Consider the following 144,179-nt stretch of genomic DNA (forward strand, 5'->3'; position numbering starts at 1 on the left):
TTTTTACTCGAACTTTTTCGGAGGTACGAGTTTTTCTGAAATTCGTGCTTATTGCAGATTTGAACAAATTTCGAGAGACTTTGGGGAAAAAGGGCTGCAGAGCTTTTTCACTAAAAATTAACCAAACTTTCAGGTACAAAAAAAAATCACTCGAAAAGGGTCCGAGAACTTTGAAAACTCCAATACCACGGAGAGAAACATCGTCGTCGAAATTCAATCGAGCATCGTTTAGCTGCAAAAAAAAAAAAAAAAAATTCACCGAGTTTTCCAACGACGGCGCCGTGTACGAATACTCTTGAATTTTTCGAGTCCGTTAGTTAGACCATCAAAAGCCCATTAAGAAACTTTGTATAGAGGGTATCGGTCGACAACGCAAGAGAGTTCTGTGAATTTGGCTTTCCGAAGGGGGAGTAATGAAAGTCCGGAATCGAACTAAATTAGATTTTGACTTTTTTATGCGCTTCTCTCCATGGGTAGTATACAGCGTAGGCTTCCAAAGTGCTCCAGAGAGAGAGTCACCCTTTTAGAGCATTTTTTTATTTCTAAAAAGCTTGGACAATTTCCAGTAAAAAAAAAAGGATCTAAAGTCGTTTTGGAACCGAACTGGAAAGGTCTTTTTTTCTTAATATCGATGCCAGCAGAAATAAAAAAAAATAAATAAATAAATGAAGCTCGCGTCCATTCGATTTTCCAGAGAATCGGCCGCGCGATATTATATAGTCATGTACACGTTATACGCCACACGCTTCGAAGTTATATGTGTATATACGTAGTGTGTACCGAAGGTATAACACTAAGGCTTAAAAGCGAGGCGCACACGAGTTACGAGCTCTCTCGCGAGCGAGAGAGAGAGAGAGAAATCAGGCCAACTTACCATCATGACGAGGGCAAATGGATATTTGTAAACCCGGACGGGTGACTGATACTGCTGCACCATTTTTCCTTCCTTTTTTTTTTTTTTATATTTTTATATTTTCTGCTTCGTCTTCTGCTACGCTATATAGGCGTATATTGATAACTGCACTGGTGCACACTTCTTGCGTATGTGTGTGTGCGAGTATTTAGGAACAGAGCACTTGCGAGCTTGTATCTTACAGTAGTAAATGTTTCTTTCTTCTAATGGACGTAGATATTACTACACACACAGGCGAGCGAATACATCGATCGAAGTAGAATATGCAATATACTAATACGAGTTCCCTCCTTCTCACGGATATGTGTGTTAGCCTGTATGTATCGGATGTATAATTGACGTGGTTCCGCTTTTATTTTTTTTTTTATCTAAACCTAAGTCCTGTTTAATTCATTTAAATTAATATACAGACGGTCGACGTGTATTTATAATAATATGTACAACGAATGGCGTCGATCAATCACTGCTTTTCTATATAATCCTTCTCTCGTAGCGCTGTACAGACGATTACGATTCATTAATCCTCCACTTGATATCGCGCGCAGCTTGTATGTGTGTGTGTACGAAGAAACGGAGGCCAGCAGCAGCAGGCTGCATTCAGTGCAAAGGGCCAAGCGAGTGCAGCTCGTGTCTCTCGATTCTATATATATGTACTACATATATATAGCAGAGTGTATTTCTCTCTCAATGGGCGATGCTCACCCACACACACGAACATACGCACACGCGCGAGGGTCAATTTTTACGACAAAAATTTCACGTGTGTATACAAAACACTGCACGCACACTGACTCCTTTTTTTTTATATAAATTTACGTAGGCGACGTGCACACGCGTTTTTATACTCCTCGTCGTCTCTCACTTATGTACGCGGAGCTATGTCGGAGAATCCCTGCGTCGTATATGTACGTGTGTGTACGCGGGCCTGTGTTGGTGGTAATACGTGACAGCAGTAGCAGCACCACTACTACTCACACGCGTATATATAAATAAATATACTCGTCGCCTCTTCGATGGTGCTCCGTGTTGCACGCATCAAACACAGAGAGAGAGAGAGACACACACCCACAAACACACACAGATACAGTCGATTTCACTGCAATTTTTTGCTCCGTGGACTGCGTCGACGACAACAACGACGATGAAAATTCCGTTGTCTCGCTGCTCTTGGTTCTCTGCCTCGTATATAGTAGTAACGCGGCGTTATCGCGAACACTTGTTTCTCTCTTGCTTGTGCACACTCTGCGCGCGGGTCAAGAATTACACACACACACACACTTATTGACTGACTGACTGACACACACACACACTCACACACACTTATCAGATGATAAAAACACGCGACACACTTTAACTCAATACCAACGAGCGAGCCGCGAGAACTCTTGGACTTTGATATATTATTACCAGCTGCTGCTAGCGAACGACGACGACGACGACGACGACCGTCGACGAAGACTCGTATACAATAACAATGTAATAATAACGTTCTGTAATATATATATAACGCAGCAGCAGCAGCACAGGCAGCCGCGCAGCAGTGCCAGCCAGCCAACGAGGGACTGGCGGAAAGCTCCCTTATTTGTACAACAGACAACTCGGAGCAGCAGCAGCAGCAGCAGCGCACATTGACACACACATACACACAAACACAGTTCGCTACTGCTGTCTGCTCGCGTATACGTGCAGTTTTGCTGGCCGCGTTTGTGTATACGTCGCTTTTAATCCTAGCACTTTATTGGGATATTCGTGTGTATCAACCAGTCTGTGTGTTTAGATACAACAGACTGACGATATTTCTATATGCCGTGGCGAAGGAAACAGAAGAAGAGAAAAAAAAAGCACGAGACACTGCGGTACTTATATACACTCGGAGCTCTTTTACCGTCGGAGCTCGCGCTCGCTCTCTCTCTCGCGCTCTCGAACAAGCCAAGCGAGAGTTGGCCGTTGTTGTTGTGTGTGTACCTATATACGTTGTGTACATATATCTACACTTCTATGTGTGTATATATATATATATCGTGCGCGAGAGACGCGAGCTGGCTAACTGTTGGCTCCGAGCCGCCCGACAGTCCTACGTAGTAGCGGAGTGCTAACTTGATTTTCCTTCTCTCTCTCTCTCTCTCTATCTATCTCTTTCTGCCTCGCTGCGCGTTTGTATACACGCATGAACAACAGCGGTATATATATATCGCGGGTAGGTAGCATAGGCCGAGCCAAATGTTAGAAAGAGACACGAAGATTGGCGCACTGTTAGTTTGGCGCTGCCAACGTTTTCTCGCGTTTTACTCGTCCGTGGCGCGTTATTATGTAGTTGGGAAAATTTTTTTTACTATACACATCGCCGCATGCGCGATTCATCACATATAGCAAACGCGCGATATCTTACGAAGTATATATGTGCTTTATAAATATAATGACGTCTTTGGAGAAGCACAGATCGCGTGCGTATCCACTTCGTTGTATGTATATTATATATAACGTAATATATACAGGTATTTACGTACTGTTATCGGGCATGCCCACGCACCGATTCATCCCACCAGCTGCTGTTTAATACACGATATACCGATCGTTATACATTATATTGTATTATAATTGCACGGCTTTTGACGCGACTCGCGCGCACGTGGGTAACGAGATTAAATCTCGAGATTGATAAAGCAAGAAATCAAAAGAAAAAACTCGTTGATTTTTGGTTTGTTTTGTACTTTCTCGTTACTACTACTACTACTGCTACTTGTTGTTGTTGTTGTCGCATACACCATGGCGGTGATTCATTTCATTCGTGTTACGCCGCCACACACGTGCCATATACGAGATATCGTCGTCATCCCGCCGCGACTGTCATAAATCGCGCTAATTTCAATAAAACGCAAGTGCCATCGTCGGCGTTTCTCCTCCCGCGGGAAAATTTCCGAGTACAAAATTTTACATCAGCCATCCGAGCGAGCTATATTTGCGTATTTTAAATTTCCCATATAGCATCGAACTCGCCAGTACATTCGAGAAAGTTCGAACTCTTTCTTGTTATTATTACATTTTCAACGAAACGGATTCCGTTTCGATGTATAGACGAACGCGAGTGTATTATGGTACGCGCAACGGATGTATTGTATATGATATACGCGCGAGAGCCTAATTGGGAATTTTTCGAGCGATATCCGCGCGCGCAGCTCCGACCAAAGGAAGAGAGAAAAAAAATTCCGGATGAGACTGGAATATACTGTGGGTAGTGGGTATTTTTTTGCTGGCTTTTTCGAATCCGACTTCGATTGTGAAACGGGCCGTACGAAACATTTATAAACCATACAATATAAGCTTCGCGACTCGTATCGCGTCGGTCATTGAATATCGCCACTTGCCCTCTCCGCTTCGTATTATAAAAATTGCTCTCTACGTTGTCGTAAAAGTATCTACGTTACCCGCCGCTGAGCAAGTGGCGAACGGAGGTTGACGTTATATATCGTACCTAATGCGGCGCGTATAGAATTCTCGAACACGGGTCTGCGATAGTTCAAAATTCGAACGTTTATCGCAGCGACGAGCCGACGGATGTCGCTTATTGCAAACTTGCACGAGCGCGAGCTACAAAAAGAGATCGGCGGATTCCTATGAAAATCAACGATCATCGAGAATCGATCTTTAACAAAAGTATTCGATTCGATTAAATTTCATAGCTCATAGTTCGCCGCTGCCCACGAAAACAATCGCTTTTGAACAATAACGTAATGCAAAATAACCAAATAACGATTATCTGGAGTATAATCTTCACAGCAAATTTTTGAGTTACTGTTTTCGTAGGCAGCGGCGAATTGTGATCATTAATTACTCGATCTTGATATTTTGGATCTTGAAATAATTTTGATACATCATATTTTTACTATATTTATTTGAATTACATGGAAAATCTGTCATAATCAATCTGTCATATTCAATCTGTCATTGAAATAGCATCAGAAATTACAAACTAGCATAAACAATTCATATCGCCATCACGAGTTTTGTCCCGCAGCAGCCACGTAAATATTACATAAATCCTCGTTCGTTAGATGCCCCAAGATCATCTCACAGATCTCAAGCGGTAGACGTTTGTGAATAAGATCCCAGAAAGGGTACAATGCGATTGCACGGAAAAATCCTCTCGACAGTTTCTCGCACAGATGCACAGCACAAGTATCCAGATGATTTCCACCGGGCTTCCGATGTTCCCATCGGAGTCCCCTAAATTCTCTCGAGCGCGCCAAAGCCAAGTAGTCGGAGTACGTGAGTCGTCTCGACGCCTCCTCGGGTCGCAACTGGATCAGGTCGTGGAGCGACAGGTCCGGTTTTACCATAAATTTTTTCGCTTTGCTCGCAAACTTCTCGTCATCGCACCAACTTTTTTCAAGATCCACCGACTTCTCGAACAATTTTCGCTTGGCGAACAATTTCGAGATCTGCAGGACGTCGTCTCGGACCAATTTGTATCCTCTTTTCTCCAGGCGCTCGAAAACCGCCAGAGTGCCAGATGCTAGTCTCAATTTGAAATTGCAGTCAGGACAATAGCTCTCTGTAAAGTCCCCGGTGGTCCTCTCGGTTGGAAAAACGAAGCTCGACAAATTAGCACCACGATCCAAAAGTACGTCGATGGCGTGAGGTAAAAAATTCGACGCAGCCAATTGGAGCGGTGTACGATTATCGTTGTTGAGGGCATCGATTTGCACTGTTTGCCGAGTGTCATCGATGGCCTTGAAGAATATGTCTATCATGTCATCGTCGACTGTTCTCTCGCAAATAACATGCAGAGCTGACGATCCGTCAAATGACCACGACAAATTCGCATCCGCACCTCGACTCAGCAGCAATGGGATCATTTCCTTTCTACTGGATCTCAGAGACCAGAAAAGCGGCGGGGAAACTTTGGTCTGTGCAAGGCAATTGGGGTCCTGACCCAGTTCCAAGAACTTCTCGACCACGTCGACGCAGCCGACCTCGCAGGCCACATGGAAATGCGTGACTTCACAATTGTCGATATAGTTGACATCAAATCTGTTATAAATTTTGAACAGATTTTCGACGATTTTCTTATCGCTTCCATCGACCTGATAATGCAACGGTGTGGTGCGACGCAACAGAGGCTTGCCCGCTTCGTCTACCTTTGGCTGGTCCTCGTAGCAGCCGCTGCGAGCCACAAACTCGACGAATTGGAATAATTCTCCATCGAAATCAGAATCATTATTTGCAAGTACCATTAGAATTTTTTCAATTTCTTCGGGACGAAATGTCTCTCGGAGATCCGGTAGTTGATCCCTCGTAAGCCAATCTTCGATTAAAGGGTCAAGTTGGTCGTAAACGAAATTCTCTCGCTCTCTTTTGTTATCCCAATTGACTTTTTCATACGCACTCTTCAAATTGTTTAATGTTTCTTGGTTAGGAATTATATTCACTCTTCGTTCGTCCACGTATTCTTGGTCAAGAAGATCCACTTCTGCGAGCTCGTCGTGATGGTCGTTCATATTAATCGTACTGCGTGCACTCACAACCAACAAACTCACACGATCCCGTATAATTCGAGATAATTTTTATTTTTTTCACCAAAATCACTTTGCCACGATGCGATATCTCTTTTTTTGTAGTACACGCGTGGCGGAGTCGTACTTAACACTGTACACCGAGTATACAGCTGAGCTACACTGAAGTCGATTCAGTAAGTAAGACCACGCACAGACTCGGTAGGCACACTACTACTGCAACTATAATACGCCGGTCAGATAAGTGGGACTAATTTTCATTGCTGTAGTACACACATGCCACTGCCGTATGAAAATGTACATATGTGGCACGGGGGCGGCTCCTATTACTAGTAAAATTTCACTTGCGTCTGCCGTACACAAATATGGTACGAATTACGCGCCCAGTCATCATCTACATACAGTCACTCTGGCTCTTAAAAAAGAAAGCCCAAAGAGACTTTTCGTTAAGCATCATATTGCACCTAATAAGGAACATCACCATTATTACACGCGTCTCGTTTTCGATTATTCGACATCTCGCTGCCGAGCAAAAGTGCAGTATTGTAATACACGCCAGTTCCAGTTCCAGCAGAGCAACCAGCCGAGCTATATATATATAGAAGCGCAGCGCCTGGGGAAAATAGCGGCGGCTCGAGAGCGTATATTTCACTATATTACACACACACATAGACGTATACTACTGAAAACGCGTCGTCGTGCAGCGCCGCTCGCGTATACGCACACGTACTATACTATACTGTATACACCAGCAGCAGGCAGCAGCTCCACCGAGGCGCTCGGCCGCGAGCAGCAGCAGCAGCAGCAGCAGTCAGTCAGTCAGTGGCCCGCACCAAAGGCGGACGACGTCGCTTTTAATCGTACAACACATCCGTGTCTCAGTTCCGTGTGTGTGTGTGCGCGTGTGTGCGCGCGTGTATCATATTATAATACCTCTGTGCCCCGTAGCAGGCGCAGCACTCGGCCAGCGGCAGCACTCAGCAGCATTGCCCGAGCTGAATCAGTCACGGAGCGTGTGTCGTAAGGATCGCACGAAGTCGTTTACAACACACCACCACCACCACGCACTGCCGCAACTTTCGGTAGTAATATATTAAATAACTACTCGCACCGCCCCGCGCAGTAGTTTTTTCAACGTTCTTGTGTGTGTGTGTGTGTGAGTGCACGCGCCCTCGCCGATATCTCTGTCTCTCCCTCTCTGGTGTGCAGCGGTGTGCAGTGTGCTCTGCTCTTGTGTGTATACCAGTGCAGTGCAGTGCGCGCGCGACAGAGCCAATAATAATAATAACAACAACGACATCATCGTGGTGGATTTTCCCTCGTATACTCGCTCGTTTGTTTTTTCGTTCGCTCGCTCGTTTAAAGCGAGTGTATAACGAGTTAAATTTTTGATTTCGAACGCACGCAACAACGACGAAAGGTTCCGGTGTGTGTGTGCGCGCGCGCGTGTGTGAAAATGCTCTTGGTGCAGTTCTGAAAGTTTTTCTTCTCTCGCGTATTTTATATATTTGCCGTCGAGCGGATATATAACAATATATAATATTTTGTGTTCGTGTGTGTGTGCGCGCGCAAAATTCGAGCCTACGCTAAGCTAGCCGCGCGCTCGTGATCTCGTGTGTGTTTATAATTTTACATCTATAATAATACATAATAAACACGAGCAGCAACAACAACGACTCTCTTTCTTACGCACTACTGATCTTCGACCCGCGAACATAGAGAGAGAGAGAGAGGACGACGACGTGCAGTCATCGTCGTATCGCAGCAGCAGATAGCAGCAGCGAATTGTGTGTGACGGGCAGCAGCGGCGAGAATCGAGAAAGGAGTATAGTGCTGTATGGAGTAGTGTGCCGTGTGTGCGCGAAAGAAGAAGAAGAAGAAGTATACGTATTATAGAAGAGGAGAGAGGGAGGCTGTTCGCCGCACGGACGACGCATATAGATATATATACGATATAAAACACAGACACACACACGCAGAGAGGCGCGCGCGGACCGAATAAAAATCCACCATCCGCCGCCCAGGGTCGCCGCATTTTATCATCAGAGAGACCGTAGCTCGATCTGCCAAAGTAAGTAAAAAAAAAAGCGCGAGACGTCTTCATTTATTTACTTTTTTTTGTTGTTGATACAACACATCTTATATCTTTGCCTCGTGTCGCTGCGAGCCGTATGTAATAGGCGCGCGCGAACTCTGCCTTATAGATGTGTAAGCGTAAGTGTGCGTGCATAATAACCGCGCCCTGGCGCCGCGCACCGCAGCAGTGTTAATACACACACACACACACACACACAAACGACTCGCGGCTGCCTGTCCTCTGCTCGATTCTCTCTTTCTCGTTCGTTTCTCGACGTCTATTCTATACTTGTTTGCTAAAACCCATTATTTCGTACATTTATCCTATACGTCGCTTCGTGCGGATAGACTCTTCGAGTCGATACGAGAAGAACCCCGCGAGTGCTCTGCTACGCGCTAAACCTATACAATAAAATGCGGTATAAAGGCAGCGGTATTGCGTTTACAAAAGTGCAGTTTTGAACGGCGAATCGTTGTATTGATGCCTTACAATATATGCGTATAATATACGCTATCTGACATTATATGCACGCGCGAGGCATTCTCGATATACTATAGTAATAATACACACACGAGCAGCAGCAGCAGCAGCAGCAGCTACGGCAGCGCCACGCGCGCCGTTCGCACGGGGTGTGTCGCCGCGGCGACGACGACGACTCGCCGTCATCCTCTCTTTCGTCCGTGCGTTGAGTGTGTGTGTGTGTATGTCGTCAGCGCACGAAAAATATAAAACAGTGTCGATGCGGTGCGTGTATATGTCTGCAGCCATGGCCCATGTGCAGAGAGAGAGCGAGAGCGAGAGGGGCGTAACAGACACACACACGTATACATGTAATAATGACAGGGGCAAGAAAGAGAAAGAGGTTAGGCCGGACGACGGATCGTGCCACTTGCCGCAGTAGTAGTAGTAGTAGTAGTAGTACACGACGCTCCATATAGCAGTTTGCTGTTTTATCGTGTCGTACGTGTGTGTGTGTGTGTGCGTGTGCACGACCCGTAAAAGGAGTCCTCGACGTTTCGTTGCCACGGCGATTGATTATAAAGCGAGCCGGCGGCTGGCCTATATGTGTGTGTGTGTGTTGGTGCACGGACGTAAAACGTACACACACATTAACACACACACGGGCGCAATGCGGCCGCTCCTATATATGTATGATATACCTCGCTCCATGGTGTTTTTATCTCGTGCTCTCTCTCTCTCTTTCTCCGGAAGATTGCCTTTTGGAGTCTTGCACGTTATAATATACAGACTCTCTCTCTCTCTCTCTGTCTCCGTATTGCTGTAGGTGGCTACGCTATGTACACACACACACACGCACACGCGTATACACAGGCGTATATACACGCGTAGGCGAGACCTGTTATATATTATACGCACACACGATGATCGGCTCCGTGCGACGAGAGATTCGAGCTCGCGGATACACTTTACTCATACACGTACACGAGGAGTAATCATTGCTCGCGGCCGAACGATAAGAGAGTAAAAGAAAAAACTTCTTCGTCTTTTTTTCTTCCTCCTCTCGATTGCCAAGTGTCTCAAATATTATATGTAAAGAGTTCGTGCAAAGACGACGACGACGACGACGCCATTTTGCCCTCGATGTATGCGTGTGTGTGTGTGCCGAAAGAGAGGATCGAGAGAGAGAAAGTGAACGCACGAGGGAGAGAGAGAGAGAGACACACACACACACACATACAAGCATACGCATGGATAGCAAAGTCGATGCTTCGCTTCGTGTTCCCGAGTTTCTGCCAAGTTTTGTTTTTCCTGCGACGTGTATTATGTATTCGTCGCTCTCGATATCGTTATGTGTATATGTGTATGCTTTTACAAGGGAATCGAGGAGGAGAGAGAGAGAGAGAGATAACGCATACTGCACAGGCGGCAGCGGGCGTGTGGCCCAGTGCGCCGCTTCGTCCTCACCCACTTGGCAAATAATACAATACGTATACATAAAACGTTCCTCTCCTCGTTCAATTTTTTTTTGTGTCTTTCTCTCCTTCGTCTGCGTCCGTCTCTCCTATACATATAGCGGCACTGTCATTATATTATATTGTATTATATTCTCTTCGCGTCCCATTGCGCAATTCCTCGAGAGCGCGTCAGGCAGCAGCAGCAGCAGAGCTGGTATAAGTCATCATCATCAGCAGCAGAGGCAGCAGCCGATAGCGCGATGGATAAATATAAATTTTATTTCGGTCAAGCTCGAGTGGCAACACGCACACGCGCACGTGTTTTTTTTTTGTCTTTACGAAATGTCAGGGTTAGATCATCGATGTTGCGGACTTTTAATTTAAGAAGTTGACCTAATACGCCGCCTTAGGTGTATTTTATTATTATTATTATTATTATTATTATCACGAACGCGGCGCTCGATTATACACGATTGACAAATTTTTATAATCGATCGATGGAATAACGATGCGAAATGTATTACATCGGCCTCGCGGATGACTCACTCGGCCGTTAATATACGTATCATTTCATCGAGCGAATTTATTGATGTATGGGAATTTTATTCCCGAAAAAGTGTGGGCCGTGTCCTGCTCACAAGCAGCGCGCGGAGCGACACAGCTGCGTGCTGCTGCGTATACATTATTACTCATCGAGATGCCCCCCGCTCATTAGCATGATGACCTGCGACGATAAAACGCAAAATCGGCGCGTGTGCGCGGAAAGAGACATTTAAATTTCTGCGACAAGTGTAAACAAAAACACTCGAATCTCGTAAGATCGTGTGTACACAGCCTTTCGTGCACACAACAGTACGAAATCGCTCTTTACGTTTCGTTACATTGAATGTATATTATACGCGCACTGGCGGACACGAAAAATTGCCGTTATTTTATTGTTATCAGCTACGAAGACTGGATAAGATCACGCGAGACCGGCGGACTGTGCATAATAATGATAATAAATACACGACGACGACGACAACGACGTTTGTGTAAAAGATGAGTCGCGTTGTCGTATACAGTCGATGATCGAATGGAAAAAATGTGTTTCTTTTCTGCACAGTGTCTCTCGTCGCTATATCCACTCTAAACTCTCTGACATTTTTCCATCGCGGACTCGTTGTGTCATAATATATATACCGAGTATATACAGTTCGTAAAGTCTCCCCCGAAGGCTCGGCCGTTAACGTCTGGCCGTTTGTCTTTTCAAGCGTGTCAAGAGAGCAGTCGCAACTACTCCCTGTAGTCGAGGTCTCTCGCCTTTATATATATCTCATATATACCGGTCAAACGATCTTTCCGCGAAGAGAGGCAGAAGTTGACAGTCCATCTTACGCGCGGGTATACCTTGTATATCTATTCCACTATATATATACGCTCCTCGTCGCGATTCGCGCGAAATCTTACCTCCGCATCTTTCCGTGAATCTTGCAGATATATAGCGCACAAACACGTGTAGTAGTATATAAGTCGGGCTTTTGAGCGCAACGCGGCGGCGGCCTATTATACACATCGAGATTATATTTCTCGCGTTTATGCGTGTTTTTTAATACGCACGCAACAATAGCCTTGCACTTGCCTGTGCGTGCCTGTGTGTGTGTGCGTTTTTAATCGTTAACCGAAGGCTCGTAATTCGCATTAAAGTGCGCGCGAGAGACTGCAGGCGAGGTATAAAAGATGTATGTAATATTTTCAGAATGACGTTCGCTGGCGATTCCGATGATTGAAAACAAAAAAAAGAAAAAATAAATGAATGAACGAAATGTTTTTATCGCGTTTGTGTACTTACGACTGCTGCTGCTCTCTCTCTATCTCCCTGTCTCTCTTTTCAAAGATTATTATTATTGACGTTCGATCGTGCAAAACAATCGACGAACGCAAAACAACAACAGCAACAACGACAAAAAAAGCAAAATAAAAAGAGCACTCGACCGTGTTGCGCTGCTCGTCGCTGTAACGTGTTTATATACAGAAACAGCAAAAGTCTCCGACGTCGAGCGAGAAAAAAAAAGCGGGAACGACTGGAGCATAAAGTCGAAGTTCAAGAACGCGCTCGCGTTTAGCCAAAGACAGAGAGAGAGAGAGAGAGAGAGAGAGAGAGCTCGATGCAATCGCATGCACCAGCGGTGCACGAATGATGCGCACCGAGACGCGCGAGCGAACGAAGAAAAACGAGGCAGAAAAAAAAACTACAGAAAGAAGGGCCCCGCTTATACGTGTAGTGTATATACTGCAATGGTATATTTAAAGAGAGTACGAGAAACTACACCGAAGTCGAGGACACGCACAGGTTTGCCCTCCATATACACAGCCTGATGCACGCGCGCGCGTGTACATTATATGCTCCGCGGACTACATCCTCTCTGCTGCTGCTGCTGCCACATATAGGCTCTCGTGAGCTTTGGCTTTCTTGCTGCCGCTGCTGCTGCAGTCGTGTGCAGGCACACGCGAGAGACGAGGGGTTATATAAATCGGCAAAAAGTCGGCGTCGTCCGATTGGCCCCTCGCGCCCACTTCATTTCATTTTGTCGACGTCGTCGTCGTCGACTACACGTACTATATACGATATACAAGCAAAAAAACGAGTTCGCTCGTATTCGTGTGTACGTACATGTATCACACGTATATAAGGCACACGTATTTATAAATGCGTGTGCGGAGCGCATGAAGTAGCACACGCGGGTGTATGTTATATAGGCGGTGGGGCGCGCACCGCACGACACGAACGCCAACGACTCTTCCCGCGCGCGAAAGGGCGAGCTCCGCTCACTCGTTCGTTCGTTCGTTCTAAAGGTCGTCGTCGACTGTTTTCGCGCAGCAGCAGCAGCAGCAGCGGCGAATAAAACTGCCATAGCTGCGAGCGCGGCGCAGTCTGTAAATATAATTCGTGCGCTCAACATCTGCCCCTCCGTTCACTTTTTTCTCTCTCTCGCTCTATATTAAATACATGCATGAAAATCTTTTGTTTTTGCAACGAACGAAGTTGTGATATGTGTATGTGCCTGTAGTAAATGAGTAGTGTTGCTCTATCCTTATACACGAGTAAAGGGTCGACAGGCGTCAAACTCGATCCTGCGCAGCGAGAGAAAGAATACGAGTTTCGTGCGAGCCGTGTGCTGCTGCAGTGTGTGTGAGTGTGTGTTTCGTGAATGTCTCGCACCTGACCTTGGTACAGAGAGAGAGAGAGAGAGAGAGAGACCGGCAGGCGCAGTTCCTCTATTAATAAAGTTTATGTGTATGTGTGTGTGTTTGTGCAGTTCGCACCCGAAACCATTCCAAGTGCCTACACGTTCTCCGTGTGTGAAATTTCGCCTTTTAATACAAAGTGCGTTTTAATGTAAAAAGCCACTCCACGTACGAAATTTCTCCCGAGTGCGAGTCTCTCTCGGCGTGTTCTCGAAAAACTACGAGTCGACTTGGATTACGTGTATTTACGCGTGCGTTAATAAAGGGTGCAGCAGCAGCGGCAAGTATAAGCGGCTCGACTTTATATATACATGCTACAAGGGTGTCGTTGTGCAGCGCACGTGTAACAGTGTATATACGTGTGTACGTGTGAAAAGAGAGAATACAGTGCGTGCGCGTTTCCGAGTGAAAGGAGGAAACTTACCATTATATACCTCTAAGGCTCTCTTTGTTTCTCGTGCTGCGTCAAGTGTGTGTGTGTGTGTGCGCGCGGATGGCTTTATGAAATGCTTCGCTAAAAAGCCCACGAGAGGGAAGTCGTCGACGTCGCCTTTTTTTTGTGTCGTCGCTGTTACCGCGCGCCGCGCTGTAAGTATATGAAGTGTACCTACCTACCTATATCCAGAGTCGACGACTTTTACGGTATTAAATTTGTTTCCGGCCCCGGTCGCGGCCCTTTATACAATATCGCTTTGAAGTTCATCGAAACAAAAAATTAACAGAGTCTCGACTCGATGTTACGAAAAAGAAGTGTATCTCAGAACGTCGAGAAGTAAATTCGATTTTATTGCGATATATAGGCTATACAAGAAAGACGATCGCCTATAATAAAGTATATACATATAGCCGTGTGCATACATTTCAACTGGTATTACTTATCTTTATATATTTCTTTCTCTCGCGGCTCGAGGCAGTAGCAGCAGCAGCGTCTATAAGCCTTTGATCACATTATATCAGCGCAGAGAGAGAGACTTGCACCACAGAGCTCTTCGGTATCTTCTTACATCAATTCTAAAAATAAACAAACACTCGATTTTCTCGCGTATTACTTTTCCGTCGTTTCTACTCGTATTATACATATTACATTCATCGTGTAAAAACAAAAAAAAGATCGAGCGCTTTCGAACCGTAAACTATATTCACGAAAAAAAAAAAAAAAAAAATAGAAATATAAAACGATATCAGTCATGAGCCAATTAACTTTATGTGCCTCGAAAACTCGTAGCCGGCCTGACTGCGCTGCAAGCTGCTGTATACTTACTTCTTCTTCTTTTTTTTTTTACTCGAGTCCTCTCGATCCAATCAACTTTATTATGCGAAACGTATATACATACGAGTATTGCGGCACAGACGACGACGCAGCTCGTGTGCTTATAATACGGTCCACGCCCAATTTTCGAAAATAATTAAAGCGAAGAAGTGTAGTGTGTAGCGAAACTTTATCTCGCTCTCGTGCGCTGCTCGCGATCACCTTCGTTAATATAGGTACGTGCAGCATGTGTATAGAGGTGTAATAATATTTTATACACACGCGTGTAGAGATAGGCGTGTTTGAAAGAAAATGTAGCGGCTCAGCGAGAAAAATGCAACTTGCGCACGCGCCAGAATCGAGATTAAAATTCGCTCTCTCGTCTTTTCCAATCTCGCGAAGCTCGAAAAAAAAAAAAAAAAACAAGAAAGACAGATAGAAAAAAAAATGAGTTGGCAGGGTCGTGTATCTCCATATGCACAACACAGCAATACACACATACACACAGAACTCTATCCATTAAATTCCAGAATGGAATGCGCGCGTACATTATAAGCTCGATGCTCTGTGTCGTGCTGAATATCTACAACTTCTATCCATATGTGTGTGTGTCTGTGTGTGTGAATATACCTACACACGAACGCGTGGCTGAATGTAATGTGGGAGTGCGGCGCGGCGTGATAATCTATGTTTAAACCGTGACATCATCGAAATGCCGCAGACGACGACGACGAACGGCAGTTAGCACTCTATGCTACAACAACTATACGCGACCAAGTTTTATATATCTCGGCCGTGCTAAAAGATATAGAAAAATTTGGTCTCGCCCGCGAATAATGTATCGTCTCTCTGTCGTGCGCGGTTACCACATAATATAATCGGCTTTAATACATCGGACATATCGTTGGCAACTTCCTTTTTTTGTTTCCTCGCTGCAGCAACGAACAAACGAACGAACGAGCGAACGAACGAACGAACGAGCGAACGAACGAATTCGTAATATTCACACACGCGCGAGACGCCCACCGCGTCTCGTGGTTGTTATAACACAGGCCCGCGAGTAAATAAAGGAAGCGAAAAATAAAAGAAGCATTAACAAAAAAAAAAGAGAACGACGCTGTATAGTATAGTAGGTATTATAAGCTTAATGAAGCAGGCCTTGGTATTCGTAGAATTCCCTCGACGCCATCGCGACGTAGCAGCAACAGCAGCAGCAACGAGTGGCGTGTAGTTTTTGATTCGTTTCATGACTCCGGAGTTGTTGTTATTCTCTCTCTCTCTTTAGCTGCCTCTGTTGTGTTGCATGTGGGGTCGGAGCTGCACACACCGGTGCAGCGGCGCAGCTCTCGACGCTTATTAATCAATGACGAGCAGAGCTACACACACACCAGAGAGGCCGAGGAGTACCACGCGATGATATATATTTACGGGCAAGCTGCAAATGTAATCTCTCTCGCTCTCTGCTGCTGCGAGTATTCTTCTTGGCGCGGGTATATCAACGGGCTCTATCAGCTCTTGCGTGTACTTCGTTTTTTCGGCGAAAACTACATCGACCGTAACTAGCTCCTTCTCGTTCATTTGTGTCATAGAAAATTTTTTTTACGCAACAGTTATATTATATCTGCACACACGACGCCGTCGTGCAGTGGCATTAATGAGAGAGAGAGAGAGAGAGTTTCGACATTGCGCTCTATGTCAACGCACACACGAGTAGTCGCCACCAACACCGCCATCGCAAAAATTAAATACGAGTAGGAAACCGGCCTCTGTGTGTGTATGCAATAACGAAAACACCTCCTCCTCACCTTTGGTGTGCAATGCATCTGTGTTATGTGCGTGTGCTGTGCGCTCGGTTATGTGTAACGCACTCAGGTTACGCAAAACTTCTCGTCCGCGATACACACACACATGTGTGTGGCATGTAGTACACTGACTGTTTATTCGCACGCGCTAAAACTCGCTCGAATTCAAACTTTATACAACTACCATCGCGCACGAGTCGACCCATTGTTCGGATCGCGAGAGACGAAGAAATAAAACGAAATAAAAATTTTATCTCTCTCGGGTTTTGAACGATCGTTCTCGTCGTCGAGAATAAATAATACTAAAAAAAAAACATATATATATGTAACTTCTGAGCGTTGCTCTTCGTGCATTATATACAGGATGATGTAAGCTCGATTATTCAATCTTTTGTTGCTTACCGACTGCTGCGTCGTTGTTGCTGCGTGTGTATACAATGTATACGAGGCAGAAGAGAGATACAAAGAGAAGAGCAGCAACACTTCACGTCCGCATTTGTATCTATTATCTCGAAATTAGTTTCGAGTCTATGCATCGCCTTTTGCGCATACACTACTGCTCTCGCCTCGTTACAATATCGCACGCGTAAAATATCATTTTCTTTGAGCTCTATTACGCCGAGGCGCGATAAATCATACGCGCGATGGACAACTTGGCGCGATTCATCAGATGTGAAAGAGAGAGAGAGAGAGAGAGGCTTGAAAACTTCCCTTACGTTTTATCGATCTTTTTCTCATGACGACGATGACGATGATGATGATGACTTATGTGATTAATGCCACTTACTCGAAACCTGTCGCGAGTGACCGATGTGTGCAGGCAACAGCGCTGCACGCTATTTTTATGAATACAACAGGTGCACTTTTCCTCGTACAATTTTTCTTGATTTTTTTTTTAACGAGCTTAATCGTAAGAATATCAACTCAACGAAAGGTTTCACACGGTGTTTCGTTGCTTCAAAATTGAGTCCAAAAAAATGAAATTTTTCTCCTCGTTTCGTCATTCGGCCGCTAGAAGCACGCCCGAGCCTCTAAATTTGCAAAGAACAAGAAGAAAAAAGAATCGCACGCAAAATCTATTACATTAGAAAATATGATTGGCTACACTCGTGTTGGTGCGCGCGCGCGCGATAATGTGTTCTCTTAAAATATCTTCAAACACGCGTCAAACGTTGTGATATTAAGTAGTACAGCACGCCGTAACCTAGTTAATAATTGTACATAAGTAAGTCGACGAGTCGGTCATTCATTACATGTGAAACGTGTTGTCAGTGTCCGCGTGTGTGTGTGTGTGACTGTACAAAGTCTTACTGCTCGCGCGCGAACGAGTAAATACGAACGATACAATGTGCCAAATAGTCGAGTGCAACACGTCTATACAGTCGTTCGCGCTGACTTCTTTCAAAGTTGCGCGTTGAGTATAGTAGCCATAACTATACCGAAACTACTTTTTGTAGCTCACCGAGCTAATTCTCAAAGTAAAATACCGTATATATTTTCGTACGCATTTTCGAGAATTCGCTTTATCGGTTATTTTTAACCGATGGAAAACCACGTGTTGGTTGCAAAATAACCCAAAACGCCTCGAATCTCGCGTCTTTTTTTTACATTCCGCCGTTGAGCTTGCGTTGCAGCAATACTTTGGTAAAAATGTCATGGTTGCTCTCTTTCTCCCTCTCCGCATCCGCGTGTAATATTCGATATCGATCGGTGCGAACTGGAATATCAGTTAGGATTAATTAGACAACTTTTCTCTCTGCCTACATGTGTATATTATAACCTCCCGCGGTGCGTGTGGGTGCGTCCGAGCGGCGTTTACGCTCCTATACCCTTTCGTAATTTATCGCTCGAAAGGGAGGTAATCGAGGATTAATGCTCGATGGATTTGCGAATGATTCATCCCTTTGAATGCTTACAAAAATTGATCAGACTGCTGAGAGCCTCGAGTCTTAAAGTAATTGTTTTTTGTTTTACATAAAAAAAAAAAGTACCGTCCGACCGAGCGCAATCGCGTAATTTTTTCTCGTGTCAAAGTGGGCCACACGCTGCATAATATTTTAATAAAATACTCCATGCCCCGCTGGTCGGTGTATTACACGTAATACGAACCTCCCACGTTCCAACAACCAACCTGCTTGTATATACATTTTGTACCATAGACTTATCTATGAAAGCTCTCGGCGTCGCTGCAAGTGCGAGTGTGTGTGTGTGTATATAAGCATCACAAGCAGCAGCGAAGCGAGAGAAGATCGAGGCGCTTGCGCAGAGCTTGTAACCGAAAAAATTAGGTCGTGCGCGCACGCGTTCTTCGCTCTCTCTCGGCGAGCTTTTCCATGTGTGCCTTTATACACCGTTCGCATACGTTTATTATAGCTTTCCGTAATAATAATTAGAATGTGTGTGTGTGTGGGAGGAGGGGCAGAAGAGAAGAAAACAAGAAGTAGCATCGATAAGAGTGCCGATAACTCGTCGCATTGGTGCCCATAAAGATGTGTTATCGAAAGGGCGTGTAAGTGTACGTGTGTACGTGTGTATAACAGCTCGCCCTTTACCATAGCAGCCACCGCATACATTATACGAGTGAGTAAGAGAGAGAGAAAGACAAACCCCTATATTTAATGGGGTTATGTACTTTGCGTGCGCGAGACTGAATCGATCGATAAAATACTCGTAGACAAAGTTCACATTTCTCGGCGTCGGCGGCGGCGGCGAGCCCGACGTCTAAAAGCTAATGAACTCCTCCCGTTCTATACATATCATCATACACATATAGCGAACTGTCGGCAGAAGAGGAGAAAAAAAAAGTCTCGCCGCGCGATTGGCTTCTTATCTGCGCACCGAATTCCTTGTGTGTGCCTCTCATTGATTCGCAATATCCGAAAATTCAAGTGGATTGTTATTTCTTTCTTTCTTTTTGCTCGCGTACTATATCGACTTCCACACACACACACACTTAGAGATTTGATTTCAATTTCTCGGAGACGCGTATACACGCGCCGTGTGGGTGTGCGTGACCCAGATTCCGCGAAAACGGCGGCGACGATACGCGAGAATATTGTATCGGAATTATTACACTCTCGTACTCGGAAGCTTTTTATTTCGGAGCGAGCTTTTGGGCGTATATATATACACGATGCCCCGAGCGTGCGTCATTTTATACCGTACGCGTTGAAAGAGTTTCTTTGAAGAAAGATAAAGCAAAAAGTCGATTAGATGTCGAACCAATGCTATGCGTCAACCGCAGTGTAGCGGACATGGGTTTAAAGTCGAGAAACTCTCGGACGAGCTTTTTGCTCCTCGGGGGATAATCTCCAACTCGCTCTGCCAAAGGGATAATCTCGAGTGAAAGTTTGTTTATCCTAATTGATTGCTTAGTAACAGACATAGCTCATTACTCGTACAATAAAGGCATCGTAATGTAGCGCCACGACGTAAGGGAATCGTTTTACGAGGCGTGTCGTCGGTCGTTGCAGCTTCACACACACACACACATGTGCTACGACGACGACGACGATGATCGAGAATCGAATTATCAATGACCCAAAGGCTAATTGATTTAATGGATATTCGATGCCGGATCATTAGTGCGTTAGCATCCCTAATTTTTTCATTAAACGCGTCTATTTTCGTCGACGAGGCACGAGCAATTGATTTATCCAAGCATACGGTCGGTTTTTGAGTATCTTATGTATACAGCAGTAGCGAAGAAGAATGCGATTAAGATCTGTAACTATGATTTATTAGACAAAACGAGCGCTCGATTGGATCGACAGACGTGACTATCTGCGTATCGAATGTACGTGTAATGGTTTTCGTTCAAGGCAAGAGAGTAACCTCGCGATCGGTATATATAGCGAGCAATTCGAGACGGTAATGTCATCTTCTTGCTGTAATAAAGAAAAAAAAAGAATAAATAGAGGCTAGCCAATACGACGTAAAAAAATCGTACTCGAACGTACAATGATATAAACAATTTTTTTCGAGATCCAAAGATTCGAGCAAACTCGCGAGCATATACATTCTCGTGTGCTGCTGGCGATCTTCGTGTAATACATGCACACGAGAGACACACGGACACGAGGCCCGCGCGTGCAAAAAAGTGGAGATCCCTGCGCACCGCGCCACCGCGGAGCACAGCTTCAGCCCCGGCTGTATACAGCTCGTGCTCGCGTCGCTGAATTTCGCGAAGGAAATAAATCAAAGTGCACATTCGCCCGGTGCGTGTGTGTGTTTCTCTGCGCGGAAGATCGCCACATGGTTTATATGTTATACGGTATAAAACGAGAAGAAACGTTTATAAACACACACATACCTATATGCATGCACACACACACACACACACACACACATGCAACGAACCCGCAGAAAAGTCACGCGTGGTGGTCGTGCGCGCGCTGCAGCAGCACACGGCCATCGCGCGGACAGAAGAAGAAAACGATGAGGGCTGCTGCTGCTGCTGCTCAACTCTCTTACTTACTTACCTTCTTCTGTTTTTTTTTTTTTTTTCAAAGACACGTATAGTTCTTCCAGAACGAGAGAGGTCAGTGCACGCGCGCTCTCCGACTGTACAACGTGTATTATATATATATAGTATAGTTTTGCCGTGAGGCAAAGAAGATACCGGCTGCACACTTTGCGTGTCCCTCATTCTTTCTTTCTTTCTTTTTTGCCTCTCTTTTTTTCTTCTTCGTATTTTTCTCTCTCTCGCTGGCTCGACTCCCGAACGTTTTAACTACACACGCGAGTACTCTATACACGTATGCGCTGCTGCTTGGCTCTCTCTCTCTCGCGCGATGTACCGAGAAAACAATCGTCTTGCGTAATAACTAAATTCGTTGCGAGGCGTAATTACTTAACTCACGGGCGCACAGCTCGCACCTATATTATTTTCCTCGTGCGCGCGTCTGTGCTGCAGCTGCGATCGCTCCGTTTTTTTTAATAAGTACATTCGTCGTTCGTCCGCGGAATTTCCAAATCGATCTCGTTTATCTCGGTGACCGAGAAGCCAAAATTTTTTTTAATAACCCGCCGCTGCGATTATATGCAACCGATATTATATACGTACGAGCGGAGATCGGTACGGAATCTCCCCAAAATGAACGAGTGAAAGAGAGAATACGCCATTTTACGGTATTATTATATTATGTATCGGCTGCTGCTGTGGCTGCTGCAACCTTTGCGTGCACTGTGTGCAGTTCCCGTTTGAAAATACAGTTGTTAAACACTGCGCGCGTGTGTGTATGTATGTACTTTGCCGAAGCTTCCGGTTTTTCTAAGAATCTGCCTCGCGCGACGGCCAATGTTAAAAGTCTCTCTGTGTGTCGCGGACAATGAATTCGGCTCGGCTAATAATAACGCGCGCCGCGACTACGCACGCACGTGCACATACACGTGCATTAACGCGCAACGCGCCGTGTTATGACCTTTTGTTCAAAAAAAAACGTATAATATACACGCGTCGGACAACACCCTGTTTCGACCGTGTGTATATTATTTGTATCATTATAACGTAAAATCCTACAAAGTGAATAATGAATACGCGCGCGTACGTATACGGGAAATTGTTTATTAAAAAGTCGCGAGCGGGCAAACCGCAAACGCGCCTCCGCGCCCCGTATTCAATTTATCCAACAGTATGTATCTTATACGTGTATACGATCTCTAATGAATTTTTTTTCTCTTTTGTGTTTTGCAGATCACCCGAGCAGAGCGAAAATCGTCTGCCAAGCAATAACTTCGCCATAGGTGAGTAACGAAACGAATAAAAAAAAAGTTAGAGATAGAGACACATCTCTTCCTCTCGTATTATAATACTACTTAACGTGCTGCTGCTGCTTCTTCTTCTTCTTCTTCGGCTTCGCAACGGAAGGAAAGGGAAACACGTATACATTCGCTGTACATTATACACCTATTAATAGCAGCGAGTCGAGCGGGTTCGGCTAAAAATACAAACACTTTGGGATTAGGATAAAACGCGCGCGTTAGGAATACACGAGAGATTAATTCTTATAAATATTGCGCAGATATATAATACGACTAGAGAAGCCCTCGAAAGAGCGCGCGCAAAAGCTCGCCTGTGTATTATAACGTATACGGCTGCTGCGAGAGACGCCGAAGACGACGACGACGACGACGATGTTTGTAACCCTCCTCCTCGTGCGTGGCATTTCGGGCATACCGATCCGGAAATAGATCCCAAGTCCAAACGTTATTATATAGTATAAACGACGTCGACGACGACTCGCACACGTTTCAGGACGTCGAGCGCAAGCGGGTCGATGCTCTCTCGCATGCATGTGCAATGCACGGCACAGACGACGACGACAAACAGAATCATATGATGATGTCTGCGGCAGCTAAACGCGTACAACCAGTGCGTGGTGCGTATAGTATATCAAGCACGATGACACCTTCAATTGATGGGATTGCTCGGATTTATGACGTTTTGTACTCTTTATCGCTCGTGTGTATATATAAGTACGCATAGACGTGTGCGAGGCGCGACAGTCTCCCACAAGATACGAAGCTGTATATATAGAGAGAGAGAGAAAAGCTCGTACACGCACATATAGGCGTCTGTCGCAGACGTCGTCTAGGCTTTTACCATTGAATGTTCGTTTCCGACTGTGCGCGCGCGCGCTCTGCTCGCGACGTTATTTTACGAGTTTTACTGTACACTACTGCGAAGAGCCTAATTTTAGAAAAACTGAGACGCGCGCGCGTGACACGACACGACCGACTGCGACGACGACGATGATGGACGAATGATTTTTTCAATCATGTACGGACATTATCGTTCGACAGATTTTTGACTGATCGATCCGCAGCTTGGATTTTTTTTTCCTTTTCGTAAGCTGCAGCGACGATTGGTTCAAGTTGTATTGCGAAAAAAAAAATGATATGCAAGGTTAAATTTATACCGATCTCAGCTATCTAGTGCGCACGAGCTTCGCGTACACTCGTGTTTTTTTTTTGTTTTTGAGAGCAGCGCTCGACTCATTTGTACTCCTACGTGCATATCATCGTGTGCACATGTTCGATTGTTTTCGTCCGAAAAACGCCGACGCTCGTGTTTTTTTTTCTCTCTCTGTCTTTCTGATGATGGTGCGGGATTACGTACTATATGTCGACGAGCAACTCGGGTGTCTACTATATACATGCATATATTTCGACGAAATATTCTCTCCTCTATATTTTTTAGTTTCTTTCTTTTCATCGAGAGCTGGCTCGTATCAGCGGATAGCTTATCCGAGAAGATCGATGAGTCCGTTTCGGTGTAAAACGATTACGCGAAAAGTTGAGCGTCGCAACACGTGTGTCCGTTGTGTATTATCGCGCTATTTTACATCGTCCTTGGAGATCTGACAGGTAGTCTCGTTTCTCTGTAGCTCTGATGGTATTTTAAAAATAAATACCAGTCGATTCATCGGACGGGTGAATGAAATCGGCTTTGTTGCGCGCGTCGGTGCATCGGTTGCGAACGAATAACAATCAATGAATCTATTCGAGACCTAATGCAGTATACGCGTCGTGCTGCAGAAGAGCACACTTTGTTCGTCGTTAGATAAAACATTCAGGGACAAAAAAAAATCGTATTTACTTTGTCCTTGATGACGACGGCAGGCAGACGAGACGCGTAACTGCGCGGTCTGCGTAAGCTTTCGACGTCTCGCAATTTCGTAAAATTAGTTTTTTGCTCTTTGTTTTATTATTCAAAAGAGAAGAAAAATGTAAAGCTGTCACCAATGACATTTTGACGTTTACAAAAAAAAGAACGAGCTCCATTAAGTTTTACGTAATTTACCGTTGAAACTTTTCTCAAATTCGCTTACAAAAAAATTTCATCTTCTACGAGAAACAACGACGTCGTTCCACTTTTAATTTCTTTCTATTAAAAACGTCATCCACACGAATTTGTAAAAATCCTCGCGCTGCACAGTCGAATATAGCAATGCTCGCGCGAGGCGCAACGGCAGTAAGCGCAGAGCAGTCGTGTGCCGCCGTCGCCGCAGCAGCAGCAGCAAAGCACCTAGAAAATCCCCAGTTTTGGTATTGATCGAATTTCCTCAGGAGGCAGGACGTTGTGGCGCCCTGATGTATATACATATATACGTGCACGCGCCGCCGTCGCCGTTGTACAGTAGTTATATCGCCTCGTATACAGTATAAAACGTACCCTGCGCTCTGCTGCCCTCCCATTGGCGGACCCCCTATATAAGTCCGTGGTATAGAATCTTTCGTGTATTTCAACTCTCTCTCTCTCTCTCTCTCTCGCTCTCTTTACCCCGAGTAGCGACTGCCGTACATAAACGTGTAATTTTGTTACTTAAAAAAAAAAGCGTTGCGTCACTTTTTTACACCTGCGGGCACGCGATGCACATGGTGCCTCTCACCAAGTCTTCAGGCCACTGTTTCTATCTTTTTTTTGTACGCAACTAAAAATAAACCTTATTCCGAAGAAACCGTTGACGTTTATCACGTATTAATTTTAATAATATTACCGAGCAAGGAGCATGGATAATATAACAGCAGCAACAAAAAAAACAATTTCAGTTAATGGCGAACTGCATTGAGGTCAGCATCGTCGCTCATACACACACGCGTTCGTTTATAACGTTTAACGCGGGCGCGCGCGCGAGAGCAAATACGGCGCGATTGAAAAATACTCGGAAACTTTCAAATCGTCGATCCGCCAATTAAAATCCGCGTTGTTTTACGACCGAGTCTTCGATAGAAATTTATGTAAAGCTTCTGCGTACAACTGCTCCACGCTAATGTCTATATGATGTTATTTCTTCGCTCGAAACATCTCTCGAAGCTCGACCTGCAATGTTCAATTCTTCGCGGTAATTGTATGGATAAATAAACCACACATGTCTTTGCCCGTTTGTGCATATCGTATTATGCGTGCACACACTCTACTATGCGTATGTGTGCGTGCAACCGATGCCTCTCCGCAGCCACCGCCGCCGACAGCATCGAACGCGCGCAACTGCCCGTGCGACCCGGAAGCCGCGTATTCGGGTTAAGTGCGAGCTTCCGGCCCGCGCCAGCGCGCATGTGTAACGCACAAATACACGGCGGCGATACAAACTATATTATATACATAAACGCCAAGCCATCGCAGCGTTCGGTAGTACACGCGTATTTAAGCTCGATCACCGAGGCGAAAGCTCTCGTGCGAATCATCGACTGTGTGTTATTTATTAACAGCCCCGTTGAGATTTTTTTTCTTTCTATTATATACTCGCACATCGTCATCGCGTTCTCGGGACACATCGATGATCGATTCAATTTCGCGCGCGTGTCTCGCGAATAGCATGGGATGTTTTATACACGATGATACATTCATGCGCAGCCATCGTACACGAGGGTTTATAGTTGGTGTTGCGAGCAATGACGTGGCACGAGGATGGTTGCCATAGCTCACGGTATTAAATGTACCCGCGCGGCGCAGAGTCACACGGCAACGCAGCGAAAAAAAAAGAAATTGTCAGATAGAGGGTGCACACGCACGCACACACACATTTATTGCTTGTATATATACGCACAACGAGAGACCCTTGGAAATATTATCGGATGTAGAGAGAGAGAGAGAGAGAGAACCGAATGTGCGTGCATTACGCTCGTACACGATTGTATCGCTCGCCGTTCATTTTACCGCCGCGCATGGCAGCGGCGGTAGCTTTTTTTTTTCACTTGTTTCGGAGGGCTCTCTCTCTTAAACTTCACGCGCGCGTCCCTTACATGTAGCAGCATAAATTGCTTGCTTCGCATAGTACTTACCTCTCCCGTACCCCCACGAGCACGCGCGATTCGATATCAAGTTCGCGCCGATGAGAGAGAGAGAGAAAAAGTAACGAGAGGAAGAAGAAACTTTAAAATCATTACCATCTCGATACGAGCTACGACTTTCGTACAAAAACACGTGTAAAAAGTATACGCGATGTTTCGGTTTCTTATACACGATGCACTTCGTACGTCGACTACCGCTGTGTACATATATAACTCGTGCGCACTCGGCGTTGAAGAATGAAATACTTCGGTTTCTCAAAATGTCGCCGCACACACACGCAGACGGTGCATATTAGTGCACGCACACACAATAAACACATTGTGCGCGACTCGACGTTGACACGCTGCAGTACAGAGAGAGCCCACGCGACGTACTCTTCTTCTTCGTAGTCGCCTTGTCGCGTGCAGTTTCCATTGTTTTCTCGGGAAAACTACGCATTATAATATAATACACGTATCTTGACAAGAAAAAAAAGGGCGTCGGTATTACAACGAAATATAACAATGTAACGTGCCGAAGCGCCACGCTTATTACAACGCACTTGTTGTTTATACGGAACCACGTGAATTGTAAAACGTCGCGCTCCGACTTTTGGCCGCGAGATTTTCAATAATACGAAGAGAAAAGAGAAGGCGAACGAGAGCGCGTATATATAATAATAAACGTTCGCTTCGATTCTCTTATTTTTAAACGGGGCTATATATGTATATATAATATATATCGGTCGTGTCGATCGCACGACGATGCGTTCGCGCGAGACGAGTAAATGCCATTATAAGGAACAATAATATGCACTTGAACTGCGCGCGGCGGCGATCCGGTGATATATACTATATACGATAATAATACACGCACGCCGCGGCAGGCTCGGGTGCTCGCGGGATTTCCATCGATTTTTACGATTGCTATAAACTTTTCTCGCGTCTCGAGTTAAACTTTTTAATTAAATCTGATAAGTTAACGAGAGTGAGAGGGAGGTTTTATTATATTCGCGAACCTTGAAATTAACAAGCCCATTTTCGCGGGCTTATTACTTAAAGGTCCTTCGCTTTTTGCTCGTTTATATACACTCGTCTCGAGCTTCTCTCTGCGTAGGTCGTTGTTTTGCGCGCGAGGAGATGCAACGAGAGAGATTTAATTCCGATGCGCTGGTTATTCTCGACTGGAGCGAAGCGCGCGTTAATGTACAACGATTGATATTTCATCAATTTTTTTTTCCTACTCATAACGACGATGTGCCATCGTCGTCGTTTAGTGTCAGCCCACGCGAAATTGTTCGAGTGCTCGATTTCGAGCACACGAGGACCTCGACTTTACTCGTCTCTCTCTTTGAAATACAGCTTAAATGTACGGTACGAGTTTTTTGTCCTACTAAGCTATTAACGAGCAAAACCTTACGTACGGTACAGCTCACGCCCTTTTGTTATTAAAACAAAGCTCGTCGAGTCTCATTATTGATACCTCCGACGAACTATAACTAGCCTGTACCGTAGTATACCGTTAAGCGACTCGACATTTTTTTTTCTCCACGGCACACAGACGATTCTCGCGCGCATGACGCGCGTATTACATTTATTAAAATTTATACGTTGTATTATTGTGCTTGAAGATTCCTATGATTACTTATATATTATAATTATACATCAAGCACGAAATTGATGATGGTTACTTCTCGCGTCGGAGCGAGCGACTCTTGTGTTTATGTACTGGCGGCTGGTATATGTCATGCAACGTATATACAGTCAGTCATCGCCCCTTCTCTCGTGCGCTTATATAAAACGACGTCTCTCCGTTTCGCGCGACAGAGAAAAGAAGTAAAAAAAAAGTAGTAAAAGGAAGAGATTAAACAAACGCGTTTTAATGTATACGTGCCGAATGATAGCGCGCGCGTCTTAATACGCGTATATATTTAGCTCACTCTCTCGGGTGTGTGTATCGATTGATTTAGTATTGGCAGACACATCGAACTCGTCGATGGTATACGCGTTATACATGTATCAAAGCGAAGATGGATAGGAGCAGCTTCGAAGAGAGGCGCAGAGAAAAGAGACTGCGACGACGATACGATGTGTATCGAGTCGGCCAACTTCTTTATTTTTCTTCTATCGATCGGTCTACAGCCCGGCGGGATCTTTATGTGTACATAGGGCAGAGACAGACGGAGACAGACAGAGAGTTAAAGAGATTTGAATTACGGCTCTTTGGCTCGGTGCAGTTCGCTCCTTAATTGGCGCGCGATTCGTCTACGAGAGCGACCAATCGTTGTATTTTCCTTTTGTTTGTTCTTCTTTCTCTCGCTTCTCTTTATCTTCTGTACCTATATATAATACATACACGCCCCAATCGAGAGAGATTTTTTTGCGACACCGCCGGCGTGCACTGCGATTCTCTCTCGCTGCTCTTTTTCTCTTGCACCAGCTGCGATCGACGGAAAATAAATAAACAAGACGAGCCAGGAAGAAGTGTATAGAGAAACGAACGTCAATGATAGAAATTGATCGGTCGATTATGGATCGATATGAGTTTGTGACATTAATACGATACGGTCGATCGGCCGATTTAAACTGCGAATCGTTTGTGTGTGTGCGCGTATGTGTCCGTGTCTGTGTTTACGTCGTGTATACAGTGAGTTACTGCCTGCGCGACCGGCCTATCCCGTGGCGTGTGTGTTTTTTGCCATACTCTTGCGAACAATTAATTAGTGTCTTCGTATCTCTCTCCGATACATAGGGGCACGTGTTCTTTTTTTCTCTCGTGATTTACAATCTGTATTACGAACTGCGAATGAAGGGTCTACATTATACGCAGCGCGGTTGAAAATTTATCTTTGAGGTAATATTCTTGAATTTTATGATTGAGCAGCGTAATTCATCGAAGCGCTTTTTTATCGTCGTATTTATGAAAAAAAAAAATGACGAAATGCCTAGTTTGTTTGGCAAATCGGAGCATAAATATTCAATGTATATTATTATGTATTATTATAAAAAGCCACGAAGATTAATTCCTCCGCAGCGGCGCGCGCGCATAATGATATAATGTACAGCGCGCGTACGTGGATGCATGAATTATTCAAACTGCCCGTGATTATTTTTCATAAATCATAAATAACAACAATAATAATAATAATAATATGTAAACGCTCGCGCAGTACTATGGACAATTTATTCGGAATATAACGTGCTCTGCATTGTGCTATCGGATTAAGTCGTGTGTGTGTGTGTGTAAAGTTGTGCGAAAAGCAGCCCATCGTCTCGAAACGAAGGTGAAATTATGCGACGCGTGCAACAATGAGAAAGAGACGTTTCGAGCCACGCAGAAGAGTCGAAGACACGCGATGAATCACCGAATTTGCACTTGAAATTTATAATATATAATAATGTGAAGAGTCTCTCGCGAGTTGCGTGGGTCAGTTGACAAACTCAAGTTATTCGAGTGACATATTGTCCAATGTCGAGATATGAAAAAAAAAAAAAAACAGAAGAAGAAATGTTTTATTATTTCCTTAACATTGACCTTGCGGACGGCAAAACTCGCCTTTATTTACAAATATAATCATTTAATACGTGAGAGGCACCAATAAAACACAACATCTGCGCGCAATAATACATTTTTAATCGTCTTATACGAACACGATCGACCTTGAAAGTCGGAGATTACGATTTTTTTTGGAGCGAAAAAGAGAGAGAGAGATCGAGTGCGTTTATAGGATTTATTATCGAACAACCGTATATCAATCAGGTTCGCGTTATAAAAGTGAATCGGAAACTCGGTGTATCGTTTGTATGTGCAACGATTTAATCCAGCTTATGTGTATAGCAACGGTAGTTGCATTTGACAAGAGACGACAACTTTATGACGCATTATTACACTTTCCAAGCTTCGCTGGACTGACAATATCACAATATCACTCGATCTGTGCTATAGTACTTGATAGTCGTGTAAAACGTTTCATACCGGTGTTTCGAGTTTTCTTTTCAATGCGTTATTATTATATATCGACCCCGTGTCGAATTGACCAATTTTTCGATCCCTTTCGTAAGGTATACGTTTAGATGGCAGAACTGCAGCACACTGTTTAAATGACGAATTCGTTATAGGTGTATAATAATGAAGCGAGAGAGCGAGGCAATGCATTTCGCAACGGGATTTCGCCTTTTTTTCCCGTCTGCCTCTCTTTCTCCCTTTTTTTCTTTCTCTCTCTTACAAATCGGCCTTTCGCGCCGCTGCTGCTGCTGTTGCTGCTGCTCCTTCACAATATGCGTCTCGTCGATCGAGCGGTAAACCCCGAAAGCCACTTTCTCAGCCTCTCTCTCTCTCTCTCTCTCACTCGATCAAAAAAAAATTTTTAACGATGACTAATGCCCGCATACACACACACGGCCGGTTTGTGTGTCTGTGTATACGTGTATATTCATTACGTCATGTCTCGTACGGTCAGTAATACACACTTACACACACGCCCGAGCTTTTTTTGCTTCTGCTGTCAATTGCAAATTCAGGATATACATTATAATAAAAGTATAAAAATAATACACGAGGAGTCACCGCGCGCGCGTCAGACTGGACAGCGACAAGAAACATATAATAAGAAATGATAATTCTCATTCGTGTCGAGCATCGACTCATTATAACCGACAAGATTTGCGAAATTACACGTTTAATCGTATTTAAACGTTTGATTAAGTGACTCTCTCGCGCGAGCGGCCACGCGCGCGTATACGTAGAGTGTCATTTAAACTTCTTCTTTTCGTACACATTATTATTATTATTTGTATTTAAAAAAGTCATGTTTCTCGTCATTTTTTTGACGAGCTCCACGAGTGTGTTTACGGTTATATAGTATAGTAGTATACGCACACGCAGAGATAAAGCGATATTGTTCTTGCAACGGCCTTTTGGCTGCTTCTTTTTCCTTCGGTAATAATCATTCTCTCTCTCGCGCGCACCTACACGTTAATTTCAATGGCGTATGCGATCGCACGTAACGGTAAACGCACACGACCGGCGAATGAGAAAAATGAAAAAGAAGACGCTAAAAAGGAAGAGAAGGAAAGAAATGGGTCACGTACACACACACGCATGCATGCAGAAGAAGCATATGTTGTACGGTATACAACAACTCGGCAAAATTATTACAGCTCTCGTTACGGACACCTCTCTCGCGTGTGTGCGTGTAGATAGTAGGGTATATCGCGCGCGATACATAATACGCATAACTCGGCGAGCTTCGCTGCACCGAGCTCTGTATATATTTATAATAATACGGTGTCTCTAATCGACTTGGGTGATTCGCGTCTTATTAACTTTGTTTTCTTCCTCTCCCTCCTTTTTTCTCTCTCGAATACCCTCTCACGTGCGGGGTGCGTACCTATATACATACTGCGATCGTGCACCGATGTACGAGTATATCGGCACTCGGTATACGGGGGGGAAAAACAACAACGTCGACGACGACGACACGGACGACGACGCGTTAGCAGAAAAAAAAAGGTAAAACAAAAAGGAAAAAGTAAAGAAGAGCCCGGTATAGTGGCATAGGTAGTAGCAGCAGCAACAGCAGCAGCTGCCGAGAGAGAGAGAGACATTGAAACGAAGCCACACGAGCTTGGCGGCGTGTGCGGGGTTAGCGACCCCGCGAGGCACGCCGCCGCCGCTTCTGCTGCTGCTGCTGCCGATGTATTTCCGCGCTCACGTTGCACTTTCGTGTGTTCTCGCCTTGGTTCCGCGCCACGAGTGAGAGAGAGAGACGAGAGCTTGTGTTGTGTGTTGCCTTTCCCTTCGAGTTTCACGCTCCGGCTGCGACGAGCTCTGCTGCTGCTGCCTATACCTCTGCCTTATATAGCACCTACATAATACACTTTTGCACCTTATACAGCTCTCGAGTTTGCGCGCAGAGAGAGAGAAAGAGAGAGGATGTATAGGATTAGTCGCGCCCTCGAACATCGATAGCCATCCTTATACACGTCTCGAGCGTCGAAAAATACAGCGAGGGGGAAAAAGAGAAGAATCGTTGTGCGCGCATTACATTGTACAACGCAGCCCAGACAGATCTTCTCTTTTCTTGTATATAAATACGGTGTATCAAATGCACAACGGTCGTATTATTATTACGAGTATACGATACTTTTGGTTTGGACGGTGCAGATCGATTTTTCCCCTCATGAGATTGTACCTGCTACGATAATGCACCTGTGCGTATAGAGGGGAAAAATGTGCATTTTCTCTAGTACACCTGATGCTTTCGATTTTTCTATCGTCTATTGTACATAATATTGTACACGGCGGCCGATCGGCACGATCTCACCCGGTTATAAGCTGCATCGTAACGTTAATCATCTTTTATAAAACGATTATCGTTTGCAACGCGTTCCCTCGAGACGATAGTAGCAAAGAGAGGGCACAAAAAACGCGACGCACAGTTATTAATCAGGTGACCTTGTTCTCGCCGTCTCTCGCTCTAGTGGCAGCGGTGGCGGCTTTTGCATATTGCGCGTGTTATACGCGTTATTATATACATGATGTACGGCAGCATCTCGAGACTAACGATCTTCGTACACACACACGTGCACCCGCGTATACGAGACATTAAAAATTTTTTTCTCTCGCGCGAGCGTGTGCGTGTACGAGATCTAACATCAACCGCGTGCAAGAGCAAAAAACATAATCCTATGTAACTATCGGCATCTGGCAGCAGCAGCAGCAGCAGACGTGTGTACACTCGCGTAATGTAACGTAATGACACGCACGGGTATTAGGATACATTTAATTAAAGAGAATTTACAGTCTGTTTGATTAATATACCGTACCGAAGCGCGGCGTGTAATTCTACCTGTAATCTCTCTCTCTCTCTTACTCTTGACTCCGCAGACGCGGTTATTATTTAGCGCGATCGCCGATCATGGACGTGTGTGCATGCGCGCAGTGCAGACCTCACGTGTTAAAATGTACATACAGAAACGATCTCTATATATCCATCTCCTCGTTCGCTATATATACGAGTTATACGAGTATAGATACGCAGGCAGAAAATGGAGTGCACATTACGAAGCTCTCGCAGTTTTATGTATACGATAGTTTGCAACGCTATCATCGTTCTCTCTCTCGCTCGCAGACACGTTTCGTTTACGCTTTTTTCACGCGCACACACACACACACATACACACAAAGCGTGCGGCATGTGGCGCGTATATGCATATATCTAACGGGAAAATTATCCGTCCGAAGCTAATGGTGTAAAAGCGACGATTCGCCACGCCTTGTATATTTTGCACGTAAATAGAGGCGGCAGCAGCGTTGTGCTGTGCAGAAGCTCGTCTCGTATTAAAGTCGACGACGACGCGATGATGCTATCGTTTATAACTTAATTCCTGCGCGTGTGAATGTACTAAAGCGCGTATATACATTGAGCAATTCGATCGTATAGTGTACCTACTTGAAACAGCGTTGTTTACCTGCCATATATACAGAAACGAGCCGCGTGTGTGCAAAAACGCGATATTCGCCGGTACGATATTTTTCCATCGCGGCTCGTGTATACCGGTATACCGGCAGCACACTGCACATACACACACACACACACACACACACACACACACACACACGAAATTCTCGCTCAGCTCGCTCGGTAATAATAACACAAAAATATCTATCGAGAATCATTCGCGGCCGCGCCGCAAGATATACTCGTCGCGGAGGCATCTAGGCCTCGCTAGACGAACTACAAAACTTCTTAGTATACACTATACGAGAGTATCAATCGATCGGAAGGAAAAGACGCGACGAAGGCGAAAAAGTCTGTTATAATCGGAGCAGCAGCGTCGCCTCGACGTCGCTGTTGTTGTTGTTGTTGCATTGCCACATCGAATGTAGTATATCGTACATCGTTATCGCGCTCGCTGACCACGGAGAATATACGCTCGTCTCTCTCTCTCTCTCTCTCTCTCGAAGCCGTTCCTCAAAGAGCTTTTATCAACGAGGAGATGGATTAATTTTTTCGCTCCGCATATATTTCGCTGTATATTATTCTATATATCGCGTAACCGGCCACCACCACCACCACCACATACCGATATTGCGTTATCTCTCAAAGATATTAGATATTATTATTATGTACTTCAGCGCGCGTTCAAGAGTGCTGACCTATCGGCACTCGGCGTTATAATATTAATACATGTATGTACGAAATCGCTGCGGCAAACAATTTTCGAATACACAATCCGAATCGGCTCATTTCGAGAGAGCGCGATGAGATGAGATCATCGGACGCGCCGCACGTGCGCCGTGGTATTGGCTCGTATATATCGATCATATAAATATTCCGAGGAGAACGAGATTCATTCAGTTTTGCGGAGGTGCGTGATTTTATTCGTTGCGCTCGATTATGTATGGATACTCTGTAATACGCCGCTGAAGTAGTGCACAACTAGACGCACGCCGAGAGAGTATAAGAGAGCGAGTTTAATAATAATCCGCACTAACTGCTGCGCAGCCTTACTCCGTCGGTCAGGTCATCATCTCTCTTTGCCCCCTTCCTCTTATAGGCCATATAGATCCGCGCGCGAGGGGTCAAGAGTCGTGTCGCTTAGAGTCGCCTCCGTCTCCGTCGTCGTCCTTTATATAGAATAATACTTGACTTTGTGCCAAAAAATATCCCGCTGCGAGCGCGGAGACGTTCAAATATATATACGTATTTATCTTTCGGTTCAAGTGCAATGGCACTGGGTAGCGACCACGACCGATCGACCTCTAATGCATTATTATACGGACGCATTGGTTGTAATCGATTACATTATATATGGGCAAACGCAATAATACGATTTTCGTATCCGCAGTCGAGTACTATTTTTTTGTATCCGATGTACGATCAACACGCTCACGGAAGAGACGACGGAGGACTGGACTCGATCGCACGCGCATGTATGTGGTATGACGTAACGAAGCACTGAAATACCCCCTCGGTCGTTCAGCCGATTTATTCTTTTTTTCTTTGCCCCTCTTCTCTTTCTCTCTCTCTCTCTAAATCAAACCGGCTAATTTTAATCAATTCAAGCTTGCCATTATTATCATTGTGGCGCATTGCATTTTGTATTATTACCGAGCGCAACAAACAATTTAAATGCCATTGTCGACGAGAGTCAATATAAACCGATGAATGAAATCGGCAACGATCGTCGTCGATCCTTCCCGCTGATAATATTATAGTTCTCTACTGTACTACCGCCGCCAACTACTATACCGCGAATCGTTATAGCGTATAGCGTCATAATTTTTTTTTTCCTTTTTTGTATTTCCTCGCCGTCGCTCTTCCTATAACATAATAGTAATTAGAACCTGCGGTCTCTCTCGCAATCAACACGTTCGCACGCACACAGTGAGCAGCGGCTCCAACTCCGGAAGTGGAAAGCCGGACACGGGCATTACATTATAGTTTTTTTTATTTTTATTTTCTGTCCATTTACTGTATCTTTATATTTTCGAGCTCGCTCGAAACCGACGTGTTTCATGTACGTTTAACGACGTAAGTTCGCATCCACGAGAGCCGAGTAAATTAAGTTTTGCAGTCGTACGTAAAAGCATCAAGATAAAAAGACACACGCGTGGTGCGTAATACACAACCGAAAGAAGGCAAAAACTAATTTGAAAGTCAAAATTGGCGAGCCGCGAATCGGGGGCACGCACGCGGCATTTCGGCACACTTACTTACACGCGCGCACGATGAAAAGTCGTGTCGCGATGATGTAAGCACACGCAGCGCATCGGATAACGACGACGACGACGATGATAATAACAAAAATGTGTGGTTCTACCTTATCGGGCCTCAATGAGAATAGGTGCGTACGTGCGCAGCGATATACGTATTCGCACGCTTACACACAGTTTACAGTAGTTTTCGATATTTTGCACGCGGCTAGAATGAGTGCGCCAAAAATAGTCGAGCGCCGTCGTCGGTCGTCGGTCGTCCATACGCGCCTATATACAACAGTTCGAAGCCGGGCAAAAGACGAGAAAAGAAAGATAGCAAAGAAGCGTTCGAAGCCGTCGATTTATATTTATAATCATTATTATACGCGCAGTAGCGTTCGGCCGCGCGATCGGTTTATCAAGCTTTTTTTTCAACGTCGCGCGAGCCCTGCACCCGCATAAAAACGCAGCATATAAATGCTTCGCGTATATACATAACGTGTGTGTGTGTATAGCACAGTGCAACGCCTTGCCCTTCTAACCTACTAGTTCAGAGCACTGGAAGATAGAGAGCCGAGAGAGCAGCGACACTTGCTCGGGCGCGCGTCTATATCTACATGTAGAAGCGTGTATATATATGTCTCTATACGTGTACTGCGGCATAATACAAGTGGTGAACTAGATCACACATCTTCTTTATATACATTATTTGCTGCGCGCGAGCCGAGAGAGTCTTTTTATTTACGAGACTTGATAATAACACGCGGGCCGCGTGTGTACTACGCGCCGTTTTACCTCTCCCCACGGTCAGCTTCGTCTTGTGTGTTTATGTATTGTATTATAATGCTCTCTAGTCGTGCTCCGCTACGTAGCGTAGTTATTACGATGAAAAACAACTAAATATAATTGGGCCACGCCGCGCGGACTTGAAAACGGCTCGAGGAAAAATATAGCAGAGAGAGAAAAAAAATATCGACTCCGTAGAGCCGCAGCTGGAAAACTTAAAAGTCTCATCGGCTTTATTTTTTTTGCAATTCTTTTACGTAAGCACAGCAGCACACCTTGTGTGTTGGTGTGTGGGTCTCGCTAAGAGACATCCGTCCGTGCCGCGCTCACTTTGCGGAGTCATAAAGCCGGAGCGGTGCGCGGCGCGGCGCTCGATGTAAAAATTTGCTTCGACTCCGACTCTGTCTGCCTCTATCTCTCTATCTCTGTCTCAAAACTAGTGCGAGCTCGCGTATAGTAGTAAGCAGCAAATGGAACTCAGGTGCTGCTCGTGCCATTTCTGACTCTCTCGGGCGCGCGAGCCATCTCCGACCGGCTATGTTCGTACTGCTGCTACTCTCGTTACTGCTGCCTACGGACGCGCGCCGGCCGTGCTCCGCGAGGTCCATCGTCGTCCGAGACTGACTCTGTGCCCGACGACGATATGTGTGGGGATATCGAGTGTCGATCGTTATAAATAAAAAATCATTGTTTTCTTTGGGTTCTTTTTGAGTTCGAAAGTGTTGTTATCGTTTCTCATCGATCTTTTTTCTTTCTTTCGATTAGTAATCGCGCGCGCGCGCGTAATCTTTTCGATACCTAATAATGGCTATGTTACATCTGATGATCGTCGCGAACGCGTTCAACAAGGCGCTCATGAAATCGATGTCGAGCCGACTTGACCTGGTAAGTTTTTTTTTTTTCCTTTCTGCTTTCGAGTCGCCCATTTATTCGCGCCGCGTGTGCTCTCTTTGCGTATATATATAAATTTCTTGCCTTGAAAATCGCTTATAGGTAGTAGGTAAGCCTATGCACACAGCTGTAATAACTGGTCGTTGGCCGTATTCTCTTAATCGATGTTTATTGAATATATATACGTGCACCTCGAGAGCTCGTGCCAAGTTTTGCATTTTATAGTTTCTCGCAAAAATTATTCACCACTTCGTAATGTTATGGAGACCCCATCGAGGCTCTTGTTTATGTGAGTTTGGTTTTTAGGCCATAATTTAGAGTCGTAACTGGATGTCAAAATAGAATTTTGAACGATCGTTACGAGCGCGAAAGCGAATGTGTTTTGTATTCATCCGTACAAAAAATATCTACAACGATCGAGTGTCAATTGTCATTGACAAGAGTGCCCGTAATACGAGTCGAAAAAAGGCGCTAATTGCGCCACTCGTAATTATACACTTTATTATAAAAAATTGCGCCTCTCAACCACACGAGAGCACCTTCAACGATGCGCTTTACATTCCTTAGATATAACAAATGCGTAGAGTTATTAAGATAAGGAGAAGAAGAAGCGGCACTTGGCATTATCATTTACTCTCTTTTCATATTGGCACTTACGAAACGAGATACTAACCGTATTTTTCTCGCCCGTTTCTCTGTTTACAGACGGATTTACTAGACGATAAAATGGCTGATTCGAATCAACAAGAGGAGATACACGAGGTCCAGACCAATGGGGCCGTCGACGGCCTTACCGAGGAAGAGAAGGCCAAAATGAGACCCGCCGACATCGAAGCTGTAAGTGTACATCTTTTTTTTTTTGCAATTTCGACATACGATCGTGCGCTGCATTGTCATCGACGGAATTGACTCTTCTCTCGCGCGCGCGATTACGTGTATAATTACGATTCTTGTTCACCTCGCGCGCTCTCGCACGTGTTCCGCGCTGCATAGAGACGATATTATGATTTATGAGTCGAAGATGATGAAAAAAAATTGTAAAGATAAATGTCAATTTCGTACGCGAGCGTCAAGTTCGAGTGTGTACGGGAGAAGAGCTTTGAAAATTGCGTGACGCAAGTGCGCAGCTTATTCGTTCGCGGTGAAAATTGTCACCTGGAAGGGTGCCAGAAAATTTCGAGACTCATGGTATTCCAATATATCAGCGAAGAAGAGTCACTAATTTTTGCGCAAAATTTATCGAGTTTTCAAAAGCTCTCGAAGTTTTTTGCTGTATAGAACTGAAAAAAAAAAAAAAAAAAGAAATGTCGATAACACGAAATGAAAATACATCATTGTTGTTTTTTGCAGGACGTGAGAGACATGGAGAGAAGAAAGCGCGTCGAGGCGATGATGAGCTCGCGCTTGTTCAGAGAAGAGCTAGAGCGAATCATCGAGACGCAGATGAAGGACGGCTCGGCTCCGTCGGGAATTCTGCAACAGATCTCCGAGATGATGGGCATCCAAGGATCGCGCTTCAATTCCAACGGATTCAAAAGTGAGTGATTTTTCGATCCTAATTCCATACACTGGTATTGCAATAAAAAAAAGAGAGCTCGACTCGATTGACGTTTTCATTTCTCCCTCTCGATCCAGATTCGAATTGCGTGCTGCCCATCAACGACATCCGCGGCGTCGAGAGCATGGGCTACGCCAAGGGCGAGAAGAACGCGCGCTGCAAGCTCGCCGCCGTCTATCGGCTCATCGACCTCTACGGCTGGACGCAGGGCGTCAACGGCATGATAACGGCCCGCCTGAGCCAGGACAAGGAGCACTTCCTCGTGAATCCCTACGGGCTGCTCTATCACGAGATCACCGCCTCGAGCCTGATCAAGGTCGACATGCAGGGCGGAGTCGTCGAGCAGGGCACGACGAACTTCGCCATCCACATGGCCAGCTACCAGCTGCACTCGACCGTACACGCGGCCCGGCCCGACATCAAGTGCGTCGTGCACATCGCCACGCCCTCTGTGACCGCCGTGTCGTCGACCAAGGCGGGCGTGCTGCCGCTCAGCCAGGAGAGCATCGTCATCGGCGAGGTGAGCAGCCACCACTACATCGGCGGCGGCGCCAGCCTGCTGGATCCCGACGAGCGCGACAGGCTCGCGCGCAATCTCGGCCCCGTCAACAAGGTCATACTGCTGGCCAACCGGGGCGCCCTGTGCTGCGGCGAGACCATCGAGGAGGCCTTCTACAACGTCTACAACACGGTGATCGCCTGCGAGACCCAGGCCAAGCTCATGACCCTCGGCATCGACAATCTCACCCTCATACCGGAGGAGGCGCGCAAGGCCATCTTCGAGGCGTCGCGCAAGGCCCCGGTGCCGCCCCAGGGCAGCGTGTCCGAGTCGGCCGCCCTCGCCGAGAAGCTTGAAAAGCGCTGGCGCATCGGCGGCACCGAGTTCGAGGCGCTCATGCGCATGCTCGACAATGCAGTGAGTACACACGCGCACATTTATTACGTGTATTATTTAATATGACTAATCGAGGCTCGCCTCGGTCGCACTCGTCTTCTCCGTTGCGCATGAATTCAAATTAAGGTAACGGAGATTACGAACACGATGAGAATTATTTAAGAATACATTGCGTCATTGCGATCGTGATCTCACGACTTGTTGCGCTCTATTCGAGGATATTCTTATTCATTTTTTTTCTATTTTTCGCAGGGTTTTCGTACTGGTTATCTCTATAGAAATCCATTGATTAAGTCCGAGCCTCCCAGGCCGAAGAACGACGTGGAAGTACCACCAGCAGTTTCATCTCTTGGCTTTTTACTCGAAGAGGAAGAGCTTTTCAAGCAAGGGTAAGAGCCATCATCTTGAAACGTAGCCGACTTGAGTGGCGAGCATGGAAACTTGACTAAAATCTAATTTATTTCAAACAGATTATGGAAGGGTGGACGAAAAGTAGGGCAGAGAACGCGTTGGCTGAACTCACCACACTCCTACCAGAAGGTAGAAATTTTAGAAACCGGTACACCAGATCCAAAGAAGATTACCAAGGTAGAAGTCATAACTTTTGAGGATAAAAATTGAATCATTTAAAAAAATTTAACATTTTAAGTGAAATCGAATATTAATGAGATGCTTCAATGCTTAACTATGAAATTTTAAAAGTCTCTTTAACAAAAAAAAATGGAAATTTAACATCGTATTTATATTCAAATAACATTATTCGCGTTACTAAAGTATATAGATACAGAATTAATGAATGAACTCATTTCATTGCACAATGAAATCGCCAAGACCGTTTTATAGAAATTTTTCTAGCATTCCATATGCATTCCATATATTAATGTTTGTGATAATTGTCGCCATGTTTATTATATTATGATACTATACACTTTTACATACCTAAGTGTATACATTGCTTTAACTTATTGGCTTTTCGATGTTTTTTTTCGTATTGTGCAATTTGACTTTGCCACTTACTAAGGTGTGGCAATTCTTGCAATATTATATTATTTAATAATTTCTCAGCGAATCGCTGTACGCAAGTCATACATGTTTCTTTTAATGAAATATATTTAAAATTATTAATACTATTATGATTAATATTATTACTGTGTAACCTTCAGTAATAAAAAATAAAACTGATAATGCTCAAAAACAACTAAGGAACTCTCCTTGAACACCCTATGAACAATCACTTGTAGAAACTTAGCGTCCTAGATACTAGTTTTAAAGCATGAGTCTTTTTTTGTAATTTTGTGAAAACTTTTTGAATTATTTTGTGTGCCTGTTGGTCATCATGTAAGCTTTTGGGTGGCCTCGGCATCAAACATCCACTGCAACCACAAAACCAGAGTCATTACTGAGAAAACAGTAATGTACAACGGCTTTTCAATTTTCGAAGTCATTGCGAGGTAATAAAACTGTAATTCTGATAGTTACGACTCCGCAAGCTTTATTTGAGACTAGCAGGCACACATTTCGGGTTGTTTTAGAGTGTCCGAAATTATTACTTGTGATTGTTTTTCGGTGATGTTCAAAGAGACGCTGTTCCTTTGATTGAAGCAAAACATTGAATATTTTGAAAAACTAACTAATTGACCGCGGGGTCGGGCTCTAAATTAATGCTCTGGTTTTGTACGCAGTGGGTATCTGATGGCTCACCGACGCACAGTAGCACACCAGTCAAAATCGACGGCGCTCTGCAGTTTGTTCCCAAAAATACCAATCCAAAAGAATTTAAGCAGCTCCAACAACAGGTAGGCTTGAATCACACGCGCAAGTTACTTCAAAATCATTCGTGATAATTCTAAATTCAAATTTTTCATTTGTAGATCAAAGATTACCGAAGAGCAGACAAAATTTCAGCCGGTCCACAATCACACATTCTTGAAGGTGTAACGTGGGAAGAAGCAAAAAAAATGCAGGTTGGTACTCGTTAAAATGTAATATTTCTTAAAAACAATTTCACTACTTATTAGTCTCATTTTGCGAATTATTCTTATCAGGATGCAACAATTAGTGGAACCGGAGAACAAGTAGTGCTCGTTGGAGCCGCCAGTAAAGGTATTATTCAAAGAGGTTTCCAACATAATGCTATGGTTTACAAAGCACCTTATGCGAAGAATCCTTTCGATGCCGTCACTGATCAGGAACTTGACCAGTACAAAAAAGAAGTTGAGCGAAAAACTAAAGGAGATCCCTGTACGTGTAAATAATAGATAATTTTTGAACTAAAAGTTAAAATGGTTTCAAAGCTATAATTATATATTTTAATTTATAGATGACGAATCACAATCAGAATCTGAAGCTCTATCATCGTTTAATATTACTAGCACAGCTAAAAGCCCAGTCCAGTCTCCAGTTTCAGTTACGTCAGAAACAGAAGAAGAAAGTAGAGATGGTAAGAATCTCGTAAAAAACTTTTATAACGACTTAATTTCAATACTTTTAATGAATTATTTTCTTTCACAGAGCCAAAAGTATTATACATAGGAACCAAACAAGTGCCTGCACCAAGTCAACCAGAAGTTGTTCTTAGTGATGGTGAGATTTGATTTTCAAAAGTAGCATGATTTTCTTTTACAATTTTAAAAATCTTTCTACTTTTCTGATTTTCGATCAGTTTGATAACGCTTTATTTTTTTTATTTTTTTTTCTTGCAAAAATTGTTAACTTTAAAATGCATGATGCATGAATTTTAAATGCATGAACATGATACGCAGACAAAAACGTAAATACGGTGACAGCTAACCCAGTAGAACTTCAAGAGATAATAAAATCTGAACCTTCAAAAGTTCAGACTGGATCTAATATTAAATCAGGTGAGATCTAAATTTCTACTCGCGCTGACCGTTTTTGTTGACTTTTTTTTCTTCGGCATTACTTCTAATATAACCTGAGGGTTTTTAGAATACTTTGCTTTTGTATTTTTTAGTTAATCAGTTTGATAGTGGTAATTTGAATAACATTTGCTTTTTGTTGATTTTTTTTCTCCAACTCTAAATTAATCAACTTAACCCTGGTATTAATACAATTCTTTAACTTTAAAATTAATGCGGGTAAAAATAATAAAATTCTACAGTGAAAATATCGATACTCATGTAAAAACTATATTTTTAAAACTTTGAATTCGATTCGTATCACAGTGAACGCTGCTTTTATCAACGAACTACGTCGCTCCGAAATGATGAACCGTAGCAATGCAAATGGACGAGGTAAGTTCTGTAGAACTTCATTCTGCAGAACTAAAAACATTACACTTGCTTCTCACTAATATCCTCTTGTACAGGTTTATGTTTTGCATGTTCCACTGCTTTAGCTGATACTCTTGTTTATGTTCATTGTTTTTGTAGTTTATCCTATGCTATACTCGCACGTCTTACCCACATATCACCAATCTCATAGCACCTTTTTGATTTCAACTGCACTTTTAAATAATCCGAACTTTTCATCATAATAGTTTCAGCTTTTTTTGAATAAGCTTTTTTTTTCATTGAATAAGCTGAGGCTTGATTTTTATTTTATTTCAATTAATTCTTTCCTAATATCCTAGTATTAATATTTAATTTTCGAGTTCTTTCGCTATAATTTTTTTTTGATACTCTAACATTATGTAAGAATTCATAATATCATATGCATAATTCATAAGTCATTTTAAGTACGATGTCAGTCACATTTAAATTTTCTTAATTTAGTAGGATAATCATAATTCGCGATAAAATTAATTCATGCAGGATATAGGGATCTAATTAATCGTTATAGGATTGATGAAATGTAGGTGGGTCATGCGAGTGTTGCTCACTCGCGCTCTGCGCAATCTCCAATATATTTATAATGGGAAAATCAACTGTATCTCAAGGCTTTTGTAAATTCAATGTCGTAGTCTCGTAGGGGCTGAAAGAGAAGGCTCAAGTGTTTAAGTAGCATAGTAAGCACCTAAACTCTTCTTCTTCATTCCTCCCGATACAACCACATTTAATTTATAAAGGCGCTGAGCATAGTTGAGTTTCCTGATAAATAAACAACTCTTCTGAAGCATAATATACTAACGCTTTTTTGGATATCGCGTATTTCTCTTCAGGATTATCCGGAGTTTCAAGTCTCAGCAGCAGAAGCGACGTCAGTTGTACCACAGAAGATAATCGTTTGACTTCCTTGAACAGACCACAGTATCCTCCTTGTTATCTCGAAACAGCCCGAACTCGAGAGCTTCCACGTCCTGAACACTACTATAAGTTATTTAGTCCTCCACTTCAGAGAATTCATGCCGCAAGGGTTAAGTTTCTGAAAGAAGCTTTTTGTGGTATCAAGACAGAAGAAGAAGAAGCGGAAAAAAATGTTCAAGAAGGCTCGAGTACGGAAATCAAGACAGAATTGAATGACGTTGAATGCAAGTCAAACAGTAGCATGAACTTTGCTGAAAAAGTCTATATACCAGTTGAAAATGCCGTTGTTAATGAGCCAATTAGCAACGAAAGGAGCAGTACAGAGAACAGTGATTTAGAAATCACTGAAAAGATGGGTGAATCAAATTCAAATTCTTCAGACAGTTTGGAAGAAAAGACATTTGTTTCTGAGTTATTCATAGATATAAAGGACGATAATGAGAAGACTTACTGTTCTGCAATAAACATTCCACTTGATGATTACAGAAGAGAAGAATTTGCGAATGAAGTCGAGACAAAACATCCAGAAGAATCACACGATTCAGACTCATTACCAGAAACGGAAACAAATAATTCCTTGTCTCCAAATCAGCTCGACTATAGTAATCGTACAAGAAGAGTTTATTATGCCAAAGGCCGTAAATCTTCAACTGCAGAAGAATCCTTCGATTCAGAACAACAAGAGCTTCAACGTAATTCTACGTTATGCGAGAGCGATAACAATAGTAATGAAAATTATATTAGCGAATATAATGTAGAATTTCCAGGCAGTTACGTTTTATGCAAAGAATCAAAGGGTAGTGATATTGATACACAAAATGACCTTGAAACAGAAAAAGTAGATAATGAAATTATTGATAAAGATGAATATGAATATGACTACCTCTGCGAAGGCTTTTTTGATACTCAAAGTATCAAAGATTTACCAATCAATGAAGCTATCGAAGAATGCTCCTACAGTAGTAATGCACTGGCAGATAAACAAGTTGGCTCTCAAAATTCCTCAAGACATGGTTCAATTGCATCTTTGAATGATTTGGATGGATCAAAAACTGACAACAAAGAATCTGAAGTAGTTGAAATTGATTTGAAAGACGAAGTAAAAAGTAACATGGGCGAATGTGACGAACAATGCGATAATATCGATTATGCATGGGAGCCAGAATGCAATGAGATGTATGATCTCACCCATTTTAGCTTCGGAAATGAAAGTTTCTCAAACCAGAGTTTCGGTCTTCAAAGAACTGGCCCTGCATGCGAAGATCTTACTCGCATCGACGAATTGGATTCCGTTCGACGCGACAGCTTAGTAAATGTTATTATTAGTATGAATGGTAATATAACTCCAAGCAAATTTAATTTAGATCCTATTCCTCGAACCGAAAATTCAACACAGTATAATTTGAGCCCTGAAAACATGAAAGAGATTTACAGTATTACGCCACAATGTGATGATACATTAGCCACCGATTCAACTTCCTCTACTTCTGGCAGTAGTAATGACATCGATCAATGTCGCATCAAAGAAAGTTACGATCAAAAAATGCATGATGTCATTAAAGAAGAAACAACAGAAGAAGTAGCAGAAGAAATAGCGGAAGAAATAGCAGAAGATGAATCTGCGATTTTAGAGCTACTCAACCCAGTGGACGACGAACTTTTTCATAAACAAATGTCTACATCATTCGAGGAAATTCACCAAGAATTATCAACAGCAAATGTAAAGAAGGAAGCTATAAAGTTTATTAAAGAAATATTGGATGAAGTTTCCAAAATGAATCTACTCAGAGGCCATTATAAATCAAAACAAGAAATTCAAAGAGAAGTACGTGAAAGGATGGAATCTATTAAAATGGAGAGGAAAATTACTAATGATATCATTCAAAAGTCATCAATAAAAAATGAACTTCTTTCTGAAACAGCACAAGTTTATAGTACTTTTAAAGTCAATGAACCAACAGAACCGGTAGATGGTGTCTATGTAGTTCATGAACTCATTCATCATATAGTTAATAAAAATGACAATGAAGATAACATCGATAGGAGTGACAGTCATATTTGTCAAAAGGTTGCTGATAAAGAATATAAGGAAACTACAAATACTAAATTGAAAGAGCTCAGAATTGAATATGAAATAAAAGATGAAAGGAGTCTCATGTCAACTGCACCGACAACCACAGCTATAGAGTTGCCTCCCAATTCAATCAATTCATCAAACCAAACTTTAGATGTTGCTTCAGAACCTGAATACGATGACGTTTATCCTTTTGACAATGAAAAAATTATAGAATCTACAGCTCCTGATTGTGATTCCAATAACAATGATACTAAGAACAATGTTTCTAATAATAGTTCCGTCAATTCTACTGAAGAAGAAGTACATTTGCAGAGTACTAACTTGCCATTTGTATCGACGAATTATATTTTTTGTACAGAAAGTTACGATTTTGGTGATCAAGAGGCTGTAGAATCCACTGATAGTGATACTAAATCTGATGACAGCAAAGAAAAGCCAAAGGATATTGAATTTGGTTCAAATGATTTACGATACAGTTTTCGTCCTCACTATGAACCAAAAAGTGGAGATATCTATATCAATTGTAATGAAGCGTCCTTCAATGAAGCACTGAAAGAAAAAAGTTGGATTGTAAATCATCCGCATTTAATTACATCTGTAAAAAGCGATAACGATAGTGATCGCGATGAGCTTTCAGTGATAAATAAAATACATTCTACAGAAGAACTCAATATTCCTGTCATTTCGACGGAATCGCATCATTTGGACGAGCAAGAAACTTCAGGATCTATAGATAACGACATTAAATCGGACTACAGCATAGAAAAAGAAGAAGAAGATGTTGAAATTTCTCACTATCATGCTCAGTATGATGATCGCCCAAAATTGAAACGCAGGCGTGGAATAAGTGATAACATTGATTGTGATGAAACAGCCCATCCTTCTGAATCGAGTAAGAAAAGTAAATGGTCTCTGAGTAAATTGATTCAAGTTGGCTGTGTTAAAGGCGAGCGTGACGATGATTTTTACGAGAGTGCAGTGAAAGATGACGTCAAAAAACCGGATTCTCCTGACGTTACGATAAATGTTCATGCGGCTGAAACTTCGGGCTCTCCGAAAGAATGGTGTTATTCTATCAAGCAAGAGGTTACTGATGATGAAATTGAAACTGAAGATAACATTGAAAAACAAGAAGTTATTATTGAAGTTTCTCCTGAAAAACAAAAAATGGCTCAGAATAGATTGGCACTGGCTGATTGTGTAAAAAGTGGTAGCGACGGAGACCTCGAGCTTGCAACTAATGATGACGTTCAGACTATCAAAGGCCAACATAATTTTGGCAATTTGTTAGATTCTCAAAATAATCAAGTGTTTGCATCGTTGAGTTCCATTGCTTCAGCAGACTTTTGTCATAATTTTAAGGAAGAAGTGGACTCCGAATTAGTGAGAATTAGTAAGGGATCTGACTACAGTGAAGATGACGAAGAGAATGACGATAATGTTGATGACCGTCCCCAGCATAAGAAAAAAAACAAAAAAGTTACTTTTTTCATTGAAGATGAAAAGAAATCCATTTCCATTGATCAAAAAAAGAAATGGTCTCTAAGTAAATTTATTGCACCGAATTGTATAAAGGGTGAATATGACAGTGATCAATACGAAATTAAAGATAAATATGACATTCAGAATGCTGACGATGAAATAAGTATTAGCAGCACAGTTTCGTGTGCATCGACGCAATCACTGCCTTCGACAGAATATTTGTATAATAATGAGCAAGATGATGAGCAGGTAGAAGTGACGGATAATGATGGTGAACCTAATCAAAGCATAGAAAAACTAGAGAATAGTGATAATGAAGCATCTAAGGACTATTTAACTTGTTCTGCCCGTTCGGAAAAAGAAGGAAAAGTTTACGTCTTAAGATCTGATAAGCCCACTTTTAGTATAATAGAATGTGATAAGACAATGGAAAATAATAAAAATGAGAATCTACAAAGAGCAATTCTGATTGACTCTATAAAAAGTGAAAATGATACTGTTCACGACACAAATATAGTCAAGTTAGAAGATCCCAGCTTTAGTGATAGTCCTGATAATGCTTGTTATGTAAAAAAAGAAAGTGATTCTGAAGAAAGTCTAAATGAGATAGAAGAAACAGAAAGTATTCAAAATGAAGTTGAAAAATTGTGGCAACTGAACGAGGAAAAAATGGACACCTACTGCAGGGAAGCAAGGATTTGTGACGAAAGTACTTTGGAACTGGAAGAAGGAATTGCAAACTGCGAAAAGAATCTCGCCATATTGAACGAAAAAACTAAACAGCTTTACGAAGAAATGATGGCTGTGAGTGCAGAAGGTATTGATTTCGATTTTGAAATAAATGAAGATGAACTAAATCCAACAAGTGAGACTCATCATCAGTTCCAACGAGTAGATGACTTACATGAACAGCCTTTGAATTTAATCGACGCTAGGCCAGACGTTCTGACAAACGCATCGTTGTTGTCAACAATTATGGAAGATCCCGAACTCGAAAAGATTTTAACGGATTCTTCATCTTCATTCATTTTAAAGAATGCCTTTCCGAACACAGTATCAGATAATCTGTCGGCTGTTGTAGAAGACACAGATTGTATTAATGAAGTAGAAGATCCGAAAATTTCTGAACATTCTTCACGTTCGAGTACAGCATCCCCAAAATCCGAAGAGGAGCAATTTCCATGTCGCACGTACGATTTGGAAGAAATCACCGATTCCGAAATGGCTTACAGCGCCGATGTGTCGCGCAATGACGGGCGCCTTCAAAATACGGTTTGCCGGAACGATTCGACCATCTCTGAAACCCGAATGAGTGCCGTAAGTATGACGGAAAATTTCGGTGACATCTCAAGCAGTAGTTTAGACGAGGCATCGGCTGTTCCTGGTGTCCCAACAGAATCAATGATGTACTCCTACGACACGACAGAATTCATAAAACTCGAAAAGGCATGCTCCAGCGAGGAATCGAGTTTCAAATCGTCAAATCACGACGATTCTAAATAGAAATAATCATCGGATCAACTTCCTTGCCATATCGTACGACTCATTTCATTGATTACGAGATTCTAGATTTAAAAAAAAGAAAAATTAAGCATTGCTGATAATTACCCGTGATCAAGAAGATAATGTGATTATCAAGATTTACTCGTCCTAATAGATATAGGATTTAACTAATTTTAACGTATAGACATTCAATCAAAGAAACTTGTGCTGTGACCTAGTCATAAGTAAATCATATAGAAGTATAGGGGCGCTTTATGTTACTTCACATATCACGCGAGAATGAATACTCGAACTAATTATCATTAAAAAAATTTAGGTATCGCATGTCATTGTTTTAGCTATAATCCATTTGTTGATGTTAATTTCCATAAGTTTATTTCATTGAATGACGAATGATTTTTGTATGTTGTATGATTGTAATATTTCCCCCATATAACATGTGTTGGTTACTATTAATAAAGAAAATATTATTTTCATGACGCATTAAACATTATTTTCATTTATACACATTATAAACATATTGATAACAAACTTACTCAAAAACACAGTATTCAAATCAATAATTATTTTTCCTACATTTATTATATTCAATTTAAAATAAGTTTGTATATAAAATTATGCATTAGTCTCTTTTACATTTATTTTTAGATTATAAAATGCTTTTACGTAAACATACAGCAAGCTTACAACTATTTTCTATTTGGTCTTATATGCTGTTTATTCGCTTGAAGTTTTTTCCTACCTTGGTTTTGTATAAGAGAAAAAACTGCCATTATATCTTCATTCTTGGTGTCAAAATTTCACTAAGCATGTCTAACACAAATTATCTCGAGTAACCATTTAAACCATACCGAAGAATCCTGCACTAATAGGTAAGCCTGGTTTCATTAATCTATCCAAAAATACTCATCGACACGAAATCCCAGCGCATTACAAAATCCAGCATTATACACAACATCTAATTCTCGCACACGTACGTATTGTGAAGATAGCCGATGAGTTTTTCTAACAATGCCGATATCGTGTTTCAGGGGAAGCGACGCATAATGGCGATCACTCGGATGCGCATCATAGCACCTTTTCGCAAAGCAGTAAAGAGGTATACCAAGATTACGATGATAATAATTATTTTGAGTCAAATATATACTTGAAAATTTATGCATACATTGCTTTATATTATTCGATGCAAAATTTAGTCCAGCTCGTTGAAATTAATCTTTGTTTTTTTTTAAGTTGAATGAATCAAAAATTTTTAAATGAACAAGTATCAAAAGATTAAATTTAATTTAATTATTATATAATGATTTAATTTGATCGAATTCGAATGTATAAAATGCTTATGAGCTTTGATGCTGGTATGCTTGCATGAAATATCAAAATTATTCTTTAAAACGGCATGAATCAGCAAACAAAGATAAAATGACGAATTCGCATCTTTGTAAGCCTTGAATGCAATGTTTGTTGATCCAAGTCAAAATGAAAGAGAAAGCAGCGCAAAAATTGTGCATGTGCATGAAAAAAGAGGCTCATGGAATTTCTTTGCATCCTTCCATCTTAAGGGCGGCTCGATGTCCCAAGACGTCAGCGTAAGCGAGGAGTCACCCAAAAAAGAGAAGAAGAAGAAGAAGGGTTTACGAACACCGTCGTTCCTGAAAAAGAAGAAGGAGAAGAAGAAGCCAGTCGAGGCGTAGGTAGTTTACCTATAAGGTGCGTATATCATGCAAATCTTTTGAATTTTTTTAAGACGAACTCGAAAAAGGGACACGTATACACACACACGAGTCAAAGATGAGTGGTGGACAGACCGATCAATTTTGTATCAATATTCTACTTTTATAAAAATTTGCTTCATAAACACAGATTAGTTTGATTACATAGATAGAGGCTGAGTACAGAGTAGTGCAGAGTGGACCGACATTTATTGTTAAAAAAAAATCATTATAATTGATTCATCTCAGTCCGCTCTTGATAGATTTCACTTTGATATTTAACTTTTAAATACATTTATTTAGAATAGAAAAAAACATAATATGCTACATGCTGTAACTAAATCGCAGAAATATATACTATAATAGTGCGCTTATAGAAATTTTCAAAAGATAAATTTGCAGTATATATTTATCATGAATTACATTTTTCAACGAACTTATTGAAAAAAATGTCAACACGAAAATCATTTCATACAAACTCATGAATTATTATGTTCAAACTTACAGTGAAATAATTATAATACTTGAAATGAACTTGAATCGAAAATGAAGATGCTAATTACTGTATTTCTGTAATTTCAGACACTGCCATTAAGAAGGAGAGTTTATTATAAGTAAAGAAGAAAAATAATCATCAGCAGCTGGAAAGCCAAACGTTAATCTTGAAAAAATCTGAGGGAAAAAATTATACACAACTTTTCAAGGAGCCTCCCACAAATGAAACACTTACATTAAGGCGTGTGCATTGCGTGACAATTTTTATTTCCGAAACTCAAGACTGCCACACTTCACAGCCATTGCGATTTCTAAACATTTTCATCGTCTTTTTAAAATATCGCTTTGCCCTCCGTAAATAGATTATATAAAAAAAAGTGCATTGAAAGTAACTGCATTATTTGCTCCATTACAAGCATAATCGCATCAATAATGTAGTTGACTTTAAAGTTAAACACGAACTGCATGTTGTTGTAGTTTTTAGAGATGGGAAAGATCGTTTCCCTCCCGTAAGGTTCGTCGCGGCTCTTTTTTCTCTTAAAAACAAAAAAAACTAAAACGGCCTACGAGAATGGATGAAAATAAATAAGTTCCAGCAGATGCTCAGATTTGCCGTTCGGCATCTTACTATAAAAAGAAAATTCTATACATGTAATGTTGTCGATCCCGCGTGCGACGATTACTCTGCGGCCAGTTCCCACGAACGAAACGACTTTTTTTAAAATAGCAGATTATAATATATGAATTGTGAAAGAAAGAAAAAAATGAAATAACTGAAAGATATGAGAATATTTGAAACATTGACAGATATTATAAAAAGAAAATAAAAATTTTAAGAATTGCATGGGACAAAGTAAAGTTACGCTATATGTGTTATGTCGGATAAACTGCACTGTCGTAGATTGACTGTAAGTTTTATTCGGCTTATTCGACTTTTTGAATGCTTATATTATATATGCTTGCATATTGATAGTGTGAAGCGCTTTTAATGCGAATTTGATCTTCGGTAAACAAAAATAAAATGTAACTCAACGTCTACTGTCTTTGATCACTTGAGCTCTTCCTTGTCTTGTCGCGAGAGTGAAGCAGAGAATATAGAGATATTTATGATTAAAAAGAGTCCGACAGATTGATCGCAGCGAATTTTATTTTAATTATACAAGGCGAAGAGATGATGTTTGAGTGAGAGTATATAGTGAGAGAAAAACAAAGGTGGAAATGCCGAGGATATAGCGCCCTCGATAATTTTTCAATGTTCGTTTGTTAATGGTATATTTTTATTCTTTATTGTCCTGTCGATTGGCTTTTATTGATATATCAATGATATAGTAGCGTAAGAAAAGACTTGAAAATAGTCAAAAAAAGTGTGAATGAACGATGTAAACGTTTCTTTGTACAGAGAAAATAATAATGAAGTAAATGATTTTTATAGAGTATAAGTGCGCGGGTGGGAGTACTGCTCTTCCTTCTTTTGAAAAATAAACGAAGGTAGATATATATATGGGTTAATTTGCTGCGAGTGCCTTTTCGTTTTACTTTTTTAACGTGATTTATATATTGACAAATGTATTCGATTTTAATTGTTTTTTTTCCTTGTTTTATTGATGGTTCTCACCAATTGTATTATACGAAAATGAATTATGTACGGTCGTTGATAATTGTGTTTTATATGAGTCATTTACGAATAATAATTTTTGTCAATCTTTTATTTGTATAATTGCTCATGTAGAAGGCACATACTTTGTTGGTGGAAAGGCACTTGGTATGCAGTCAATTTTTTCTACATTTGCAAGCAAAAGTTGCATGAAAATAAAAACAAAAAACAAATTAACGACGTGTGTATAAAAAGATCGTAATGAAAGTTGACGTATAAAAAAAGAAAAGTAAATTAATGAATCTATGCATATTTGCGAAGAAAGATGCATAAAAAAATTAAATATGTAAAATCGTCAACACTGAAAAAAAAAGAAAGATTATATAATTGTTCGCGGAACACGAAGAGAAATGAAATAAATCCCAATTGAGGAAACTATCATATTAACGATAATGATTGTATAATTGAGCGATATGATAATTGCAGTTTTATCATTGTAATAGTTAATATATAGAAATATATTATAATAATGAAATTAATATTATATAAAATATAAGGATAAAGTACTTTATTCGACGATCCTACTCGTTATATCACTTTTCACATTTTAACTATATGAAGAATAAAAAAAACGTAATTATATCGCTTCGTGTAAAACCGAAAGATACCGAAGATTCAGCAAAAAAGAAAAATACTTGCGTAAGGAAGAAAAAAATTATTACAATAAATTGTTAGTAAAGTACTTTATTGAATAAAAATATAATGAATTTGCTTTTACTACTCGTCTCAATTTATTCTTTCGCTTTCTGCCCCCTTTTTTGAATGTTTTTGTTTTTCCTACTTGCGAACTTCATGGGCAGCACGTGGTTCTTGGGCCTCAGATTGAATACCGGCTGGAAGTCCGCGCCGAACGGCACACAGCTGTAGGGGGCGTTGTCCTTCTGGGAACTGAATCGCTCAGGATCGAATTTGATGGGGTCGGGGCTGATGTCGGGGTCGCGGTGCAACTGCGCGATCTCGACGCTGACGCGCACGCCCCGCGGGATCTCGTGGCCGTTGATCACGACGTCCTCCTTGAGCTACCGGTCGATGGTTGTGTTGCAACCACCGCAGGAACGAGGCGTAGGTCGCCACGATCCAATCGTGCAAGTTATAAAAGAAATTGAACATCTTCGCTGCTGTTCTGATCAATTACGACTGACGGACTGGACTCGAGAGAGCCTCTGTACTGTACTATTGTTTACAAAAAGAAAGGTGATGGGAAAATGTAAGTGGGATGAATATTGACAGGCAGACACACACGAGAATAGAAAAGAAACAAATAGACTTTTATTCACAAGAGGCAGGTGTAAGTTATACATAATATAATCCACGTTGTTTACAATCATCGGCCAACTTGCTATTACATGAGCGTGTATACAGTTTATTAATATTATCGAGCGTTCGTTCGCAGCATCCTTTTCTTTATTTTTCTTTACCCGTACATAATGTAATCGTCGCACGAATACCACAAAAATCGGTTTCTCGCTTCATTTTATCTCGCTCCCTTATCCTTTTCTTTCAGCGCATCGCTCGTTAAAACGTGCCTGCTTTTGTTTTCATCCTTTTTTATATTCATTTTAACAGCGATGAGTAATAATAATATCTTTATTCGGTTACAATAGCCTCTACACGGTCGGTATTGTGGAAAAAAAACAATCGTTCGATATCTTTTAGTCATCGAGTAGCGTAATAATAATAATTAATATCGAAGCGCCCCACCGTAAATTTTGCCTCTGTGTGGTTCGTCTATGTTTTTTCTTCTTTTTTTTTTGCCACTATTTTTGCAAAGCACAGAGTCTCGTTATTACGTTACTTTTTTCAATGTGATATTTATCTTCTATTTTTTAATCAACGATCAACCAAAGAAACATTCGTATACAAAATCGATCGTAAATTTTAAAAGATATGGACAGTTCGTCGTCGCTCGTTTTTTTTTGTTATTGTATATTATTCAAAGATTACACTTTGTTTTTGTATTTCAAGCATTCAACGTTTTTTGTGCAGAACAATTGTTTTTTTTTTGTTGCTATTGTTTATCAGCTTTGTTTTATACATTTTTGTATCATCATTTTTTTTCAGATAGATTACGTTTACAATTATCATGTCACATTGAATATCAGTAGTTGACTATTAATAAGCTACATTTTTAGTGTTTTCAAGGCTCATTCCCTTTTATTTTTCATCTGAGACGATTATTATATTGTATGATTTTAATGGACGCTGAAGAAAACACTTTTATCATTATTATTTTTTTTTCTTTTAAATTCTATCTATGCACTTACGAGCCTGTAGAAAATTTGTTTCCGGTGATTGAATTAACACAGGTAATGTTTTTATTTTTTACTTTTAAATAAAACGTAGATTTGTATAGAATAGTGTGTGTTTTGTTTTGTATGGTGCGTTTTTCACTGCAATTTTTGCATTTAATATATACGTCTTATCTCCATCCTTAAAATTATTCGCGCGAAAAATCACACGTGCGACCGATCAAAGACGAATGACTTTTTTTTACAAATTAAAATTTCGGTCGATCTACGTTTATTTTCAGTTTTTCGTTTCAGTTTTTCCCTCTTCGTCAGTTTATGTTTTTTATAAAAATCCTTTTTTACGCAGTTATCGTCGTATCGATCGTTTCTCAAAGGAGCTGAATTGCAAGTTTCGTATAAAATTAACATAAAAAATGTTTGTACTTACGACTTTAATGTTTTTTGTTTGCTTTTCTTTCTTTTTTTGCAATGAAAATTTTAACGATATAACATTTGTAATGACGTAATTATTATATATATAATTTTTTTAGAGCGCTTACATTAAATTTTCACTCGTCAGCCGAGCAATAATTCATATATATTTTTAATATATAATTCTCCGCAGCTATTTGAAGCAGCCATTGAAACGATAAATTATTTTATTTTATTTTTTTTTTATTCTCTCGCCCGCAAATATTGTACTCGAGGTATCCTTAAAGACATAAGCTTGCACTATTGCAAATGGGTTTGTGAGTGTGTATAGAGGAATGAAATTCTGTATAATCCGTTGCGACAAATGCACGTGGCGCATTGCATATTACATATATTTTTTTCGTATAATATTTATATTCATATAATCATCAGAAGCTCACATTGACAACGCGTATTTATAGGTTTAACACGATTTATAGTGTTGCGTGTATTATGTCGAGTAAACGTGTATGTGCTTGAATATACAAAGTGTCGGTGTGTGAGTCGATGCGTCTAAGTTTTTTTTCGCATGATCGAGTCAAGTGCAGTACGCAGAATGGTAACGTCACTTTGCCTTCTTTCTATTTTTAATGTACTACTTATCGCATCGTTTTTGAAAATTCATTCTTTTTTTTTTGCTTGCTGCTGAGAACAGTAACCAAACGAGTTCTATAATTTCGTACGCATTTTAATTTTTATATAGAAGCTTGCGGTATACACGGGGCTGTTTATTTACAAAAATCGGAGAGTAGTCGCGGAGGGAGGAAAGCACAATTGTTTCGCAGTTTTTCATTTTTACAATCGCCAAGTCAATTTTCTCTCTTTAAAGCAACTCTTTTTTATTTAGAATTTACTTATACGGACACGTGTGACTGATTTTTGCATTGAATCGCATTGAGTTTTAACTACATAGATTGAAATTCTTATCGCAAATCATTTTCTATATTATTAGCCAAACATCGTGTAACGCATTCGTTCGAGTGTAAAATCAAAAATCGCTTCATCTATCACAGGTAATTCAGGATTCGATCATTCCAGCCAGGCAGTAAACTTGAAACTATCACGTTTCTCACTCGTTTCTTTCTTTCTTGTTTTTGTTTTCTCATACACCCACACACATACGCTCGCTACTGCATAATCAATCTTATCGTATATTATACTGCACATACAAATGTTTTTTTGGTGTGACTTTGGACTTGTCGACAAAGTGTGTGCTGCAGATAGAGATAGATACATCAATAGTAGCATTACAGACTCAGAATGAAAAACTCAACTTAACGTCGTGAATCAAGCATCGTTACGTATAATAGGTACAAAGGGAATAAAACGAATAAACACATTGATTAGCACACGTAAATTACGATAATTCATTTTCTACTGCAACATTTTTTTTCTTTCTTTCCATGATCCACTCATACTTTTAATCCGCATAAAAAATAAACTCCCTTCCCTCGAAATCAGCTAACTTCCCTTTGCTATAATCCATCTATTATAATATATTTTATTACCTACAGTGCATCAATCTTTTTCATCATTATCATTACTTTTTTTTCGCTAAAAATTTTGCATCTATTCTTTTTGTCGTCGTCGTAGCGTGTTTGTTACATAGACAATAATATAATTATAATATAATATTTTTATATATCTCACATTAATGCGCGCGCTCGCTTGGGTGTACACGTCAAAGATTCGTCTAAATTATGTACAGAAATATTTTCTCTCACTTTTGTCGCCTTTGCGTACAAGCCTTTTTTGTTTGTTTTTTTTTTATTTTTTTCTCTTTCGATTACCACAAATATCTATCGCGAATCCTCGCGAGGAGTAAAAACGCACACACGCTCTCTTTTTCACGCTCACTCGTTCGAGGATTTTTAATTCACCCGAAAAAAAACGCAATTGTAACATTTTCCTATTTTTTTCATTAACACTTAAAGTCTAGCTTTTTAAAATTCACTCGCTCCACTGTAAAAAGTCAGGGAGGAGACACGCGCACACGGATCGAGAGGCAGAGCACGGCCAACAGAGAGACAGCAGTGTATATCCCTATACAGCAGTTTACATAATTGAATGCGTCTAGAAAAAAAATAAAAAAACAGAAGGACTTAGATCTTTGAAAATTGTCTCTTGCTCCGTTTCTCTCTCTCTCTCTCTCTCTTTCTCTCCCTCTGTGCCGTGTCTCCACTTCACATTATAATATATCGCACGGATGCTAGCAGCAAAAAGACCAGTTTGGTATATGTATATTGTAACTGCGTGTCTCCGTGTCCGTCTGTAAAAGTGTGTGTATGTGTTGTCGTCTTCTCTCTTGCGAAATGCAAAACGTGCACGTCGTAACTATTTTCCTTTTTTTTTCTTCTTATTTTCTCTCTCTCTCTCTCTCTTTTATTTTATTTATTCTTTTTCCTAAGAACGACTGCTCTCCCAGCGGGCCGCCACGAGTTGCAGGCGCCTCGTCGTCGTGTCGAGGGTGGGCGAGAGTAGCGATTTCAGCGAGGCACTCGGTGGTGACGCTGCTCCGCCTTCTCCTCCTCCACCGATGTATTTTACGGTCATGGGTGACTGCAAATGCCTGTGGCGTATGACCTCGCGCTCGGCAGTTACCAGCGGCCAAAGTTCCTGCGTGAATAATGCACGAAAATTAGTCGCGTTTCACTCGACAGCGTGACAATCGTATTTTTTCTTTTTGTTAAGATTCATAAAGAAAAAGTAATTCATTTATCATTGAACTTGAAATTCGACCGAGCTCCTATTGCTACTTATGAATGTTATACTTGCTGATAAATGCGTTTATGACGTATGATTCATAAAATGAAAAATAACAAAAGCTCGAAGATACCCGCGCTCGCATGATATTTTATTTAAAAGTGAAAAGAAAAAAAAACCAAATGGACGATTTTTTCGATGGCGTGGATGTGATGTGTGTGTCTAACCTATCGTAAGCTCGCAACGATCCGTCTGCCAGTTCTCATGGATGGCGCGGTCTCGACGCCGTGGTTCATCATCATGGACAACGAGGAGGAGCGCCGCTGGATCAAGCGCTCCGCCGCGCAGGCGAAAGAAGTAGCACAAGTAGTAGCAGCAGCAGCAGCAGTAGTGGTAGAAGTAGCAGTGGTAGCGGTGGTAGCGGTAGAAGAAGAAGAAGCGGCACGAGCGGCGGCGGCGGCGACGCAGCTCTTTAAAGTCATCAAAGCTTGCTTTGTTCTACACACCTGCAGCGTTAGAGCTTCGTCTCAGGACTCGTTGCTCGCCGACAGCTTCTCGTTCGTCGTCGTCGTAGTCGTGGTCGTGCTGTTGCTGTTTTTACGCCCGGTCAGATTGCCGACGAGCGACTTGAGGGTGGCCAGGCTCAAGCCGCGCGCCGTCTGGGGCGTGCTGCCGGCGCTCGCGCTCTGACTGCGAAAGCCCGCCGGGTGGGCGTCCAGGCATTTCTGGTACCTCAGCTGGTCGAGGCAACACGGCGTTAGAGAGAGAGATTTTTTAAACTTTAATATATGATAACTTTTATAAAGTGTACCTTGCAAGCAGCCTCGATCGTTTTGCAGAGGCTGCCGCTGCTCGGCTCGCAGTTGAACACGTGCGCGATGAACAGATCCTGGGCCGTGTGCATGATGAAGGCGCACTGCTTGGCGTTCTGGCCGATGCCCAGAAACGACAGGTATCTCACTCGGCACTCGGCTATGAGCTTGTCGCCGCCGCTGCCGCTGCCGTCGCTCGCCGCCGCCGGCGCCAGTATGGATATCATGCTCGGCGCCACGGCGACGTTGACGTCGCGCCACTGCGACTGGGGCTGGCTCTGGACCAGCTGGTCGATGGCGTCGTTGAGCACGTCCATGCCCGTCGCCTGGGCCACCTGCATCGAGCCGAGATACTGGGCGCGCAGGATCTTCTTCGGCTCCTCCATGGGCGTCGGGAAGGATTGCACTGCGTAGGCGCGCGGCAGAGAGAGAAAAATTGTCGAGAGTCAGTGATTGTATGCGGAATGAAACGATCCCTTGGTGGAAATGCTCAAATAAATGTTTTTTGGACGTAAGAGGGTCAAGACATTTTATTGTCATGGAACTGTCCAAGTTTTTTCTATTCAATAACTATTTTTGAACTTTGCCCAGAATATGATCGTGAAACCTCAGTAAACTCGTGCTTTGACTTATAAGAATATTTTTACTTCGTCACTTGCAGATTTACAGATATAAAGGTACTCGCCATCTAGTGGCGGAGATTCGAATCATTTTTCGTTCGTCAGGCCACGATCATTAATCAGCATTTCTACCAGGGGAGCATAGCACAATATGTATTACCAAGTGGCGCCGGTCCGTTGCGATGATGGAAGCGCCTGTGCTCGGTGGGCAGATTCGTGGGCCTCGCCGCCAGACCGGCGCGGCCGTGCACGTCCACGGGCCTGGCCAGATTCTGATGGAGCGAGCGCTCGATCATGATCTTCTTGCAGATGTCGCGCAGCGTGTTGGCTATCGTGCGCGCCGGTATGTCGCAGCGGAACACGTGGCACATGTGCTTGCGCGTCGTGCGGTCGCGCGCCACGTAAGCGAAGTCCCTATATTCAAAAAAAGGGAAGGAAAATTGGATTAATGTTTTATCTTTGTAGAAAAATTAGATTCATTTTTCGTTCGAAGATGATACACTCGAATGAATTATATTATAGATACGACGCAGGGTTTAGCTCAAATTACCTTTCGCTGTGGATGTTCATGTGTGTTTGTGTGTGATGCGGTGGAATGAACGAGAGAGAGATAGAGAGAGATTCACACAGCAGCCATTCGGTGAGATCGAGATAAAAGCGGAGGCGAGGCGAGAGATGAAAAGAAAGGATTATACATCGATTAATATAGAAGTGACTCGAGTGAACTCATTTTCCATACCATATGATATTCGCAAAAGTGACAATTAAAAAAAAGAAGAGTATCCATTAGGCCATTGTTCGAGAGAGATCTGGCTAATAATTTCGTTAAATTAAAGGCCCAGACGACCGACCGGACGCGCTTATTTATATCAATGGCACTCTTCGTTTTATTAAATGGCTTATTAAATTAAACGTGCGCATTAAATTAATAGAAGCTCGATCATAAATTTACCGTCCGTGATCTCGTCCGACGCCCCAGACGCGCAGCGTGTGAATCGGCTGCGTGTTCAGCACCGTCAGATTCTCCGGATCGATGAGCTTCAGCGCGCCCTCGTCCAAGTCCATGAACAAGTCCTTACCCTGCGCAACGTGCGTAACGTTTGATATTGTTATTATTATTATTATTATTATTATTATTTTTTGTAAAAAGAAGAAGATGAGATAACTCACGTCGCCCCATCGTCCCACGACGTCGAGCAGATCGTTCCTGCCCAGCGACAGATCGACGATGCACTTGTTGACGGCCTTGCTGCTGCGCTCCGGGGTGAGGTCCTCCTCGGCGATCTCCGTCCAGCCGAGCGAGCGCACCGCGAATCTGATCGGCTTGTTTCTGTCCTCGGAGTCGGCGCGCGCCGGATAGCTTCTTCGTCTGAAAACGCGAGATGCGTAAAACGACGAGGTTTATTTTCGAATTTTATACGAAGATATATAGTGAAAGAGGAAAAAGTGGAAAGGTATAAGGGATGCATCAAGGAGAGGCGAGAGAAATACATTATACGTGTGTGCGATATAAAAACGTCGTTGAATAATGCACTCACTTTAGGGCGAGCTCCTCCTTGCGCTTGTTCTCGAGCTCCTGGTCCAGAGCCGAGCTCGTGTTGCTGCGCGTCACCGTGCCAAAGTGGCTCCCAGACAGCGCGTTAAAGTTGCATATCTGCGCGAACGAGAGATTGTTATTCATTTTTTTTTACCTTTTCTTTCTCCGACAATTTATTCTTCGGGTCATAAATTCCAGATTACGCGTTCAAGTACTGTTACACTTACGCTGTCGGAATCCTTGATGAAGCTTCGGCGCACCTCGATCTTCGAGAAGTGCACGTCCGGCGCCTCGCGCTGAATCGTGCCGCTCTTGATGTGCCAATAGTACGGGCCCTCTTTGTCTGCATCGAACGATACGTTGTTTTTTTTTTTTTTTTGTACACTCCTCCGCGTTTAATTTTATTTTCTCTATACTCACCCTCGTGCTTCTCCCATCCCAGGGGCAGATTCACCTCCTTGTTCTCCGAGTCGGCGTTGTTGCCCTCGTCGTTCTCCTTGTCCAGCTGCTTGTCGTTGTTCTGGCGCTGGCTTATCTGCAGCTTGTCTTTGGGGTGTCGCCGCTTCACCGGCACGCCCGCGTAAATGTCGTTGTTGACGCCTTCCACGTGCGGCATACCGCCCATGTCTGTCGTCGCGATTATGCTGTCGGCCTTCTCGCAGTAACTGCAACGAGACAAGGGGTTTAATTTAATTTTGGATAGCAGCTCCTATGTATAGGGGTAGTAAATAGCTAGCTGACAAAGATAAAAAAAAAAAGAAGAAACTATAGTACGCTTTTAAAATTCACACAGCGCGACACTCGCACACAAGTATTACACCTATATGTACGAGGCTTTTTTTGCCTCGAAACTTTATTAATATCGTTGTACGTTCGAAGTGCCCAGCGCGAGTTTCGACACGAAAGAATCGAGTTAATGTCATGTACCGCGAGGGACGGCGTATATAAAGTACGCGCGTTAAATTTCCAGTAGTCAAGTTCAACCTCTGGTCCGACACATTCACTCCTCGGTATACCTGCATTTATATACGTAGTATATATAATAACAAGGACTACGCCGAATGGTAATATCGCAAGAATTACATCGAAAGCTCGATAAAATAGAAATAAACATGAAATACACGAGTATATAATGTACGACGTATATAGCGCGTATATTAATTACACGTCATTGAAATCTCAGCTTCCCCCTACACGCCAGTCATTGTAATGTAAACGAATCGACGAATTTATACGTATACACGAGTGTGTGTGTGTTTGTGAGATCTGTGCGAGCTTTCGCGAGCTTTACATTATACATATTGCCACGCGTCGTCGCGCTGATTCGAAAACGAGTCTGTATAGAAATTTTGTCCGTGATTCTCGTTCGCTGATTGCACAATGTGTGTGTGTGTGTATGAATAGCGAAAACGACGCGCAGTCGAGTCAACATACGGATCGAGGCCGTCTCATCCGTGTGCGCCCTGCAGCTCGATCTGCGCGTATTATACATACACACTAGATTATCTCTTACGGTCGAAAGGGCGCAGAGTCAACAGAGTGGAGTCGCCGATCGAGTTTTGTTTATGCCCGTCTTCGTTGCGTTTGCCTTCGATTAATTCGGAGCGTGAATCGCCAAATTTATTCATCGCCACGAGTAAATCTACCCTCCTTACTTTATTATATATTTATTACCAGTATACAAAGCAACAAAGAAGCGCAACGAAATTACGATACGGCACATGTAAGTATCGACGAAGATAGCAAACAAAGAGAAAAAAAATAACAACAAAAAAAGCTCAAATGATCGATTTTTAATGATGATGACGATGATGATGATGATGATGGAAAACTCATGCGTACTTAGTGTCGCGAGAAGCGGCTTCCTGAACTCGCTTGGATCCTGAGGAGGAGGACGACGACGAGGACGAGTTACTACTAAGACTGCTCCGAGGATTCCCGTTGAGGGTATCGTCGCTCAAGCTCGACTCGGCGAAGCTTTTGGCCCGATCGGCTCTGGCGTACCTGCGTATCATTCATATGTATCCACGCGATATTTATTTGTATGGAAATTGAAACCAAAAAAATTATTAAAAAAAAAAAGCAGTATAGTCTGTAGTCGGCAGTCTTGTCGTAAAAAAAGTAACCGTGAGTATATCGTCCTCGGGATTCAAGCACACACACGCGTATACTAGTTAAATCGCTTACGTTTACCGAGGCGACCGGCACGATATCGTATACAGCCGCTGGGGGCGGAGGAAGAGTCGCTCGAGGTGCGATCTATGTAATACGATGTAACGCGCGAACTTCGAGAGTTGACAAGTTCGCGCGCGCCCGGCTGCTTTATATATAAATGTGATTAAGGGATTAGGGTGGCGGGCCTTCGAGACACGCCGTCCTGGGCGCTTGCTAAACTCGATCCGTGCACTGTATACAGTGTGTGTAGCTTGTACAAACTGTCGCACCTCGACAAGCACTGAGATCTTCGCTTACATAATATATAGAACGTGTAATCGATACCTTGCATTGTAACGAAGCAGAAATGACTCGCGTTGACCTCTACGTTTTAATATTATGCGAGCGTGAAAAAAAAAATTTCGCATAAAGCTATTTTCGATTTGATAGCGTTATCTGAAAGTACTCAAGCACGTATAAATATCGGTAGAGAGATAGATGCGATTGGATTTCTTTTTTTTTCATACAACGAACGTCGCGTACTTGTTGCATTAGAATTTATTAATATTCAACAGGTTCGAATGCGTATACGTATACACGCACGCGCGTGTCTATAAATGCATAGATGTTTTCGCGCGACGTTGTATGGAAATGGACCAACAGGTGTAATATATGCTGGCAGGCCCCGCGCGCGCGCGACGATGTATCGCTTGTACACAATATGCGTAAACCGACTAGCCGGTTACACCGACGTTAATTATGCCGAGCGTAGCCAAGTCGTATTACCTGATGTTTAAACGGAAATTTAGAATGTAAAAAAGTGCTCGAAAACCCATATGGGTTTTAGCATATGCTTGCGCTTGATAATAAATCTGTATACGACGAGAACAAATAGTAGTAGCGTTGAAATTGAAAATTCATTGAAATTTTTATGAAAACTTGTTTAGACTTATACAACTAATTTTACATTGCCACTTGCGGATTTACAAATAAAGGTACTCGCCATCTAGTGGAGGAGATTTGAAGTGGTATTGTTGTATAAAGTGGTTGAAAATTCGTCTACACAATTTGAAATAGATAATTCAACATTTTCAGATCCTTTGAAATTCGCTTCATATAATCGCAACAGAGAATTCCCTAAAATCAAGGTAACTAACTTTAGGTAATGCGTTATGAAATAATTTTTTTGGACGATACATATCATGGATACGCATTCAACTATGCTACAAAATTTCTTCTTTGTCGACATTGACGACTTAAATCAGTCAAATTTCAGTGATAGTTCAAGAATAAAATTAATTATAATTTAGAAAACTTGGGCTGTGATGTATTATATGTTAGTATAAGAACAATTATAACTTTGTTTTGTGTATAGCTAATGCTCCAAGAGCTCTTCGAAGTCTTTTTGTTATACAAACAAAATAAATAAAAAAATTTCATTTGTTAACTTACTTTGATTTAGATTTTTCTTTGTTTGAATTGCCTACTAAGAATGTTTTAATACTCAAAGCAGGTTTTGGTAAATTAATCATAAAAAATAATGTAATCTAGTTCAATTAAAAAAATTATTTTAAATGACAATCTAAATTCGAAATGTAGAAAATTAAATTGAAGTGGAAGTAGTTTTTTCCTTCGCGTATATAAATCTACTTTCGCATAAAAGAATTTAAATGAATGTGATTTTGAAGCAAGTTCGAAAATTTCACGTTCTTTCAAAACGAATCATAAAAAAATCATTAAATTTAATTCAAATTCGATGCTTCTAAATGATGATTTAGTTAAGTTTAGTTTAGTAGATTGGTGTAGTTCAACGTTCTACCGCTAGATGTTTTTAATTATGCTAAAGGAAAACCAAAAGTGGTTGAATGAACAGATGCGTATTATAGTGAGTAGGTTGTATTACTTGTCAGCAATGTAACGGTGGATTTGTTGCAAAATGATTCGTTCATATTCAATTTGATGTTTTTTGATCTTTCAAGCAAAATTTCTCCTCGTACACTTGAACAAGGTGCGACAAATCACGTTTCACGTTTCCTACATAATGCTATCTGCCTCTTTTTTTTTGTTAAAACAAACGAAGCTTTATATCCGATAATCGTGATCAGTCAATCGATTACAAAAGTTTAGTCACGTATCGTATTGAATCGCTTTTACACACACGGACACGACTGTTCTTCTTTTCGGGAGGACTTTTAATTGCACCCGAGCTTTTATTTCATTGTGTTAAACATTATTAAACTCACCGAAGCTTCGTTCTTTAGCTCTTCGCTGTTCGATCGAAATTGCGGAAGTGAAAAGGCCCGAAGACAAATTGTTTTTTAAGTACCCTGCCCTGTATAATGGGCTATAAGAGAGAGAGGGAGAGAGGTTTAAACTATATAACGACTCGGGGGACACACAATTTTGAGACAAGTTTAATCCTGGGCGCAAGCTCGAGAGCTAATTATTAGGTGCGAGCCCGTGAAAACGTCGTCGATCCGAGTAAGTGACTTTCTTGTCCTATACATACTTAATGGTGTAATTATTGTTTCTTCATAATGTCTCAGATATTGTTCAAAAGAAACGCATCGGTTATTTTTATAGCGTCAAAGCAACTAAAGGATTTTCCCGCGCAAATTAGATAAGAATCTTCCTCGACTCATCGATTTCGCATTCGCGCAGCCGAGCGCCCGCATATTCGATTCACTAAATGGCTCTCATAATTCACTCGTCGAATCGTGCAAATGCACCCATCCAATAACAATTTGCATCCGATCTAATTATCATTGGTCTTATCGCGTATACGTATATTATAAAATAAATAGCCTTGCAAACGTGGCGCCTCCCATGCATTACATATTATTCACAGCCTCGTGCCGCGTGTGTACATTCTATACACACACAGTTTTGCGCGCAATAACCTAATGGCTCGCGCGATCTTTATTGCCTCGAAATATCGAGATGGGGCGCAAAAAAAGGTATAAGAGCTCTGCCGAACGATCGCTCATATACGCGGGAAGTTGCCTGGAAACGAGATATCGTCTTGCTACAGGAACAATTATGACTTTTTCGCTTTGCTCTGCTCTGCTACGGAGGATAGAAAAAAAAAAGCGCGTGATTAACTCTCGGTACGACGGGCGTGAGTCGATGCACGAAAAACGCGAAAACCGAGAGAAACGAAGAGAGACGCACAGAAACAAAATAAAAATGGAACGAAGCGTACATATACGAATCGAAGATTCAGTTCCGATGCATCGCATGTGCGAGCAGTGAAATATAACTCTATAACGTGTGTATGTAAAAACTCGAAGGTGTGTGTGTGTGTGTAAGCTCGCGCATGCAGTACACAGTGCAGCAGCAGTAACAGCAGCAGCAGTAGTACAGCACGAGCAGGAGAGAAAGTTGGCAGCTGATCGATATACAACGGAGCGCGCGCAGTACTCGCCTCTCGCTTCTCTCTCTCTCTCTCTCTCTCGCTCTTATTCTCTCTTTCTCTCGATGCGCGAGCTCGAGTCCACACCATGTATATATATGTGTGTAGCTTTCGTTTTATAATGTCACCCTCTCGTCCCTCCCACCCCCTCTTTTTTTCAAAGCTTTTCTTTGTATTGTATTACAGGCAAACAATGCCGTGTAAAGACCTATCGAGTCTCGTACGCCTCTGCCCATGCCTATGTGACTCCTATATTATTGCTCGCGGAGCTCGTATGTGCGGATATTTGCCATATACCCATTTTTCTCTCGGTGTAACGCGGTGCACGTTTTTTTTCGTTGTAATTTAGGATGGCTCGAGTCTTTGACGGCGGGAAAAAGTTTTCTGAATTTTTTGGGGATGAATTTGGTCGATTTTTAGTGTTGAATGTAATCGAAACTTTTTTCTAAAGTTATCTAAGGCTGTAATACACAGCATCGAAAATGATGGAAAGGCAAAATTATGGTAAAATACTAACTTGCAAGCAAGCGGTGTGACTTAGTTATATCATTGTACTCGACCAACCAATGCAATTGTTGCATCATGACAGCCATTAATTTTATGTTCAATATACTGCCCTTTTATCCAAAGCTCCACACGAACAATGGCTTGATGGCTAATGAAAATTTCAAATAAAGGGTCATTTAAAATGACCATTATTGTAATTAATTGGCTTGCTTTTGGCCATTTTTCTGTTGCAATAATGGTAGTATGGCGCGCTTAAAATGACCTTAAAATCGCAATTCAACTGTTTAAAAAATATATACAAGTTTTTACCCGTGATAAATACGAAAATTCCACTTTCAGTTTCTGCCACTAGATGGCGAGTACCTTTATATCTATAAATCTGCGAGTGGGAAAGTAAAAATAATTATATAAGTCTAAGCACAGTTTCACGCAAAATTTAACATCCACAATTTTTTTAATTCAAAGTAACTCTTTCAATATAATGTAGAAAATTAATATTAAAAATTGAAAGTGTTTAAATGGTTATCTGCGCAATTCAAATTTTATTAGTTTCAAAAAGATCATTAAATAGCAAATAACAACGTGATGCGTTACACGACCATAAATTGTTGGAAGATTTTATGCCAAAGAAACTTTTCCATTGGTCAAAAACTATCTTGAAAATGTTGGGCATTTCTACCAGGATATTCGATGAAAAAATTGTATTTATTGCATCATGGAAACTTTGTTATATTTAACTATTACATGATAAAAAAATGTGTGAAAGGAGAAATTTTTTTCCAAAATATTCAATTATCTGTACTTTCAGGTCATCATATTAAAGTAAGACTTTAATCTTGACCGCGAAAAAACAAAATATTTTTAAATGTTCATGAAATATTTTATGAGTCGTTTATTACTTCATGTGGTTGTTTTTAATGTTGCACGATTTTGAATTTGACATGATTGCATTATACAAGTATAAGTAAAAAAATGATTTTAGTTCGAAAAACAGTATGAATAATAGTTTTTAAATTAAAAATGTTCGCTCCATTTTTTATCGTGTTATTAGTAGTCCATTCATCATTGGCAAGCTATTTCAGTAGGTAACATTTTTCCCATAAAAAATAACATCATCTTGAAATTCGTGGTTGTGTAAGTACTTGAAATTTCGCAGGTTGTTACACCGAAGTAAGAAAAGGTTCAAGCAAAGATGGTACTGTTAAACACGGAATAAATTTAGAAGTTACCTACGCGAGAGATAATTTATTAATCTATCCTCACCCACTCACCAAATATGTCAATGTGCTTAATGATCAGTTAAAAATAACGGTCAAAGGTTAGCAATTTAAATTCCGAATAATGATTATTATATTGTCAAAATAACTTTTACAATTTTTATTTAGGTGATGAAGCTTCCGAAACTCCGAGTAAATCACAGTTCTCAGCAGTCATCGAAGGTTACGCTACCCTTAATGTATACGCATGAAAGAATTTTTCATTGATTTTTTTGAATAGATAACTATAATGCTAATTTTTAACGTTTATTTTAGCCGGATAAAACTCTCAGAGATTGTCACTTGAATATAAAAACTCTAGCGATGCTCGATGTTCTAGATGATAAATCATTTAAAATGTTAAAACCCTGTATAGAAATGACATTTTGTGAACAGCAGGACAAAGTCACTGATGAAGATTACCTACGGGCTAGTTTACAAAAACATAATTTTGGAGGCGATGCCGCTACAATTATTGAAATTTTGAAAAGAAATAGGGACGCTGCTGCCAGTTTTGAAAATAGAAATGATACTCAGGTATATTATCGAATGTTACATTTACTTTTTAGTAATATATACCTAGTGATTTTTTGCAGAGCACGTTGAATTTAATATTTGACCAAACGCTAACTGCCATTATTCATGGTCTAACGGCAAAAAGAAATGGGATATTAACTTTACCGGATGTATCTATAAATAAAAATGGTGTAATGCAACAGAAATTTGAACTAACCAATGGTACTCTAGAGTAAGACAACTCATCATTATATTTCTGTTTAACTCTAAAAAATACTATCTCGGGCAGTGAAAAAAAAAAAATGTCGTAGCTCACATGTAAAGTAAGTGGACTTAGACATCTTTTTTTACTTCCAGAGCTACATGTCGAATTTTTCCTGCTACCCCAGCCTAAAATCAATTTCATTTGTTAAAGAGTAATACGTTTTCAGAGGTTTAAAAGATATTCATCGATTGAATGAGGTGTCTATATCACACAATGGAGTTCTTTTTACTGTCAATTTTAAAATCATAATACCCTACATCCACTTGAAATATGGAAAACTTTTGGTAATAATCACCTTTTTTTCTTTAATAACTAATTATTTTCGGTACTTAAATGATTTAAACAATTTTTTTTCTAGTACAAAGCTGGAATGATTCCCGTAGTCTCAAATTCGCTTCACGCCGATGCCAAAAATATAGTCGTAGGAATAAAAATGGCCCTCGATTATTCCAAGAGCCCTTGTGAAGCAGCGCTAAATCTCACGGAATTCAACGTCGAATTTATCAAGCTCAAAAGTTCCGAGAACATCGACAGCTATATCAGAACGACGATTATCAATTTTGTCTTGGAAAACTTCAAAGACAATTTTTTGGGTATCATAAGAGCTCAAATCGAGTCATTGTTCACGTCGGTCAGTCAGTTGGTGGTTTGCGATATCAAAATGGACGTGGACATGAAACCACTCATAATCAACGAGAATGTTGATTCGACCACGCCGTCGGCAGATTAGTTGGCAACATTCGTACTATTTATATTAAAACAATCGATTCAACTTTAATATCTTAAACAGTAATAACTTGTATGTACGTGCACATCTTCTTTTTTTTTTTATTCCAGTAAAATATAATTCGATTCGACAAATTTTTGGCTCTACTAGCAGATTGTGCAGTCTGCCAGACACCGACACGATTATGAAAAAAAAAAAAAAAAAAAATGATAAAAACTGCGTTTAATCTGCAGCGCAATCGCGCGAAAAAACTTGCTCCTTAAAAACAGACAAAAAAAAAGGGAAAGAGAAAACGGGAGAAGAAAAAGCTCCGCAGGTAAAAACGAGTACAGGAGCTTTATGAATTACACACGCACGGACACACACACATACGCTCGCGAAAAAATTTGCTCGACTCTCGTGAGCGCACCCCTTTCCGAATGAACTTGGCCGATTTTATGCTACGAGTCTCGCGAGCTTGCAAGCGGGTATGCGAGGTAGTTTTGTTCCTAGCCCTCCCCCGCCCGAAACCTTTTTTTGCCCGACAGGGCTCGCGTTCTTTTCTTTCTTTTAGTTCTTTTCGTTCATACACAGCACACTTTTTACGGTATATGTATTTTTTTATATACGTATACGTATGTATGCCGAGACTTCTGTCGTATTCCTTTTGTTTCCGGCAAATAGTGGAAAATTTCATCCGTGCGAGCTCGAGCAAAGGCGCGTGTAAAAAGCAACGACCGACTGCCGAGAAGTAGTAGTTTAACGTCACGTGATAATCGTCGTATAGGTTTGCTGAAAAAAAAAATCGATCGACATTTATTATACATCGAGATGATAATTTATAGGCCTGCAGAAAAAAAACGTGGACTCGATTATTCTTCGATAGCACAAACACACAGAAAAACACGTGTCACGCTGTTTTTCCATCGCAATTTTTTATCGAGTTCGATCGACGTTTCAATCACACGTGCAAATTATAATCTAAATGTATGCACGTCGACCTGCTCACGAGTCGCGGCAACGAAACAAAAACGGGGAAAAAAAAAAAAAGAAAGGCGCACGGGGGCGAATATAACGAAGGGAAAAAGAAGAAGTAACAGCAGCGGCGCTCCTGCGGGGAGAGCGAAGCATGGAAATGGAGTGCCGCGCGCGTCCAGTTTATAATGGAAAACTGAGAGCGAGCCAACAAAAAAAAAAAAAAAAAAAAGAACGAAAAGAGAATAGAAAAGAGGATGGAGATAGATCTGCGCGACGCCGACAAAAAGCTATAAAGGAATTTCCAATAGCGTGAAATTTATCGATTGCGCTGCTTCTGCCGTGCTGTACGCGGCGCTACCACTGCTGCTGCTGCATTACGTGCTGTGCTTGCGTCGCTGTCGTTGTCTGCTAAAAAAAAAAAAAAGCTCGACGCGCGTAATTTCTCACGAGCTCGTGTGTGAGTTTTCTCTCTCTTTCTCTCTCTCTCTTCGTGGCGCGCGAGGCGAAATAATGTGGCACGTGTCAGGCTGCATTACCGAAACCCCTACACATTCGCACACATTTACGTGATATGTGACTTTCGTGTGTAGCTGCCGCCGCCGCCGCCGCCGCGTCTGAAAAATAGACCTGTCGAGTCGCGTCCCGTACGAATGGCCCTAAAACCTTCATTCTAATTCGGCTAATCGGTTCGTTTTTTTCTCTCTCTCTCCGGCTTTTCGTTAACTGTCGTGTAGATCGTCGTCGTTGGGGTCGCAGCCGCTGATAAATTTCATTCGAGAGTCGGCGCAGAAAAGAGATCGGCGTATATACGTACATAACGACGTGAGATCCGGTTAATTTTTACATTTATCGCTCGCACGAACTCGATAAATGAGAAATCGAACGCGGGCGAAAAAAAAGACTCTCGAGGAAAGTCTGGAATAAAAAAGGAACGTCTCGATCGAGGTAATCTTAGGTTTTGGGGATTGAATTCTCATTTATGATAAGCCTCTATTCGACGATGATGCGAAGTATAGTGGGGGAGCGGCACGCTCTCATTCTAATCTGAATATTCCAATGCGTATTATACTCGATTGAACTTTTGAAGCTCGTTCGAGATCCTCGCGCGCGCAACTGCTTTCCATGCAAACGAGTTTGATTAGTTGGTTATGCATATATAAAGGATTAAAGGCCGGTCTGCGAAGAGCTGCGGCAGCGCAGCTGTATACACGCGATCGGCGCTTGGAAAACTCTCGAATCATTGCTGCGCCGAGAGAAAAATAGTTTTCGTACAAACTTTGCTCCGCACGAATTAATTTCAACGTATTAATTTGAAATTTTCTTCGTTTCCCGAGAATTCCTATGCGGAGTTGGACGAAAGTTCGTGTAGGGTCGAGATTTTTGATTATTGTAACTTAACCGAGCTTTCGGCCGTGCACCAAAAACAATTCGATTTAATTTCGTTTTTTTAAACGAGCGTCGTTCGGTATTATAATAGCGTATCGTTCACATTGACTGCGCGTTTATGATATATCGTCGACGGCGCCTCGTATCGGCTACATCGCTAACCACTTATCCCATTCATTACTATACCCGAGTTATATACGGATCGCTATTTCACGAGACGGCACCGCCGCATTTTCATGCCGAGCATATCGAAGAATCGTCGTAATACTCGTTTCTCTATAAACCGCAAGCTCAAAAAAAAAAGCACAAGCATAAAAATGCTTCCGCCACTCGTACGTATAAATACTCGAAAAAAAAAAGACGCGAGATAGACAGAAGAATAGGCTCGTCGTCGTCGTCACAATAATAATACGCGCGTATATACACGGTCTGGTGAGTCGATCTCGCAATCCCCGCATCCGCGCGTGTGCACACGTGCGCCTCGTGCCACTACGTCTCTCGCACACGCATATACAGCATATATAATATATATAATACTATACAGGCATCGAACGAAAGCCGGCGTCGGGGCTCGAGCTTCTTCTTCTTCTCTCTCTCTCTTCGCGTCGCGCGCGTTTATCGATCTCCTCGCTTGGCACGGCTCGCCGCGCGGAGCTATATACTATATGCTACTTCTGCTTCTGCTGACTTTCTTGCCTAGCTCCGCGCGCTATATACTCCGCCACCTTCCATAACGATCCTCGTCGTCGTCGTCGTCGTCGTCGTCGTCGGCGCACACACATCAGCACTGCTGTACAGTATTGGGGCGCAATCACCGCGCGAGTGTCGTACGTACACACGAACATATACATAGCTGCACCCGTGCACATATAGGTGTTGTACTTCAACGCGGCCAATAGGAGCCGACACACCTGTGCACTCGCGTGTGTACGTGCGCATGCACACACGATATAACGTATGTGTAACCTCGATTTCGGTTCCGCTGTGTGCTATTACAGCGTGTGCAGCGTGTTAAAAACTCGTGCATAGGCCGCGCGGAGCTTTTAGCCAGAAGTAGCCTCGTTCGACGTTCAGGTTCTATTCGGGGCTATCGCACATATATGTACACGCGAGCACAATATTCGATTCGTCGATTCAATTTTCCTTGTAAATAAATCATCGTACGCTCGTGCGTATCGATATCGCGTTGACGTAAATAGGCCCGCGTATATATACGCATCGAGTATACGACGATACGTATACACAAACAAAAAGTTAGGGAAGGAACGCGCTCGTGCATTCGAGCTAATTAATTTATATGTATCACAGTTCAGAGCGAGAGAGAGACGTTGAAAACGAAGCTTTACGATAATGAAGCCGTGAATTAATAACTCTCTCGCGGTGCCATAACAACAACACGCGTGCGAAGTACACGAAGCATGCCCAAACTGCGGCGAGAGAGTTTTTTTTTTGGTACTCTTTTTTGCGCCCCGAAAGTAAAAAAAAAACGAAGTAAAACGAGCTGCTCGCGAGCTTTTTCGTACGATTATATAGTTATAACGCACGTTCGCGTTGATGTCGAGTACACATAACGTATACTCGTGTGTACGTTGTCATAATTATAAGCAGAGCTTGCGGCTCGTTAAGTGCTCGGACGCGTCGTTTCTCTCTTTTTTTTTGTCGTTGCACGTAAATATCACAATATGAAATCAGAAAAATATTTTATCACCGATCCGAGTGTTTTTTACTTTATAAAAATGAAAAAAAAATCTCTTCGTGCCTTCGTAAACGGCTTGTCTGCGTCGCTTCTGAATTTTTATCTATATAACATACATAAGTAAAAAGAGACGACGACGACGGCGAATGAAAAATAAAAATAAAAAAAAATACCACGAGAGAAAAAGCGCATCGAAGCCCGGTGCAGAATGAAATTCCCGTGGGTAAGTAACGATCGATCATGCCGCGAGGGGTTGTTGTCAGACTCTCTCTGTGCAATGTGTGTGCGTGTCTGTGTGTACGCGTCGGTGTGCGTGACTGCCTGTATAGATATGTGGCGGAATACTACTACGGAATATACGTGTAGGCAAGTGTATAGAGCCGAGCGAGGGAGAGATAGAGAGCTTATATGCAGCACTAGCCACGGCGCATCGTATTTCATTTCGCAAAATCGCTCCCCCTTGTTCGCGTACACACGCATACACACGAACACTCTTTCTCCCTCTCTCACACGCAGCAGACGCTCGTCGAATGCAGCCCCCCCGCGGGCTATATAAGCTCTTCGTTCGAAGAAGAAGAGGAAGAAAAAATAAATAAAGTCACGATGTAAGTAGTGTGCGCAAAAAATTAGTGCGTGTCGTGGTCGTTGTCGTCGCGTCGCGTCGTAATTATGACAAAAAATCTTGGATACGAATTATATTACGAACGAAAATTGCCTCGAGACTCACAGTCAGCTGGCAGCGGCTGGTTTGAGGGCGGCTCTCATTTGCGCCGGCCGCTGGATAGTAGGCGGATTAGGCCGAGGAGGACAACGTGCCACCAGCTCGACTTCGACGACCTGCAGTTGTGTGTTGTTGTTCATCGACTCGACTTGACCACACACACACACACACTACGCGCGAGCGAGCTTACAGCAGTCACATACACCAAGACGTTGTTACGTTGTCGTCGCTGCTGCTGCTGCACCCCTTATATTTCGACCTTCTTTCGCGAATTATACAGATATACCTGTGCCCCGATATTTTTTTCTCGTTATATACTATTCGTACTCTGGCTCGGTAGGCTGCAATAAGTGGCGCGTCACGTCGGTGTCATCGCTCACACACTGCACGACGCGCACTGCATCATCATTATTATTGTATTATATTGCGATATAATATTTATGTATACGTGACACACATGCTAATCATTTGGACACACACACACACAAACGCGCGAGCGGGGACGAAAGAGAACTAGAGGACGTTTTAATGGACGGACTTTTTTCCTTTTTATTCTTGTACTCGAGTTTCAAGTTCTCTGGACAGAATAACGAACCGAGTTCGCGGATATTAGAATAATCGTGTGTGTGTGTGTATATGCTTGCAGCCTAAACACGATCGTATATTTATTTTTCATATGTACACGCACACACGAGGCGATATATACAACACCACCCTGGCACTTACACTTACACTTGTACACACGCACCGATGTATATATATAATGGAATATTCTCGTGCGACTGCTGCAGGGCCGTGCACGGAACTGCCGGCCGCGCGCAACTACGATACACACACGACTCTCCGTATACACATCCAAGTAGGATATAACCCTGTATATGTATGTACGTATATATAGCGCGTCGTCGGGGGCGCAAAGCTCGCCCGTCGCCGTCGCACGACGTAGCTCGGCTGGATTCGGCAAGTTTCGCCCCTTGCGGCGCTCGATCGCCCGTCGTGTGTACGTATATATGTACGAGTGGGTGTGCGCGCGGCGCTTGCGTCATCGTTGTATACACATCTACAGCAGCAGCAGTGGTGGTGGTGGTGGTGGTGGTGGTGGTAGCGGCGGTGGAGGAGCGACTAGCCTCGGCCCTCGGGGAGCGATCGAGCGCTACGTTACACTGGGCATATGTATATGTACCGAATGTATGCGCGTGAGTCTTCGTTGGCAATGTATGCAGCAGCTCTCGAGGTGCACACATACCTACGATCATATTTATACATGCTCCCGCACCTTCGAGACGCTCGAGCCGTTGATCGTTGCAGACGTTGTCCTTGCCAAAAAAAAAAATGAAAAAAAAAGAAAAAAAACGTAATATTACGTCTGCATCCGCGTGGGACGACGTCGCGATGTAATATTCTTCTCTCGTTTCTCTGTACTTTTCCCCCTTTTTTTTTCTCTCTCTCTCTCTCGTCGCGCAACGACTTTTTCGACCCGGCCGCGTACGTGAATGCGCTTTCGGGCAAGGGCGATCGCGTCTTGGCATCCCCGCACACACACACACACACATAAATGTGTACGTACCGTTGCATTATATACTATATACATAGTGGACGAGGCATTTTACGAGCTTTCGAGGCTTGGCGTAGACTCGATCGATTGCCTCTATACATACGGCAGTTCGCCGAAGGTTATTTCAACCGTTAGTTATATCGCGCACACATACACGCGCACCGTTGCGATTCGATGACTCATGCGCGCGGCATTTCGGATCTTCCGTGCGAATAAAAACAATCGCTTCTTGCGCTGCTGCATCGCACTCGCACCGCACACCCACACGACTCGGTATGTAAATTCAAATTTCAATGATTCAGAAAGCTCGACCGTGTATAACATGGTGGATTTATCTCGTTTTACGCGAAATTTCTCAAAAAGCTCTCGCAAGCTCGAGGGAGTTGGGGCCAAAATAGCAGCAACAACAACAACAACAACAACAACAACAATTGCTGGAAGCGAACAATATCTTGGCTGCACAACTATAATACACGTAGACCCATAGTTTTACATTATTAAAGCTCGAGCTTTTGCAGTATATACATACACGAGGATGAGTTCGCTGTGCTGCACATAGCGCGATAAGGCGCGCGATGCATTTCTACGTAGTGTATAGTGTATATACCTGCACTATAGAGCGCTCAACAGACGAAGCAAACGCGATTATACGTCGAGCTTGCGGCGCACGGCATTATAATAGAATATATAGGCTTTGTGATATATTTTATGCACGTTATTGTATCACAGGAGTTGCACGGGCTGTATATAGGATAGCGTATAAGAAATTCGGCGGCGGTGCGAGCGCCTCCGTAAGATAGACATAGTCTCGTATATGTACGCTGCGCGCGGAGGGGCATTATAAAGTACGCATGTAACGATGTGTATAACGTAGCATATATATCGTAACGCGCGCGCGGAGACTTTTTGCATTTATATATAGAGCTGGGGGCGCAAAAGAGAGGGCGAGGAAGGGTCGAATTAGCTCGCGCTGGCGCAGCCGTGCGAAATTTCCGAAATCTTCATTTTACTCTCGTACAAGGCGCGTATTATAATATATAATGTGCAGCGGCACTGTGCGCGAGCCTCGAGCTTTCTATATACGTACGAAGCTACCTCGAGACTGGCAACAAAGAGAATTAATGCGCTCCGAGGCTGCTGCGTTATAACGTATAGACTTTGTTTCGTGAATACGGTACAGGGTTGTACCGAGGGTTAGCGTATACCAATTCGCTCGTGGAGCTTGTGTGTACGGGTGTGTACACTTAGCGTCCGCCCGAATCCGCTCCCGAGAAATAAACATTCGAGCATGTGAAAATTCGACTTCTCTTAGAAGCGGAGGGTCGAGAGAGAGCTTGAGTTATGGTCTAGAAAGGGTTGAGCCAAGTAAACGTGTCAATTATAAACCGTTGCTCGCTGCGTATCGTCCGTATGAATTATTTTCTATCTTCAAGACGACGTGCAATTTAATTTCACCCTCGTTCAAAGTCACGAAAAAGTGACTTTCCGCGGTATCTAATACCGCGTACAGTTGCGCGTGACGTCAAGCACGTTATATCATAACTCGCTGCATTTAGGCATAACGATCCGACGTACAGGATATGCCCGCGAGTCATGCCACACAAAAGCTTCGAGACGACGATTTTCAAAACGAAATTTCAACAAAAAAAAAAAAAAAAAAATCGGTAAACGTCGCGCACTCGTATTGTAAGTTTTTTTTTCGTTCGCTGCGAGATGCACAAAAGACGGGCGAGGGAGTCTACTACACTAGACGCTCACTTTCCCGCAATATATATATAATAATAATACATAAGAGTTCACGCGTGTGTATGTGTGTGTCGAAAAAGAAGGAGAAAAAAAAACGATCCACGAAAGAAGCTCGTCGTGCTCGGTTGCCGGAGGTATAATAACGCGCGGAAGGAGAAGAAATAAGAGGACGAAGAAGACGAAGTAAGTGCGGCTCGTGTAGCTATATACATGGAACAAAAAAGGATTCGACGTCATTTGTAGCGACGACGACGAGGAGGATGAGCGCGTCACGCGTTACAGACACACACACAGACGCGAGATACCGCGAAGAGAAGAAAAGACGATGGATATAATACATAAAAGCGTCGAGAGATGAGATTTTTCCAGTCTGATACGTGCGCGTGTGTGTGTGTGTGACGTTTATGAAAGCTTCGGAGAGAAAAATTGTCAACGGCGTCGAGTAAAAGGTATTTGAAAAATTTGTAAAAAAAAAGAAAAAATACAAGAGATACGATGCCCCGCGTAATTCTTCGTTTCCAGAGCGCGAGACCATACCAAACAAACGTAACGAACGAATGGATATAGTTCGCGTATACGCGCGTATACATACAGGATTTATTCCATTGCGTATTGTTTACGCGCGAATATGTATCCGCGCGTTCTCGCTATATCCCCCTCCCCTCGAGACTTTATATTTACTAAACATTACGCAATTAACGCGAATGAATGCGAGCGTGATTGAAATTTATGGCACGATGGATTCGGATATTTCCGCCGGCTCGGTGTGTTTGTATATATTGTATGGAATCGATCGTACCTACGGCGCCGTGTATATATAATAATAATGATATACGTATAGCACAGGTTGGAAATTAATTTATGACTGTGGGTCGCGCACTCGAGTATAATTTCTTTATCGTGGCGCGCGAGACAATTTTCATACTCCAAAGTGAGTTCGGTCGATCGCAATTTTTTTTTTTCTTTCGCACTGGGCTTGATTGATTTGGTTTGATTACGAGGGGATGATTTTTAAGCAGAGAACAATGCAATCAAATTCATTTTACTAATGTCGAGAGCTTATTTTATAAAAAAAAATTTTAATTACGAGATTTCATCAATTTTATCTTACTATCCGTTTGAAAAAAAAGCTCACCACGTTAACTCGTACAAGGGAGTTTAATTTCAAACTCGATAAGCCGCCCGTCCTATAGCCTCGACCAGTATAACACGGTATACGTATACGCGAGCTCGACAATTTATACAAACTAACTGTGCCGGCGTACGCTCAATTTTTATAGTTACATAAGGCCAGTCCGTACAACATTTTTTCATCCATATTTTTTTCTGCCTTCCTATTCAGCGAAACGCGTGGACTTTTGCGCCGCGTTATCTCCGGCAGGATATCTAAAGTATACGTGTATATAGAGATATATAGACCGCTTGCGACACGCAAAGGCAAGCCGAGCAGGGAATGACCCATATTTTCGCTCGAGGCTCGATATAACGAAGTCTTACATTATATACACCGCGCGGATAAGCCCTCGGCGTGCAAAAAAAATTCATCTTCCCCTTTTCCCAGGATTACGCGCAGAGTACGGCGTATACGCTGCGATCGACCAAGTATTATTATGACTTGCATCGCGAGCGCGAACGAAAAATCAACGGGCAGTTTTCGCTCGTAGGTTTCGTACGATGTGTAAAGGAAAAAAAGTTCAACAAACTCTTGAAATACAATAAGCGATTGTAGTATATAGAAGCAATTTTTTGAAAGCAAATACTTAGAATTCGAGACTACACTTCAGTTATGTTAAGTAGGTACATAAGCGCCTCGAAGTTAAGCAATTATTTTATTAATTACTTTAGTAATTGCTTACGCGAACGATAAGAATTGTCAAAAATTTATTTCCGGAAGTAGCAATTGCTATTCCTACCTCACAAGAAATAACTTTCGAAAAAGCTAGACTAAATCAACAGTCCGACGTTAGCGTTGAACGATTGAAGTCTTGCTTCTAGTTCCCGTAAGTCTTGAAACATTTTAATAGCAATTTTGTAGAATTATTTTCAAAAAAATGCCTAGAAATTTTCACTGGAACACGAGCTTATAGAGATGTATATCTGTATTGGCAAGCAATAACATCGATCGCTCAAAGCTCTGTACACTTGCACACACACTCTCACACAGATATACGTTTGATACACAGCGATCACACCGGCCAAATGCGCTGAAGCGGACGAACAAATAGTTCACGTATATATGTGTAGAGGTGGAAGCAGCTCAAGCGCTCTTTCTGCAGCGAGACCCAAAAAACAAAGAAGAAGCTGCCGAAAGCTTCATCGATGCCCCTCTCCCCTTCCTGCGTTGCTGCTACACACACGCGCACACAGACACACAATGCACTTTATAGCTTTACCAAAGACAAGTCGCGCAGAGCTGGTGTACAGAGAGAAGAAAGAGAGAGAGAGAGAAAGTAGAGATAGCTTCATTTCGGTTCGATCTGCGAACTCAAGAACCCGAAAACATTCAACCAGTTTCTTTACTAATACGATTGGTTTGGAGACAAAATTTTGAAAAAAAAGGGTTTTTTTTATTAAAAAATATTTAGTTTAAAAATGGTTCTTTATTATGAAAATAATGCCCTAGAGAAGAAAGTAAAAAAATGGTCCTTTTGTTAAAATGAAAAATGTTACACATCAGAAGGCATACGCCAATAAATGGCATTCGTTGTGAATTTATGAGTCATTTTTTTATGATCATAGCAAAGTACCATCGGAGGCGGTAAAAATAGTCTTGACATACATGTTCGCGGTACTACCAATCACGAAATCGTTTTTAAGCTTTAAAACGACATATCAAAGTTTAGAAAATCAAGCATATCCAAATGCTGACTATGCAGATCACCTGTATGAGCGGAAGTCTACGATTGGATGAGTGTTTGGTATGATTGAGACTGACTGATCATATGGTTTTTAAATCGGCAATATGCTGCGGACGTAAGTACGTCGAAACATTGTTGTAAGCCTTACTACACAGGATATTTTGAAATTATCTTACGAAAGCTCGGGTATCCTCGAGATCAGACAATTTGGCCCATAGATATTTAATCAAAAATGTTGTTATAAATTGAATTGCTAAATATATCAAAATTATTAATCTGACAAAAAGAACGTTAAAATTATGTTTTGGTATATTTATTCTTCTGGCGATGTTTATTTATTAAGGTGTGTGAGCGAAGAAACGCAATGTTGATCTGGAGCAAAGCGTAAATTTGTGTGACTGTTAGTATTGACAGAAAAGCGATTATTCTCGAACGTCTTACACTTCAGATTGTAGCATTAATTAATCTATTCAAAATTAAATATCTATAATAACCATCCAACGTCCAATAGTTTTAAATATAAAGTTTCATCAGTATCAGAGCATTTGACAAAAGAAAAAAAATGCCGCATAGATTAATGACGGAAGAGTATTTTCGTCAAAAAAGTACTGCAGTTTATATTATACATTTAGTAGATTATTTGAATAAAAATAAAATTACACAAGAAAATTTAGATAATAAAGATATTTTGAAGGATATAATATGCAAAGGAATGGGAAAGAAAATACCCCTTACGACAAAAGATATTAATGCCTTGAAAGAAACTCTTTGTTTTTTTAAAATTGATGAATTGAAGAAAACTAATCTATATCGAATAAATCGTGGTATATTGGCCGTCGCTTGTGTTGAACATGTCTTATACCCTGATAAAGATCATAAAAAATATAAACAAATATATGACTGCAGCAATAATCAGGCAGCCAAACTGTATAAAAAACTGCGTGAACATTGTGGTTTCACAACAGAAGAAGAACTCGACCTTGTTATAGTTAAATCAACTAGATCTTTTTTTAAAATCGGCTTGTTTTTTAATAAAAAGACATCTCTAGAAACAGTTCGATCTTATTTGAAAACTGTTGACCTTAATGTAGAAGAAAAGCACTACATAATGAATGCGTCGATTCAATTTATGTAAGTCAATATTTTGAAAATGCCTACCACAATTATATACATAACATTTAATTTAATTTCCAGAAATAATAATAAAACTTTTAAAACTGTTAACAATGTTCCATTGCAAATAAATATTATGAATCGAGAATATTTTCAAAAAAAACCTATGGCAGATGCTATTATTAATTTGGTGAATTATTTAGAGAACAAAGAAGTAAAAGAAGAAGATTTAGAGAACGAAAAAATTTTAATAGATATACTACGCGAGGGAATGAAAAAATTCCCCAACAGACGACCTTTAAAATTACAATTAGAAGAGTTTAAAAAAGCGATTCTTAATTTTACAATTGAATACTTGACAGTAACTAATCTTTATCGAATAAATCGTGGGATATTAACTGTCGTATGCGTTGAATATGTTCTTTTTCCTGGACAAGATTATGAAGAGTATGGAAAGATTTATGTAGGCAATTGCTTTAAGATCACCGCATTATATAAAAAACTCTGTGGTATTCCTATAGAAGAGAAAGTCAATGAAGCCTTAGTTAAATCGGCTAGATCTTTTTTTCAGTGTAAAAAAAGAAATCTGGAAACGATTCGTTTATATTTACAAAATATCGATATTGATTCTGAGGAGATCGAATATATAAAAAATGCGTCGATTCAATTGATGTAAGTAAATATGTTAAAAATAATATACAATTATGTACTTAAAAACTGCATTTAATTTTCTGTAGAGGTAATAAAGCTATTGAAGCTAATCAACTGATGGATAATAAAGATGAACTATCAATCAACATGATCGATCTTATCGAAGATCATCCAATAAATGTGATCACTGACGACGAGGAGACCCTTCCACCTATGCCAGATATGCCATTGGAACATGTTGACCCTTCTTCAGTTGTACCAATACGAGTAGACCAGGGATTTCTTTCCCGTTACTCTCCCAATGAGGTGGTGTTGGCGAAAAGGTTTAATTCGTATTTCTGGCCAGCAAAAATTATTGAAGTCTATAGTGATAAAATGTATGTTACATTTTTTCCTTTATCAGAAGAAATGGAGAAAGAGGAAGTCTCATCGAAAGAAGATGTCAAAGCTTTTACGGACGAAGAAATCGAAGCCGCTGGTGCCTCTCTATGTCTAGGTTTATCACAAGTTGCCTTTGAAAACGCAGTGAAATTTGCTTCAGCAGAATTGAATTGAATACATTCTCGTTAATTTATGCATGCAATTAATCATTTTATGATAATTGACATCCAGACGGTCAGAATTTTCGATTTGCTAAAGTGATACTTTTACGGAATTTTCATTTTTATGTCTGAAAAAGATCAATAATTTTTTTTTTACATTCAATCGGGTACAAAACGGAGAATCGATTAACAAAATACTCATTAAAATGTATACTTTAAATAACCACGGCATTTTCTTATGCAACAGCTAGAAACGTATGACAGAGTAACGAATTTGAATCGGAGCTGCAACAAAGTTAGGACGATCATAAATAAAAGCATTTAAAAAATAGAACAAAATTGTATACGATTGATATCCTAACAATTATCGAAAGCATCGTTTCTTATGTTCATGTGATATAACTTGAAATCGATCATCACCAGCGATTTTGTTCAGTTAATATTTTTCGATTTGATCCTGTACGACGATCGATCGATTTGATACTGTACACACACGGTTAATACAAAATAAAACATTACTAAGGCAATTAATTAATATTTAAAAAAGCGTTATAAAAACGGCGAAAAAATATGGCATTTCTTCTAAGACTCACGGGGACTCGAGTACGATCTAGTTGTGGCGCGCCTCGCAACGAGTACGAGGAACAAGAGTCATAAATAGCAGGACAAACCGCGAAATACCACCGAGATAGCTCCCGAAAGTCCTTTTTGAACGCAGTTACCGCTACAGTGCGGCTCATTTTCCGTCTCTTGCATTATGTGCGTGGATACATAGCATTTCACATGCATGTACCAGTCTCGTAAAATCGAAATTCTCTTCTCTGCATGTGACATTGTTGCTGCTGCTGCTGCGACAGAGATAACGACTTTATTTACGATTAGATGACACCGTATTATGTTGTTCACAATTTTCGTCTTGTACTTTTCACGATTGCGACGTCGTGGATGTTTATTCTCGTTTCGCGTCGCTACATTGTATAAACGGTTTGTTTTTCGGCTGGATTGGCGGCCAATAGCCCACGAGCAAATCATCCTTTCTCAATGTCCGCGTGGAGTATGAATTTGCGCGTGGGCGTAAAAGAATACGCTTCTTTTTTTTTATCATATATTCAGCGAGTGATGCACGCGATCATCGATGTTCGTAAAAAATCCTCTTTTAAAACAGTGATGGGGGGTTTATCGATAGCTACTTTTCGCAAATATTGCAGAAAATTACTTCAATCTCACGAAAAAGACCATTCGCGAATGATCGTATTATCGAAAGTCGAGTTAGCACCTTACCAGCAAACTCATGGGATCACGTAAAAAATGCGTTCGATGTAGTGTCAAACTCGTTATTGATGTAAAAAAAAGAAGAAAATAGGTTTCGCGAGTATGTTCGCTCAAATATTTTAATCCTGCTTTCCTCTGCCAATTAAGTATGTATTTTACCATCAGTCTACTTGACCTCTTAACTTTTTCAATTTAATTATTATCAGTAACTTCACCTATCCGATGAGCAGTCCTCGACAAGTAATTTTCAAAACAAACTTCGCTTCTTTAATCCAAGCAATAAGCGCAATCTGTGGATACGGTTACCACGCACAGAGATATGCGAGCCGCTAATATTTTTTTTTCAAAAATACCGAAACAAAAGGATGCGTGCACACGTTATTACTTCATAATTGTGCAGCCTCGAAGCTTAATCGAATAACGGCATATATTTCACAGGGCGTTTAGCCCGGCCAAACGCGAAGAGGTGTAATATATCTGTAACGCCGCGGCTCCACGTCGCCTGGATTAATCTCTCTGCCAACTTTGTTAATCACTATTACCCAACTCTCTCGCTCTGCGTCTATCCCTTCGAACAACCTTGGCTCGGCGCGTACACTTACGCGGACGCGCGCAGGGCTCTGCGGGCGTCCCCGGATGAATCAACGCGGCAGCGCGCGGCGACCGAGATCCGTTTCCCAAAGTAGCTGGATTTCGCGCGCTGAGAACGACACGAATCGGATGTAAGCGATGTAATATGTATCTCGCGCGAACGCTTTTGTCTCTCTTGCTGTCGCGTGTGTTGTACGAGTGGACGAAAAATTTAACACAGCTGAGCTTCTAATATGCGAATCGCTCGAATACGAGTTCAAAAACGAAAAGAGGTGCGTAAGAAAGTGTCGTTTGGAGCGCGCCAACTCCACGAGAACTCGACTTACATATTTGCGTGCACATATTCAACTTTCGCTGCAGCTCTAATTCGTTAAAATATAGTTTATATATCTATATTCCTATGGGAGCTCAGCTCGAGTGATTCATTAGATATTTAGAGTAAGTAATGAAGGCGACGACTCGAGCTTGTCAGTGATTTATATTTATGGTGGGAATGACGTTCGCGTTGCTCGCCCAACGATTACATACTACATATTATATACTGCATGAGCGAATTCCATTAGCTCTAATTTGCATCATTACACTTGGCACGCGCAGAGCTCATGATTTTAAACCCCCCAAGTGTCACGCACGTATGTGTGAAGATCCGTGCTCTATAGTCATAAATTGTTTCGAAAATGTTACAAAAAAACGTTCGCATATACACGTCACAGACATACCATACTACTATATTCGTCTAAAACGTCATCAGTTGTTTCACTCGTCGAAAAAAAAAAAGTTAACCCATCCTATACGTTCTATACGCACTACTCACCCAAGATTGTGATTCTCGCTGTTGTCCGCCGCGTCGAGACTCGCCGGGTCGTCCTTGACGATGATCGGGCCCTGGGTCACGTCCACGCCCATGCCGCCGATGTCCAGGCTGGCGTAGGCGCGCCTGGCCTGGACGCCCCGGGCACTGCCGCCGCTCTGATCGCCGCCGCTGTTGCGATGCACGCCGCAGAGCTCGCGATAGAGCTCGTCGTAGAGCGAGCTGCTGCCGCTGCTGCTCTCGTTGCTGTTGAGGGCGTCGTCGAGGCGCGCCGGGTCCAGGTGGTAGTTCGGATTCTCGAAGGAGAGCAGGCCGTTCTCTGCCAAAATTTAAGGTTGCCGGTTAGTCGATGCGTGCGTAAATAATCATGACATCAATTTGAATTCGAGTTTATGTATGTATATAACGTAAATCTTGGGAAAACTCGATTGGAAAGTATAAAAGATATGTATCTTAATTGCAGGATATATATTACAAGACTCGAGCCGCGGCTCTCGAGTTTTACTCTCGCTGCTACTTCTGCTGCTGCTGTATACGAGTTGGTAATTTTATACCGGATTTTAAAGCGAGTAAGAAAGTTCAGTCGAAAAGCTCAAACAATCGTTTCACATGAAGAAGAAAATTAGTTACCAGTGCGCGCGGCCGACGGGGGGGAAAAAACTTTTCCTCTCCCGGCGTGCTGCACTTGCCTCTGCGCGAGGCAGCTTAAAATGTAAATTGAAAGGTCAAATTATTAAAGTACTTTTGATATATAAACCACTGCCTCGAATCGCTAATGCCCGTGAGCTCACCGAGGCGCGAGAATCGACTTCAACGCGGAAGCCGGCGTATCGCTTCCATAAAGCGTATAATGCATGGTCCGAAGGGAGAAAGAAAGTGAGAGAGAGAGAAACTTTGCATTGACTCGGGTGCGAGTCGCGCGAGACGAGCAATTTTCCAAAAAAAAAAAAAAAAATGTAAAAAATAAAGCCAGGTTGCCAAGCGACGACGAAGAAAAAAAAAGACGAGACTACCGTGTCTAGCTGGAGTCTAGATTCGAATTTTGTAAAAAAAAAGAAACGAGGAAGAAGAAGCTCGGAGTTTCAAAGTTCGGACACGCTTTCGGCGTTACAGCGTCGAGGGCTTTTTTCGCCCGGAGATACCGGGAACGCCGGTGGCGAGAACAAAAAGTAAGTGTATATAGTTGCGAGCTGCGAAGAAGTGAACCACATTTCGCGTGTGCATAAGTGCTTGTAGCCAAACCTTATTTTTTTTATCCGCTTCGAAAGGTCTGGTATTTATTTCGAGTAAAAAAAAAGTGGAAACTCTTCCCGTGCTGTAGAAAGGGTAACCGAGTTGAACTTCAATCGATCGTTTTACGATATTTTTAAAAGCTCTTAGTCGAAAAAAAAAACTGTTCAATATTCTCGATAAAGTGAATTTCAATTGATCGAATTAAAATACACACACGAACCGCTCTATAATGCAAATTAAATGAAATTCAAAGTTCAGTACCGGCAAAAACAACGCGCGACCTGTCGCCTGATAAATATAAAAGCTCTCTATCTCTCTCTCTCATTTTCTCTCGGAGGTACACGTGTCGAGCGCGCTCGGCGTTAACCAAGCTATAGATCTATTCTATAATTTACCAGAAAAATAAACGTCGAGGAAAAAAAAAAAAAGAAAATAGTCGTGGACAGGCGTGGAGAAAAAAAGTTTTCTATACACTACTGCCCGACGACGGCGTCGATGAGTCAGCCGCCGCTCGGCGATATCGATTCGCGTTTTTGCGCTACGCGCCTGTATTCGCCGCACTGCTCTGCGATATAGCGAGCGAGCTGCTTCTATAAGCACGGGTATGTAGAAGCGCGAGATACGTATAGAGCTCGTTCAAAGGTAAAAAGGAATACCAATTTTTTTGTACCTGGAGCTCGGGTTTTACATGAGTTCATACGTCGCGTGAGTTTCATTATTTAAAAGTTAAGAACTAAATAGTCAAAAAATGAACAGAGAGTAGTAATCAGTAGTACGTAAGATTTGGTTCAAAAATAAAACACCGTAATGTCAATGAACAAAATTGTAATGATATTTGATAATAAGTATTGAGAACTGAACGATACCTCAGCGTCTCTCAGTATTCAATGTGAGTGTCCCATAAGAACTAGAGTAATAGGGTAAAATACGCCATGCCCTATTCCTCTAGTTCTTATGTAAATTAACATTGAATGCGTATAGAGGCGCTGCCGTATCGTTCAGTCCTCAATAAGGCTCAATCTTTCGGATCAGTGTGTCGAAGAACGATATATACAGTTAAGGTACCGATTTATCTGTTCGTATGTTGTTCTAAAACTAAATACTTTTAAAAAAACTTTCAATAAATAACATCAAGTTCACATAAAAAATACCGAGTAAATATATCCTTATACACATTTATAATAAACAATTTTATCATTCGTTCCAAAATTTGCCGCCTCCGTGCCGTGGCGGGCTCCATAAATCGTCACTGGTTATATGTTTTGCCCATAAGGGACAAGTAAAGCTTCTTTCTATTATGGGTAACAAATTACAACGATTCGTGTAAAATCCGGCGAAGTAATTGTCCCGATAATACAGCTCCCTAACTCTGTTACACAGATCGTTTCATTAACAATAATTTATGCATTTTACAACAATGACTTATACAATAATTTTGACTTTGCCTCTTGCAGATTTAAGAATCGAGGTACTCGCCACCTAGTGGTAAAGATGGACACTAATTGCCATTTAATTTTCGTGAATTTTTTGGGCTAAGTGAGACAAAAACTGAACTAATATTAAACCATAAATTTTCAATCAAAATGTTTAAATTATTATATTTCAAAATATTTAAATTATTTTAGTTTAACGATAGAAATAAATGTTTGCCTTTAAATAATCATTTTCGCATGTATCCGGTCCGGTCGTCCTGTTTAGGTGAAACAAATCGGAAATCACGAAAAAAATTGAAATCAATGTACTTCCGGGAATGCGAACTCACATTCCAGAAACGTATGAAAATCGCGATAATCCGATTTCCACGTCGCTATAATCGTGCGCGTACACGATTATTATCGATGCTATATGTGTAAACACGCAATGGCGGATTTTAAGCTCTCGTCGCGGACACGTATTTTGCTTCACTCCGTCGAAGCCGAAGATATACAGTAATTGAGGCTCGCGGGGCCTGAATAATGAACGGCGTAATTGCTCGAGCAACGACGTATACGCTCAACGCTGGAAATTCGATCGGACGAGAAAAGAAGGAAAACTCGTTAGCTTACCCGCGGGTTTGGCTCGAGCAATTTGATGTTGAAAAAAAGAGAGAGAGAGAGAAGAAGGTAATAACAATAATAATAATAATAACGAAATTACTGTTTCCCCGGCGCATACGTATACATGCATATAAGCTAAACGAAAGCCACTATACGTAATAAACTTCTTTTGCGAATTACAACCGAGCAGCGCGCAGCCGAGAAATAATCCCAGATTATAATGTAGCTTTCGAGCTTTCTATACCCGCGCGCACAAAGAGATCGATATATAGTAGTAGTAGTAGTAGCGTATACAAGCTCAGCTGGCAGCGGAGTACGAAGAGGGGCTGAGAGTCTTTATTAATCACGCGTCACTGGTCATATAGCATGATGCACTGCTGCCGCCACTGCCACACTACCACGACTGCGCGCCAGCTTATTTAGAAGCCGATGAACTCGCGATCGTGTGTACGCCTCGCCCGAGAACCGTTATAAACTACGTTACAACTATCGAGCCGCGAGGGATGAATTATGTACACATACGGACGAGCTTTTTGACCGTGCATATATATACGTTTTACGGTGTATGTATTTTGTGGAGCTGCCGAAGGCGTGGGGAGGCGGGAGAGCGAGGGTTTATTATAACGCGTGTAACACATAGTTGCATTCGAGCGCGAGCACGCGACGACGTTTATACACTGTATACACTCGTGGAAGCGGCAAATTTCGTGCCGATCGGCCGTTTTCTCGCGTTCGAGCGTCGGTTATAGGGCTTTTGTCCGTACTTTTTCCATCATTTTTATTGTACGAGTTAAAAAAAATCAATTCACGTCGGAGTGCGAGAAAATATGAATGTGAAAGTTCCAAAGGTGACATGTACTGCTTATCTTCAGTCGTCGTTGTTAGTTGACCGCATTTTGCTATTTTTCGAGATAGCTTCGTGAGGTTTTCGTAGCTTTGTTTTAGCCGTATCGCTAATTTCAGTCTAAGCGTTATTCCTCTTAACAGTATCGAATTACATTTATTGGACATGGAAAATTGATCTCTCGGTTTCATGTACGGTTCATTGACTCAACGCCAGATGGCAGGCGTGCAATGATACCGCAGACTCGCAAGACGCGACTGACATTTTTGTCCATAAGAGGAATGCGTTGAGGCTCGATGCTTAACTATCTCCATTTCTTCTTCATACGAAATTAGAATTTATATGTACAAGACCTCGGAATTCTTTTCAACCGAACGTAATATCGTTTACATTTTTTTTTCAGCAGACTGACTCAGTGGAGCCCCAGCAATGTTAAAATACAATCTTACGACTTTTTATCTTCTGATGTATGTGTAAGTTAAGGCGCCGGTACGCGTCGACGATTGATCAATTTGTAAACAAACGCGTGCGAAAATAAGAGAAAGAGATGTAACGGTTTTAGTTTGTAAGCACAATTGAAATAAATTTATAGCAGAGCTTCTCGAGACTTCGACTCGAGAGCAGAGGAATTTAACCGTCTCTCTCTATATTATTTCCGAGACCCGTCCGTCTTTCCCCAGGCAACATCATCTCCGAAGACCGAACCGACTCTCAAGCTAGCTCTCATCACTTCATTTTGGAAAAACCTGTAGTGGTAATTTTTTCTGTTATATATGTGGGGATACTCCCCTCTCCTCGCTCTGCAGCGCGCCGCGAGACGGCGCAGAGAGAGCGGGAGCGTACTGTAGGACTCACTCTTGTTCAGGCCGAGCTACTGTAGACATCTCGCCAATAAAGAATAACCTCGTTAAAGCAATTTAGTGAGCGGTCATCCTCGCGACCTCCTCGAGACCCCGAGATCTCACTTATTCCCGCATATACTCCACAAGTGTATAGAGAGCATTGATCTGATACTGAGACTGAGCTGTAACTTATACGATTTCTTTTATTTTTCCACTTGCAGGTTTACGGAAAAGGTACTCGCCACCTGGTGGCGGAGATGCAAAGTGCTATTTCATCGTACTTACAGTTGCTGAAAACTCATCTACATTTTTTTAAAACAATTCAATGATCACTTTTAGGTCTTTTAAAATGCGCTTAATAGTTATAAATGAAACGTCGCCGAAGAATCGGTATCTCCTTAGCTAAAAAGCACATCCGTGCGTAAGTTCGAAGCGATAGTTTTGATTGTATCATGTTTGTAAACTAGATTAAATTCACGACAATATTTATCAACCGCATGCATTAACCAAATAAAATACTCGTGTAATAACTCAAGAGAGAGACACCGTCGTTCGTTCATTTTGCATACAAGGTTACAATTCTTTTTTTTTCTAATCGACATGATAACTACATACAGGGCCTCGATAGTTACAAGCATGTATTGCTTTTTTTTTATGCTCTCTCGTGTAATCGAAGCTTGGCACTGCGACGGCCAATCGATAGTTCAAGGATGTCGGATTTTCTTTTTTGCTTCGCGTAGATACGTATTATATAGGTATCGAGTCTATAGGGCAACGTTGTGACACACGCGTGCGCCGCGCAACATTGAATCTCATCGATTGTAATACGGCAGCAGATGAAAGACTACATACCCCGTACGTATGTATACGTTTCATTTGCATCAATCGACAGTGTGTGTCTGTGTGTTGTTTCACGCGCCAGATGGCGGATACACAGTACTCGCAACATATAATAATTGCCATTTTTGCGAATAAAAGGGATGCCTGGCGCTCGTGAGCACTCGAGTTTATCGTTTTTCTCCGCTCTTATGATGAGGACTTATACGGCTTATTAGGACGTGCCGACTTTGTTTATTCGCGTCACTGTAAATGAATTTTTCGACTCAACCTCTGAGCGACGATTTTCAGCTCTCACTCGTAAATTCGGCAAGTATGAGTTCGCGTCGAGGCCACCGACGCGGCGTATATCCGTAAACTACGCGACATTATACAAGTTATAGCAAAAAGCTCGTGTGATGTGCTCACGTAATCCCCCAAGGGACGCGTCGCTTGCAAAATTGTACACTTATCAAACGATACTGCCCTCGTTAGTGCATACACGCACCTCGAAGCGCTTCATGAACTTGTATGTCTCGCGCGAGCGGGAGCGACTTTAATGGGGGCATCTTACTTATAGGCGGCTTTTCGGGCTCGTTAAGCTTGCAAGCTCGGAAGACGCATAACGCAGCTACTCCTGTTTCTTTCTTGTTTAATAAATATCAAGCTTTTTTTTCTCTTTGACGTTTATAAGATACTGTGCTTTTTAAGTAGGCAAGTGGTCGCTAATTTACTTGTTCGGACAAATATTTCAAAGACTTTTAAGGGGTATAGTTAAGCGAATTTATAAAGAAGCTCCACTATAGAGTTTCAGCCCTTCTGATCGATTGAATATTGCACACATGGACGCAAAATGAAAAGAAAAATCCGACGAACCACAAACATATTGTTCGATTTCTCATGTGTGGCGATTGCGAACTTATCTAATATCCGCATTGAATGATCGATTCGCCCAATAAAAAGTGCCCCTCGCCTACAAGTACGTGTACTCAACGACGTTGAAAGCGAGAGAAAGATGTATATAGAAAAAAAGTGTATCGCCAGAGATCGATCGATCGTAATTACGAATTTCGAGCACGATTCCGAAGTTTCGCACAGAAATTATAGTCCACGTACATACACGTATGACAAGACGCGCGAGCTGCCCGAGTTTCGTGCGCGGCCGATACGCAGCGCAGACGAGAGACGTACAACACGTTGCGGAGCTTGACACAGTGTTGAGAGTTTGCAGCTCCTGCTGCTGCTCGTTGTTTTTTTTCTGCGTGCGTGCAGTCGCAGCCCCGAGCGCGAAGTGAATCTTTCCGGATTCTTCGAGCGCGCGCGCGCGTACAACGTCACATCGAGGGAAAAAAAGTTCCACCGCGCGTCGATTCCTATAATATAATTCATTTTGCGTCGATCTTCGCGCTTTCTAAGAAATGCCTCGATTTTTGTAATCTCTTATCATCGGGTCAGGTACTCACGGGCACGATATAATTTCTCGCTCGGGTCCCTAACGCGCGCGGAAAAACGCGCGAGACTTAATTCCGCGAGCGTCGATAAATATGTATAATGTAGGTTCATAACTCATCCTCGGGGAGTAAAGTAGCGGTATAACGGTACCAAGAGAGAGAGAGAGAGAGCTCCAAGGCGCAGCGCGTTGCAGTTTACTAATGCCTCGGTATAGTATCAACTCTGCCATGTATAATACATGTAACGGACGCAGTAAACATGAATACGCGATGCGCCAAGTTTGTGTTAGTGTGTGTATGTCTGTGTGTGTCTGCGTTCGGTACCAGTATCGCTCGAGCACGAGTCGGCCTCGTAAAGCTCTCGACTTGCAGCTCGCGCGCGCTCCCCGAACTAACATGATTTATGACTCCCTTTTCTCGGAAGCTCGACTCCGCCGCCGCCGCCGTGAATGCACACGTATATAAACACGCACACATACACACACGGGTGCACTTTGCAAACTGCATTTACCTGTTGTTGTTTTTTTCCCCCTTCTTCTTCTGCTTCTTCGTTATATCTTTTTTGTGTTGCGTGCTAGCGGAAAATCTGCGCGCGTCAGGCGGTTACTTTTTTTCTTTTTGGTCTCGACTTTTCGAAGAATACTGTGTATAGAAGCGATATTCCTAGGAACGGAAAGCGTTTGATTAACGGACATAAACATAATTTTTGTGTAAACGGTTATTCGAAACACTTTGGTAACAGTCACAGGATGAAAAAAGAGGTCTTGCAAAGCTCCACTCGAATTAAATGCCTATTTTATACTTTCCCACCCCCTTTTTCCGGTTATGAGTAAGTCATTCAACAAAACTCCTAAGTTGGTCTTAGCTCAGACTCTAACCTTAGTCGTTTATTTTATAACATTTTTTCATAAAATTGATGTGTATCAAGTCAAAAATTCGCCATGTTTCAATCACGTTTTGTTAAAAAAAAAAAAACGAATAATAAATCGGATTTGAAAACGAAACGCGTCAAATAGCTTATTGCTTCGTGACGAGGGAAAACTTCTCCTGTACTGTTTCATCACACGATTTTATTTTTACGATTACATCGGAATTTAGGCAGTGTATACATTTTCATCGCCGAAGCGTTTATTACTGCACAAAAACATGGTTAATTCGCTGTAAGACTTGTAAGAAGATGGTTCCAATACTTCGATGCCATAGAGAGCATTTTTTTTACTCACGATTACATCACTCCAAAAACGCTAAAAAGCTCTTCTCCTCGTTCTTTCTTTCACGAGCGCACTTCATTTCGAAATTCGTACCCAATTTCGCGCGTACAGCTTTGGTTGGCCCCTCACACGGCAATTCAAGCGCCAGCTTCTTCATTCGAAGTAGAGCTACGTAGAGGACAGGTTAATTTCGTTGCTAAAAGTCACATACATGCACCGGGGAACGACGATGATAAAAAAAAAGAGAGAGGGAGAGACATATATACGTGTCCGTATAAAGTTATGAAAGCCCATTAAATTCGCCAAGTCCAAGACGAAACTTCGCTTTACTTCCTTGCGCGCCTTTTTCTTTTACGACGAGATCAAACTTCGAAAACTGATGTAATGCCGCGCCGCGAAGCAATGCCCTCGCGACACAGTAAAAAAAAACTACGTCCTGCCCAAAATGACCACGTCTCACACGAAACGCTGGAATGAAGTATGGATCGTAAAAAGGAGCTGTGTGCCTTATACATTGAGTACACACGTACGTACATTTTTTTTTACTCGGTAAGTATAATAATACGTGTACGTATGTGAGCGCGAGCGAGGCTAACCGGATTAAGGGAGGGTATAGCTGCAACATAGAACTTTGGTGTATTACACATATATACAACGTATCGCTCGTTCGCTGCGCCGCTGCACTCTCTGGATGAGTTTTCCACGAGACGCAGCGCGAGATTTGATACTTCTGTGGTCACGACGCGGAGTCTCACCCTCCCCCCACCCCAGCACACGGAGTGAATTAGGGAGCCGGGGTTGCACGAGACTTCGCACGGCCAAGATGAATTATTGCGCGCTCGACGTGCTTGGCTATATTGTTCGGAAAGTTTTTTTGTTGTTGTTGCTGTGCGGGCACGCGCGGCATCCCACACGCGTCCAACAGTCGTTGGCGAACGAGCGAGAGCTACTTTTGCAGTATTGATAAGCGGCGAGAGCGTACATTTATAATGTCGAAGCGTTACTGAAGGAACATTAAGCGATGAAAGATATTCAAATTGCAGATGAAAGTATGATGAGACAATTTTTACGCTGTTTATTTTCAAGCTTCAGAATGTTAAAAAATCTATAAATTAGGACGAAAATATTATAAACCACGCATGGTAATATTTTGTTTCAATAAAAATCGGCGATCGATAGAAGAAGCATCTGAATTAGAATCAACGGCAAAAAAAGCTGAGATTATGCGTTTTACGAGCGCTGATAATATAGATCTAATAAATACGAATCAATTCTCATAATTTTAAAGTAAACATAAGATCTGAAATGAGAAAGTAAAAATTAACAATATAATTACGATGAAAACTTCTGAAGAACATATAGATTTATAAATCAAAATGGCGAAGTACATCCTGAATGCGACGATTGCAGTAAGATTTTCTTTATACTAAACGAAATTTGGATTATCATGTTTGAAACTCAGAGAGTGCACATGTAATCAACGAGGGCAATCCACGCGAAAAGCCTTTGGTCAATGTTATTCAAGAATTATTCCCTTATAAAACTGTAATAAAATTTAAAAAGCGCGTTTACGAGTCAAGATTATGCTCAACTTTCTTCCGTACGCAGTTCTTTACGATCCCCAGTTATTATATCATAAATAAGTACAGTGCGTATATTATCGGTAAAGATCTTGCGCGCGTGGCATAAGGTCTTTAACGAAACAAACAAAAATAATAATATTTGCTCCCTCTAATTTTTTGCCCCCCAGTGTTTGAAAAATATAAAACTTGCTTCGCGGGTCGAGTGAACGAGAGCCTCGAGTCTTTAGAGGGAGCACGCGAGTACGTGTATATAAAATATATATAGGCATGAGAGACCGCGAAGGAGTAACGAGTTCACGGCACGCACGCACATGCGATGTATACGCGATACAACAGCAGCGGGGCGACGGCGGCGGCGGCACGCGGGGCTTCAAGTGGAGCGCGTGCCGACACCAGCGTTGGCGGGCTTTCGCAAAGCCGCAGTTTCGCGCCCCGAGCTCTCGTTTTCTTTGGATTTCGTGCAAAAAAAAAAAAAAAAAAAAAAAAAAATGNTTTCGTGCAAAAAAAAAAAAAAAAATAAAAAAAAATGAAGCGCGAGAGAGCGAGAGAGCGTGTGTATGTTTATTTATATTTTTTTCATAAGTAGACAAAGTTTCGGTGCGTCGAAAAGCGAGCCGAGAGCTTTCAAGAATATAACAGTTAGATAATGAGCTGAATTTCAGAGCGTGTAAAAGAACTTTCGTTTCGGTTTCTATTTTTCATCCTCAACAATGTTTCTTGAATGATGATTTAGGCTACTCGCAAGATGCACCAAGACTTCGTAAAATATTTAAAGTTTGGTTCACTCGTACATTACACGATCTAAATCAAAAGCGCGATATTTGAAAGCTATACATTTTTTGTGTATGAAATTCAAATTATAATAAGCTCGCCTGACCATATGATTCATTTATTTGACGCTAGATGGCGGATTTATAATAATACTGTGTACCCGCAAGACATACTTGTCGTTTTTGTGTAAAAAAGCGACGCGACGGTTTTGTGAAATTGAAAGTAAATTCGGATTGCACTTAATTCGATGAGTGCTGTTAGATGGTATTGCATCGTATCTTAAAACATGTACACGCGTAGCTTTACTTCGCGAGTTATATACCCGCCTGAAATGTAATTCTGTACGCATAAACGTGAAACAATCAGGCTTCAAACCCGAACGTTCCCCCGAAATGAAAATTCCATCGTTGTCAGTTGTGATGAGCTCTTTATCCTCGCCTTGAACTCTACTCGCCAACATACTCCAGAAATTTGAGAATTTCTAGGCATTGACTCTCTCATCGTACCATCTCTCTCTCTCTCTCACTTATTCATCGAATCCGTCTTTAATCCATCCGATAAAAAGTCATATCGCGCCATTATGGGCGGCTAATAATTACTGGCACTTTTGCGCGCCCAATCCATTATGTATAGGATGCGCGTCCGCACGCGTATTTTATATTTTATATTTTAGAGGCAGGCAAAATCGATCGGCGCAGCACCGCGGATGAATGAAGCCGATACAATATAGCTATTTATAGTCTATGATGGGCGACGCGACGAGCCGACGCGACGTTGCCGCTAGAGCAACGCGAGGCAAAATTTTTATGCGCATTATGCACTGCCGATGTACAATCCAAGCCGTGCCTGAGGAATCACGATGAAAAAAAACCAGCTGCCTATTATATGTATTGGCAAAGAGTTGAAAATTTAGTTGTTCTTATCTTTATGTATGAATGATCGTAAAATGAGATATTGTCATATTTCAAAATTATAAATTATAGTGCCTTAGTTGAAAAGGGTACTAGTTGAAATTTGAAGGAAGCTCTGTACATTTTTTGGTGATAATAACTTGATTAGAGTTTGATTTTTACTAGCAGCTTTCCTAAATGATCAGATTCTTTTTGATAATTTTTTTTGAATCTATTACAGCATTTCATTTGTTCGTGATGTGATGTACCGAATGAACAATTTTTAAAAAATCCTTGTTTTATTACGCCTTGTCTGACTCGTCATTGCTCCTTTTTGAAATAAATAAAACGAGTATAATAAACTTTTTAGCTCTATCGGATACATAACACGTTTCCATCATTTTTTTACTGTTCAAAGTTAATTTCTGATTCTAGTTGCTTTTTTACTGCATAACTCTTGGATGAATGGGATATGAAATACGTATGGTCGGTGAACTCTGGGCGAAAGAAAAAATTCTTGAAACTGTGCAGGTACGTAAAAAGAAGTTTCGTTTACATTATTCGCATTTGTGCAGCTGAATGAAGTTCGCGAAACAAAGAAAGGAGCGCTGTAGAACATATTCGAGAGAGAAAAAAAAACAACATACTTTTAGTTGAGTATTACGAAGCCCCGCAAATTTTGTTGCACTACTTGGAGTTTAGACATTTTTTTTTTTTGATAATTTTTAAAACATAGAGCAGATATACGTAATGTTTTATAAACATCCTCGAGCAATCGTAACCGACTCGATGTTTTTCTTCCTAACCAGGAATAATATTTTATTTTTCCGACATCGTAACAGAAATCAACAGTGGCTCGCGAGTGCAGTACGGCGAAGAAAATTATAAGAATATACGACTGCGCGCAGCGGCTAAGGTAAGGGGTTAAAAAAAAAACCAACAACAGTTTAGAGACGAGCAAGAAAGGAGGCTGCTCTACACATTGCTCGGAAAAGCAACAGCAACATCAACTTATACAGCACTCGGGGAGCACATAATACATACACACATATATATGTAAGAAAAAAGAAAAGCCCGAGCGAGGCGCATAATGGAATGCATTATTCAGGTAAAATAGGCAACAAGAGGATGAATACACTCGAGATGGCCGAGGAAATGCGCGACTTGCGTCGACGTCGTAGTTGTCGCGCGCTTTCACGCTCGTATAACAGTATACAATAGGTATTAGACGTGGAAAAGCGGAAAATTTTCTAAAAATAAAAGCGCGAAAATGGTCGCAGGGTTGCGAGTTATCCAATTAATGGGGTCGCCGGTATAAAATCAGGAGAGACGAGACAGAAAAAGCGTCGCGACAGGTGAAGTAAGAAATAAATAAATAAAATACGAGCGCCCGCATAGCTCGAGAAAGAGATGGACGATGCATTTATTATATATACACGATGCAATTGCTAAGGGGATATACGTGTACCAACACGACTTCAGCTCCTGCGGTCGGTTGACCAGATCGAAAACCTATTTTCCTGCAGCCGAATGGACGAGTGTTTATACCGCAGGGAGTTCGTTGAGTTGCTGCTGCTGCTGCTGCTGCTGCCGTCGCACAGCGCAGCGAAAAAAAGAAGTAAAAAAAAGAAGTAGAAAGAAGTAAGAAAGTACGTATAAAAAAAACACAGTATAGAGCGTAGCTTGATCGATGCTTCGAAAGCGATTTATCGTTCCACGTCGCCGTCGGCAGCGCGCGGGGGCGGGAGATCGGGAACGAACCCTCTCTACGCTCGATGATTTTCCCTCTTGATTGGGTATATATACACGTCGAGAGACAGCGAAGGAATCACAGTTGCGCAACATGTCGATTTTACAGTATATATATAGAGGGGAGCAGAGGCTTTGATTGAAATCTGTATCACAGCACAGACACGCACTTTAACGATTGACGCTAGCGTAAGCGCGACATCTCCATCGACTCTTCGCTCGGCTCCGTCTCTTTTAATTAAAAAGTATACACGCAGGCGGAAAATCGTTTGCTCGATTAATTGCTTGTGTCGACGCGCTGCAGCACTACGCCCGCGGTATATATAGCCAATCTTATTAGGCTCTTTGTCGCCGAGTAAACAAGCCCGTATATAGTCGTGGTTCGGGTCGTTCTCCGGGCACAATTGCGCAATTCAGGAGGCTTATAGATACATATATACACACACACTCTCGCACACCTGTTCTGGGCTGGTATATAATATAACGTCTTCATTTTCCGCAGGATCGCACTCCGTGTCCTATCTACTCGACCGCATCGCCTGCGACCGTCCGACCGACGTGAGCTCGCACGAGTCCATAACATATATAGGTATATAATATGTACTCGAGCACATTAACGACACTCGAGCCTTGAAATGCAGCGGTGCAGCTGATCGTTTCCGTTTGACTAAATTGTTTGGTTTTCGTGCGTGTAATTTGAAAATTGCATCGAGTGCGAGGAAATTCGAAGACTCGTGTCGCGCGATATTATTTAAGCTCGTTCGTGCGCGTATGATTATATACATAGCACAAAGCGACGATATTAACTTCTCGACGCGATATTGGATTACTCTTTTACAAGAGGACCGAGATCCTTTTGTTTCTTTACGCGCTCCCTCGGGCGCGTTGAGTCTTTCTTGCTTTTCGCTCGATTTATATGGGCGAGAAGAGCGAGAAACTTCGAAACAATGGAAATTCTCTTTGAGAAGCTGAATTTCTCAATCAGCTCGCGATTACTTTTGTGCGCTTTCGATCGAACTATCGTGAGATTGCTCGTTTGATATCAAATCAAATTCAAGGCGCTTACGAGTTTTTCGAAAGCATGTATCCGTCGTTAAAGTCATTACTTGGAAAGATAATGATATGAAGTCGTTTATTTTATGAGTTCAAAGGTATTGAGAGTGTCGTAAGCTTGAAAACTCCATTTTACTGTAAATCAGTCGAGCAATTTTGTTATTGAAGGATAAATTGAATTTCCTTTTAAATATAGCGTAGTTTTGTGACATGTTTCTTTTATAAAAGTTTTTTCTTTTGCATTGCTATTTTTTTATGCATCGAACAACCTAATTGGATACTTAACATTTTTTAAATCGACGATTACGATGATGGAAATTGCTTTTATTCTACAAAAATATTTATGCATTTATAGTTATCTACAGTGGTGGATTAGGGAAAGATCGCCGGTCCCCGCAAACTTTCATTTACCACCATTCGAAAACAATTATAAGAGCTTTTAATAATACCAAAGAAATTTAAAAAAACATTTTTTGGCTTAAATTAGTTTATTATATGGTTTCCTCTACCGTTGGGTTTTTCATATAGAAGCATATTTATATATAGAACATATCGTATTACTATAAGCACATCTCTTGTAGTAGATATAATCAGTTTGTCAGGGTCGGATATTATCCCATAAGGTTTATCGAAAATCCAGTAGCCAAATAAATTCTCTCCTCATTCACAGTTTTGGTTGATCGTTGCATGAATACATGCACTAAGTGGGCCAAGAATGCATCGAGAATAGTAATTAACTCCACAACGATATCGCACAAAAGTTTAATTATAAATTTTAGAAAAACATAAGTATCAATACATATTTACAATTGTCAATCATCATTTTTTCTCGCACAAGTCCTATACTAAATTTTTGCGACCCTCGTGTACTGTGTTTTGGTGCAAGAGCAAATGCGGTGTCAGTCTAAATTTTTTTTTCGATTTATTGCATGCAAAATCATTGCGACTTTCGTTCCGTCTTTGAATAGGTTAGCAAATTTGTGATTTTTGTCGAAATTACGCTCTGACCTTTATGGACTTTTTTTTTATGTCTGGTCAAATCAAACGCTTGTCCAAATTTCTTCTCGCATTTGTCGCATGCGTAATCTTTCCGACCTTCGTGGACTGTTTTTTGGTGTTTATTCAAGTTGCCTCGATCCCCAAATTTCTTCTCGCATTTGTCACAAGCGTAATCTCTGCAATCATCGTGGACTGCATTTTGGTGCCTGATCAAATCCACCTTTTTTCCAAATTTCTTCTCACACTTATCACACGCGTAATCCTTACGACCTTCGTGGACTGTCTTTTGATGCTGAAGCAAACTCCATTTTTGTCCAAACTTCTTCTCGCATTTGTCGCATGCATAATCCTTGCGACCTTCGTGAACTGTCTTTTGGTGGACAAACAAAGTCGACTTGTGTCCAAATGTCTTCTCGCACTTGTCACATGCAAAATCTTTCCGACCCTCATGGACTGTCCTTTGGTGGCGAAACAAATGCGATGTTTGTCCAAATTTCTTCTCACAATTATCGCATGCGAAATCTTTGCGACCTTCGTGAACTGTTTTTTTGTGCCTGATCACGCTTCTTGGATCACCAAATTTCTGTTTGCAATTGTCGCATGCATAATCTTTGAGACCTTCATGTACTGTTTTTTGGTGTGAAAACAATTTCGTTTTTAGTCCGAATTTCTTTTCGCATGTATTGCATGCAAAATCTTTGCGGCCTTCATGGATTACTTTTTGGTGTCTAGTCAAATTACTTTTCATTCCAAATTTTTGCTCGCACTTATCGCATTCGAAATCTCTGTGCCCTCCATGTACCGTGTTTAGGTGGGTGAGTAAACTCGTTTTTTGTGTAAATTTTTTCTCGCACTTGTCACATGCGAAATCTTTCCGTCCCGCATGGACTGTTTTTTGGTGTAAGAGCAAATGATGTTTTAGTCCAAATTTTTTCTCGCACTTGTCACATGCGTAATCTTGACTACCTTCGTGTACTGTCTTTTGATGCTGAACCAAAATCCATTTTTGTCCAAACTTCTTCCTGCACTTGTTGCATGCGTAATCTTTGCGACCTTCGTGGACTATTCTTTGGTGCACATACAAACTCGATTTTTGTCCAAATTTTTTTTCGCACCTGCCGCATGCATAATCTTTGCGACCTTCATGAATTGTCATTTTGTGTCTCAATAAGTCCGAATTTTTTCCAAATTTTTTCTCGCATTTGTTGCATGCATAGTCTTTGCGATCTTCATGGACTATTTCTTGGTGAGTAATCAAATTCCATTTATATCCGAATTTCTTCCCACATTTGTCGCATACATAATCTTTCCGAACTCCGTGAACTATCTTCAGGTGTAAGAGCAAATGAGTTTTTTTCTTAAAATTGTCCTTGCAATTGTCACAAGCAAAATTTTTGCGATCCTCATGAACTGTTGCTATATGTAAGAGCAAACTATGTTTATTTACAAATCTCTTCGCGCATATTTCACATAAATAATTTTTGAAAACTTCGTGGAATATTTTATTGTGTTTGAATAAAGTTGATTTATTTGCAAATTTCCTCTCACACTTGTTGCATGTGAAAACTTCGCGATTTTTGTGTACTAATTTTTGGTGCGTAAACAAACTCGATTTTTTCACAAATTTTTTCTCGCATCTGTCACATTGCAAATCTTTTTGGTTTTTGTGCACCGATATTTGATGTCTATTCATATGACTTCGAAACTCGAATTTCTTTTCGCACTTATCGCATGCGAAATTTTTCTGATCATTGTGAATTTTATCTCCGTTTGTTATTATACTCGATTCTAGCTTAAGTGCCTCCTGACAGATATCATCAAATTTTTGTTTGTCGTCCGAAATAACAATGTCGTGTTCACTTGAATTATATTTTGGGACAACTTCTTCGATTTTCTCCTCACTTCTAATCATTTTGTTACCAAAATTAAACGATGGATCCTTCTATATATAGTATAGTTTGTTCGGGAAAGACAACATTCAAACTAATTTGTTTCTACTATAAACATGATCAGTATTCGAGCGAATCTTTCAAAATCGTTCATGATCATTATGTTTACAATTAAGTTACTGATTTATCTGTTTATAGGTACATTGTTCTTACAAAATATGAAACAATCTAAAATTTACTGATAATTCTTTCAAGGAATTTTTGGGCCTTTTAAAACTAAATACTTAAAAAAAAAAAACTCCCAGCAGACGACATCAAAATCTATAGCGAATAGATCCACACATGGCTTATAAAACATCGAAATTTGCCGTCCACGCCATAGAGTGATTGGCGCGTTTCACAATCCACTTCTGTTTGCACACAGTTGGCTGCATATTCGACCGATTATATTTGAAAACAACTCGACTAACTTGAGCCTCGATAAATGACGTAGTTGCTCGTTGGACACGAGTTTAAAAACGTATTATATACACTTTGAAATTGCAGATACATCATGGATATCGGATACGCGAATATTACAGTTTTCCAGTTGGTTTTAAAAAGTCGTGTTTATTTCCGTTTCATTCGCGCAGTTTACGGTCGCATTAATCTGAAAATCCGCACATAATACGCGCAGTCGTACCGGAATTATCGCTGCGTGAATTCTCGACTGTTAATTTTTATCTTTATCTACGCTATACTTGCAATTTATAATTACGCATTCGTGAAAATCAACGCACGAATTAATTGGCACAAAAGACGAGCTAATCGTACACCTATTCGTCCTGGATATTTTAAGCTTCGCGCACACGTACAATAAATCATACGTTAAGTCCGCAATCTCGAGGGGCGAAAAATTGTGCCATCGAATACACTCTCCGCGTATACTGCATGTAACCGTGTCAGAAGTATATTGCACGCTTTATAACCGTCACCCTCTGCGTACGAGAAATATTCGCTCCTGCAGCGGCGTTACGAGGACTTTTTGCTTGCTTGCGTACATCGCGCAGGGAAGAGATTTAAGGTTCGCCACTTTTCTTACTCCTCCGCCTCCTCCTTCGCAAGCTCGCGCTCGGTGCAATATCGCGCGAAAAGTAAGTCTCTCTCTCGGCTCTCACGTTCGCACCGATGTATAACACATACATCAAAGGGTTCTAATTTTTTTTTTTTGGTTGTTGTCCGAAGCTAGCCATTAGTGCCCTCTCTATTTCCGACTAGCGTTCACCGCAGATGCAGTACGGAAAACGATATGATACGCACCGCGTACGGCTCGCCAAAAAAAAAAAAAAAAAATCAAGCCACTCGCAAGCTCGCAAGCTCGCGCCGTCGAGTGTCATAAAAATTAATAGCGCATGGAAAAAGGCTAAATGGCGCGGAAGGATAAATGGGCGCAGGAGCCGAGCGCGCTATTGATATTTATGCCCGTGCTACATAGCGCGGCAAGCGCTAAGAGTTGCAGCGCACTCTCCATCGCGGGCTCATTATTATTATATTTATTATAATGCACGCGCGCGCCTCGCACGATGAACGGCTGTGTTAGTGGCGGCGGCGACGGCGCATCGATTTCTTCATCGGAATTTTTTTCTTCTTCTTCTTCGACTAATCTAATGCCAACGTCGGATCGTAAAAGTGCTCCGCTAGATGTATAAGTGAGAGGCGAGCTTCGCGAAAAAAAAAAAACGGGAGAAAAACATTTTTTTTTATACATAGATCTAGCTGCCACGCTGCATTCGACCGCTTCATTCTCATTAAAAGAGATTTATTGCTCGCTCGCACTTCTTCGTTAATAAAGACTAATGGTTTTTCCCATAGAAAAAAAAAAATTAGATTACTCCTCGGTCCGTACGCGTTATATGTATTATAATGGGTGCTAGCTACATCCGTATAATGAATGGGATTGATGTGACTTGGAAACATTTTTTTCTCTCCCAACTCCGCTCGTCATTTTTCCATTCGTATATAGAAGTTGAATTTTAAAAACTGCAACGAGGTAGCATGCAGAGCTCGCGGCAAGTAGATTCGAGAATCAAGCCGCGCCCGGAACGAATCACCCTTCAAATATCCAATTCGCAATCCATAACAGTTTCATAATCAAGCCTGCATAGGGAAAAGTTTCGGAAACCAATCGACGTGCAGCCGACTCTCAGCCTCATCCTCTCACTTTGAGAATTTGCTCGCGTCTATCTATGTATATAACCACTTCGCAGCTCTCGCTCTCTCTCTCTCTTGCTCTCTCTTGGCCCTTTGGAATTCACACGCAATATACCGTACCGGGATCCAAAGGGAAGACTTTGAATTTACGGTGAAACTTGGCTCGCAGGGCGTTCGCTCGGCCCTCTGTCTATATCCTGCCAATGTAGCCAATCTACTGGCGCGCGCGCGCGCACGCCAGACGTCGGCGAGAGAGCAGAAAGAGAGTAAAAAGCTCTCTCGGCTTCGATGAGAAATGTGCCTGGTTAAAAGAAATAGATAAAAAACGAGGAGAGGAGGGGTAGGAGGGAGAGATAGGAAAAGGCAAAGAGAATACGTGAATATGGACGCGCGAGCTCGAAGAAGATGGAGCAGAAAAAAAACGAAAGGGGGGAGGGGAGGGAGAAAATTATACGGAGTCGCGCACATCGAGCTACGTGGAAGACAAAAGACGAGAAAAGATTAGTAATGAAGTTTCCCTCTTTAAGAGAGAAAGACAGAGAGAGAGAAAGGGTAAGAATCACGCGGATCCGGCACAAAAGTCTGTCCAATTGGTGGCGCGCCTTCGACGGTCGTCGTTTGTTTTTGCGCTTCGAGCGGATATCGGCTAGTTAGCGTACGTCGGGGCGAGATTATCTCGATCGACTCTGCATTTTACGGTAATTTTCGCTCGAATATATTTTTACATCATTCCATCGAAATCGTACACACAACGTAATGACTACGTAAGCTCGGTCGACGTTTCAATTCCAAACGAAACGCAGAGAATGCACTTCAAAAAAAGGGGGCCATCTCGATAATTATCATCGACATAATACACGCGTTAATTTGCCGCGAGTCAAAGAGAGCTCGGTGCTTCACGCTAAATCCGTTCCGCACCTCGGCATAATAAATAACGAATCGAGAGCCCAAACAGCCGTGTAACAACGCTGCGACTCGCGACACGGATAATTTCGTCGCTTAATGTGGCGCCTACCAAGCGTTACATATATATCATGTACGCGAAAGCTCGCTCTCGAGCGTGCTCGAACGCAATGCGCACAATGTAACGTAATAAATTAACGAGTGCACACGCGGCGGCGACGCGTACAATCGATAATTGTTATGACAATTTCCCCGGTCCCCGAATTCACGCGTTAATGGCCCCCGTACGCACCCGCAGTATGTATTTATAATATAACGTGTATAGGCAGCGCAAGCCCTCCAGAGATCGAAATCTCTATCAACGGGTTTGAAAGCGGCTTACACGATAGCTACACGCGGCAGTAGTATGGTCCAGCAGTAGTAGTAGTAGTAGTAGATAGTGCTTGGCACGGTGTGATCCCGGTTTATATAAGCCCGGCGCGTTGTAACGAGACGATTCGTCAAACGTATGCGTACGACTACCTACGTATAGGCTATATATAACTGCGCAGCGCAGTGGATTTAATGAGAACTGCTGCTGATGCTGCTGCAGCCGGACCATGTAATCGATTAATGATTATCGCCGGCGTAATGAGTGCGGCTGCCGATGCTAATGCCGCGTGGGCAGTCGAGTTGCGTTATTCAATCGAATCGCGCACTGGTCTCGGAGAGTGTCGTAATGGCTGTACAAATAGGTGTCGTATTTGAGTACCATATGAGCTTTTTGATTCCGTCGACAGATGGAGTTTCGCAAGCTCGCAAGTGGTAAGAAAATTTTCGATCGGTACATGTACTTTTAATGCGTCTCATAATTTTATTATTATTCTTTCTTTTGGACTAATTTCTTCCTTTTCGGTTTTTTTCGCACTGTGTGACAAATCAAGATGAATTCATTCGATTTTAGTACGATTTTCGCGTCGATTATTAGACGTTCATTGAGATTCTCGAGTATAACGAGCAAAAATAATAAATCTGATTCTCGATGATTTTCGCATATTGAAAAATACCTATGATTTTTGCATGAATTCGTAAACGACTTTGGCAATCATTGCATTTTTTACGTTCACGACGAAGGAGAAATCGCGAAGAATAGAACTCCTAATACCTGCAATCGTATCTTTTCTCTTTCTCCCACGAGAAATGAGCTCGTTGCTGCGTTAGCAGAGGCTGATTGTCTCGCTTTGCTCTGTTAAAGGAGTCTGCATAAATATCGAGATATAAATGAGATCCAACGTGAAATATGATAAAATCGCTTGTAAAATCTTTCCTCGCCAACAATGGTAATAAAAATTTCAATTAAAGCTGTGCCAAATGTAAAGAAAATGAACTACACATTGTGAAGCAAGAATTGTAAAGATAATCCCTAACTTTATCAAAATTAAAGAGAGCCACCGCCGCTAGATGGCGAGTATACCTTTTTCTGTAAAACTGCAAGTGGCAAAGTCAAAATAATTGTATATAAGTAAAGCAACTTTTAGTTCAAAGTTTAATTTAAATGTAGCAAAGCCGCTTTACCTCCTGCATGGTCATGACTCTGTGTCCACACCCAGGACATATAGATTGGTTATGATCATGATAAAGACGGTTAAACAGAACTCATGGTCCTGTATGGTACATAGAGCAGAGCCAGTATCCAAAACTGATATAGAATACCTTTATTCCATTTCTCCAGTTATTCTAAGCGTACATATTTCCTCCGCTTTTACAACGATGCAAATATACTTAATGTTGTAAGGCATTCGGTAACGCGCCAATATTTTTTCAACGACTCGCGATCGCTGCGCGAAACGAGGAGCGAATAAATTCAACGCGCTGTCTTTCTCTTTCGCTCGATACGTACGTACGAAATTTACTTTAGAATTTTGCATACACACACACACACACTGGGCGCGTGGCTTGTAATACGTTTTATACGTGCACATAACGTATGTCGGCTCTCTCCGTATACATGTATATAGGGAAGCTCGAGGCGCACACGCACGCGTGTACACCGAACTAATGGAATTTCAATCGGTTTAATTCCAAAAGAGAGCACACGCGCGTCGGATTAGCCGACGAGAGGGAAAAAAGAGGGGAAGAAGGTGGCAGCCGGGCTGGCACGCCAATCGTTTCCATAGATTTTCCATGCCGGAGAGCTTCTAGCTTGATTGGTCCAGCTGCATTATACATGGCATAATGTCAGACAGATAGAGAGAGGCAAACAAAACGTTGAGGAGAGGATTTGTAAATGCAAATCGAGATTCCAACGGAGCGTGCGGCAGCTCGGCATAATATACTTTTACGATGAGTGCATACACGTTGCAGGATGCAGCCGCGGCTCTATCCTGCATGAATAGCCCAAAGTCCGAAGTGCAGTGCGAGTTTCACGCAAAAATAGCTGAGCTTAGCGCCGAATTTACGCGAGAATCGTATTATACAATATTCGTATACTAGAAACACACACGCACACAAACGTGTGCAACGATCGCAGTGCAATGATTTTTCCTTACCCATATATATACCTTTTGAAAAATGCAATTCAATGGAGAGTTTCTTCTCGCTTCTCGCTCTCTTTTATTTCTCGTTCTCTCGCAAAGATCTGCAAACCGTGTATAGGGAAAAATTACCGAGTCAGCGCATCGGTGAAAACGTGAAAAAATACGAGAGAGAGAGAGAGAGAGAGTACCGCGAGAGCTGACTGCGCTGCGTGCCGTATCTCGGTGCGACATACATAAAACAGTGAGCGCGCGACGACGACATATTACTCGAGACGCGACTTTATTCCTTAGAAGCTTCCGTTGCGACTCGTCCGACTGCATAATACATGATACATCGAGCCGAGACGAGTCTCGTCTCTAAGGTAAAAAAAAGGGGTCGAGAGAGAGAGAGAGAGAGAGAAATACATAACTTACGGGTGATTCGCGTGCATTAATTGCGGTGAGACAGGGGTCGAGCTCGCAAAGATCCGAGAAACAAAATGCCGAATTCATACAGGTTAAGATGAGAATAAACTTCTTGCTCGTGGAATTTATATATTTATTTATTGTACAAAAGCTTTATAAACCAGTCGTTTTTATAATAAGAACCTTTGACTTATCGTGTCGACAAAAGGCCGCGCGCGAGCTTTTATACGCAGCGTTGCAGATTTAAGAGTGGCGCGCGAGCGAAAACGATTCAAGTTTCTCTCTCTCTCTCTCTCTATTCTTTCTCGACCGGTATACAGTCGGGATTTACTCGTATGTGCGCGAACGTGAACGAGCTCGCACCTGCAGTATAAACACGCGCGAGCAATATGCGCACGAAACGAGCTTGTCCCGCGAGATTTATTTGTTTATTTATTTTTTATTTTATTTTTATCGTTTGCGCGCGCGTTTTCCAACTTGCTGCACCTCCACGGCTGCTGTGGAGCAAACGTAATCGAGAAAATGTATGCATACACGCACCGCCGCGGAATTGCGACGGTAGACACGGCCCCTCAGCGTTTACAATAAAAGAGCTTACGATTTTTGTATTATGTATAGTCAGCGATACAAAAGTGCTGCAAATTTTACTTTATGAGGAAAATTGACGGAATTTGACATTGTCTTACTTGAGGTGGGCTACGTATCCTCAGGGCACAACAAAATTAAGAGAATTTTTATACAACATGCAGTAGTATTAGCTTATGCATTTAAATTTAGCTGATGACATTTTTGTTGATATAGTGTAATTAATCTTCACACCTTAATTGATAGAATATTAGTTTTCTAAGAAAAAAATGTTTATATTGCTTTGTGGGTTTATAAGATAATTAAAGATATAATTATTAATAAATGCAAAATAAATTAAATATTATATTCTTTCAATCTTGTTGTCAGATTTTGAAAATTCGAAAGTTTCGACTGTACCGGATAAAAAGCTTCGTTCTCGATTTTTTTCAGCGTCAAGGCAGGTCATTATCCATTAACGCATTACGAAACACCCGAAGGCGTTCGATCGTGCCTCCATCCATTATTCGACTGTACAAAAAAAGCACACACATAACGAGATAGAGCGAGCGACCGACGAACAGGAAAAAAAAGTAATCGAGCGAAAAATCCGAATAGTTCACGCGAAGCACTCGCTCGAAAGAAAGAAAAAAAAGAAGTTCTTTACCCGCAGTTCTTATCCGCGTCCAGCGGGGGTAGTTTTTCGATATGCGTAACCGATAACGCGCGGCTTCGATATACCTTATTATAGCTATGGAAAAAGGTGATCTCAACATGCCACACGTGTATACGGGGACATTACCCGAACGTCGCTTTGAATTTTCCTTTTCTTTCTTTTTTTTTCGTAGCACATAATTTTACAATGCGTATAAAGTTGCATAGTGTGCGGGGCGCGTTGTACGTCGATTTTCACGACACCTAGTCTCATACACGGGTCAAGATATTCAACGCAAACACGTGGGCGTGTGCATACCAGCTTTTACTCCTGGGTACGAAAAAAGAAAAAATATATGTATTTTGAACTCTGTACGGCTGTAATACCTAGGGATGGGTTATATAGCCCTAGATACATACGTATATAAATAAGTCTGCACTCGGAGATCTCCGACGATGAACCGAGAATTTCTAGCGGCTATATAATACACACACACACACACACACACACACACAGCGTACCTAGCCTCGGATAGTAAGTACAACCATATCCCTCAATCATTATCTATATACACCCCCTAAGTGCGATAAAAGCACAATAGAAGTGCTTTTGCTCGTATTGTATATGTACGCTGCAACGCCGCCGCAGCTCCCGCGCGAGTTATATCGCCCAGATACGCCGGGGCATTATAGCTTTCGGCGCTGCAGTTAAGATATATTTTATATACAAAAATGTATTAGCCCTGGCAGTGGCAGTTTCTTTCGCTTCGAGGTAGGTTTTATTTTATTTTTTTTCCCCCTCTTTTCACGACTCGTTGTTGCTTTGCTTATATCGTAATGGGTATATAGAGCTTTTAAAAGAAAGGCTCTCTCTTTCTCTGGCACCTCTTTAATAACGAACTCGTTTGTTTGCGAGGCTTCGTGGCTCGACAGAGCGCGCGACGCGCAATTAAAATAATTTAATGATTTTCAAATTGCTTTAACCGCACGTATAATATAGATATATAAGCGAACAATAGCGCGCGAGCTTTACATACCATAAGGAACGTTTATTACGTCTCATTTTGCCCAGAGGGAGAGAGAAAGATAGAGTCGGAATACACCTGGCCTGCGTATGACGTTCCAATGTATATTGCACTTTTCGAATTTTGCCCATAAAATATTTCAGGTAAGATTCGACGCGTGAATACATATATCGAGCAAATATAAATTTCGACTCTTTTCGGCTTTCTCTGATTTAGATGCGCATTCTAACTCTCGCGCAGAAATTCAATCCTTTACGCTTGAATACATCATGCGGAGCTGCTTGTTTATTCGAACTATAGATACGTATGCGCGCGTTTACTCTCGGAGCAAAGTTTATACGTTCGGCCGTATTGATGTGTACATACACACACACATACGTAGGTTATATAGTAGAGTTCGCGCGAATCTCTGAACACACACACACACACATATATATACCGTATGTACGGTTGCGAGCCGAGCTTTTAGTAATTTGCTGCTGCTGCTGCTGCTATACTACGCGCGAAATCGCAATTGCCCGTCCGCCTGTATTATAGATATATAGGGACGTGGAAGCTCTTATATGCGCGCGGAAATTGAAATTACAGCGAGCGAGCGTGCAGTTTTGTGTTGCGCGAGGATTAGCGCGTCAGAAAATTGTTACGCGCCGGCGCGGAATCAACGGAAAATCTTGCACGAAAATTTCGTTACGAACTAGAACGCGACGTGACGAGGTAATCTAATCGAAAAGAACAACGGATGAAATTGTGTTTTCATGGGCATTTTTATTAACTAGAGTCTCTGGAAAAAATGCTGATTTTTTTTTGTTACAATTACGTAGCAGAATACAAGTAGCGCGAATGGAAATTTAATTGTTGCAAAAAAATTAAGGCCAGCTTTCAAAGGCTTTTTCAGTGCAATCGTACTACTTCGAGCCTTCACCAATAGGTGGCGAGTACCTTCATCGGTAAATCTGCAAGTGGCAAAGCGAAAATATTCGTACAAGTCCGAGTACCCGTTGAAATTATATTGTATTTACAGATCATTTTTTCACGGAGCCGCGCGAGCATCTGGCGTCGCATGGAGTACGTCACAGCTCGAGAATTGAATACATCATGTGTGCTCTCCGCATATATGTATGCAGGCAGCAGGCAGCGCTCCTTACACGACGCGCCCACGAGCTTGCATATTATTACGCTATGTATGCAGATCTACTTCGAAGTCAGCTAAGTTTTAGAAAAATATACAAGAAGTCTTTCATATCTCTACTTTCATCATCATCATCATCATCATCTAGGCCTTCGATGCTGTCACGCGTACAGTTGGTATACATACGATTCGTGTACAGTGCAGTTTCTATTCATCGGCGAGCTTTCGTAATAAATTTTTGGGTTCGCGTCGACGCAAGTTGAACTTTGCATTCGTGAAGGTGCGAGCTTGAAAGGAGCTCGAGTGCGCGTATGTGTCGCTACGAATGCACGAGTGTATCCAGACTAGATAAAAAAAAGTCGTAAATTTACCATATTTGGCATATGCGCTCGTGCATGAATTTTGTACCGTCTGAATAAATTTGCAACGTATATGCAAGTAAAAAAGAACAAGAAGACGAAGGAGAAATAAAATTAATTCGTCCGCGTCTAGACGGAAAATAGAGAGCCGGCGTTATGTGTGACGAAATGAAGCGGGCCGGCACGTGCTGCGCACTGAGCAGCCTGCCTCTGTACATCCGAAAAACTGGAATTATAAGCATTTTTCGTATATTACGGACAGCTCGAGGTACACTAATATCGTGCATCGCCGGGTCTCTCCGACATGCCAAAAGTGCCGCGTAATATATGCAAGCAAAATTGAAAGGACGAACTCTCTGCCCTTGCTCTTCCTCTCTCTCTATCTCTTTTCTAGACCCGTGTCGCGATCTTTGCATTTTTTTCGTGAATATTAATATGCAATATAGCTTCGAGTTCCAGCGTACGTATATATTGTTAAAAGGAAAAAAAAATCGACCGAGACGAAGACGACGCAATATTAGAGCTCGCAGCAGTGGCAGCCAGAAGTTTGCCAAATTCTGGACTTCGATGAGCGATCGCGCGTCCTGTTATATTCAGGATACGTATCTCGTCGAAAAAAAAAGAAAGAAAAGGTTGAACGTGATCTTGGAACATTTTTTGTTGTTGCTATATATGTGTACGTACGGTTTATACGTATGTATGCACGCGCGCGCGCGCGGCTGGGCGAGCCGAACTTTTAATTCGATGAATTCGCGAGCGAGATAAAGAGAGAAAAACTTTTTCGACTCTTCTTTTTCCCCTCTTTCTTTTTTTGGCAAGCTTTCAATTTCGACATTTTTGGGAAAATTTCGAGACGAGACCCGACCCATTTCGGTTCGTTAATTAGTTCCCTTCGATTCGTTTTTGTATATAACGCACGTCTGACGTATACAAGCGCGATCACGATAACGAGGTAAAGTGAGAGAGAAAGAGAAAGAGAGAATCGAATTTACAGCGAATCTAAGCGCACAAACGGAGCGAAAATATTTTGCAAACGGGCGTCAAACGAGCGAGAGCGGAGCGGAAAGATCAAAAAGCCGTGTACGCAATGCGAAGCTCGCATTATTTCCTTTTTTATGCAAAGAAAAGGAGCATCAGCAGCTGCACAAAAACTGCGAGTCAAGGTAGCAAATAAATTTTCTGCATTTCGCGCGATCCGATAGAATAAATATTTTTCATCGCCTCGTACGGTTTTATCGTGTAGTATATGGACGTGTGACGCGTGTTGTAGGCGCCGGTAAAACTATTTTATATATGAGGAATAATCGAAATAATACGCGCGTCGCACCTGCCAAATGTCCTTTCGATACACGCGGTCGAGTTCTTGTTGTTTTTGTTATCGTTATTTCGTTCACTTGGTAAATTTGTCCAACGTTAGTTATAGTAGCTCGAAGCACTCAAACGTGTACACAGTGTATGGACTTTTTGAGTTCAAACCAGACTATATGATATAAACCACGTACAATGTTATGTCTGAGAATCGATATTTGATCGCTGAAGTGATGGTTAAAATATTGAATGGGTTTCGACTCGATCTTAGCTCCAAAAGTTGGCTTCGTGTACTCCAAACCGTTGTTAAGTGCGAGAGCCGATCGAAAGAAATAAACGACACGGTTGGAGTACTCTTACGTATAAAATACAATCAAGTTTTCTGATTTCGAACAACATATCTAATTGAGCGTAGTAGATGATTAGAACAACCAATCAGCCCATTTTACTAAAATCAGTAGTATAGAGTATCAGTGTATAAACGTTGAACAGATAAATTTTGGTAGAAGGGTTTTCAGTGGTCTGCGAACAGAGGTAGCGCTCCTCGTAGCGTCAATAGTGGGAAGCTTCGATTCGATCGCGATGACAAATCGCATACGAAAATTTTGCTCTCGAATCGAGCGCCTACAGTCGAACGAAATTGAAAAAGTGCCGCGAAGCGTCTTGCCGGGGGGAGGGGCAGAAAAGAAAGAAAAAAAAGGTAAAAACGGAAAAGAAGAAGAACAAGAAGAAGAAAAGCTAAAAGAAAAACTAGTTAAGAAAGTTTATATACATGTATAAGCCGAGCGCGTCGAGCGAGAAAAAAAATGTCATGCTTCAGGTCGCGCGTATAAGGTCACACACGGAAGAAAAATTTCCCAGTACTCCATTTAGCCAGTCTCTCGCTCGCTCGCTCTTTCTTACGCTCCGTGCCACTGTACTGTATATGTATAGTAGGTACATACATACCGCTCGACTCGCGCGCACACACATACAAAGGCGTATGCAGTGCGAGGTGTATATAAAGCTTTGCCTCTTTTCTCAGCGTCGAGCCAGGCGCATTCTCCATTATTCCGAAAGGGAGAGAGAAGGAGACCTTTACCGCACAGCGCGGCAGACGCGAGCCTATTTTCTACGCTCCTTTTTTTTTCTCATACATACATGTACAGAAGTTGAAACACGACTGACGGATCACACACACACGCGCGAGTATACAAAAATTCACCTATACACACACATACGCACACGCTTTAATTCAGAAGCTACCTGTCCGGACCCGGACTTTTGGCCGAGATTCAAGGCCTTTTCTTATTTTCTCATTTCTCGGCGGGCTGAATTTTCCTCTCCCCCCCCCCCCCCCCNCCCCCCCCCCCCCTCCGGAGCAGCTGCGCGCGAGCTTATTCACCTACATAGAGAGAGAGAGCAGGTTTTCGCACACACACACACACACACACATGTACGATCTGGACACGTTAGTACGCCTCGAGAGTCGAGAGCTTTTGTCGAATGCGGGACTGCACACACACACACACACACACACACACACACACACACACACACCCACAGTGCGGTTAAAGATACACATTATACCTGTGAATAGCGAGAACGTGTGGGTGTGTATAATATGTACAGCCATTGACCATTTCCCGCACGAATTACTACGAACAGCGATAAATTCTGGCTGTGTGCAGTTCGAGAAAGAGAGAGAGAGAGAGAGAGAATACAGTGTGCGGTATAAGCTAAACGGAAGTTTCCTCCGCTGTGTGTGCGAGTGCCTAGTGCTGCACTGCTCACACAGTGTGCTCGCGACGTATTTCTAATTGGTCCTGACGATACCTGTATATATATATACCGTTCGATAGAATACATGTATAAAGCGAGTATAGCGCAGAGTACATTCCATTTACGATAATGTTATCTGGTCTTTTAACAATAGCGGTACGATATATCGTACGCCGAGACCTTATTATTACGCGCTAGGTCAGTCGTGTGGTCGAAGTGATTGTCGGATATCGTTGTACGGCAATTCTCGGGTCGACGTATATATATACCGAAAGCTTATTTTATACGTATATAAAGTTTTTCGGTCAATTCGAACGGTTTAACAGATAATTTGCTATTTTATATCCTGAACGATATCTTAAGTATAAAAAAAATGACATATAATAAAAAAATATTATATTATTATTATAGGTTGATTGTATTTAGATTATACTATTGACGTTTCGTGTAAGTAGAAAAACATCCGCGATAATATTACTCCATTAACTTATGTATCGATCCCGCGCGGACACCCTTCGACTCATAGCCAAGCCGTGTCTCGATCGGATCGCTCGCACAGGACGACGGTATTAATGATATATTCGTGTGCACGAAGACTTGGGTAATTCCTCCCTGAGTCAGACTTCGACCCATCGTTTATTTTTTTTTCCAGATACGTAACATGAAATGAAAATAAAGTAAAAGGTAAGAAAAACAAGGAATCGACGTGTACAGCTGTGTGCGCGTACACCCGCACCGATCGATCGATACACGTCATTTATATATGTATATCGACACATTGCGCGCGGCCTATAGAGGAATCAGTATTAACGCGCGGATCTCGCAAATCTCTCATCTGTGCATAAAATCCATACAAGAGCTTCTCTTCGAGGCGATATTTCGTTACATCGCATTGCATCGCGCACAAACGTGTGTGTGCATAGTGCGGCAGAAAGTTGCTGTTCTACCCCGCGAGAATGTGTGTGTATATAAAAAACGCGCCCTCGCGCAGCAGCAGCAGCGACTCTGCTGCGAGGCCTAGCCCTGACCTAGATTTTTAGCCGGCTGGTATAGCAGCAGCAGCAGCGTGCGAGCCGTTTAATTAACGTCTCAGGACGCGTCCGAAAAAAAAAGAGAGAGAAAGATAAAGCGCCGTCGCGTCCGTGTATAATGCAACAATGTCGCGCATTTTTTTGGCTCGTCTATCTATATATAATACAACGTGTCAGCTGCGGATTATACAATGTGATATAGTCTAGCTTTAATTAATTCGAGTGGCCTCCGAGAGCCTACTTTCGAGTTCCTTACTCGGCTGCAACGGTAGATAGCTATCCATACAATACACATATAATACGTATATCGCACGCGCTGCAACGCGAGATTTCGAGGCGGCTCGTGTATACACACATACGTCGCGGATTATTATATGATTCATCGTGCGCGTCAGGAGGGAGACGCAATGTATCATCGTAAAGAAACGAATGACTTACGATTAACCCCGTGCAGGACCATTTTCGTCGTTCGTTCGCTGTTCGCTGCCTGTTTTTTCAGAATGCACCGACGAATCGAGATATCTTACTCCGAACGAGAAACTCGCGCCATCGCTCAAGGCGCACACAAGTGAATACACAATGCACACACACACACGCGCGTGTTTCTTTTTATATTAAAACGCAGTAACGGCAGCAACGACGCGAGGCGACGATCATCGATCCAAGATGCGGACGATTATTATTATTATTATCAATGTTAACCGTCGTTGACCATATCACTACCACTTATCTATTCACACTGGCTCACATTTTACAAAAATTATTTCCAAACTTTGCACGACTGCAACGACGACGACGAACGAATCGAATCGAAGAGAATCGCGCGTGAAAATAAATAAAACTCACACTCACCGCACGAAGGGTGTAACTATCTATATATTTTTTTTTATACGATAGAACGCACCGCAGTACAGTAGTGGCGTTCGGCAGACCGCACACCGCACTGGAAGCGCACGATTTGCACGGATACGTAGCAAGTTTTTACGTATTTTTAATATAAAACGTTGCGTATGTGTGTGCCGCTGCACTGAGCACCACATGCAAGCTATATACAGCGCGGGAATATGATGTATCGCGCTCGCGCGTGTGTACAACGACGACGCAGTGCTCGCGGGCGTCGCAGCGAGACTGGCGAGTGTTGCGACGCCCCCTACCTATCCTACCCACCTTCGGCACGGAATAGTGCCTCCAGAGAGAGAGAGAAAGAAAGAGAGAGAGGACTGCTGCTGGTGCGCGCTTGCAACTACGGCAGCAGCAGCAACCCCCCTACCTATACTACCCTCTTGTACTTCAGCTCCGCACGCAGACTCTTGCGTTACGTTATATAGTGTATACGAGCGATTTTACGAGTTATGGGTGGAACACGAGGTTGGAGTAGCGATTCAAATTTTTGCCGTTTGACGAGCGTTACATGGACGTTGATGTTTCTTTGTTCGAGGTCTCGACAACATAAAAAATACTTGATAATTTTGATAGCAATTTTTCGTCTTCGAGTATTGAACCGTGTTAAGTCTTTTTGTTGTAACAGTTTTGTATCGCGAAAATGGTTAGGATCATAGAAGAAAGGAAAAAAAAATCGTGTCTTTTAATATGTGATTTATAAGTTTATTAATAAGATTGAGGAAAAACTTTTACAAAATTATGATGAAATTAATAAAAATTTAAAGTACCTCAAAGTTTTTTTTTAAAAATAAGAGAATATCGGACATCATCAAAGATTGCAGTACACATAATATAAATGTCAATTTATTGCGTCAGAGCGTCTTGGGAATCTCTCTTTTTTTAAGATTTGTTACGATCTTGAAATTTATTTTTGTGTAATTTTGAAAATATAGGATTTGTCACGAACGTGTACTGAATTGGTGTGAATTTTGAGGTTATTTTTTTTAATAAATACTTTGTGACAACATATTAATATGATGAATGAGGTTACCTTGGTGTAAAAATGATTTGAGACAATTGTCACATTCAAAACTCACCCTCGAAGGTTTTGCTACTATCATGATACGTCATCATGTGAGCTTAAAAGTGACTCGTGATCAAATGATTCGTGAAAAAACTGTTAATTGGTGAATTTGCTAGGATCATGTTTTATATTTAAGTGAGTTGTGAGGTCATTCAAGTGCAAAAATGTCTCGTGACAAGTATCACATTCAAAGGGACGTTCACCATGAGTATGTACAGCATTAATATGGGTTTTGAGCATAAATTGGTAGCCAAATGATTTGTGACAAATCTCGCATTCGAAGGATTCATTGTGATTGTGCACTACATTCAGGTGATTATCGAGGTAATCCTGGCAGCTAAAAGAACTGTAGCAGATCTTACACACGTAAAATCTACGGTGTTGTATTTTTAAATGAATTCCGAGTTCAATGGAGGTGAACAACGATTCATCACAAATTTCACATTTATACACCGTATTTTCCCCCATCGTATTGATATTTCTCTTATAGACTTGCTTTTGCCGAGTTCACATTCAACCGACTATTATTATCACTCGCGTTCTTTTTTCACGATTGGATTACAACTTTGATACTCAGATTTGCAGCCCATCCAGAATTGATAAATATTTGTTTATCGAACTTTTCGAGCGACGCAAGCTTCAACTGCATTCGTCCATGTATCGCTCAGCTATTCCTTCACCCTGCAGATTAATCGAATTTAATAAGAAATTGCTTAAAAAACCATCACGGGGGTATAACACAAAAAAAATATTATACCTTACTCTATAACCGTTGCTTTTAATCACTTTCTCGATTATATGTCAGATGTTTTCACAGTAAATTTTCAAGATACACACTGATAAAGTATTTGAGGTTATATAGTTTCGATTAGCTTTTACACTGCCTCTCGGTTTCAAACATGGACTCGTGCTCTTTTACGAAAATGATTAGTAAACATTCGCTCGTCGTGACACGCAGCTCATCGCTATCGAGTGAACACTGAATACATCGGTCGCGCTTACTTTTATGGTCGAGGTGATCCCCGCGACTTCTATCGTCCGTTAGCAAAAATCTCCCCCTCTACCGTTGACCGCGTCCATGAGTTCAACAGTATAGGCGTGTTGCTTTGTTCTTTGTGTGTTTACCTACGCTTTTTGCCAGTAGATTTCGCAAAGAATACTTCAAGAGATACTCGTCTTTACATTATGCTTCAATCCGAATTATATCTAGTGTCATGTGTGTATAAGCAGCACGACGCAGCTCTATGTACAGCCATATGTTTACATGATATACAAATAATCCACTTTTATTTGGCGGAAGATGTAACTCTCACATCGAAATTAAACTCCATCCAAGCAAACGTAATACGCAGTTAAATTGTTACAAATTTTCTCTCTCTCTCTTATTTTTTTTCCTCCACTCCAGGACCGCTAATATCCAAAACGCATACATATTAAACGGCGTCCGCGCGTGAATTTTCTCATTTTCATCACGTATATCTCCCTCTCTGCGGAGCTCCTTTTCCGTGGCCGGGCCGCGTATATAATAACGTTTGCGTCTTCTTGCCTGCCTGCCTGTCTGCCTGCACAATTACCACCACTACTTACACATATAGCCGAGCTGTATATAATGCGCCGAAAGAGTTTGCACCTTATATTACATACCTCGTATGCTGCACTTTGTTCTCGCCGCAGCTCGGCGAGGATAGTAGAGGTAGTAGTAGTAGTAAGAGTAGTGTGCAGGAGAGGCACCGACGCACCCTCGGCTCGCGTCAGCTCGCGTGTAAAAATGATTTAGACCTTCGTTCTGGTGCGCGTGGCTCTGTGCACTCTACGTATATATATATACGTATTTTCTAGACGAGCCATTATCCTTTCGAGCTCTTTCGCCGTTTATATATATATGCGAAACTTCTTTACTTTTTCTTTTCCTTCCCTGTATTCTTCGTTTCTTTCTTACTTCTTCGTTTGCTTCCTTTTTTCTCGTTCGTTGTGTGTACCAATTGCGAATTTGACGTATCACGCTAAGGCTTTCATACAAATATATTCGTTTACTCGACAGCTATAATACTTTCCGAATTGCGCGTGTCGGTCGCACACGCCTGTCTCTCGTTTTTGTGCTAGCTATTTGAAATTTATTCAAATGTAATTTTTTCGTGGTACGATTCCTCCTGCCTCGCGTTAATGCCATATACTGAAGTACACGCGCGCATATATATTATCGTTATAATTTTAAAAATGCATATTAGCGCGTCTCATGCGGAATCTCCGTGCTGCAGAAAAAGAGATTCGTGCGCAGCTGCTGCCGTCGCTGCAGTGTCAACGTCGCGTCGTTTTTTGCATTTTACGCGCGAGGCAGGAGCATTTCTTACTAATTTTTCTCGAGTCCCCTTTCACACGACCCCCCGAGTTTCCTTGCTTCACAGCAGCAGCAGCAGCAGCTTATGTCCCCTTGGAAAGCTCGAAAGCTCGACGAGGACGAGCGCAACGCCGCGTATATTTGCATACGAGAGCTTGGCACTCGTTTCCTTGCTGCAGGATACGTTGCGCGCGTGAAAAAAGAGAGAGGGCGATGATCCGTCTCTCGCGCTTGCAGCCGAGTGCACACGCGGGGCTCGATTATACACCCTTCTTCGCGTCGTTATATATGTACTTGGTTCACGGCGACCGTTTGCCAAGCAGCGTGACACGTGACTTCTCCCCAGGGAGCGGGTAATAGAGGTTTTTTTCTCTCTCTTTCTAATTCTATGCGCGATGTGCGTTCGATGCACTTATAGAGCTACGTTTTTTCTAGTAAAAAATTTAACTTCGATGCGTCTTTTGCAGTGTATTGTATACTAGGGTGGTTCGCTTTTGCAAAAATATTCAAAATCGCGTATACGTCATGGCGATTCTGAAAGTTCAAGTCTTTACGAAAAGAAAGCCGGGTTCAGAACCTAAAAAAAGTGTCGGGAACCGGTGTCGATCGATTTTTGAAGTTTCAAAACGTGGTCCAAAAAAGGAGCAAAATCGGTCAACCATTCAATTTATTTCAAACTGTGTTTCGAGAGTAAAAATAATATCGACAATACATTTTCTTACGTATTTTTGTCTGTAGAATCGAATGCCGTAGTCAGTTTTGCTCTACGACTTCGTTTTCATCGATAAAAATGTACTTTTTTGATTTTTTTTTCGCTTAAAAATCCAAAAATCGACTTTGCAACGTTTAAAAATGAACAGAAAAAATCTTCGAAAATTTTTGACACTACCAAAATTTAGGATTTTTTGTGACGAATCCAACCGTATAAATTAGTATATGCTTTAAAATTATTTTCATTCATAAAAATGCAAATTTTCGATTTTTTTTGGCTGAATTTGACGAAAAATCTCGAAAACGAGATGTTTTCGAAAAAAAATCGTTTTTTTCTAAAACGATGTTTTAGGACCAAAATCACAACGTCATTCAATTTTACAGCAAAAAATACAAAAAAAATGTTGCAGCGGGATTTTTTAAGAGCACTTTCTCTCAAAAAGGGCTCGTTTTCGAGATTTTTCGTCAAATTCAGCCAAAAAAAATCGAAAATTTGCATTTTTATGAATGAAAATAATTTTAAAGCATATACTAATTTATACGGTTGGATTCGTCACAAAAAATCCTAAATTTTGGTAGTGTCAAAAATTTTCGAAGATTTTTTCTGTTCATTTTTAAACGTTGCAAAGTCGATTTTTGGATTTTTAAGCGAAAAAAAAATCAAAAAAGTACATTTTTATCGATGAAAACGAAGTCGTAGAGCAAAACTGACTACGGCATTCGATTCTACAGACAAAAATACGTAAGAAAATGTATTGTCGATATTATTTTTACTCTCGAAACACAGTTTGAAATAAATTGAATGGTTGACCGATTTTGCTCCTTTTTTGGACCACGTTTTGAAACTTCAAAAATCGATCGACACCGGTTCCCGACACTTTTTTTAGGTTCTGAACCCGGCTTTCTTTTCGTAAAGACTTGAACTTTCAGAATCGCCATGACGTATACGCGATTTCGAACATTTTTGCAAAAGCGAACCACCCTATTGTATACGCCTCGATTTATCGAAGAGACAACGAGACGACCGACGTCTTTCATTTTTTAATACAATGTTAAAAAAAACCTTAAATTCAATCAATATTTCATGTACATTTAGGAAAATTGAGGTAGAAGATACTGAATTTTGGATAATGTACTTTCATATGAAATCGTAATTAAAAGTTTCTGATTCATTTTTCATCATGAATGTGAAATTTCACCAAGATACAATCACATATTGAATATAATAATACTTATTTATTTTCGAGTTGTTCGCAACGCAGACACATAAATATTTCTGATTGACTTTCGCAAGTGATAACAATATGACGGTTTAAGTATTTCACAGTTTTATGCTTTACCTCGACGAATTTCTCATATCAGTGCTCCTATTTAAAAGAAAAGACGCACCCTCGAAGATACCTTGCTCATATACATACGCTCACAGAGACTCGAGTACGATCAAGTTGCGGCGCGCCTCGCAACGAGTACGAGGAACAAGAGTCATAAATAGCAGGACAAACCGCGAAATACCACCGAGATAGCCCCCGGAAGTCCTTTTCGGACGCAGTTACCGCTACAGTGCAGCTCATTTTCCGTCTCTTGCATTATGTGCGTGGATACATAGCATTTCACATGCATGTACCAGTCTCGTAAAATCGAAATTTTTCTCTGTACATGTGTCATCGTTGCTGCTGCTGCGACAGAGATAACGAATTTATTCACGATTAGAAATCTATATGCAAGCCTGCACTGCAAAAATAGCTCGACTATATAATTTACACAGTCTAGGCTGATAGTTGAATGAAGAGTTGAGAACTAAGTAGTCAAAAAATTAACAAAGAGTAGTATTTAGAAGTACTCGAAATATGGTGCGAAAATAAAACACCACAAAAATAATGAACAAAAGTGTAATGATATTTGATATTGACTCAATCATTTCGGCACAATTCTTGCTAATATTTAAAAAACAATGTTATATTATAAGTATCTATACATAATTACACTTGTTAATTTTAATTTTTTCTCGTATTGTCTTAAGCAAAATCTTTACGACCTTCGTGTTTCCTTCTTTGGTGCTTTAACAAATCAGATTTTCGTCCAAATTTCTTTCCGCAATCGTCGCACGCGAAATCTTTGCGACCTTCGTGTACTGTCCTTTGGTGTTTAAGCAAATCTGATTTTTGTGAAAATTTTATTTCACACTTGTCGCATGGGTAATCTTTGAGACCATAGTGTACTGCCTTTTGGTGTCTAGTCAATTTTGATTTTATTCCGAATTTTTTTTCGCAATTGTCGCATGCAAAATCTCTGCGATCTTCATGGACTGTTTTTTGATGTATTAGCAAATCCGATTTTCGTACGAATTTCTTCTCGCATTCGTTGCATGCGAAATTTTTGTGATCCTCGTGGACTAATTTTTTATGTACAAGCAAATACGATTTTAGTCCGAATTTCTTCTCACAACTGCCACATGAATAATCTTTGCGACGTTCATGTACTGTTTTTTCATGGGATCGTAAAGTCGATTTTCGTCCAAATTTCTTCTCGCATTTGTTGCATGGGTAATCTTTGCGTCCTTCGTGGACCGTATTTTGGTGGGAATGCATATTCCCTTTTGTTCCAAATGTCTTATCGCACTTGTTGCATGCGTAATCCTTACGACCTTCGTGAACTGTTCTTTGGTGCATCGACAAATCTGATTTAGTTCCAAATTTTTTTTCGCAATTGTCGCATGCGAGATCTCTGCGGCCTTCATGAACTGTCTTTTGGTGCATAAGCAAAATCCTTTTGTATCCAAATTTCTTCTCGCAATGGTCGCATGCGTAATCTTTTTGACCTTCGTGTACTGTCTTTTGATGCTGAAGCAAAATACATTTTTGTCCAAACTTCTTCTCGCATTGATCGCATGCGAAATCTTTGCGACCCTCATGAATTGTTTTTATGTGGAAGAGCAAACTCTTTTTATATCCGAATTTCTTGCCACAATGGTCACATTGACAATCTTTGAAAACGTCGTGTACTGTTTGCGATTGTTTTTTAAATTTTTTCCCGCGCTTGTTATCTGCGAAATCTTTCCGACCATCATGGACTGTTTTTATGTGCGAAAGTAAACTCTGTTTATTTCCGAATCTTTTGGCGCACCTTTCACACAAGTAATCTTTGAAAATTTCGTGGAATATTTTTTTATGCTTCAGTAAAGTTGATTTATTTTCGAATTTCCTCTCGCACTTGTTGCATGAGAAATCTTTTTGATCTTTGTGTACTAATTTTTGATGCGTAAACAAACTGGATTTTTTTACAAATTTCTTTTCGCAACTGTCACAGGTAAAATCTTTGCGGCTTTTGTGCTCTGATATTTGGTGTCTACTCAAATGACTTCGAAACTCAAATGTCTTTTCGCACTTGTCACAATTATAATTTTTCTGATCATTGTGCAGTATGTCTCGATATGTCATTATGGTTAATTAAACGATAGATCCTTCTATCGTTTATAATATGGTTAGTTATCGTATATTATATGGCTCGTTAGATTGTGAAAGACAACGTTCAAACTAACTTGTTTCTACTATAAATAAGATTAGCGTCTCGAGGAACGATGTCAAAATTATTTATGATCATATTGGTTACAATTAAGGTACCGATTTATTTGTTTATAAGTTCTCTTTACGATATTTGAATCAGTTTAAAATTTCAACTTAGCGACGATTATTCCGAGGAATTTTTTGTCCTTCTAAAACCAAATACTCATAAAAAAAAACTCCCGACAGACGTATGTAAAAAATTTTGCATGCAACCTGTCTATTTCCATCCAATTGATCTTAGGAATGAAGTTTAATCAGCTCCATGTAAATTTATCCGTTTCATTACGAGGCGTCTACTATTGGGTAGTGCTATCAACTACGTCATGATAAACAAATAAAGAGCTTCGAGCCCACAGGTGAAAACAGCTCAGGTCGAGCCTGGCAGCCCCACACAATAAACATAATTTAATCTCTTTTCTTCCTCTAGGATCAACAACATCGAGAAATTGATAAACCGCCTAATAAGCCATTCTTGATAAATGATATTTCCTCATTGGCATAAAATGAATATGGACAGATTTTTCATTTATTCCACGCTTGCTTAAACTAAAATCGCCTTTGCATAGTCGGTAAATTTGTGTCTCACTGACAAAACATAAAACACAAACGACCAATTACACCACGAATAAAAATTCACTGATATTCTATGTAACATTTCTTATTATGACTCGTTGAATAAAGAGTGGATTGATCAAAAAACAGCAAGCGAAATAATCGTAGCTTTCGTCGTTCATGAGTGTTTAGTCGATTTGCCGTGTTAGTTGTCTTTTGTTTCTCTCTCTCGTCTCACTTATTTCGCTCGTTTGTTGTACTTCGTGCTGGTTGCTCAAGCAAACGACACAGCCGCTACGCGTGTCGTACTACTTTTATAAACAAAGCAAAATTGCACAGTCCGCGGCAACTGGCAAGCGATTTTCTGGTGAAAACTAAAAAAAATATCTTCAACTGTAAAAGTTACGGCGTGTTTGTGCGTGAGTTTACAGAACGATGTCCACGTCGAAGGTTTTCGAGAAATTGAAGAGCTTACGAGAAAACATCAAGTGGGAGATCGAACATGATCGATATGAATTTATCGAAGAACTTGCTCGTTTAACCGAAGACGATTGGAAATGCATCGACCAATTTCCAAATCTCCGAGACATTTTTCAAGAGGGAGAAATCAATCAACTTCTTTGTGACGCCATATCTAACTGGAGCGATGGCACGTATGACAACAAAGGAAAAAAATTCATCGACTTTGTGATTTAAGACCGGCTATGGATGGATCGAATTGGAGACCATGCAAGAAAATATGTTTTTTTTTTTTTTCAGGATTTGATATTTTCCCGTAAATATTCGTATCGTTGATGTGCTTATAGATTATCGATTAGGTGACATGGAAAATTAATACACAATTTTATCATTTTTAGATCCTTGTCGTCAAATTTATTTTTGCCTATATCAATAGATAAATCGCAGCTCACTCATTTAAAAGTTTACAATTCGTACGACATTAAAAAAGATGCTACGATCGATAGCATCGGTCAAAAAATACCGCGAACACGATGATTTGCATATCGCTACGTACATACGTATATCTCTCTACTTCTAACCTAGTTTCAATTTCTTCGTCATCTCATCTATCCCGGTCCATACATTCACGGCTTTTTCGCGCTTTATCTCGCTCGATTTCTCTTCAAGCTGTTTCTCTTTCAGTCCCTTTTTGAAAGAGTTTAACCGACGATTTAACCGACGATCGGCGATCAATTTTACGTAATCATGAGCCAAATCCTTGGCCAACGATGGGTACCGTTCGGTCAACGATGGGGACCGTTCGGCCAACGCATCCGTGATCATTTTGGCTCGTAGTTTAAGCACCTTGCATCCTCTTGCCCTGCGCCTCTCGCCGATCTTGGGAGCGTCGCCGAGACGATTCGGCCGATCGCTGCCTGCCTCCGCGAACTCGTCCGTGAGCCTTTCAGCTTGTGGTTTATGCACCTTGCATCCTCTTGCCCTGAGCCTCTCGACGATCTTGAGAGCGTCGCCGAGACGATCCGGCTGATGATCGCTGCCTGCCTCGGCGAATAACTCGGGGAAGCCGCCCTGGCTGGGACAGACGAATTTGGACAGATCGGCGCCGTGGTCCAAGAGCACTTCGGCCGTGTTCGGCTTCAGAGTCGCCACGGCCCATTCGAGGGGCGTTCGGCCCAGCGCGTCCCTCGCGTTGATGTCCACCGGCCTGTCGATTTTCTCGCAGGTCTCAAGAAACATCGTCGCCAATTTATTGTCTTTGCAGTCGTCGTCCTCTCGGCTGCAAATGACGTGCAGAGGCGTCATTCCCTCCTCGTCGGCCAGATTCGGCTCGGCTCCTTTCGTCAGCAGAAATTCGGCCAGCTTCGCGTCGCCGTAGTGCAGAGCCAGGTGCAGCGGCGTGCAGCCCTCCTTGTCCCGGGCATCGATCAGCACCCGCCGATTCAGCTCGTCGCAGACCCCGAAGAACGTCGCGGCCACCGAGTCGCCGCTGCTGTAAGTGGCCACGTAGTGCAGCGGAGTCAGTCCGTCGACGTCGCGGAGATTGGGATCCGCGCCGCGTCTCAGCAGCGCCTCGGCCATCGTCGCCGCTTCGTCGCCGCCCATCATCAGGGCGCAGTGCAGCGGCGTGGCGCCTCGCTCGTTCGGCGCGTCGATCAGCACCTGCATCTTCAGCTTGTCGCAGATATCGAGAAACAGCCCGGGGCTCTCCTGATTGGGATCGGCGCCGGCACGCAGCAGCAGCTCGGCCACCTTCGCGTGGCCCCGGGCCAGAGCCATGTGAAGCGGCGTCTCGCTCTTCGAGGCCAGATTGGGATCCTGGCCGTGCTCGAGGAATTTCGCCACGACGTCAGCGCAGCCGGCCATGCAGGCCGCGTGGAAGTGCGTCAAGCCGGACTTCTCGTCGACGTAGTTCGCGTCGAATCGGTTGTATATCTTGAAGAGGGTCGGGATCAGGCTGGAACCGGAGCCGCAGAGCGTCTCGGCCGCGCGATGTATCGGCGTGGTGCGTCGCAACACCACCGGCTTGCCTGCCTTGTCGAGCTCGGGCTTTGGGTCTCTGAACTCGATGCAATCGGCTACGAACCGAACGAATGCTGCCGCATCATCCTTCTTTTGATTACTAGAAGGCTCCCGGGCCACGTCGGAAGGAAGCGTGTCCTCTACGGCATCCGTGAGAAGCATCTCTATTTCTTTCCACTGAAAAACCTCGTGGAAACCTGGAACCGAGTGCTCCCAGTGCTGGAATCGACGGATCAAACCACGTCGTCGGGCTTTCGTCTTCAAAAACCGTCCGACCGATCTCCGTAATTTTTTCGATGTTTGCACATCGAAGGTGCCTTTGCGAATAGAGCCCTGGATAAGCTTGTATAAGTAACTCATTTTGCACACTCGCATCGCTGACGATTCGAGATGATTTTTTTTTGGATTTTCTTCGCGATGATCACTGGCTGCGGCTCGCGATGCGATCCGACGACTCTCTGTTTACGCTACGAGGCGACGTGACGCGTACTGGCCCAACAAGCACGCTGCGATCTGCGTAGAGAGTATAAACACGAGCTATACGAGAGACACGAGTATGGGAGTACGAATTATCATGTACGTTACGTTTGATCGAGAAATTCGAAGGAAAACACACACACTAGTGCGAAAGAGACAGATATATACATATATACTTTGTGTCGCAGAGAATCCGTTATAATTCGTGATCGACTCTTGCTTTTCTTAGCTCGTGAGTATACGTTCGATATTATAAATTTATGAAATTAATAATTATCAAATTTATATCTGATAAAGCGGATGCAGCGTATCAGTATTCTACGCCGAGCCGAGCTTTCTTGTGGTGTACTGAGGTGCTCTCGCACGAGCTGCGAACTTGACGTTTTTGCCAGATGCACAATCGCATTCCATCACGTATAATACATTACAAGAAAACTTCACTGAAATTTCAAAAAGTAATTTAGGGTATTTCTTATTTTCCAACTAATGCATAGAATTGCTTAGATAACTATATCGTACCAATAGATGCCCAGAACGTTATAGAGTTTAAGGGTCCTATGCATCATACTCGATTTTTCATCGCTCTAAAAGGAAAATCGCAACTCTGTCGTTAGATTTAAGCTCGAGATATATCGAGATAGAGTCGAGTCAAGTTATTTTATTTTCAGTTGATAAAGTATTTAAACTTTTTCAACTGTGCCACGTAGCGCTCATTTTTCAAATTTATATTTTTAGTACGTGCACAACTTTGGTCTCGATCGGGTGTCATGGTAATGAATATACAATTGTGTTTCTTAGATTCTTTACGTAAAATTTATTTTTTTTTATTACTAGAGCAATTGGAAGATGGAATGATGATATATAAATGATTTATATCGTAGTATAATTGCTTTACGATGAGGAAGCTCTATGTTTTTTTTGTACGTATGTGATGACATTGATCTCGATTGGGTGCTATGTCAATAAAAAAACAATTTCAACTTCTAGATATTTTAGTTCAAATTTTTTATTACTTGTCAATAGAGAAATAGGAAATCATTCATTCAAATGTATTTACTTTTATGATAAAAATAATTGAAAAATATCATGAACAGACAAAATAATACTACAGATACTTTTCTCCACCAATTTTGGCTGGCATCGTACAAGCAAATGTGATATAAATCTTCGTTCATTAGCTGATCAAACTCCATTTTACAGCTCATAACAGTCAGTTTATCCCTATTTGACGCCAAGAAATGCGGCCATGCCTGAGATTTGAAAAATCTTCGCGATATTATTTCGCACAAATGCACACAAGAAATATTTTTATACTCGGAAGGTACAAAAAGTGTCCACAATAACACGATTTTGTTATGGTCCTCGTACGTGAGTAATTTCGTCGCCTCTTCGGGTCGTAACCGGAACAGGTCGTAGAGCGACAGACTCGGGCGTATCATTGCTTTTTTCGCTTCGCTCGCAAACTTCTCGTTATCGTACCAACGTTTGTCAAAATTTGCCGACTTCTTGATGAACAATTCGTGCTTGGCAAAAAAATACATGATCGCTAGAGAGTCACTTTGTTCGAGGTGTATTCTTTTCTGTAGATGTTCAACGACGGCCACAGCATCGAATGCTAGCATCAATTTAAAATGGCAACTATAATCCCGTCTTTCATATATCTTGCCAAAACTCGCAGTTGGGAAAACAAAACTTTTCAGATCAGCGCCACGATTCAAGAGTACTTCGACCGCGCGCGGCATAAGATTCTCAACAGCTAATTGCAGAGGAGTCTGGCCCAACTTGTTCTTCGCGTCGACCTGCACCCGATTGCGTTGATTCAGTTCGTCGTTGATCTGGAAGAAGAACTTCACCAAACAGTGATTATCGCCTATCGTTAGGCATTCATGCAGAGGCGTCGATCCCTCCTCGTTGGTCAAACTCGGATTCGCGCCCCTCCTCAGCAGAAATTCGGCCAGCTCCTTTTGATTGCGGTTTACAGCGGAATGCAATGGTGTGTTGCCCCACTGGTCCCGAGCATCGATCTGAACCAGCCGATGTTCATCGTCGCAAATTTTAAAGAACTTCTTCGCAAAGCTGTCACCGTAGATGTGCGAGCATATAACGTGCAATGGTGAGGTTCCATCCTTATTGGTCAAATTAGGGTCAGCCCCACTTCTCAACAGCAACTCGGCGATTTTTTCGTGTCTTTCGGTCAAAGCCAAGTAAAGCGGCGATTCGCCTGTTTTTTCAACGAGGCAATTCGGATCCTGCCCAAACTTCAGGAATTTCTTTACAATGTCGACATACCAATTCCAACAAGCTATATGAAAATGCGTCATCCCGGTAGTTTCGTCGACGTAGTTCACATCGAATCTCGTGTAAATTTTAAAAAGCTTACGGACCAGCGTACTACGATGTAGCCGGCTGCCCACGCGATGTACCGCAGTAGTGCGACGTAAGATTGGCTTGCCTGTTTTGTCGAGTTTGGGCTGGTCTTTGTAGCCGGTCTTAATCACAAAGTCGATGAATTTTTCTCCTCTGTGGTTATTTTTCATGCCATAACTCCATTTAGGTACGGCGTCGATGAGAAGTTGATCAATTTCTCCCTCTTGAAATATGTCTCGGAGATTTGGAAGTTGATCAATGCCACGCCAATCATGTTCGATTAAACGAACAAGTTTGCTTATAAATGAATCACGATCTTCTTCGTTCTCCCACTTGATGTTTTCTCGTAAGCTCTTCAATTTCTTGAAAACCTTCGACGTGGACATCGTTCTGTAAACTCACGCACAAACTGCACACAGTCACTTTTATAGTTGAAGATATTTTTTTTAGTTTTCGTCACGAAAATCACTTTCCAGTTGCCGCGGACTGTGCAATTTTGCTCTGCTCACGAGACGTGGCGTCGTAACCTCTACTGACTAAAACGTACAATGTCTTTAACGAATGTTATAAAGATTCGCGTGTGTGAATCCAAAGCAATAAAAGTAGTATGACACACACGCGTGTCGACTGTGTCGTTTACTTGAGCAACCAACACGGACTAATGCAGTCCGCACAGCGAACGAGCCGAGAGCCGAGACTAGTGAGAGACAAAAGACAACTAACACGACGCCATTCGCACTCAGCCAAAATACGTTATAAAAAAGGCGCGAACGACGAGAGCCACCTTTAGGTGTAGTAACTCGCCGCAGCAGAAATCATCGACGTTCGACACAGCCGGCGAATCAACTAAATGCTCATGAACCACGAAAGCTACGATTATTTCGCTTGCTGTTTTTTGATCAATCCACTCTTTATTCAACGAGTCATAATAAGAAGTGTCACATAGAATATCAGTGAATTTTTTTTCGCACTGTACTTGGTCGTTTGTGTTTTATGTCTTGTCAGTGAGACAAAAATTTACGGACTATGCAAAGGCGATTTTAGTTCAAGCAAGCGTGGAATAAATGAAAAATCTGTCCATATTTATTTTATGCCAATGAGGAAATACCATTTATCAAGAATAGCTTATTAGGCGATTTATCAATTTCTCGATGTTGTTGATCCTAGAGGAAGAAAAGAGATTAAATTATGTTTATTGTGTGGGGCTGCGTCCAGTCAGTACGCGTTACGTCGCCTCAGAGTAAACAAAGACAGATCGCCTCGACCGCAGCCAGTGATCATCGCGAAGAAAATCCAAAAAAAAAATCATCTCGATCGCGCGAGACATGGGCAACGGACTCCAGAAAAATTTCCCCCTGGACGATCAGAGTCCCGGCAAGTCGCTGCACTGGGCTCTGTCCAACGGCCTCGACAAGCTGGTGAAGGTGCTGCTGCGTCGAGGCGCCGATCCCGATGCGCCCGACCGAGAAGGATTCACGCCTCTGCAGCGCGCGATCCGCCGGAGAAATTGCCACGTCGACGCGCTGGAGCGCTTCTTCGTGGTCTGCGACGAGCTGAATCGGCGGGTGCGGATCGACGCGAGGGACAAGGAGGGCAGGACGGCCCTGCACCACGCTCTGAGCGCGGAGAGCCGCCAGCAGAGGGTCGTCGAGCTGCTGCTGCGCAGAGGCGCCGATCCGAACGCGGCCGACCACCGAGGCAGGAGGCCTCTGCACTTGGCGCGCGACCACGCGGCGGCGAGGATGTTTCTCGACGCCTGCAGCCGAGTGCAGGTCGACGCGAGGGATAGGTCGGGCCGGACGCCGCTTCAATCGGCCGTGGCGGATCTCAGGCCGCGTCTGGTGAGTGTGCTCTTGGATCACGGCGCCGATCTGTCCAACTTTGATTTTCCCACCTCGGATTACTTAGCCAAGAATTGGCTGCCGCGACTAACGGACGGCTGCCAGAACGTCAAAATGGAACTGGCTTATAATTTTTTGGTCGTTTACCGAATTCTCGAGGAGGGAGGATACGATACGGACCTGATGACAGACATAATGATCGTGAAATTTTTGGACGACCATGGATTACTGGTCAAGAGGTCGGGGGCTAGCGGCGACGAGCACTGGTACGATAACAAGGAGTTCGCGCGCCAAGCCAAGAGGACGAGGCTAAATTCGAGTCTGTCGTTGTACGACCTGGTCAGGTTGCGACCCGAAGAGGCGGCGGAACTAGTCTCGCACCAGGAGGAGCATTTCGAAATCGCGAGCTTGTGGCAATCTCGCACCCTCTGGACTTGTCTTTCCGACGAGTCCAAAGAAGCCGGCGTCGCGCACATGTGCGAAACAATACTGAGATCGCATCGCGAGCTAGCGAGGCCCTTCATGGATCGAAAAAGGTGCCAGCTCCATCGGCTGATGAACGAAAATGTAGTTTACATCTGGTTGACGGTTGTGGCCACGATCTTGGATCGGCGACGCGAGAGCCTGCTGGTAGATTTTTTTGTAGAAATGTCTGCGGTAATAGTTTGTATAACGATGGTATACAATTATTCCTTGCACGGTCTCGAATTTCCTAGATTGTAAAAACCCCGGTAGAAATGTAACATTTTTTCACCATTGCCAATGGCCATTTGCCATGAATTGCCATTTTTTATGAAAAAAATAGCGTTACGCCTATGGTGAAAAAATGTTGCATGTCTACCTGGAAATTAGCACTGGTTTTTTTACTGACAAGTAAAAATAAATTTGACTCGAAAGATTTAACAGAAATCAAATTGTGCATTCATTGCCGTGACACCCAATTGAGACCAATATTAAACACATATCCATCTAGCTCAATTGGAAAGGTTCGAATCCTGAAAAAAGCATACTTTCTCGACTCGTGGACGTCGATTACATTTGATACATTCAATTTCTTAATCCTTGTCGAATGAACGATCAAAGAATCGTAACGCCAAAGTAGTCGAGTATACGTTGCACCCGATCGTACATCGTATTACGAAACGTTGTGTCAGATTTCGATTTTCCATTCGAATATCCACGCCCTCGAGGAGTTATTCGCTTCGAAATGGACAATGCCAAACTTGTCATTCGCAGACAGCGCGGAGCAACGTCGCAGCCATCTATACATACATACGGTAAAATGAAATTCCACCGGGGCGAGGATGGCGCTCGAGGCCAAGTGCCGAGTCTATATCACCGGCTATTATATTGATGCATGGTGCAGCAGCAGCAGCCCATTCGCGTATGCAGGAGTTGTAGTGTGGCGCCTGCACACCCACGCAAACGCACACTAAGGTAGATACACCCGACGACGAGCCAAGCCGGTTTAAGGGCCGTGTATGAGAGAGAGAGAAGTGAGTGAGTGAGCTAGCCAGAGAGAGAGAGCATTGTGCGCACGGCACATGCACCATATAAATCAGGTGGGATTTCTGCACCCAAGGAGAGAGAGAGAGAGAGAGAGAGGAATTTTCTCACCCCCTTCCTTGGCGCTGGCTTGGCGCGCTGCACTGAAAACGGACCTTTTTATATTATATAATGCCGGCCGTAGCGAGGCCGGTCAGGTACGCTCGTTTCTTTTAACGCGGAAAACACAGGTGGAGCTTTGGAGCTCCCGCGCGCGCTCGAGTTATATATGAAGACGGACGGGAGAGAATAAAAAACAAAAATAAGAGAGAAAGAAAAGAAAGAAATAAGACCGAGCTCGTGTTTAGCATACGTGACGCGCGAGGAGCGGGGTCGATGTGCGCGCGGAGAAGTTCTTTGGGTTATACGCAAGGGTTTGCGAGGGGTCGATGGTCCCTTCGAGTTTATTTTTCGTCATCTTACGATGTAAGATCGATCGATGAAAATCAAACTAGCACGGTTTCGTGCAATTGTTGTTTTGTAATTTTGAAATCATAAAGAATGAGCTGGAATTATTTCGATCGTTGTCATTCGAAAAGCAGAACGATTCAATTAAGCAACTTCAATTGTTCTGTGCGATTATAATTACCCCAAATTTAGTAAAGTCAATTGGAATTAGATTTTAGTAAAATATGCGTTCAAGGTAAAAATTTGAATACAGCAACGTGAATGTTTATAATTCATAGCAAGATGCGAAAACCTGTATCAACATTAGGCGAGTATTAGCTTTATATCATGCCCGAGTATGCATTTAATTCAGCGTATAGTATTTTTTTCGACATCGTAAGATAGTTGAAATGACTCGATTCGCAAGATGAATAAACAAAGCAAAATACTACCCAATCCCACTGCTATTGCAGAAACCTACTTGATGGATCACTATACGATGCCTGAGCAATCTTTCAATCAAGAAAGTTGAGTTTAGTTGTACCGTCGTATATGTATTACGACGCAATTAACAAGACCAATACACTGAATTTATAAAAAAAAAAAAAAATGAAAATAATAACCATTATCATCGTTATTGTAGAATCCTAATTTTTTTTCGATTATTTTCACGGGGCTATAATTCAGCTACATAATTTCTTTCTCCTACCAATATTGAAACAATTATAAAATTACTGGTACTATTCATCTTATTTACACATTTTTTGATTAATTTAAATAAACACTCAACATCTCGTCGTAAACATTGTATTTACGATTTCATATCGACATATTTTCATTCACCGAAATGGAAGTTCATTGTGTATTTATTCCAGGGCTACCTTTGGTAAACATAATAGTTTTTGACAATTTTTCTAGTCTAATTTTAAAGTTGCAAAAACGAATATAGCTAGTTCAGTTCTAATTTCACGTAGGTAACAAAAAAAATAGTATACCAAAGATGATTTCGTAATAAAAGTGGTAATGGGTATTGTTTTGTTTTATTTGTTAATCGATGCAATAGCAAAACACTGCACACTGATGGTGATACAGTGATTCTTTATTGCACCTAAATGGTGACATTCTCCAGCAAGGTATATAGCAGAAAGTCGCCAAATTTTCGGACGGGTTTTTATAACGTCATCTAGCGTCAGAAAATGGGAAAATTAAACTATGAAAATTCCGATAAGGTAGAAAATGTTTATGAAAGCAAGGAAATGAAATTGTAAATCAAATTAAAGTTTATATTATTTTTACATTTGTTACTTTTTAACGATTACATTTGAATTTTCTAATTCGATTCGAGCATTTTTTCAACGTTTTTTTCTTATAAAAAGCGAAGAATCTCAAGTACATCACCGGTCTGTAATATAATGTATAAAAATAACTAAATATCTCCAACTTGTAACGCCAGATGGCGATACAGAAACCCATGACAAAATTAAACAAGTTTTTGCTATATAGTAGTTTCAATTCAGTGATGATTAGTTATCGGATTTCAGCTAATCAGATTATAGCACCATCGCATATATAAATGAATAAATAGTTCGTTTTCCCACAGTTATAACGGAAGCTGATTTGAAAGATCATCACTTTTTTTCACTTTCTATAAGGTGCCATAATTTAAACTAGCTGTATTCAGCCTGATAAATTCGAAATTAGGTTTCAAAGTTACCAAAAATAAGGAAAAAAATGAATTTCAAGTTATCGAAGAGGGCCAGCAAAAAAATGCTTGAGTGATGCACTTTCCAACTCTGATCCGTGAAAATGGGAGATAAACCCACAATGGAAATATGCGACCATCAATGATAAAATTTGTCAATGAAATGTTGTTTCTTTAAATGAAAATATGCCGATAGAGAATCGAAAACAAATGTTTCGCGATCAGATGCTGAGTGTTTTTTAGCTTGATCATTACAGTGTTTACATAGAAGAATCAAAGTATCATCACTACCTCTTCCCATATAAATACATGTGTCTGTCTCAACTTTGGTGGAAGGAAAAACTGTAAATAGTTGGTTCAAATCTATGAAAAATTGATACAAGTGCGTACGAGGAGAGTATGGAAGTTGACATTTTCGAAGTCTCTCAATATGACACAAAGATTTCAGATCCAATCCTCTACAACAAAGTTTCACTTCAACGATTCCTTCAACGTCAATCTCGTTAATGAATTTTTTTTCTCCTCCTGCTCGCAGAGTGACGTACACGAGACACACCACCTCCATCGTCGAAACCTATACATGCGTCGTTACTTTCCACCCTCTAACCCCGCAAGAGTGTGTGTGTGTGTGCAACGCGAGTAACAAAACTCGAGTCGCGTCGCCGCAGAGTCGTTATTCGAATTCTCCGTGCCCATATATATACAGCCCCGTACACGTACGCACACCTTATGTATACGTGTACGCGGGCAAACAAAAACAACAATATTGTCTCGCCGCACAATGGGACAAAGTTACGAGGCCCCGGAAAGGATCAGGCTGCCGAGCGAACGCGTCGCTACATACATACATACGTATGCACTCGTCGGATGTTTAATGGCTCGTGACCAGAGAAAGAGAGAGAGAGAGAGAGAGAGTAAAAACAAGCATGAAGCCTGCAGGACTGAGAAATTCGCATCGAGCGCAGAGACCTGCTCTCGACGATGAAAGAGAAAGAGAGACCTCAACCCTCGCGCGAGCTTGCGTCACGATGTAACGGGAATACGGTAAAAAAAATTAAAGCGAGGAAGGACATTTTTTCAAATTAAAAGTATAATTATTTTCGCTCGAGCGACCGAATGAGCGACGTTCGTACAACGACGTTGCAACGAACGTCGCGCTCTAGTACAGCTGCTTAGGCTCATTTTTGCTATACAGACGGAACGCGGATATTTCATCTTTCGATCGCGGATGAAAAAAATTGCACGGAGAATATACGGGGGAGTTCGATTCTAGCCGAGCAGCGGAGGGAATATTTCAATGCCCAAGCGCGTCAAGCGGATCGAGAGAGAAGAAAAAAATATATATTGTATCGAGTTTAACTCGATTTACAAAGTTGCGCGAGTAGTGTATTGCGCAAAGCTTCAACCTGTCTCTCTCTCTCTCGGTTGGATCAACGCGCAGACACCTGCACTTTTATACAAAACGCGCGCATACGTATAGAGAAAAGTTGTCGGTTCGATCGCGTATGTATATAGTGGCGTCGAGCGAGCGAGGATGAGAAAATTCGATACCCGCCAAGTCCCGAAACGATCGAAAGCTTTATTATACGTACGTAGGCATGCTTCGCTTCTCGTACCCGAAATTGATTTACTCCACGAATGAAAAGCTCGATAAACGATATTTTTTTTATACGCGTGTACGAAAAGTCTAATAATTTGATTTTGCGGTTATGAGATTTTATTTTTTTAAATCTGATTTACATTTAATTTCACGCACACGCGCGGTACGTATAGCACTCGATCCTCGACGCATTTGTATTGCCCAGCCAATCTCGGAAATTGTCGCGAAAAAAACAGGTGCCCGTTATTACTCGCTGCACATATAATTGACCGCGATAACTCGTGTGTCGCAGGCCGGTGCTTCTGCGTTGACATTAATACGAGTCGCGCGTCGAAATGGGCCGCGAAAAGCGATCTCGCCGGTGTATGCCATACACACGGCAGCACACACACACACACACACACTCATAGACGACAAAATACAAAGCTCGAGAGGGACGAACTATTGTATACGTTTCCTGCATTCAGTGGCATACAGACAAGCCCGCCTCGCAGATCATAAATTCAACTGCATCGTGTGCATGTGTATGTGTGTGTGTGTGTGTGAGAATGCGAGCTTTTGCTACGACTCCCTCTAGTGTCGCTCGAGGCTGACGTGTTTCTCTCTCTCTCTCTCTCTCTTTATATACCTACGTGAATGCAGAGCTTTTGGGGATGTATACAGCTTATAAAGCTCTGTGGAGGCGGTACCCGAACTAGCAGCAGCTGCTCTTGCTGCGAGAGTATAAGAGAATTAAATCGGTGCAATTATCGTAGCCGCGAACGAGCAAATTTATTTAGTATACGACTCGAATATATCCTAAAGCCTGACTCTCGCTTGATGAACTATTTGCTCGGGATGACAAATATCTGTTTTTTCCTCTTTTTTTTTGATTTTATAAATATTTTATAAGCTCGAAAAATAATAAAATTGAACGAGAATCAACCACGATTCTTGGATTCAAACTTTTTAACGAATATTCGACTACGTCATTTGTTCATAATTATCATCATTATTTCGTTTTATTAGCAGACTCTTTCGCGTCTGTACATTCACAGTTAAAGCAGCCTCTTTTTCATTTGCACCTCCCTCGCGCGTGTGTGCATCTCGCTTCAAGATTTGCACTTTGAGGGGGGAAACTCCATTTTAATTACGGCCAACACCTCAAAAGACATCATCGCTCGGCTCTGCGTCAAAGCCGTATACGTACGAACGTGTTTTTCATTCGTTTGCATCCGTGTTTATGCTCCAAGTCCTTTGACGCGATTTGTGAAATAAATTATGCTCTTTATACTCGCTTCCTCTCTCTCTTTCTCGTTAAATTATTGAAAATTTTCATTCGCCGGAGCCCTCCGAATGAATACATCTTTTTTTTATAAAGATGAAACGACACTCGAAATAAATCGCAATTTTTGAAAGTTGGAAAGTGAAATTTCTACATAAAACTGTATGCACGAATTGAGCTGTTGTCATTCAACGACTCATATCAAATCATTTTAAAATGAATTCGAAGAAACGAACGATCCCGATCAACCCCTTTCGTAACCCAACGAATTCAAGTCGGTTCTCGTCAATACAGCGTCAAAGAGTTCTAATTTTTTTTTCAGTAATAAGTCTATTGAAATAACAGGTCTATTCCCGCAGATAGACAATAATCATCACTGAATTGAAACTACTATATAGCAAAAACTTGTTTAATTTTGTCATGGGTTTCTGTATCGCCATCTGGGGTTACAAGTTGAAGATATTTAGTTATACACAGACCGGTGATGTACTTGAGATTCTTCGCTTTTTATTCGAAAAAAAAAGTTGAAAGAATGCTCTAATCGAATCGAAAAATTCAAATGTAATCGTTAAAAAGTAACAAATGTAAAAATAATATAAACTTTAATTTGATTTACAATTTCATTTCCTTGCTGTCATGAACATTTTCTACATTATCGGAATTTTCATAGTTTAATTTTCCCATTTTCTGACGCTAGATGACGTTACAAAAACCCGTCCGAAAATTTGGCGACTTTCTGCTATATACCTTGCTGAAGTATATCTTCATTTAAGTGTAACAACGTGTCACTGCATCACCATAAGTGTGTAATGAACGCTGTTGCACTGATTAAAAAATAAAACAAAACAAAACAATACAAAACAATAGGTGGGAATAATGGTTATTATTTTCATTTTTTTTTTTTTTTTATAAATTCAGTGTATTGGTCTTGTTAATTGCGTCGTAATACATATACGACGGTACAACTAAACTCAACTTTCTTAATTGAAAGATTGCTCAGGCATCGTATAGTGATCCATCAAGTAGGTTTCTGCAATAGCAGTGGGATTGGGTAGTATTTTGCTTTGTTTATTCATCTTGCGAATCGAGTCATTTCAATTACTTACGATGTCAAAAAAAATACTGTAAGCTGAATTAAATGCATACTCAGGCATGATATAAAGCTAACACTCGCCTAATGTTGATACAGGTTTTCGCATCGCTATCTGGTACTATGAATTATAATTATTTAGCTTTAAACATAACGATATTAGAAAATACACATTATGCACATCACTGCGTCACAAGTATTTATTCCTTAATTATTTATTTTGTTTTTGTTATTGATGTGTATTTAGTCATTTATATTCTCTATCTCATCATTTTTTTCGATTCGGTTCGGACATTTTTGCAAATTTTTTCGTGATACTAAGAAACCTCGATTAAGAACATTGTTTGAGCAGTCAATCATATGTACAGGCAAGAAGGAGAGAGAGAAAGAGAGTCGATGTCTCGCGTTGCTAAGGGGGATAATTTTGTTTACGCCGGCCGGCTCGCGATCTTCTCACTTCTGTTCTCGTCTCTGAACATCTCGCTTCGCTTTCTCTTTCTCTCGATTTTTCTCTTGCTTTCAGTAAAAGCTCTGAGCTTTTTACCTTTCACACCTCTATTCAACGATAAACTGGGTTTTTTATGCCTTTATGGCTTTTTCCCTTAATTAGTCGTTTTCTTTATTTATTGTTGTTAATATCATAGTATAGTAACAATCGTTAACCTCGGAACTTCGGCACGAAGCCGAAGTTTTCGACTAAACAAACATCAATGGTTAGATAAAATAAATCACGGATTCGGCTCAAACTCCAAAATTGATTTCATCATAAGTTTCGTTGCATGTGGAAATCGAAATACAATAGATTTTATGCAGTATCTATTCGATGCAATTTTCCTTTCATAAAATTGACCGCTTCTTATGCAATACAATCCATAAAATATCTAACTATTTAAAGTCCAAAAAATAATTCAGAACGAATGATTCTGACGCAATGATAAATCTCGTGTATATTTTCTACATCTTTTCCAAATTTTTGTAGAATTTGCTTCAGGGTAGAATGGGATTTAAACTCCCCGGTCCCAGTCATGAAGTAATTAAATAATCAAATAATAATTACCTGCATGAGTAAGTATTTAGCTAGTTCAGTTCTAGTTTCATGCAGAAGACCAAAAAATATAATTAAACGAGTTATATTCAGCTTGGTAACTTCAAAATCAGATTTCAGTGACCTAAAAAATATAAAAAAAAAAAAAACAGTTACCGAGGGAAGCCAGAAAAAATCCTCGAGTGACAGCAGCACCGAGCTATGTAAATCAGAAATGAGCATGTAATGAAAAAAAAATTACCACAATCGATGAACAATGAATGAAGGTATACCGATAGAAAATCGTAAATTAATGCAGAAGATTTTTCAGCTTCATCAAGAAAACTTTTACAGAAAATTCAAAGAAGCAAATCTGGGCCGCTTGTCGATAGGAAGTTAGAATTGCTTGACTCACCCTTCGAACAATTTCCGCTAACGAATTGAAAACGTTATTGCATTGCTGCTAGTGAATACTTGTACCCTGTTAATTAACGCAGATTTTTGACGACGATTATTTATTAATAAGTTTATTTTGATCGTTGGTTTAACAATTTTGGATTATTTGTAAAAATCTGCTGAGTTGCATTTATTAATTTTTAATAATAAATTTCATCTACATTCACAATACTGCTTTTTAAGAGTTTTATTCGAATATTCACAAAAACCAAATGTATTAGTTTCGAAAAGATACATTGTATAGCTTATTGTTCAGAAATTTAATAACGCGATGTAAAAAATTGCGAAACTGTCAACAAAATTAATATCATGTTAATTGCATTTTCAGCGACAAAATAGCGTGAAAGACGAATTTTTTTCCTATGCAATTGAGTCATTTCAAAGCGAAGCGAAAGAGAGAGAGAGAGAGAGAGAAAGAAGAGCGATGGCGAGAGACTCCGAGACAATGAGGAACGACACGCAGCAATCATGCTCCACATTTCAAAAATGAAATAGTTCATTTAAGAGCTATATGCGTTGTACGCTGTTTCGCGGTCGTTCACCGGCGTTTTCCGTGTGCTACACCGAGCCTCGTGTCGCGAAATATACGCTTGTGTGTGTGTGTGTGTGTGTGTGTGTGTGTGTGTGTGTGCCGACGACGAGATGCTTTTGGAATATTTATGCCCCCACGCGCACATAGTATAGTAGTTCTGCTGCTGCTGTCGCACAGTCGCGCGCGTCCGAAATTGAAATTCAGTAGTGCGACCGTAGCGCAAGGCAGACAATTCACTTTTTGTCCCTCGTTGTTATTTCATAAGGCCGAGGTACACAGCAGCAGGCCGCGGCGCGTCTCGCCTTTTCTTTTTAACGCATTCGTTTGATTTTTGATCGATTCATTGATTTACCGAGTGAGCATTGGTTTAATTGAATTGTCTGAGCGCGACTGCGTGATCTGTAAACGAGACATTCAAACCTGGCATTATTATCCAATTTTAGGTGAAATTAGCAATGATGTTAGGTAAAAATGAGAAAAGAGAGAAAAGATTTTATGGACATTTGATGCTCTACGTTTTCTCTGCTATTTAAT

The 144,179-nt window shown here is 41.6% G+C and overlaps 4 protein-coding genes across 14 annotated transcripts in view; 2 read left to right on the forward strand and 2 right to left on the reverse strand.

The window, feature by feature from the left end:
• The window catches only part of LOC106656234 (protein real-time), a 12,926-nt gene extending 9,992 nt beyond the window's left edge, over nt 1-2,934 (reverse strand). The window contains exon 1 of one of the 2 annotated variants that reach the window (XM_014377049.2): nt 875-2,934. In XM_014377049.2, the coding sequence (XP_014232535.1) occupies nt 875-937 (63 nt within the window). In that variant the 5' untranslated portion in view covers nt 938-2,934. The remainder of the gene's footprint in view (nt 1-874) is intronic. The other variant, XM_014377051.2, reaches the window with a different exon arrangement.
• A 4,318-nt stretch (nt 2,935-7,252) lies between these two features.
• LOC106656213 (protein hu-li tai shao) lies at nt 7,253-53,909 on the forward strand. 7 transcript variants are annotated; one of them, XM_014376974.2, is made up of 17 exons: nt 7,253-8,497; nt 22,394-22,443; nt 38,558-38,689; nt 39,203-39,389; nt 39,488-40,326; nt 40,558-40,694; nt 40,776-40,893; nt 41,988-42,101; nt 42,177-42,269; nt 42,351-42,546; nt 42,626-42,745; nt 42,817-42,888; nt 43,068-43,166; nt 43,491-43,559; nt 44,426-49,386; nt 50,604-50,671; nt 51,132-51,175. In XM_014376974.2, exons 3-17 carry the CDS (start codon nt 38,579-38,581, stop codon nt 51,160-51,162), a joined length of 7,215 nt encoding a protein of 2,404 aa, XP_014232460.1. In that variant the 5' UTR covers nt 7,253-8,497; nt 22,394-22,443; nt 38,558-38,578; the 3' UTR covers nt 51,163-51,175. The 7 variants fall into 7 exon arrangements, with proteins under 7 accessions (XP_014232460.1, XP_014232457.1, XP_014232459.1 ...); XM_014376971.2 differs by lacking the exons at nt 7,253-8,497; nt 22,394-22,443 and adding an exon at nt 37,379-37,846; XM_014376976.2 differs by lacking the exons at nt 7,253-8,497; nt 22,394-22,443; nt 44,426-49,386 and adding exons at nt 37,392-37,846; nt 51,864-53,909 and having other exon boundaries at nt 51,132-51,279.
• A 4,600-nt stretch (nt 53,910-58,509) lies between these two features.
• Nucleotides 58,510-118,853, reverse strand: LOC106656179 (protein Fe65 homolog). 4 transcript variants are annotated; one of them, XR_001339475.2, is made up of 12 exons: nt 118,188-118,853; nt 86,541-86,856; nt 62,222-62,466; nt 62,029-62,144; nt 61,803-61,918; nt 61,435-61,633; nt 61,217-61,344; nt 60,815-60,820; nt 60,425-60,678; nt 59,644-60,050; nt 59,060-59,569; nt 58,510-58,745 (listed from the first exon to the last, which is right to left on the reverse strand). XR_001339475.2 is itself a non-coding variant. In XM_014376892.2 (12 exons), exons 1-11 carry the CDS (start codon nt 118,207-118,209, stop codon nt 59,360-59,362), a joined length of 2,019 nt encoding a protein of 672 aa, XP_014232378.1. In that variant the 5' UTR covers nt 118,210-118,853; the 3' UTR covers nt 58,510-58,745; nt 59,339-59,359. The 4 variants fall into 4 exon arrangements, 1 of the variants encoding a protein (XP_014232378.1); XM_014376892.2 differs by having other exon boundaries at nt 59,339-59,569; XR_001339476.2 differs by lacking the exon at nt 60,815-60,820.
• On the forward strand, nt 81,926-84,180 carry LOC106656187. The gene is made up of 3 exons (XM_014376899.2): nt 81,926-82,688; nt 82,752-83,342; nt 83,408-84,180. The coding sequence occupies exons 1-3, from the start codon at nt 82,120-82,122 to the stop codon at nt 83,874-83,876; spliced, it is 1,629 nt and encodes a 542-aa protein (XP_014232385.2). The 5' UTR covers nt 81,926-82,119; the 3' UTR covers nt 83,877-84,180.
• Nucleotides 118,854-144,179: the final 25,326 nt, after the last annotated feature.

The sequence above is a fragment of the Trichogramma pretiosum genome, unplaced genomic scaffold (assembly GCF_000599845.2).
Source record: "Trichogramma pretiosum strain Unisexual culture from Peru unplaced genomic scaffold, Tpre_2.0 scaffold40, whole genome shotgun sequence".
Classification (NCBI taxonomy): Eukaryota; Metazoa; Arthropoda; class Insecta; order Hymenoptera; family Trichogrammatidae; genus Trichogramma; species Trichogramma pretiosum.

Bases quoted from the DNA above. Each gene is read 5' to 3' on its own strand.
- LOC106656213 (XM_014376971.2), top strand. From the start codon at position 37,766: ATGGCTATGTTACATCTGATGATCGTCGCGAACGCGTTCAACAAGGCG. The intron at 42,270-42,350 runs GTTGGTACTCGT...TATTCTTATCAG, and splicing joins AAGAAGCAAAAAAAATGCAG to GATGCAACAATTAGTGGAAC. The intron at 42,746-42,816 runs GTAAGAATCTCG...TTTCTTTCACAG, and splicing joins AGAAGAAGAAAGTAGAGATG to AGCCAAAAGTATTATACATA.
- LOC106656187 (XM_014376899.2), top strand. From the start codon at position 82,120: ATGCCGCATAGATTAATGACGGAAGAGTATTTTCGTCAAAAAAGTACT. The intron at 82,689-82,751 runs GTAAGTCAATAT...TTTAATTTCCAG, and splicing joins AATGCGTCGATTCAATTTAT to AAATAATAATAAAACTTTTA. The intron at 83,343-83,407 runs GTAAGTAAATAT...AATTTTCTGTAG, and splicing joins AATGCGTCGATTCAATTGAT to AGGTAATAAAGCTATTGAAG.
- LOC106656179 (XM_014376892.2), bottom strand. From the start codon at position 118,209: ATGGTCCTGCACGGGGTTAATC. The intron at 86,857-118,187 runs GTAAGTCATTCG...AAATTTTGGCAG, and splicing joins GGTCCTGCACGGGGTTAATC to AGAACGGCCTGCTCTCCTTC. The intron at 59,570-59,643 runs GTACACTTTATA...TGCCTCGACCAG, and splicing joins CGATCGAGGCTGCTTGCAAG to CTGAGGTACCAGAAATGCCT.